The sequence below is a fragment of the Cuculus canorus genome, chromosome 1 (genome assembly GCF_017976375.1).
Source record: "Cuculus canorus isolate bCucCan1 chromosome 1, bCucCan1.pri, whole genome shotgun sequence".
NCBI classification, from domain to species: domain Eukaryota; kingdom Metazoa; phylum Chordata; class Aves; order Cuculiformes; family Cuculidae; genus Cuculus; species Cuculus canorus.
In genome coordinates, this window is record NC_071401.1 from 23,300,014 (window position 1) to 23,444,192 (window position 144,179).

Here is a 144,179-nt window from a genome sequence, read left to right on the forward strand (position 1 = left end):
AATTCCAGTCAAGTTCTCTAAGTCAGTAATTGCCACTGTGTCTGGTTCATAATTTCTCTCTTCTTTTCCCACATTATAGTCCTTCTATAGGAACAGATGACTGAGCCATCAGAGTACTGAATTGTTTTCAGGCTGTCTGTGCACAAGAGCAAACCACCCTTGAGCCACTTGTCAGCCTGGCCAGTCTCAAGTGAACTCTGTTGTCATCTTCTGTCTCTGAACTTCTCCCACTGTTTCCTTTTTCTGAGACACGGTGATCTGAGTATTTTGTTTGGGGCAGAAAGGTTGGCTGTTCCTTTCTTTAAGTAAAGGAATGAATTAATAATGCATTACTCCAAATGGCACTGTTGGAATACAAGTAGGATTTGTATATATTATGGAAGTTTGTCTTTATGCTTTGTAAAATAGTAACACTTACCATGACTTCAAGCCTATTTCTCCATAGGGATTCCAAATTCCTTGACTTCTTGTAGCCATTTGATTCTTATAAATGGTTAAGAGTGACACTGGATCTATGAAAAGGTGTAGGAATGCAGTTTACCATGTAAACAATCCTTTTAATCTCTAATAGCTTATGCAGTTGTCCCCATTCAAATCACTAACAATTTTCAGTGGGTGAAACATTTCTCCGTCTCTTGCATACATTTGCAAAGCTGAAGTAAAGCAGCAAAGCTTCCACTAATCAATAAGAAAAAACAACCTCAGAAATTCTACTGTCTATGTAATCCCAGAATTTATAATTCAATCCTAAATATTATTAACTAAAATGTAGTAACTTGGATGCTAAATTGCTGCAACATACATGCTGTTGCAAGGATTTCAAATACTCTTTTTTTCTCAGAAAGGCCAGGCGTACTTTCCATTTTGGGTTTGCTTTTTTCTCCTAAAAATCTCACTTGTGATGAAGAATTTATTTAAAATGCTTAGTTGTATTTCATATCCTACCAGGACAAAATAAGTTTGATATGCATAACTTTATATATATATGTCTGACAAGATTTCTTTGTATTTGCAGCCCCCTTGTTGATCTGAAAGGTGGGACATCTGAAAGGTGCTACATCTGTATTATTTATGAGTGTAAGATACATGTAATACTATAAGGAAAAGAAGCTTGCTGGTGTTTTGAACTGGAAAGTTCATTATTTTCATCCTTCCTCGGATGGAAATTCTCAGTGGGGTAGTGAGAACAACAAACAAACACAATCTGAGTTTTCATGTAGAGTAGAATTCAAGAAGGATTTATTTTCTCCTTCCTCCTCTCAGCCCTTATATGTGTTATATAAGATTTAAAATAATTAAATGCTATTATTCTTAACTGTTGGAAAACATTAGGTATTACAGTTCTGCATTTCTAGGGAGGATTTTAAAATGAAATTTCTCTTGTATTTGTGAGAAACTAGAACATTGCTTGGAAGGGACCTTAAAGATCATTCAGTTCCAACACCTCCCGCTAGACCAGGCTGCCCAAGGCCCCATCCAAGCTGGCCTTGAACACCTCCAGGGATGGGGCAGCCACAGCTTCCCTGGGCAACCTGTGCCAGCGCCTCACCACTCTCATGGTGAAGAAATTCCTTCTTATGTCTAGTCTAAATCTTTCCCTCTCCAGTTTATATCCATTGCCTCCAGTCCTATTACTACAAGACTTTGTCAACAGTCCCTCCTCAGCTTTCCTGTAGCCCCTTTCAGGTACTGGAAGGTCACTTTAAGACCTCCTCAGAGCTGTATCTTCTGCAGGCTGAACAACTCCAGCTCTCTCAGCCTGTCCTCATACGGGAGGTGCTCTAGCCCTTGGTTCATCTTTGTAGCCTTCCTCTGGACCCATTCCAACAGCTCCATATCCTTTTTATGCTGAGGATTCCAGAACTCGGCACAATACTCCAGATGAGGTCTCACAAGAGAGGAATAGAGGGGCACTTGGCTTTGTTGAACCTCATGAGGTTCGCATAGGCCCACTTCTCCAGTCTGTTCAGATCCCTCTGGATGACATCCCATCCTTCCACTGTGGCAACTGCACCACTCAGCTTGGTGTCATCTGCAGACTTGCTGAGGGTACACTCGGTCTTGCTGTCTATACCAATGATGAAGATATTAAACAGCACTGGTCCCGGTACAGACCTCTGAGAGACACCACTTGTCACGGATCTCCATCTGGACTTCGAGCCATTGACTGCTACTCTCTGAATGCGACCATACAACCAGTTTCTTGTTGAGATGTCCTGAAGGTGCAGTACCTATCAACCCTGATGGTCTGGGCACCATGCTCCATCTGCTGCTCAGTGATTGGCACAGATTCATGAGTTGGTAAGATGGCAAATTCTTATGTATTCAGGTATAGTAGGTTAAGGTGTGATAGCGAGGTTCAACAAGGCCAAGTGCAAGGTCCTACACCTCAGTCAGGGCAATCCCTGGTTTCAACACAGGATGGGGGATGTGATTGAGAGCAGCCCTGTAGAGAAGAACGTGCAGGTGCTGATTGATGACAGGCTCGATATGAGCCAGCAATGTGCTCTCACAGCCCAGAAGGCCAAATGTAACCTGGGCTGCATCAAAAGAAGCGTGGCCAGCAGGGCAAGGGAGGGGATTCTGCCCCTCTACTCTTCTCCTGTGAGTATTGTGTCCAGTTCTGGAATCCTTAACATAAGAAGGATATGGGACTGTTGGAATGGGTCCAGAGGAGGGCTACAAGGGTGATCAGAGGGCTGGAGTACCTTCCATATGAGGACAGGCTGGGAGAGTTGGCGTTGTTCAGCCTGGAGAAGAGAAGGCTCTGAAGAGACCTTCCAGCGACCTTCCAGTGCCTGAAGGGGCTACAGGAAAGCTGGGGAGGGACTGTTGACAAAGTCTTGTAATTAATAGGACTGTGGGCAATGGATATAAACTGGAGAGGGGCAGATTTAAACCAGACATAAGGAAGAATTTCTTCACCATGAGAGCGGTGAGGCACCTGCACAGGTTGCCCAGGGAAGCCGTGGCTGCCCCATCCCTGGAGGTGTTCAAGGCCGGGTTGGACGGGGCCTTGGACAGCCTGGTCTAGCGGGAGGTGTCCCTTCCAACCCAAACTATTCCCTGATTCCATTTGAACACTAAGGCATATCGGCCTGAGCTGTGGTTTCCCTACACACACGGTATCTGTGCCCGAGCCCCCCCCCAGCTGGGGCCGCAGCCGCCCCGTCTCCCGCAGGGGGCGCCGCTTCGCGCTCCGCCCCTGCCGGCGCCGGGCGCTGCTGGGGGGCGGAGGCGGCGGTCCCGCTCGGGGCGCCAGCGGGCGCCTCTCCCCCCGGTCCGCCCGGCCGCGATGCCTCGGGAGCGCGGCTGCGGCCGCTGCCTGCTCCTCGCCGCCTGCGCCCTGCTGCTCCGCCCGCCGCTGCGCTCCCGCGGTGAGTGACCCCGTCCCTGCCGGGGCCCCGGCGCCCGCTACGAGCGCCCGGGAGCGCTGCCTGCCCGCGGGCGGGCCCTCGTCCCCCTCCCCTTTCTGTCCCCGCTTCCTCCCTCTCTATCCTCCTGTTTTGCCCCCTTTCCGTTCCCCTCCTGTTCCCCCCTCTCTTTCCCCCCTTCTTCCCTCTCTGCACCCCCCCTTTCCCTCTCTCTGTCTCACCCCCTTTTTCCCCATCTCTGTCCACCCTTTTTCCCGTCTCTTCTCCCCTCTCCGTCCACCCCTTTTCCCCCCCTCCGTCCGTCCACCCCTTCCCCCACTTCTTCCCCCACTTCTTCCCCCCTGTTCTGCCTCCTCTGTCCCTTCCTTTTCCCCCCTTCATTCCCCCCCCTCTGCCCCCTCATTCCCCTCTCTCTGTCCCCCCCTTATTCCTCCCTCTTAGCCCCTCCCCTTTCTCCCCCGCTCTCTGCCCCCTCTTTATTCCCCCCTTTTTCCACCCGTCTCTCTCCGTCCCCCCTTTTCTCTCCGTGCCCCCCTTTTTCCCTTCTCCCCGTCCGCCGGATCCAGCCGCTCGGGTCAGGGAATATCGTTCAAGTCACCGGCTGGAAGTCCCCGCGGGGCCCTGGCGCTGGTGCTGCTGAGGAGGGTGGAAATGTTCCAGCCCCCGGGGAGCGTGTCAGCCTAGGGATAAACCCCACCTTGTGCCCCGTTGTGTTCCAGGGTCGTTTTTAATGTGTCTGGGCGGGTGGGAAAAGGCTGAATTTAGAGAAGGGTTAGTAGTATGTCGGGCGGATCGCTCTTGGAGTTGGGAGCTGTTGCCCAAAGTGTAAGAGAGATAAGTAAATGTTTGCATCTGTCCCGTGTCTCCTTATTTGTGCCCCTGAATGTTTCCATCTCTGTCAGCATAGGCTTGTCAGTTTGATCTGAGCCTTTTTATGGGTTGTGGATCAAAATACTGCAGGGGAATCCTGGCACAAGTGAATCTTGTTTTCAGGAAAATAAAACTCTGATATTTTGATTTTTTTCTAGTAAGACTCTTTTCACCTGCGCAGTTTGGTTTTTCAAGGAGTCCTAGTAATATATTGCTCTTCTCTTTCCGGAATGAATAGTTTTGCTCTTGTGCTTCAGTGAGGTGATACAGCACTTGTAACCTCAAACAGGTTGTAACCACAGTCAGAGAATAGCAGCTTCAGTTTTCCCACTGTCTGTATGTATATTTATATAGATATGTGCACATACAAGGCAGAAGTGGAAATACTTGGGTTTTTGCTTGTGCACTTACCTCTTGTTTAGTGGGTCTCAATTAATGCTTGCATAGAAATTGTTCATCTGAAACTTATTGCTGTATCATGGGTTTTTTTGTAGCTTTTTAAAATGTCTGTTTTTATTAAAGTCCTTTCTTTCATAGATACCCCATGCTTTTAAGATAGCCAGGTTAGTAAGTATGCAAAACAATCATTTTTGCTCTTGAAAAACTGAAAAAATTTGGATTGTGCCTCACAGAAGGAAACAGCTTTTCTGTTGGTATTTAAGTCGTTTCATAAGTTATGGCTTGCAGGTGGCAGCTTGCAGAATAGGAAAATGTATTCAGGTAATTTTATTTGGTCTAAATTCAGACAATCAGAAGGGATAAGGGGTAACAATGCTTTTACTTCTTCTCCTGTTTTACTTTGCTCACCTTTTATAATGATACTGGTGTACACAACACTTATTTAGACATTTCAGTAGTTTGCAGTGGTGATTTCAGCTGCCTTGTTCCAATATGTGCTCTTAGCTTAAGGATATGTAGCAAAGATTTAAAATGAGGTGGTTTTATTTTATGTAAGGCTTCAAATGCTGGAAACTAGCTTTGCATTGCTCTTTTTCTCCCCCCTACTCCCTCCCTATTTGGGGTTGATAAATCTATCAGTCTTCATTCTTCCCTGGCTAGACCAGGCCTTTGCTGATAGGGTAGCAACAATAAAGAAATATTATTAAAACTTTCATATAACTACATGAAACTAATTTATTTTGCTTGCCAGTGCTCCCAGGCTGCCTCATTATGGAAGATCCTGTCTCTTTGACGGACAGCATTGGTGCAGATTTTCTGTGGAATCATGTCAGTCCATAGAATCTTATGTTCTTTGAAAACATGGAAAGGGGAGGAAACTCAGCCAACCTCTAACCAAAGCAAAAATGGGCTTTTCATGAAGTTGTAATCAGAAGTATAAAGAAACTCTGTTTTAAATGTTTTGTCTGCTGTGTACAATGTAATCAATAGTTTTTGTTATTTAAAGTGGTTATTATTAGTCATGCTTTTACCATAGGTAAATCATAGAATCATATCTTTCTTGTAGCTGATGTAGACTGACCCACAGCCCAGTGAGGTGACTACAATGTTTCTGGGGTCACAGCCTTGAATCAGACAGTAAAAGAGGAAGATAACACATATGTTGCCTTTCTGTTTTCAACATCCTTTGCACTTAAAGGGCGTGTAATGATAAACATTTAGAAGCTGTTCACACTCAAAAGGGTAGTGAAGGAAGGATTACTTCCACATTTATAATGTGGTATTATGTCATTACGTGTATTTGTACAGTATATTGTATTTTAATGCTGCAGTATTTACATCGATTTTTGTAATAGTATGTTGGCACATGCTCCTGCGCTTCAGCTGCTGAACAATGAAAATAAATGATTGAGTTTTGCCTCCTAGTATTATAGGCAAGTCTATTTACTCACCAAAATTTTAATGGAAGTAATGGAACATGAGAAAAATAAGTAGGAGTTGAAGCTGCTTATATTACATTCTCTGATTAAATTTCCAGGTTTTGAATGAATCCAGAAATGTTGTCTAGCCTTTTCAGTGGATTTTAGGCTTTTTTTTTCAAAAGAAAGATAAGATTGATGAAAACAGAGAGCTTTAAAGTCTATATGAAATTTCTTTTCTTTTTTTTTTAATATATCCTTGGTTCTTGAGCATTTAGCAGAAGAAAAGGAGGGCTGGCAACTGCTGCATTCAGCTTCTCTCTGCTGAATGATGTGAATAGCTACGTGTGTTAACAAACTCGAAGTACACAATGCGTTAAATAATGAAGTGACATATACAAAATCACAGGTTACATATAAGACAGTCCCTTGGTGATTTTTTCTGCTTTTGATAGCTTTGTTTCTGAGAAATCGAACAGTTAATTGCTCTGGCCTTTTTGGTTTCTTTGGTGCCTATACAGTTTGAACCTTTACCAGCTAATCAGTTTTTTCTTACAACATCTCTATCTGTGCTCTATGCTAAGTCAATGGTCCCCCTGAGGTATGCATACATTACATCAAAACCTCCAAGGGACTAGGGGAACTTCTGAATTTAGCAAAAGTACCTCTAGCTCCAGAGGTTGATGTGTAGCTTGGGGAGTTCTATACAGCAAGAAATCTGTTGCAGTGGTCTGAATTAATAATGATGTTTGGATGTGAAAAGTTAGTGTTATAGTAGTGTCAGATAGCTTCCAGACGTAGGTTATCCTTCTGTGGGCTTGCACAGTTTACACACAACAAAAAGATACCCTTTCCACATAGAATTTACAGTTTCTACGTGTGTCATACAACTGATCTGGTTGTGACCTGTTTGTGTAGTTAGAATTTTTCTATCTGTGGTCTGCTCCTGGGCACACCTTTTTTCAGAAACCTCTTGGGAGTGAATTGTGGATAGATGAATTCAAGTTAGAGATGTCCATTTGTGCCCAGGCACTGTATTTCATACCTACTGTATATGGCCTCTTTGTTGGCAAGTTGTATACCAGCTAGATTTACCACATTCCTCTCACGCCACCCTTATCCCAGTAATTCCTTCGAGGAGGTTATTTATTTCCATGCTGAGGGATCAAGTTTCTTAGCCAGAACAGTCTTGGCTATCTGTTAGGAGACTTGAATTTACCCCACAAGTGGATCCCAGTTTACTTCCAAAGACTCCTTTACTCATATTGTTGTGTGCATAAGAGATTTACTAATAAGGTGGTAGAGGGGCCATGGCATATTTGTTGCTAATTCTTGCCATCTGCCTGAGTGAAAAATTTGAACACTGGAAGAAGTTGCTCTGAGAGTTTCTGGAGTTGCTGGTCCTAGGAAATACTCAAAACCTGTCTAGAAAAGGTCCTGAGCATCTTGCTTGTGGGGTGGTGGTGTTGGACTAGATGATCTTCAACGGTCCTTTCCAACCTCAGCAATTCTGTGTTTCTGTAATACAAAAATGAATTAGGTTGTTAAAATAATTCCCCAAAGAGCTTTATCTATGTTCTCAAAGACATAGTATGAAATAAGTCTTTTTCTTCCAGGTTATCTGAGTATTGCTTGGTTTGTTTCAGGGATCGTGTGCATTAATATTTTATAAATCTTAGAAGCAGTGCGGCATGGGGTTCTTGAATGTTATGGTGAGAGAGGCAGCATCTCTCATCAATCACAGCGGTTTCAGGTCTCGTGCTGTTCCTTGGCTGCAGATTAAAAACTGAAAGTTATGAAAATTCTTCTTGCATTCAGTTTTGCAAATAAGCCAGACTTCTAAGGCGATACTTGTTCAGTACAATGTAATTAATACGTTATGTAGAATAAGGGTGGTTTGTGTTGATCTTGTAATTAGGATCATGTCAAGTAGATGATGTGGGTCTGGTTTATGTAGGGGGAGATATTCCTTATCTGGTGCTTTAAGTACGGTTATGTTGGATGAGAAGGAGGACTGGAATGTCAGCATCTTGTGGTGTGATTTGAGATTCAGCTTAAGCAGGACCCGAGATGTCATTGTGAAACTCGTCTCCTAGACACATGATGAAATTTGGCCTACAGTTGAAAAAGCCTAGGTAATCAGAGGTAGAGCACCACAGGCTTTGGACAATCTTGCCTTCTTGCTTTTCTGTATTCCAGGTTTCTAGTGTGTTAAAGAGCTTGACAGTTGCTAGCAATTAACTTTGAATTAAATTTCAAGCAATAAATAAATCAAACATGCAATGAGATGCTCCACTTTAATCTGCTTCTTTTTTCTTTTTTTCTTTTTTTTTTTGTTCCCCCAACCCAGTTTTAAGAAAAAACATCTATTTGGCCATGATTAGTGATATTTTGAGTTCCTTCCAAATAATAGCAATTTACTTTTATTTGTATCTCCTTTGTACCTTTAAGAAAAAGACACTTACAAAGAATCTTAGCAAAGCTTTCTTACTTTACATGAAACTACCTTTACAAATAAGCAAGCTGAGGTAAGTTGATTTGAAAACCACATCAACAAGGAAAAAAACCCCCAAAACAGAACCCCTTTTTATGATTACTTTTCTAGCACAAATCAGAAGTGTATGCATAGTGTGATGTAAGTATAAAAGGCTTAAGAGAATGGTAGGTCTGTGTAAATGAGCCCTTTGGGATCTCTGCTCTTTTTGTAAACATATTTTTGGGTCTCTTATACATTAGCAAGTTAGACCGTTGTTTGGAGGTGGTGTTCAAAGTGAATGACAGCCATCTTCAAGTTTGATAGAAATTTCTATCAGCTGCTGTCAGTTTCTGTGTTTCCAAGTGAAACTTTACTAATCCAAACTTTAAGTTAAAGTGTGGAACAGAGGTCTCATGTGTGATGGCATGTTATGCTGTTGTCAAGCGAACTGTTGGACTGAACAGATTTATTGTTTGTTGTTTTTTTTAAATGGTATTTATTTTCCTTGAAGCCAAGATAAATTGTCTTCACATCAAAGGGTGATCTTTTCAGCAAGGCATGCAAATGTATAAGTTCTGTAAGAATAGACTGTCTTGTATTCATAAGGGTTATTACCTATTTACTATCATTTAATGTGAAATTCTAGCTAAACATTTTTCTTCTGCTATATAGCTTTTTAGAGTGTGCAAATGAATTCATATAATAAGAGAAAGTCATCTTTTTCTTTCAGCTTTTGCTGTAAATGTAATTCCTGGAAGTGCAGAAGATGAGACTGAACTACCAGTGCTGCAGGTAATAAATTTTAATTGCCAGAGCAGGAACACGTTAGAGACATTATAAAATCATCTAGAAGAGACCAGAGCAGAAAGCCTAACATCTGTGATGTTGATTGTTTTGATCATTGACTTCAGTGGTGCTAAATGTCATATGATGTCTTTCTGTTCTATGTGGCATATAAGAGATCTTTAACTGGACACAAATGGCATGTAGTGCTTCTAGTATTACTAGGATTTTAATTTATCTCATGGATTTTTATAGTTACTAGAATAAAAGTTTTATACTTACCACTATTGATTTCTGTCTTATGCTGGATTTCCTGACTTATGGTGACATTTGTGTTAAGAGAATTTTGGGGTTTTTTCCATTTTGTTATGGAACAAAATGATAATTTAGAAAACAATTAGTTTTCTTTTTTTTCCAGGATCAGCTGAACAGTGAGTTGGAAACTTACATTAAAAAGGCATACAATTTTGCATAGCTTCTACAAGTTGGTAGTGTTACTGCTTTTGAGAATGGTTTTTGAGTATATAATCTTTATTACTTCAGAGGCAGGTTTTCCTTTCGTAATGAATTTGTTAATATAATACATTGAGAGGGAAATGGCTGCCTCTCTGCTAAATTAGCATTGTTACATATTGCTACTGAAGTCATAGCTCAAGTAAAGCTTGTACATGAAGTTTCATCTTAATAGGTTAGAAGAACTAATGGTTAGATCTAGCCCAGCCGTTAAACAACGTAATGGGTGTTAGGTGTGTGTCCTTTAACAAACGTCTGTTGTAATTTCTTTTATATGTATATATTTGTAACAGATATTTGTTTATAAATAAAACAGATACAAGGGAGGAAAATGAAATAAACATACTAGAATGAATGAAGAGTTAGAATCTATAACTGCAATTTAAATCTAGTGATCTCCCATCAGATGCAATAGAAGTGTGGTCAGAGCTATGTGTTTCCAAATAATTTTTGGTTTTGATGGTGATTGCTATGTCTACAGTAATTTTCATAAATGAAAAAGATCGCTATCGCAAGCTGTTGATCTGCTGCGGTAGATCCGGAAGACTGGGTAATGTCATTCTGTTTTCATTACTTGCAAGTTGCTGTTTGTCGAATTCCATTACTGTCTCAATCTGGCTGTTTAATATTATCATTCTTATATAGGACATAATTTATGAAAGCTTTCCTTCTATTTTAGAGTTTGGAAACCTTCCCTCTGAAGACAGAGGTGCCTCCTAGAACTCTTTAGGCCAAAATCCCTTTTTTATTTTTTTTTTTTTTTGCATTAACAGGAATGTAACAGGCAACTATTGCTTTGTTTTGTGTTTTAATAAAGGCAGTTGTAAAATATGGCTTGTCACAAAATGCGTACTTTTCTGATTGTATAGAAAATTATTTTCCCTGTGTTGTTTATGATGGAGGTTAGTTTACCATGTGGTGTGTATTATGCTGTAAGATGGCAGTACTCTGCGTAGCCACCAAAACAACTTAGTCTTATAAGAATTGTTTTAAACTTTATTGACACAGTCAGCTAAAAAGGGTCATAAGCATGGGTACAGTGCAGTCAGTCTTGAAAGCATTTTACAGATGGGTACCAAGGCAGTTGGAGCTTATGTGTTTCACCCTAAGATTCAAACCTGGACAGAGGGAGAGATCATTTCATGCAAGTAGGACTAAAAAAATTAGATGGATCTGATATTTAAAAAGAAAAACAAAAAAACAAACAAAGAAACAACAGGAAGAAAAAAATGTGTTTATAAATAAGAATTAAGTCATGAGCATAGGAAAGCTGTATACACGCTTACTACTGAGGAGTGCTTTGTATGTCATTTCTCTCTGGAGGTCTCAAAACAATTGAACAACAAGATAAATCTTAACACATCCTTATGCAACTCGTAAAGGTGATCTTGATTTTACATAGAGAAATCAAAGCACTGAGGTGCTGTGACCAGGGAGAGATTGTGCAATAAATGAAGGCTCTCTTTTCCTTCCTACGTAAAATATTTTTCTGTGTGTGTCTTGGATTCCTGGTTAACGATGCAAATGTAACATCACTGTTGTCTGTTCCTCAGCACTCTGTTAAAATTGAATCATGAATGTATGATACCTGAGTAAATCCCAGTGAAATAACGTTATGTGCAACAGCCTTTTCATATTGATTTGTCTTGGTATAAATTACTTTTGAGTCTTCCTTTAAGAATTGTGTTTCAAGAGATGCTTGATAGTGGATCAAATGAGTAAGAATGTGTTAAGGTGTTTTTAGCACACTAAACAGGTTTGTTTGTATTCTGGAGTTCCATTTTCCTAACTTTGTACTCAGGAAATACTTTGTTCTTTTTTTTTTTTTTAAATAAAGACGTTGCTAGTATTAACTTAAAGAGCTGTGGTATTAATTGAGTTATGGAAAAGCATTACCTCTTGTTTTCTTTTTATTCTTTTGCTGTATTGTCTAAGTGATACTATACAAACATGTAGAATATCTGTTTCAATTCTCAATGAAAAAAATTTACTTCAGTTCTTGAGTTAAAACCCCTATAAATGCATTTACAATCTGATGAATGCTTTGTGTATCTATAGAAATACTTGAGATTTGTGTATATTCTTATTTTTCTTTTCCTCCTTTCTTCTAGAAGTGTGAAAAAAGGGGAACAATTCGTAAAATAAGCCAAGGTAAGTGCTGTATAGTCTGTATTGGTTTTAACTTGTGGCTGCCCTTTTCATGTAATTAAAATATGGTTATGCTTTGAAAAGTGACTTATGAACAGTGCCTAAATGCTCAGCAGCATTGTTAGATAATTGCCGATGCTCACATACCCTGTATTTTTTTCTTTGCTTATGCCTCTTATCAAACAGAAGCTTCTTGATCTTTGCTTGTATTTGCAGTTCTTGTAGTTAAATGTTTTTCTGAAAATGTGCACTTGCACTGAGACTGATGCATTGTTTTGTGTAGTACACAGTATTTTAAAGTAAAATGGCGTGATACCGAGTGGCAATTCTTGTAGAAATTTAACATGAAACTGAGTTTTACCATTCTGCTAGTATCTCATGGTACTTACAATAACTAAGGTTGTTGTCAATTACTTGTAAAAACTTGTAATAACTTCATAATATCTAAAACCAAGTTTCTAAGAAACAAGTTAAACATAAATAGGATGCTGAGTGGTAAAATAAATTTTTACTGGGCATAGGTGATAAATCATGAGAAAAATTCTGCAAACTTCTACCTTTTCTGCAAACATGTCCTTCCAGCAAAAAGTTTACAGACACGCATTCTCTGCACTGTAAGTTAATGCTCTCTGCTGTATTAGAGCAGTTCAGTACTTAGAGCAATGTGGAGCATTACAGTACTTCTCACTCTTCTGAATCCTGAGAGCTTGGATCTGCTTGCTCTAAAAAAAAACCCCATGATGACCATTGCAGCAGTTTCTGAGTAGTTTTGAGTCCATTTTGACATCAAAGCTGAACACCAGGAAGTATTAGCGTACTTTTTAGTGGAATTGCTAGCAGAACTCTGAATGGTTCTGAGAAGATCTGGTTCTGTTTGTTTGTTGGCTTTTTTTTGGACTTAGTTACAAGCTCTGACCCTAACACAGGTAACCATTTTTGAGGACAGTATTTACATCCATTGTCTCATTTATCTCCCATCTTGCCACTGAAAGGCCAGAACCTGTCTGTAGAAGGTTTATTACTCTGTTTTCGTGTTCACCCATTCTTATCTGGTGTCTGTTTCCTTTTTGCATTCTTTCATATCTTCCTATGCAATCTTGTAGCACAGCCAGGTGCTGGTTGCTTTTATTACTCCCAGTAGACCTGCTGTGTCTCACTTCATAAAACACCCAGAGAGACGTTGACAGACTTTTTTGTTTAGTTTTTGACAGTGCTCTGTTTTCATAAGTTTTAATATAATCTCATTATTTAGGAAACTTATATTTTAAAATGTTATAATGGTACATTAGTAATGGAACCACCATCTGTCATCTGTTGTTTGTTTCAGTAGGAGATCACTTTAAAGCAGAAAACAAAAGTATTTTATGCAGCAGGCAGCAAAATTTAGAACCTTGCTGCCGCAGAAGGTGGTAGAAGCAGTCCATACCAGCAGTTTCAGGAGGGACAAGTCCATGAATGTATGGTAAGATAAATAGACAGCAATGTATCTTCTGGTATTTCCTAATACAGTAGCTGTGGACACTATTTGAGTATGAGGAGCACTGGAGAAAGGGAAGTCTTGTGTCAATAAATAGTGTTTCCTGTTGCTACTGTTAAAGACAGTATACTGCACTAGATGGACCATTGGTCTGACATAGTATGTCATTTTTGGTGTTCACAATCTTCTAAACGAGATTCTGCCTCTTCTTAAGAAAGAATATACTTATATTTTTTTAAAGTCTCTGTTAACCCATTTCTTTGAGTAAAATCAAGGGAGGGCTTCAAACAGAGAACGAAATTCTTCATGTTCTTAGTTCCTGTGATTATTCATTCTTCTTTTTCAAACTATTACACAAGAAAATTCTTTATCCTTTGTAAATTAACTGTACTTTGTACCAAGGAAGCAAAGTTACCATCTGTACTTTTCCTTTCAGAGTTTTACGGGGTGTTTTTAAGTGTCCTCACCCAAGCCTTTGAAGACAGGTAGCGAACATCTTGATATCCTAGTCACTGAGAAGAAAACTGTAATACAGAGATGACTGAAATTCATGTTTTAATGTTTGCTTTGTCTGCCTAGAATGTGGTGTAGCTTTCTGGGTTGACTGGTGTGCAAAGAGTTCCATGCATGGGTATGTCTTAGTCCAGTCAAAAGATCAGTGATGTGACTTAGCAATTGCTACTAAGCCATGACAAAAAGCCCAGCCCTGTAGGTGGCTGTATAGCTGTTCTATAGGCAGGAGTATTTGTCCCCAAAAGGTAGGTACTGTTGCTGATTGACAGTATTTTTACTTTTAGAATATTTAAGTAAAAAAGCCAATCTCTTCTTGAAGTGAGGCACTAGCTCTTTCAGGCTAGTGTACAATGATTTTTCCTTCTTTGAAAGCTCAAGGAAGCATTAAGTTTGGGAGTGCGAGTTCTCTAGATTCCTTCTGCAGTCTGTGGAAAGAGAGGGACGCTTCCAGAGGGTGACTGAGATCCACTGTAGGCTGGGTCATTCTCTCTGGAGAGAATTCTTCTCAGTACAAGAGTATTATTAGTTTTTGGCTGTGAGGTGAGGGGATATTTGTTTGGGGTTTTAATCTTTTTTTTTAACATGCTTATTAAATGAAAGAAGAAGAATGGCTAGCCTTGAGGCTTTTTATCTTGGATTTGATTCTTGCAAACAAGGTGGTGTTATACATCCTCTGATCTGCAAACACGTGCAATATTCCAAAAGGATCAAAAGTTTTTTCACAGTTATATCCTTTTAATATCCTGCCTGGTCTATGTCTCCATTTACTCAGGCTTTCTAGGAATTAGTGAGGGAAGTTTGGGCGGAAAGGCAAGAACAACATGCAAGTTTGATTTTTTTTCTTTACTATCAGAGCAAATGCATAGTTGATGGCCGCTTTATTTTTGTTTAAGTAAGTGTTAAGACGCACTTGAAGTTTCTGAAGTGGTAGGCAACCTAATTTATTTATTACGAAGCTATGAAAGTGTGCAGCTTGTTGAGGAACAACAGGATACTGTTATTTCTGATTTCAAAAAGTTGACAGGTGAACTAAAAATATGGCACATTTGGGGTTTATTTTAAAGGAGTTTCTTAATGTCACTAAGACAAGGTCATAAAAATATCAAATACTTAAACTGTATTGAGAAAGTGTGTTTGAAGTTAGGATGGCTTTCAGTTCTTGTGCTGCAGGCCATAAATGTTAATGACTTGTTAAAAATTTATTAAGACATGATTGTGATAGACTTGGGAAGTTTCAGCATTCCTGTTTCCCAATTTATTTTTTTTTTCCTGTGAACTTGCAATGTCTTTCCAATCAATGAGCATTTGAGATTGTTGAAGAGATTTTTCAGATATGGAAATGTCTTAGGATAATAAAAGAGAGAAGACGACGACAGGAGAAAGAAAGTATATCAGTAGCTCTTTTGGGTATTGATACTCCAAAAGGCTTGCTTAGGTGACTACTTAACTACTAGAGAAGCAATTTTGGTGCTTAAAATTATATATACTTTCTGTTGATAACATAATACACTGAATGATTCTTTTAATGAACTACTTTAAAGTGTCTATAGCAGAGCAAACTATTGCCATGGGATTAAAGCAGTAACACCAAAGCAGTTATTAGACCACTCCTAGAAAGTATTCTATTGTAGGATATAGCAGCAGTTGTTAAATGTACCATTAGACTGAGTGTAATCCAGATGCTTGCGTAACTGTAAATGTACTGATAGTAAAAGAGTAATTATATAAAGCAATATAATCCTTGCATTTTGTCTCTGGACATATCTTCAGTGTTGTCCATGTAGATTTGGCCATTTGACTCTCCCTGGCATCATTGAAGTGTCATTTTAGTTTTTGCACTAATTTTAATTTTTGCACAGAAAATCTAGCAGATTTCTTGTTAGGTGGCAAATAGCTGCTATTCAGACATTTTTATTGTGCATGTGGGTTTTTTTAAGCAGTTTATTGGGTGCCAGAGCATGAAGGAACACTGTGTGGGAAAAAATCTGAAATCAGAACTGGTATCTATTTCAGTGCTTATTCCATCTCCGCAACTTTATCACCACAACACAGTTTGACATTTTCATTTTTTGTCTACTGGTGGATAAGCTAATAAATTGAGAAAAAAGAGTATCAGAGAAAAAGAAGAAAAACACTTAACTGCAGCTTTGAGCCATCTTAGATCTAAATTAACAAGTAACCATTCAGAGGAACAGAGGAATGTAATCAGTGGCCAGGTCTTGGACATAGCAATCTTTTCAGAATCTTAAGGAAGATATTTGGGGTTAATGCTCCTTTTGTTGCCACTGTTCTTCAGTTTTACTCTTTCTCCTTGAGACTGCTACTTTCCTTTTTTTTTTTGGACATTTAGTTACCATCTTTGTTCCACCCTTCTTCACTCATTCTACTCTATTTGCCAAGTTAGCACTTTTAAACTAGAGGTTAAGATCTTGATGTGAATCTAGGATCTTTTAGGTTGGCTTTATCTGTGATGCAAGAATATACATTTAAAAAAAAATTATTGCGTGATGTAAAACTTGAATTTATACTGTAGTGAAACTGCAGATAGAAGTGTTGAAATACTTTGCTGCCTGACAAGAGGCTTCACATGCTGCTTCTAAGATTCTGTGTCCTGGGAATGTTTGTCTTCACACAGATGTTTGTAGAAAAATTTGGCATACAGTCAGCCATGGCTCTGAATTTTCTCTACTGAACTTTCGTCATGGACACCTATATCTGATTGAAAGTTTGCTTTCAGTGGAATACCAGTAGCTGCTCTTAGAAAGCCTTCCTTTTTAAATCTCTTCCAAGAAATTTTATACCTTTAATTTCTCTGTCAGCTTTTGTTGCATTGCTAATGGTGGTGGTCTTCAAATTCTGCTTTTCTGAAATTTGACTCCTACTCATTTTTTGTTACCTATATAATTTCTTTACTGTGCACTTTGTTCCTTCACCACATTTTTTGACATTCTGTACAGGTGTCATGGGATTTCATTTTCTTTCTTTCCTTTTGTTAATGTCTTGTCTTGGAATGATGTCATCATTAAACATTAACTCAGCAGCCTTTTCTGTGCTGTCTCCGCCCTAAACTTAAAATCTGTTTTCTCTCATGCCTGATCTGATTCGCCTTGAGTAACAGTATTTAAATGCAGCCCTCAGTCCTTGCCCACCATCCCCACAAGTCGTCTACATACCTGCTTGAACACTGAAAAATCTTATTGCCTTTTTTGTTCGTTATGCAGTACTTGGTCAGTCAGTTGTACCTCTTATTATGCTCCGAGTTTCCTTGTCCACATGCTTTCTGCATGGTAGCTGTAAAGTTTAGCCTTTTCTAACAAACCAAACCTAAACTGTGAAATACATCTTATACATTGTTCCTTAGTTATGGTCTTGGGTGGGTTATGCAGCATAGAAGAAACTTGTTAAGAATTCTGGAAAAAGGCATCTGTCCTCTCCTTTTCCTTTCTCGTACTCTGCTGTGTTCTGCTGCTGAACAGTATCGAATCTGCCTGTTCTCTCAGCACTATGAAAAATAAGAAACTGTTATGTCTATTGTTGTCAAGAAAATCTGGCTATCTTCAGCTTCTTTATTGTATCAGCCTTCATCACCTACTTGTATTTTTTAATAAGCCTTTTTTTTTCTGCCTGTAAATGCAAAGCTACTTTATTATTTTCTTTCAAGTTTCTCAGTTGCCTCTCCTGTCAAAATTCTTAACTATAATGCCTTTAAACACCGTGAAGGCACATTTGAGGTGTGGGTGCTGTCCTATCAGATAAAAGTATTACCTCACTATTTTCACATGCATCTCTCTCCATCTGATGTTTGTTTCTAGATAGGATTTTAAGCTCTTTATTAAAGAAGCATCTTTGCCATCTCATGTTCGTCTGTTGCATAGTGAGGGGAGATGCTGTTCTGTGACACTCTTTAACTCTAATGGTAAGGAGTGCTGGTGTATTGGAGAAAAAGGGACTTCGTTAATGTGGCTGCTGTTCACTGTGTGCATAAATTTCTTTGTTGCTGCAGGTCTCCTAGTCATGTCATACTTTTTACATGTTAATCCTTAAAAGGACTGGTTTGGATTTTTCTGTCTGTTAAATTATGCCTTTTTAGTATTTGGTGACATGTTTGTATAACTAAAGAAATACCTTGCTGTGTAGTAGATTTCCCCCATGCACCTGGGGTCTCAATGTCTTTGCAGCAAAACTGAAAATAACTTCTTTTGTCTTTAAAACTTCTCATTTTCTGGTTTACAGAATTGAAAGAAATTGTATTTGTCATCCAAAGTCAAAGTAATTCTTTTCATTCCAAGAGAGCAGAAGATCTAAAAAGAGATATTTTAAAACAGGCTGCAGATCTTGGAAAGGTATGTTTAGATAATACAGATTGCATCTTGTTATGTATGTTTTTACTGCATTTTACTAAAAATATAGTTTTGTTGTGCCTTTTTTGATCCATTTTATTGATAGTTTTCTGTGTGCTTATAAGAGAACTATTTAAATGAGTGCTCACTGATTTTGTGATATGACGTATCATCAAAGATTTTTCATTTGAACTATCAACCTTTTTTATAATAATTGTTTTTGTTTGAATGGCATTTGATGTGGAAGTGATAAAAAGAAAGACCTGTAGTGTGCATTTAAGTAAAAGTCAGATGCTTTCTTTATGAAGTGAAAAACGTAACCATTTAAGCACAATTAGAATAATTTTTAGGCAACCACTTTATTTTATTAAAGCAAATTAAGCTGTTGTGATGTAGATTTTGTTAGAATTTTATTGCACAGCTCTAGAGCAGCAATGTATGTGGGTGTTAAAATCTTGACGCAGGGTTCCATACTTCTTGCAACAATAGTCTTCCACACCTTTATTCTTGCATCAGTGTTGGCTCCGTCCCTGACTCAGTACCTTTCATAACTACTCTTTGTTCCTCTGCCACTCCACTGCAGACTGACTGCTCTGCCTGTCACCTGCTGGGTGGCCATGCTGCCCTGGAAGCTGCATTTTTTACAAGTCTGGTTTTGGCTTAACGCTCTAATATGAGATTTTACTTGTAAAGCTTTAGCCTAGACAGAAGAGGTTTTAAGAGGCTTACATTGAAAGTTAAGTGTATGTAAACAGTGCTTTATTTTCTTTAAATTTAATAAAAATAAGAAAAAATAAGAGGCATGCATTCCCTCATACGAAATAGCTTGCTGTAGGGTTATATGACCTACTTTTCAATTCCACGTTCTTTACTGTAAAGAAAAAAGAAGTCTGATTTAAATTATCCTATGTATCTTGGCCTCAGAGTGCCTAAATCAGGTTCCCTGACATTTTAGGCGTTTATTGAAGATAATCAAACCTGTTGTAATTAAATCCATTCAAAATGCAATTTTTAATCCCTTAATGAAATAAGGCATATGAACAGACTTTGTTCTGCAGAGTTCTGTGCTTTCAGAGTCCTCTTTGGGATTGAGACAAATGTTCAGATCCAACGTGTGCAGAGACGATTATGGCTTCAGTTCTTGAAAACAAGGATTTTAGTTGAGTTCTGTAATTGATGTTGCAGAATATGAATGATGGAAAAAACATCAGTAAGTGAAAGTATAAATAGTTTTAGTGAGGCAGGAATATAGGCATGTCTTATGGTAGACAGGTAAAATCTTTTTTTGCAGTTGGAGTTGTACCTGTGAGTACTTCTGCCTTGAGCAAACTGGCTTTTAAAACCTTAATTGTCTAATGAGGAGATTTCTTTATGGAAATCCTGAAATGGTGATGCTTTTCCAACGGAAGTACCTGTTAAAGAGGATTCATGACGTCTTAGAGAAGTAGTAATAGAAATACATCACACCAATAATTTCATACTTGAAATCTCAGAAAAGGGGAAAGCCATCAATATACGGGAAAAAAATGAACATAGCCAGGGTGTACTTGGTATGTCTTGATTGTTTTTGTCAACTTGCGATTCTGCTACTGTGAGGTATGACCCAATAATACTAATTATGGAGAAAGGGACAGATGAAATCCTGCTTATCAACATATGACATTCACATTTTTCATTAAAAAGAATACATATGAAATAATTACTTTCCGCTAAAGGAATTTAAATCCTTGTGTTTTAAAGGACAACTGCTGTGAGGAAACAAAGAACAGTATCAGCTGAAACACGAGGTTCAGTTGCCTGTTGTGTAAGGGCCAAATGAGTGTTGTTTAGCCCATAAGGATTCTTTAGTTGTTATTGTCTGCTGTTTTCAAATGCAGAGTGGAAGCCAGTTCCTAGATGTGTTATTTAATGAAACTAGAATATCTACATTGCTTTAAAATAGATTAAATCACTCACATTCATATTTATTTTATATAAAACTTACAAGTAATTTATCCATTTATTTTCTTTCACTGTGTACTTAAACATTTTTTTCATATGAGACTAATCTATAATTCTGGTCAGCAGTAGATGTCAGTATTATGTTCGTGCTTAAAAGCATATTCCATAGGGATTGAATATTATTCTTGAATAGTAACCAAAACTCTTTAGTTGGAACATAGTGATGAAGAAAATTCTTCAAGATTTTTACCAATTTTCTTAATTTTCTGAGATTTCTGAGAATTTAAGAAGCTCTGTAAAGTAGACCTTCCTAAGAAACACCAGATAAGAATAAGAAAGCTGTCAGAGTGTAAAACAGTAATACGTAGGACTGTTCCCTTTCTCTCTTCATAAAAAACTGAAAGCTAGGATTAGTTTTCTGGCTATTATGTTTAAGACTAGAAAACAGAAAAACGCTTCTTGACAAATGATAGATTTTGTCCAAAATACGGTCTTAGATGCGGTTAATGCTATTTAATTGCCTGGGATTGTGATATTGTTTAGAAGACTAAGGTCAGTGTATTTCTGGTCTAGTAGAATAAATATTTTTAGGGTTTTGGTTTTTTTTAAAAAAAAAAACCCTCAGGGTTTTTATATTGAACACCCTCAACAAATTCATCATATTAAAAAAATTTTTTGCTTTTCCTGAAAAGCCTAGAGATTAGATGATACCTTATGTATATTAACCAGAAGAAATATAGTGGATTGGCACTGTTTATTATGGAGTTAAACAAAACAAACCAAAAAATAGAAAAACTCAAACCCGCACCAAAACAAATCAAGAATGTAAGAATAAGATTTTAAAACTGATACTATGGAATGCTGGAAAATGAAAATGAGTATCACATACTTCTATATGTGATGTATGACCTCTATTTTATAGAGGCATCATAACTATAGTTTTTACTATTTTTACTGTTAGGCTTACGTTGAGCAAAATCCTGTGTTTTGTACCATCTCATAGAAATGAAGTTTCGCAGGTTTAAACAATCCTTACATATAATGGGAAATACTGGTCGTTTGTGAGTTTGAGGACTATAACTGTAGTGATTATAAATATCCATTTAAAAGAAACAAGTACAGTTGAAAGAATGGAACTGTGCATAGAAAACCTACACATTATGTTGCTTAAGTAAAAATTTGCTATAGTTAACATCTTCATTAAATTCTCATGATACTGTTTCTTTGTCGATCTCCTAATTTCCAGTTTGGCTAACGTGAAAACAGGTGACAGTGTTAGGAGCATCCTGTAGTTGCATTCTTGTTTATTTATAACAATTTTGCAAACTCCTGTTTTTGAAGTGCAGAAGGAGCAAAAATGATCAGAAACCCAGCTGGTCTGTGTCTTGAAAGTTCAGTCTTTTACAGGATCATGCTACAGAAGGTTCTGTTTTTCTGTTTCCATCGCAAATTGACTCTAACTCAGTATCCTAACTGCTGTATCTCTGAGGTTGATAAGCCTCTTGGTGCCTATCTCAGCTTTGTTTTATTATGTTACTAGCTTCATGGCCACAGTATCTGTTGCCAGAGTGCCAGTTGTTGTTTGGCACAGCATATGTGCTTTAAAATATCTGTTATTTTTAATTGCCTAGGCTATACTTGTGGCAGCGTTGTGCTATTTCAATTACATGGAAGATTTCTTTGTTAAAGTATTGGAGGAAAAAAGGTATAATTAGTTTGCTTGAATTTTAATGTATACATGTTAAGTCATCACCATATTCCATCTAAAGTGAGCTGTTTCCAGGTTGTTCCTGCTCTTGTTTTGGCCATCTGTGTGAGATGACTTTCAGGGAATTTGTAGATTGTATCTTCTCTTTCTTAATTAGCCAGTGGGACATGCATTCCTTTTCTGGGTGAATGAATGTTTTCTGAAGTTCTTCCTAGCTCTACTTCCACATCTGATTTCGGATGCTGGGTTAAAGCTAGTTCTCTTGCTCAGAAGCTTAAATATTTCTCTGTTATTGTTTGATACTATTCCCACAATGAATTCTGATGTACGTCTCACCTGAAAGAGATTTTGAAATAGTATCACAGGCTATGAAAGAAACAACTCTGAGAACGTGTCTAGATTTTTCTTGGTCTGTAGTAGTAGTGGCCTTTTATTCCTTGTTAGTTGATTTCTACAAGTGAACAGATAGGCATTCCTCTTCCAGATCTACAACAAGCTGTATAGCTAAGATTTGTGGATGGTTCTGAGTCTTGGTGTAGGTCTAAACCTTTTTGTGGTTTACCCTTACTGTAAAGCTCACATGCATGTTGATAATGCTGTGATTAGAAAATCTAGTGGAAGGATTATTCTTTCACTGTAACAGAGTTGCTTAAACTGATCTGTATAGTTAGAAAAGCTTTGCGTAGACTTAACTTGCTGGGGACCTTTCAAAATTAATAAAATTAATAATCCGTAAGTGAAGGCAATCCATAACATACCTGTTGCTTCAACTTCCAGATTTTTTGATCAAATTCTAGATTCTAATCTGAAAACCCCATTTCCTCCTCTCCCTTCTGTAATGGCTTCCTATGCTATGGAAGCTGCTTCCAACTGAGACTGATCAGAGGGTTCCTTTCTGTATCTTGCATTTTTAACAAGGTTTAACTGATTATATTTAAGCAAAGTGTTGGGCTGTGTTCTCCATGTCTACAGCAGTTCGTCTTGTGGCTAGGTTTTCCTCTATATCAAGATCAGCCTTGTTGCTGTAAGTAGAACAAGTTTGTTTTATTGAAAACTTTGAATTATTATACTTTGCAGTGTTATTAGATCTAGTGTCTGGTGGTGTTGGGTTTTTTTTTGTAAAATTTTACTGTACAATCTTTATCCTTCCTAGCAACAGCTTTCTTTTCTTCTGCAAGGACTTACGCCAAATAAATCTTGCAGCCTCAGGAAATGTGCTTATCACCTTAGTTCTTAAAATGCTTACTCCTCAACACGTCAGATCTCTCTGGAGCCTTCTCTTCTCCAGGCTGAACTATCCCAACTCTGTCACAATTTTTTCATAGAAGAGATGTTTGTGCATCTCATCATTTTTGTGGCCCTCCTCTCGACCTGCCCCAACAGTTCCATGTCTTTCCTGTCATGTGCTGAGGACTCCAGAGTGGGATGCAGTAGTCCAGGGCTGGGGCACCTCAACAGAGTGGAGTAGAGGGGCAGAATCACCTCCCTTGACTTCCTGATCATGTTTCCTTTGCAGTGCAGGACTCCAGACCTCACCTGGAAGACCTGTACACAGTTCTTTTCCAATGTTTTCCACATTGTTTTTGTCTTGTAACAAAACAAGACTTACTTTGGGATGTTGTGATTGTTAACTCTGGAAAGGATAAAACAGGGAAGACATGGGATAACTTGGGGGAAGAGAGAGGGCTCTAGGGGAGGAAAAAGGAAATGCAGAATGAATTGCTGAGAACTCTCATATTAATTTTCTTCCTCCAGTGACATGCATTTTAATTACAAGTTCTAATACTTTAAGTTTTCAAAATTCATACTGCTGCTCAAATTAAATATTAGACTGACTTAAAATTCATGTGTTTATTAAATCACAATTCAAGTGTAGCAGATGTGCCATACTCACTTGGCACATCTGGACTAATATTTTAGCAAGTAGTTTGGTGCAATAGGAGCAAATACATGGAGCAATGCAGTTATTTCTGAGGAGCTAGCACTGGTATTACATGACATTTCAAAGGGGTTTACTTTGGATGAATTCTGATTTGGTTCTGTGAAGTGGACATCCATTAGTAGTTGCAGCACATCTTCTGGTCTAATTTAATCCCAACAAAATACAGTTTATGCAATCTGTGTTGCAAAAAACAGTGTGGTGAGTAGGCAAAAGTGGTGCAAACATGGGCTAACGTAGACTGAATCGATGAGGAAGTGTTAGAAAGCAGTAGAAGCTGCTTTTGGTCAAGGTCTCAATCTTGCAGTTAGGTTTGAAGTTCATTTAATAATATGTCCTTTTTTTCTCTGGATATTAAGATTTATAGCAGTAAGTTTGAAATAAATCAATACCTCTGAATGTTGTTCACATCTCAGTAATTACAAGAATGAAATTTGTTTTTTATGTTGTTCACGTTGAAAGTCAGGATTTGACAGTTCTATCAGCCAGCACTAATCAAAGACTGCAGACTTCGTCTTCATCTTGCGTTGCTTATAGATCTTTACATTATGGGATTTTATGATACAGTAAAGAAATGAGTATGATGCATTACTTAATTGATTACATGAGACCTATACAAAACGTTTCACTTGAATTGTATTAACTTTATATCTAAACAACAATTGAGAAATCGTGAGTTGGAAGAAACACTGTGCAGGTCACATTGTTTCATACCATCCAAAGTTATGTATTCTGCAGAGCTACTTGCTAGTAAAAAACAATGAAGAGCTAAGTAATCTTTCCAGAGTAATTCTTTTAAGATTAGTTGGCATTTAGGAAAAGAGGACATAATTCAAGTTTAATGGGAATTTTTGAATTTTTCTTAAAGGAATTACCTACGGTTCTGCTTATTCATGAGATGGACGGTCATGAAGGTGCATGGACAATATTACCATTAATGAAAGAGTAAGTGTAATGAATACCAGTTAATTGCAGATTTTTTTTCAGCAAAAATATAGATATTAATTACACAGACCTCTTTTTTGAGAAGCAAGGCTTTTGAATGAGAGTTGCTACCCTATCTTTTTACTTTCTTACTCTTCTTCTTAATTTTCCCATTTTGTGTTAAGTTTCATTAAATCAGAGTAAACAATTTTCATAAAAGATCAACAATAATATAATGTAACTGAGCGGTGACCTTCTTCAGTCATTGTGGGGTTTAAAATTATTGAGGAAGTAAACCAGTCAAAAGAAACGACATTTTAAAATGTGTATTTTCCTACCTGGTCACATCTTTTCTCAGTGTAAGGTGTGAGCTATTTCAGAACCTTTGATCTTTCAGATTATTTGGGTGAATTAAGTGTATAAATAACTTCTTAAAAATAGATAATAATGCTTGGGTTTGGTTTCAGTCTTCTTGCAGTGTTTCTAAGAGGTAGTATGCCTTTGTGTTGAAAAAGTGAAGGTTTCAACATCTTGTTAGAAGCTTGTATGGCCAGTTTTCATCTTAGTATGGTCAGAGAAGACAGGTAATCTGAAGTATCTTTTCTTCTTAGCTTATGCAGGTGGCTCCAAGAAAGACATGCTGTGTTTTAGTATGTTGCAAGCTGTTAGGAAGCAGTGGTTCCTGCTTCAGCTCCGTGATGTTGAAGTCTATCCTCTATGCTTTGCCTAAAACTTGAATTTGAAAATTATGTCAAGGGCTCTCCAGCCTCTTGAAGTTCAATTTAGTTAGTATAATTTATTAGAGTTACTCAAAAGGATGTTTCTGTTTTGGTTTGAGGTTTTGTATTAAACCGGTTACAGGACAGGGTGCTTTTTCCTCTTCTGCTTTCAGTTCCTTTCTCTGTGTGTATAAAAAACATGAAAATAGTGCTTGTATAGTAGCTATCTTTGAGATATATGCAAACTGAAAAGAAGCAAAAGGAGAACTAAAATAAATTGAGAAACTGGAAGATGATATTCCAGCTATCAGTCATACCTGTTTTTCCTTCTTAGCTCCTGTTTTCAATGACCATGGGATTCTTCTTCAGATTATTTCTCTGTCACTGACAGAGTTTACAGATACAGCTCTTACATGACAGCAAAACTCTGGAACAAAAATAGAAATGCTAGTTTGTGTAATAAAGCAGAAGAAAATTTTTCAGAAACCAGAAGAAAAATCCTAAGTAGAGGATTTCCATCTTGAAGAGAATTCTAGAATATGAAGTTTAGGCTTGTAGTGATAGGACTAGGGGCAACGGGTATAAGCTGGAGAGGAGGAGGTTTAGGTAGACGTGAGGAAGAATTTCTTCACCATGAGAGTGGTGAGGCACTGGAACAGGTTGCCCAGGGAAATTGTGGCTGCCCCATCCCTGGAGTTGTTCAAGGCCAGGTTGGATGGGGCCTTGGGCAGCCTGATCTAGTGGGATGTGTCCTTGTCCATGTGTTGGAACTGGATGATCTTTAAGGTCTCTTCCAACCCAAACTATTCTATGATTCTATGATTCCTTATGTATACTACTTCTGGCAGAATGAAGACATGGAGTTGTTTAGAAGTATGTAGATGTTTTGCAGCTTGTACTTTTCAGTTTTTTCAATGGACAGAAGAGGAAAAAGGGAAATGAAGGGATCAACCCATTCTGCAGCGGCTGATGCTAGGAATTGTGATATAGATGCATTCTTATCTGAACATTGTTTTCAGAAGGATGGCTTCCCTCAGTTCTGTGGTTGTCTGTTTTTAAGTAAGGCTCTAAACAGTTACGACTATTCTTAAGTTTTAGTTAACTTGGAATAGAATACTTCATTTCAGAAGTTAGTTAGTGTCATCAGTTAGTGACATCAGTTAGTGTCTCACCCTTACTGTCTTCAGAAGGCCCACTGCATTTCTTCTCAGCAACCACGTTCATCAAGCAGAGAAGAAATTCCTTTTTTGAATTATTACCCTGCAACTGGGTCTTACTTGAGTATCTCCAATGGCTGCCTGCAATCTCAACTCCACATTTGTGTGCTATGAGGTCTGCATAAGACTTTCTGCAAGCCTGAAATACTTAGTCTCGAAAATCATTCTGTTTGTACATCAATAGCTAGATGAACAGATCATTCTTTTTGTGAACTTGTATGTACTTTATTCACAAGATACAGTAGTTCTTTTTATATGGATCGTTCTAGTAGTTTTCTCCTTGTCCGTCACCCACCTGCTTTCGTGTAAATCCAAGTATTTCTTTCCTGAAGTTCTAGCTGAGTACTAAAATGTGAGAGAAACCCCATCAGTCTTCACAGGGCATTGAATACTGGCGTATTTAAAACCAAAAGGGTATCCGATACCCTTTCTGTACTTGTTTGGCAGGTTTTGGAAGGAACAGACAGGGAGTGTCTTTTCCAGCTGACTGTAGCCTGTTTGCTTGCTTAAATATCAGAGGGTTGCCCAGTTGACTTCAATTGTCCTGAACTGAAAGGATGAATGACTTGTGAGTTCTTCTGGCTGCTATAGTTTAGCAGATTAAGTGCCATAAGCAGAACACAGTGAGTAGTTAAATACCATAGCAAGACACAGCGGAAGGGTAGCTGTATAGGAAGATGGGCCATTCCAGATGAAAAGATGCTGAACTAGTTTAGTACCTGACAACCATCTGGTGCTTCTATCATGTAATTTAAAGACCTGCAGGTATCTCATGTTCTAACATAAGCATTTCTCAGATACTGAGTTTGGTGTTGTACAACATAAATGATTCTATCACTTTTTTTACTCATTTTTGCTGACTTACATTTCTGCTGGGCATTTTCATTGCTGATTTTATCAGTAGATAATGCTGTAGAATAAGAAATGTGTGATGCTAATTTTCTTATCCCACTTCTTAGATGATTTCTTTAATAATGTAAAAGCTATGCGAAAGAAACTGTACAAGTAACAACTGGATCCATTAGGACATCATGAGTTAATAAGGCTTTGTTTTCTTAGGTAGTGGATGAACTAAGCTGGGAGGAGTTGAGAAATAAGGGATGAGAATTTTCTGAAGGAGTCAGGAATCTTGCATTGAGATCAGTGTTGGCTTTGAGGAGGGTGGGAGAGTCCCTTCAGTCTGTGTAGTTTCGCTGTGCTGAAAAAGCTAATGAAGTTTTTAGGTTGGGGATGATCAGTGTCAAACAACTGCAAGAAAACCTATCATTAGGTATTTTCATGATTGGTGCAATGGTGTTAGATGCCCAACAGTGAGACTTCTTGGAAGAAAGTTAAGGTACGAAGGGAAGGTAACTTAAACTGCTATCTATAATCTTCTGGATCATGGGTGGCTGTTAGACCCATAGTACCTATACATTTCTGAGTGGATATTCTTATGTATCTCTCTTCTTTTCTTTGTGGAATAACTGGTGCTATGTAAATAGATTACAGCAGAGGCAGTATCTTGATCCATTCATAGTAGTCCTTTGATGTGCAATTCTAAGTTAGTGATTAAAATTTCTCTTTCTTTGTAAATGAATAATTGATTGCAAAGTACTTATATTTGGGGAATGGGGGCTGAATCTATCATTCTGTTCATAAGACAGTTTATTAGTAAAATGCTAATTTTTTTTTTGTTAGCTTCTCTGTTACCTATGGTAGGAACTCATCATGGATTTTCTTCTGTGAAGAAGATACAAGAATACAAGTTGTAAAGCTGCTAGAAACACTTGGAAGATTTGACGGGTCTAAGGTGAAATAAAAATTTAGATATTGAACTTTTTTTCAATGTGCATGAACGTGTTTTTAGATGAAACACAAGGAATCATCTTAAGTATAAAATTATGAATATAGAATTTTAGAATTCCTAGTTACAGACCAGTTTCTGTGGTCCAAAGCTTATTTTTATAACACTGCCTGGATGGCTCAGAGCTCCGAACATTGGAAAAGATTTATCCAAACAGCTTAAAATAGGAGGATAAAATTTCTATTGCTGAGGGTGAGAGTGAGCAAGGTATTTAACATGCAGCAGTAGGAGCACCTGTCTAGCTCTCGTAGATCTGTTAAAAGTGAACGAAGAAAAGATTCCTCCTGTGGGTAGCCTGACAATGATATATCATCAGTGAAAAGACGGATAGAGTCTGCTGTGTGGTCCCCTCTCCCCATTTTCCTGTCTGTCATGAGTTCTGATTGTAACCAGACAGAATAACAGATGTTAGTTTGACTAACTGTCTCTGATCCAATATAGCAGGGTATTTTATTTGCATTCTATTTCTGAACTGTCTTGGTGATAAGGCAATTTTCTTTAGTTTCTGGAAAAGAAACAACACCAAAAGACTTACAGAACAAAAGGAAAATGCTGTCACCAAGGATCAAAGTAACTTTGGCAATGCAACTGACGTGAAAGCTGTTAATTTCTTAGTGTTCAGAAGAAAAATCAGCTTGATGTCCTTCCTGGAATAAAAGAAGCCAAAATCTCCTGTGCGAAATATGTTTTGCCTCGCTGTAACCTTGACCGAGTATTGAACTTCGCTTTCAGTCTCACTTCAGGTATTAATGTCTTTTGCAGACACATGGCCTTGTGCTGTTTTCACACAATTCTTTTCTAAAATTATAATAATACTAATTCAGATATCTTACATTTTTAAACATGCTGTCTTCAAAATGGCTTGCTGAATATATCAGGCCTTTGGAATATCCATTTATTTATGTTTTGGAAACATCTATGCCTACTTGATGTTCTCAGAATAGAAACATAAGTATTCTAAATTCTAGGTACTGCCCTTATGCCACTTTTAATTTCTCCTTTGCGTGATGTGTAATTTCTATTACAAGAACAAATTATGTTCCAACCTGCTTTAACAGGAAAATAAAATGTTTTGCTTTTATACTAAGGAATCGGCATCTTAATGTAACAGCCCACAACTGATTCCTTATATACAGTAGTATTCCATCAGACACAGATTTTAAGATGAGTTACACCAGAATGAGCTCATTCATTATTCATTTTAAAATGCCAGCCGTCTGCATAATAAAAAGCCGGTATAACTTAACCACAGTAAAAGGTCTACAAGAGGCATGTGAATAGTTGATGAATCCGTGGCTTTTCAATCTGGATATGTAGAGATTATTAACAGAGCTGCTCAGAGACATATGAATGAAATACAAATGCGTGAAAGCATCACAAGAGTCTGTGGAGAAATGAAGAGAATATCCTGCATTGGTAACCAAGGGCATTATTGACTGCAGTAAAACTAAAAAACAGTAAGGAGTATCTGACTTGCATAAAGACCTCTAGGCAAGCACTTGGTGAATTCTCTCCGACGTCAAGACGCACTTTTTTTCTGTGAGAGTGAGTGAGCACTAGCCCAAGTTGCCCAGAGAGGTTGTGGAGTCTCCATCCTTGGAGATAACACACAAGCTATCTGCACACTGTCCTGGGCAACCTACTGTACAGGTGAGCAGAGGAAGTTAGACCAGATGATCCCCAGAGGTCCCTTCCAATCTCAGCACCTCTGTGATTCTGTGTTTCAACAGCAGATTGATTAAACCTGTGATTTCATCGTGGAAGACAGCAGCAAGGTTAAACCAAGTTGTACATGCCACTCTTCATCCTGTCATCCTAACACGATGACAGACAACAGCCCTAAAGATATTCAGAATGAGTAAACCAAAGAGATGGGCAGCAGTGACTTAGTAGCTGTTAATACCTAAAAGGTATAAAAGATTTGTTTAAAGAACAGTTTGTCTTTGAGAATCATAAGATGTTGTATTACAGTAAGACATAGTAAGAATATGACAGCTGAAGTCTCTTGTCCTCTGTGTCACACACACGTCTTGGACAAATTAATTTGGTGCACTTGTCTGGTATTGCTGAGTAAGTGGGTGCACGAGTGAGTAGGTGGAATCATCTTGATTAGCATTCTGCCCTCCCTCCAGTCTGGTGTTGAGTTTTGTTGAATCAAATTCCTTCAGCTACTAGTTTGAAGTTTTCTAAAGACTTTGGCATGCTCTTACTAAGGATAGGTGATTTTTACCATGTTTGAAGCACAGTATATTAACTGATCCTGTGGGTGGTAGTTCCATAATGCAAGAAACCAAATACTTTTTTTAATCCATATTTTTGCCTCTATTCAATTTGATTACCACCATTCCATAAGTTACTTTATGAGTTGCTTTTTATGTGACTAATTTAATCTTGTAAGGCCAGCCTGCACAGATTGACTTGCCCTACCTATTAGTGTGGTAAATAAACAATGTTATGTTAAGCTTGGAGGGTATTGGCTGTAACCTGGAATGCCCTCACTGTGATTTGAGGCTTAATATTGCCAGAAATAATATTATGTGAAAGCCTGAGGAGTATATATATATATGAGTTTAATTTTCTGTGTTTTATAGAGCAAGGAAAGTAAGATTGTTTTTTCTAATCCACAGATTGTTTTGGTGTAAAAATTAAAATGCAAAATTAGGATAAGTAAAGACTTCTATTCACTCTGTAGCATAACAAAGTGGAGGTCCAGAAAAATTGTCTGCAGTTAATATTATCCTATTAAAATGCTACTATTTATTAGCTATTTCTGAAACAGAATACTGTGTTTGTATTATGAATGTTTTGAAGCTTTGGAGCTCCTAAGAGAGTTCAAATATGGTATGCACAAATGATTCTAAGGAACTATTTTGATTCTTTTGAGGCAATCATCTTTATGTATTAAAAATTCAGTATGTTTGCCCATTTTCTATTACCTCCCAATATTTTGTTTGTTCTTTATTTTTTCCAGTGAACACTATTGAATCCTTCCAATAAATGAAGCAAAAAACAGGGTCTGTGGTGTTTTAAGGTATAAATCAAAGGGTGGGGAAGTAGATGCCAGGTAGCAATTCCTATGAAAGTGGTTAAAAAAATAGTGGGAAAAATTCTTCATTCTTGCCCTCTCCGTGTCCTGGATAGTGACAAATTAACTTTGGCTGTTTCCTCAAGATTTCCTGAACACCTCCCTGTTGGCCTCAGGAGGCACATAGGGATTATGGGAGCAAACAAGTTTTCAGCATTTGTCTTACCTGAAGAAATCACTAGTCATGTACAAGATGCATTCAGTTTAGTTTTATTGAAAGCTGATCAAAGTAGAGGGGAGAAATATGCAGAATTCGTGGGAAATGTACTCAGTGCTTCACACGTGTACATGAACGCGCATACCATGTTAGCGCTTGCATCAGTCACTTGAAGAGTAAGGGTTCCTGGGTGGGGTGGCGTCGCGTCCCATAGCTTCAGTTTGTGGTTGCTGATATGGATCCTGCCCATCCTTGCAGAGTCGGGGTTCTTGAAGCAGGCAGCACCAAGCTTTGACTTGGTTTGTGCAGCAAGCCTTCCTGAGGGTTGTCCTTCTATTGCCTTTTGGGCAGCCAGGTTGAGTGCTGGCTGGAAGCTGTGGGTTTCCAAGCTGAGTGCCTCTGGGGCAGCCACGCTTAGGTACTGCTGCCAGGCTCAGCTGGTTGGTTTTGGTTGGAGGTTTCTCCTGGTGCATGCGGACCTCTCTTCTGCTGTTTGCTGACTGCTGCACCCTGGCCAAATCTCGCTCCTCAGCTAAACTATAGGTTAGTCTGTATAGCAACATCTACTTGAAGTTAGGAAGATGGCTACTGAGAACTAAGGTAATTTTGGAGTTAGAATTTTTTCTTTCCTGGATATTTCTACAGTACTTTTGCTTGGATATTTTCCCTTTTGTCTTGAATTTTATATACGTTATTTATTTACCTCGTGTCAAGTGTGTGAACTGTGTGAATGTCTTGAAGGAATTTTTCATTGTTTTTATTTCCCCTTTAAAGAAGGGGAAATATCAAATAGGGCAGGAAGGAGGAAGGAATCTTTTGTGAAAAAATAGTCACCCTAACTTTGAACCTGTTTTAGTGATGAACTTGTAAATTGTCAGGAAAAAGAAAAGCCTGCATTACTATCACAATGCAAAAAAACTTGACACTTTAACTATTTAAAACAACAATTAAAGTGATACAGAATTCTGATTCATCATTTGAACTTGCAAGTCTGAAAAGCAGTTTATATATATATATATGTTGAAAAAAATCATGTATGTATGCATATGTTCTTGTTTCACTTAATTAGAGTCCTTTTTCTACAGAAATTTGGAGGTATGCTTGTTTTATATCCGTTCTAAACAGAAAGATTAACACAACTGACAGTGCTGTTGAAGAAGCAGTATTTAGCTCAGTTTTTAACTCAGAGTCAGTAGTAAATTCTTAAATGTTATTAAAATCTAATAACAACTTTACCACTTAATTTTTTACTTTACAAATGCACATTTGGGGCCTTCTTCGTTTAACTGTTTTGAAGTTCAAGGTATTTAAGATGTATTTGCTTTTTAAGTTCCCTAGACGGATGGAGATTGAGAATGGATATATTTAAAGTTCCGGAATGCAATACTTTTAGTTTTCTTCTCTAGTCAATAGTCATTTTGGGCAGTCAGCCAATGGAACACGTTGCCTAAAGAGATTGTGAAGGGTATTCAAAACATGACCAGAAAACCTGGGCAACCTGCTCTAGGTGACCTTGCTTGAGCAGGGGAGTTGGAATAATCCTTCTGTGATTCCGGGATTCAGTGCTCTTTGGACAAGTGGAATCCAGGACATACACTGGAGTTTGAAAATATAGTGTGTATTTTAATTCAGAGAACTGCTTTTAGTTTCATTTCTTAACAAATACAATTTTTGCCCAAGTTATTGTGAACAATTTGCTTCTCTTGTTTTTGTTTTCAGGTTTGATTTATTCAGCATGAATGTAGTCATCGTCTTCACTAACAGGATGCTGTAGATGAAAATTGTTTCCTATATTCCCTTACAGGAATGTTTTTTAGGTAAAGCATTGTATGATGAAGAGTCTACAATAATTCACCATTATGCCTTTGCTGAAAATCCTACAGCCTTTAAATTTCCAGATTTTGCTGCTGGTTGGGCACTTAGCATTCCGCTTGTTAACAAGTGAGAATTGATTTTTTAATTACTTATTGTTTATTGATCATAATTAAGAATGTTTAATTTATACCATTTTTCTATATGCTAATCATTATTTTAACAAATTATGATTTCATATGGATTAATATTTTCCATGAAAGATTAAGGTGTTCCTGCAGCACACTTGAAGGTCTTATTGCAGATCATGTAGGTGTGCAAAGTCAGATTTTAATTTTGAGCTGTCTTCAGACTGAAGCTGCTGATTGCAGCTGAACTATGGCAGACAGCTTGGGATGGACTCAGCCAGTGCAGGCTGGCCTCTCGTGGATGTGAATTCAGAGTCTTCGTTCAGTTTTTGCTGCTGCCACCTTTATTATCAGCATCCATACTGATAGATATAAGTCTGCTTTAGTTTGAGGATCTAAAGTGCATAGCAAGAGATTCCACTAGGCACAGTAACATACAGCTAGCTCTGAGTACGCCTACATAGACTTGTGCTCCCGTTATAAACTTAGCCAGAAAATATTCCTTTGATATAGTTCTATTTCTTCCTTATTCTATACATTCCAAGCATAGTTACTTTAAAGAAACGCTTAAGAATTCATTAATAGAGAAGAGTACAAAAATAGATTTCTGTATCATTGCTGTGATTTATTTACTTCACTCTGCCTATCTAAAAGGTAGCATCATGTCAGCTAGTTAATATTTGTCCAGGACTAGTCATTCAACTAGTTCAATACCATCTCTTATCATTTAAAAAATGTACTCTCTCTCCAGACAGCAGTTTTCTTCCTGGAACTTAAAATGACTGCATTGCCCTCTAGAAGTGTTTCTCTCATGCTGAGAGACATCCTAGACATTTATTTCAGATTAGATGCTTAGTTTTATATGAGATTTGAAATGTTCATTGATTTCAGAACTTGAACACATCTCGCTGTAGCAAAGATTGATGTTTTCATGAATTGAAGGTGAGTAAATACTGTGCTCTGGAATACAGAGGATGAATATTGTCAGAAGTTTGAGATGCTGATCAATATTGAACTTAAATGCACTGCTGCTTTTAATCTATTGAAAACGTTATGCTAGTCTCTCCATCTACTCTAGATGAGAGCTCTCAGCAAGAAGATTGTGTCAAAATGTGTATGTTGAAAACTAATATTATATTAACATCATCACATTGTGCTCAGATGGAAAAAAATATATGAAAAAGAAAATAAGTTGCTTCTTGGGGCAATAAATACAGAAGTGTGATTCTCCCTCCCCCATTAGATGGTCAATAATACCAGCCACACTTCATTGCATATGCTAGTGACTGATTTTTCTTTTTTAATATGTTTTTTTTGAGTAAATTTCTTCATCTTTAATTGCATAGGCTGGCAGAGAAGTTGAAAAGTGAACCACTCAAGTCAGACTTTACAATAGATTTAAAGCATGAGGTAAGCAGTGATGTGATGAAAGAAAAAAATACCTCAAATCTGTACATTTGAATAGTGAGTGATACATTATAATGGAAATAACAGATTTTCTTAGATGTTGCTAAAATAATTGAATGCAATGGCTTGTTTAATTTCTTTCCCTTCCTTTAGAATATTATAACATAATACTTAAAATTTTAAGCATAAAAGAGTTAATGAATAAAATTACATTCATATATGACCTTGTATCAACAGACAGGGAGAAGGCTGAGGTGCTCAACAACTTTTTTACTTCAGTCTTCTCTAGCAAGCGCTCTCCTTACCCCTCGTGAGTCAATGGACAACCAGATGGGGACCAGGAATAAAGCCTCTCCCGCTGTAGGGGAAGATCAGGCTCATGACCACCTGAGGAATCTGAACATACAGAATTCTATGAGACCTGATGGGATGCGTCCCAGAGTCCTGATGGAATTGGCTGATGTGGTTGCCAAGCCACTCGCCACGATTGAAAAGTCATGGCAATCAGGAGAAGTCCCTGGTGACTGGAAGGAGGGTAACATTGTGCCCATTTTTGAAAAGAGTAGATGTCAGCCTCACCTCTGTGCCTGGGAAGATCATGGAACAGATCCTCCTAGAAGCTGTGCTAAAGCACTTGGAGGATGGGGAGGTGATTAGTTGCAGGGTCAGATTTAGACTAGACACAAGGAGGAATATCTTCACAATGAGGGTGGTGGGGCACTGGAACAGGTTGCCCAGGGAAGTTGTGAATGCCCCCATCCCTGGAAGTGTTTGGTGCCTTGGGCAGCCTGATCTAGTGGGACATGTCCCTGCTCATGACAGGGGCTTGGAATTAGATGATCTTTAAGGTCCCTTCCAACTCAAATCATTCTTTGAGTACATACATGGTTCTATACAGTGAGATATCTGCTAGTGCTTGCTCTGTAAAGAAGGAAAGAGACTTCCAATTCATGAAGCACAAGCTGAAGTGAATAGTATCTCATATACAAGCCAGCCTCACTTTCTAAATCGGACTCTAAGAGCTAAATATGTTGGACTTTGGATTAAATTGTTTGAGGAACCCAACTGTTGGATGAACAGTCAACTCTGCAGCTTGCAGTATGGAAGTCTGGATTTTTTTCTTTCCTCCTCTGATTTGCAACAGTTTTAGAAGTTAGCTACTAGGTCTTCCAAAGAATAAATGAAGTGGCTGAAAGGAACATGAGAAGAAAGCAGTGAAGGAATCTGAAAATGATCAGTGGCACCTTTTCTGAAGCTTTTTCATTTTTCATGCCTTCAAAATGTTTGTGCATCTCATGGTTTTCTGCTGTCACCAAAGTGAACTCCCAAATCAAGGTGGAAGGTGAGGGTGAATCTGGAATAAATTTGCTGATTTTGGCTTGAAATTGAGGGATGTTGAATTTGTTTTAATTTTTTAAAACTCTCTGGGCAGTCAGCTGTAAATATGGTTCTGACCCAGGAAAAAAATCCACCTTAAAATCACTGCAGCTGTTTCACATCTTTATTCTGTAGTGGTTATAAACCTGATTTCCAACATAAATCTACAACGTATTTATAAATTGGTAGCATATTTAAATTAACTTGGTTTTGTGCCAATACTACTCTTTCACAGCTACAAATTTTTGATGTATTTCTCAAAAGCAATTGAACCCATCTCGGCTTTCATTTTGCTGCATGAAACAAGCCAACAAGCTATTTCTTTTTTCTTGTTAATTTTTCTAAATGCAAGACCTTGGGCTGCAGACTGTTAATCTTCTTTTGTAAATTACCTCTAAATGATTTGTATGTTCCCAGTATTCCAGTCTACCTCAGCACTGACAAAGCCTCTAAACAGAGCGTCATGAAAAAATAGATGTTTGTTAGCAGGCTTTTTTTTTATGTGCCACAGATTGCTTAATGAAAAACAATTGATCACTCAACTGGCAAAATTACTTCCATCCACTTCTTATTCTGTTAGAAGTTCTTTGCACATGTTTCATTTCAAATTTATTGCCATAGATAACCTGTTTCAGCCCTGTGGTTATTCTTTCTGCACAGTCTCATGTCTCCCTAGAGACAGTTCCATTCCCCCCTCATTTATTTCATAAATTGACACCTTCTCGTTCTTAAATCATTTTTATCTCTGTGTCTTTCTTGTGTGAGTCAAGATTGACAACAAATCAAAGGATATAATCTGTGATCTTTAGGGATTGTGTATATTGTTTAAATTTATGAAGAATTGTAAATGTTTAAGAAATGTTTCAGTTTGACAGACACCCAATAACACGTGCCTCCAGACCTCAGGATTCTGTTTTGCTCTGCATTTTGTTATGCTCTGTTTCAGGGTTTTTTTTCACCCTGCTGCTTTCTAAGTCCCTGTTTCTTTTATCCATAACATTTATCTCTCTTTCCATCTGGAAAGTCTATTTTGCAAATATATTAAAGGATTTTTGTCACACTGCTACTCATCTCTAGATTGTTTTTTAGACTCTTTGTAAAAACTGCACAATACGTAGCATATTCCCTAATGCTTATTCAAAACTGGAAGTGAATAATAGATTTTTTTTGTCTATCTAACATTAGGCTTGAACTAGGACTAAGACCAGGAATATTTTTTGTCTTTTTATCACAAAACCATTTCCATTGATTTAGGAACAGTCTGTCATCCTGTTCTGTTACCCAAAATCACGCTCTGACCTCACTTTTGAAATATGATGTCGTCACACCATTCTATGGCTTTCTCTTGAAGACTTAATTATTTAGTAGGAAATCTTAGTACATTGTGAACTTTCATAATTAATTCATTTTAAGTTACAACTGCTAAATATTCTTTGTGGTGCAGGAGCATTGCTTTTTTGTTGGTTCATGTGATGGACATTTAATTCTGAATAGTTTAATTTTGAACTAATACAATCGTAAAATGCACTGGAAGCTGAAAATCCCATCCCTTACTGTGATGTAGCCTTCCAGATCCAAGGCATGGTCAAGAACCACTTACATACTATAATGTGAATGTGGTGACGAGGCAAAATGATAACCTTGGAGATGCATCTTTTTTGTTTCGTATGTGAAGCTAATTGTAATTATATGAAACAAAAAATAGCAAAAGATACGGAAAAAATTACTTGTTGGCACTAGAAATGTAAGCAAGAAGTAAGGTAGTCAGCTATTTAATAAACTGTGGGATAAATCTTTTACAGCATCCCGTATTTTTCAGTTTTCCTTTTAAGTTTGTCCTTTAATATGATTTCTTTGTATGCTTTGAGAATTTTTATCCAGTTTCATTACTGATATGAATATCTTCTATTACAATAGATCGCTCTGTATATTTGGCAGAAAGGGGAAGGACCACATCTTACTCCAGTGCCTGAGTTCTGCACAGATGATGTGAGCTCATATAAAGCTGATCATTGTGCAACAACATTCAGTAATTTTCTGCCACTTTGTGTAAGTACCGTATTTTAAATACCTCTTAGTAAAGGTAAATCTGTTTACCAAATTGCATAATACATAACTTTAAAAATCTCATAAGTTTATATTGTTTCAATAATTTGTTTTCAATATTGTTTCAGTAAGTTAAGAAAGAAAGTTTGTTCTGGTACTTACCTGTTTTTGGAAATGCTTTCAGCTTCTATGGCACAAGGATATTTCCTGGCAAACAAATATTACATATGCTTTTATGGGTCTTTCTACCACAATGATTGAGAAGCCCATGATATATAAGTATTTCTCCTTATATTTCTGTGAGTTACAGAAATATAGATAAGCTTTTTCATAGATGAGAGTCTAAAACTTGTTGAGGCTAAAGATATAACGTAGTATAGTATTCGATGTATTAAAATACAACCATGTCTTCCACCTCTTGGAAAATAGGTTTATGGTATTGTGTGTTTACTGTTGCTAGAGTCCGAAGAGACTCCCATGCTTCCAAGAGAGCAAAATTCTAGGTGCCAAAAAAGAAAACAAATAAAAACTTAAAAAAAAAAAAAAAAAAGAAAGGTTGAAAGATTTTATTACAGCTGAGATACTACACACTAGAAATCTATTTTAGGTTATTTAAAGAGTTATTTAAGCTTCTTTTTCCACGTGTAATGCAGTTCAATATGTTCTCATAGTAAGAACATATTCAAAGAAAGAAAATGCTCTTTTTCAGATGAATCATTCTTAGTCCAACAAGTTTTACTACTCATCCTCTTCTCCTAGTGATTTGTGGTTTATTTAATGTTAGACTACTACATCAATGGAAAAAGTGTTTCAATAATTCTGTTTCAGGATTTTTAAACCACTAGTGAATTTCTTTTTCAAGAGACAAAATTATGTGTTCTACTGTATTACTAGTACTCTATTTTCCTTGATATGCTATACACTGAGAAGGAATTTTCTGTTCTATTCTGTGCATGGACACAATGTATCCTGTAGAATGTTACAGAGAGAGCCTGGAATTATAAAATTCTTTTTTGTTCTGCTCATATAGGGAGAGCCAGTGAAAAAGGAAGATATCTTCATTGCTGTAAAAACATGTCAGAAATTTCATGGAGACAGAAGTAAGTTGTTGATTGGTGAAGGCAGTAGTTCTATGTGATATACTTTATGAAATTCTTATTTAAAAAACAAGTGCAAGAAAAACAAGAGTGGTGCAAAACATTTAAGATGAAAAGTTGTGGTCATTTGGTTTCATCATTAGTGATTTGTTGGCAAAAGTCTTGAAATTTAATCTCTAAATTAAAAGTATGCATAAAGTTAGCTTATATTGTTGTAAATCGGAGCTGTTGCAATATTAATCAATATAGCAGCTATTAATATCCTTCAGAGTGTGTTCCCCAGATAACTGGTTCAGTTCTAGTCCTTGTGCTCACAATGGTAATTGTGCAGCTGTGTGGTGGCTTATATAGAAATTTGAACAAGCTGAAAGCTCTCTGCCCTCCTCCTTCCTTTTGTCCTACCCTCCCCCCCAGTAAAAGATTGAGCAGTTTATGCTCTTATATAGCTTTTATCGATATTCAGCCTATGCAACTAGATGTGCACAGATGTTTTATAATGCTTAGAATGGTAAATTTTGCCTCTTGTAGAAACCTGGTCATCTGTAGTACTTTGTCTGAACTATGGCCTAGGTCAAGAGACTCCCAAGTGTGCAACACTATAGCGTGTTGCAACACTATAGCGTGTTCCATCTGGAAATTGTGGTGTTATCACAGAATCACAGAATCACAAGGTTGGAAAGGACCCATTGGATCATCGAGTCCAACCATTCCTAACACTCCCTAAACCATGTCCCTCAGCACTTCATCCACCCGTTCCTTAAACACCTCCAGGGAAGGCGACTCGACCACCTCCCTGGGCAGCCTGTTATGCAAGTAATCATAGCCACGATGAAAATATGGCCGTCATATCCATGATAAAACAGTTAAACAAAAAACCCCTAGCATAGCCCAGCCTTATATGTCCAGGGAGTATTAACTTCCTTCTCACGGGGACAGAAAATAAAGACAAAGAGAGACACTCAGCTTCAGCTACTACACAGTAGGTGTCAGCTCAGTTGAGGTAGATCCAGTATCTACAAAACTAGGAAGGAAAAATTCCAAATCCATTAATTCAATGGAAGATACTCTACCTCCTTGGCGCCATTTACCAGTCCATTCTAGTTTACTTCTAGATATTTTGTTAATAAAGAAATTCAGGAATGGATTTATTTCCAGGAATTTACTTGAATTTCATGTGCCCTTGAATAGTCCAGGTAAATAATATTGTCGCCATTAGGCTTAGTTTGTTCATAAGCTTAATTTAAAGTGATTATTATTGGCAAAAAAAAATTCGAAAGTTAAGTAAGGGCTAGGAGTGGTAGGTTTTTTCAGCAGTTTTGTCAGAAGACAGGATGAAGATAAAAGCTCTTTGGTTAACTAAGTCAATTTTCTAATACTTCAAGACCTGTATGTTTTGTCACTTCTAATTTTAGACCATTTGCCAGTGACTGTATTTTTGTTATTTTTAAAAAATAAGTTTTATAGAGTTTTTTTCTTAATGTTACTACACTTGATGAATGCGCATTTCTAGTACATTAATCACCTAATCGTTAGCCTTTCTTTAAAGTAACTTTTGACAAAACAAAATTGACTGTCCTGTAATTGGAGTTCACTGAAGACTTCTTGCTGGATCCATGTTTAATTTCTTACATGAAAATTAAAAGCAAAAAAAACCAAAATCTAGAAAGTCAAAAAAGAACATAAGACTTCAAAAAGACAGTCTAAATATCCTTTAAGAAACACCTGTTGAAGACTGAGGAAAATTCGTGGACTTTCCTCACAGCTTCCAGTGTTATGCAGTAGAGGATAATCTTACTCCAGATTTTGAAAGATTAAGGGATGCCAGCTTCAGAGAGCTCCTTTTGCTGGTAAGTCATTTTTTTTTCATCAAAAGCTACATTAGTGCAACATTAATTCAATGTGCAGAAGCCACCAAATTTTACTTCAGAATTTACTTAGATGCAACTCTCCCTCTAACACATAGCGTTCGTGGTTGTATAAGAAATTTTCGAGACTGACAATGTGTCGAGATTCAAGAAGTAGCACAAATAGAATATAATTATGCAAGGAAAAGAGGCACTTTAGCAAGTAACCATCTTGTTAGACCGGTTAACTGAGGTGAGACTTCAGTGAATTTTTTGCATTTGTGCAAAAAATGGGGACTTGGCTGAAGAAACTGAGAGGCTCCATCTGTGATAACACATAATTCTGTATGTTAAAGCACCTTAGTGAGGTTGAGGTCCTTGGCTGGAGAAAGCTGAAACAGCCTTTCAGGTGCATGTCTTTTGCCAGGTGAAGATTGGAAGCATTTTTTATGTCTGTGGTATTTCTGTATTGGGGCCTCTCTGAAAGCTTTCCAATTTTGTTCTTCTGAGAAACACTTTTGAAATAGAACTTTTCCACAAAATAAGAAAATAACTTCCTGACTAATGTTTTCTTTTTATTCTATTTGAGGGGAAAAAAAAAAGTTTACTGGCATTTTCCATCAATTAATGTGTGACTATGCAGTTGTTATATGGTATAACGTGACTTTTCAGTACAGAAGAGGTGGAATTAACATATTGTGAAATTCCTGGCTTTGCATTTCAAAACTCTACTGTCATGTTTTATGAACATATTTTTTTACGTAATTCCCTAAGGATTTTTTTTTAATGCAAAATGTTTTAGGTGTCTAAAAATCTTTAAAAGCAGTATCGTCCATTGCACAATGCTACAGAATTGGAATTATATTTTGTTCAAATATTAGAGCCTTTCCTGTTAGTGCATTGAGTTCTTATTGCTCTATCATAAGAGTCACCTTCCAATTCATTTTACTCTTACCAAACTGATTATTGGTCGATCAAGAATAATAACTCCTACAAGTGTCTGAGTGATCAGAGTACAGGAAAGTGAGCAAGTAGGCAGGAAACTTCAAATTGTGTGATGGATGATTCAAGCAAGGGACTGAAATGAGTTGTTCACAAGCATCAGAGTTATACAGCCACAATGGGGAGTTACGTAAGTACTTCTTCCATTTAAAGAGCTTGATACTCCTAATGAGACCTACAGTGTGGTGTCAAAGAACATAGAACATAAAACAGTCAAACAGTGATAGCAGAATGCACGGTATTTCAGAGTAATGGTTCTACGTCCTGACAGTTTAGTTTTTAAAATGGGAAAAAAAATCATTGTTTTCAATCTGATCATTCTATTCCAAACAGCCAGGTGTTCAGCTTTTTTTTGTGTTACCCATAATTGATTCATTTCTGGATATAATTTGAACATTTATAACATTATTATTAGAATTTTGTTTGATCAGTTTTAAATATTTATGTCAAATGACATTTTATGTGCTCTACAGTTAGATGTGCTTTTTTTCAAATGTAACAGTTTCAATACTGGAAGAATGATTGATATCTGATAACATTCATGCTGATGCGTGCTGTAACGCGTGCCATAGCAAGTGTAAAATAATAAACTCCGTACTTTGGCTAGCATGAATGTAAACATCACAGTTTCCTGTGTAATACAAATGAAACTATAGTCATACTTTGAAAGAAAATTTATTACTATATAAATAAAACTGCCCTGACTGACTTTCATAAAAATGTAAAATTGTTTCCCTCTAAATATTGTGGGAAAGAAAAAGGAATGAACCTTGAGAACCATAGTGCTCTATTTGAAACGGCATTTTAATTACCATGTGAAGGAATAGGTCAGTTAATGAGGTGCATAAATATTTTGATCAGGTACTTTTTTTTATCAAGTTACTGATATCAATGATTGTTTTGCAGTACCGGTTGTGAAGCAGACTTGGGAAAGAGAAGCTGCCCTTATTGAATACTACAGTGATTATGCAGACATTTCAATTCCTACTATAGATTTAGGCATACCTAACACTGACAGAGGTGAGCTGTTGACTGTTGTGGTCAGTTTTGTGCAAATTACAGTGTAAGGATGATAAGTTTTATGGGTGATATGTATATTTCATGTGTCGTATAGAAGTAAGTAATTCTGTATTTCTGTAGCACATTGTGCAGCCTAAACTAAAAGAATGCTTTTGCAACACAGGAAATGGATGGAGAGTACAGTTCACCTGTTCAGGGAGAATGTTTTTCTTTAGTAGAAACCTAAATACTGTGAGTATGACAGCATGGTACACTGATGTACTCCAAGAGACAAAGATTGGTGTTATTACTCTGTGTAGGAGTAAGAACTCTTGAGTTATTGACAGTTGTAAGATCATCGATAGTAGCAGAAGCCATAGATTTATGTCAAAAGACCTCAGGCAGTGCCAGCTGGTTACTGAGGATAAACTACTTGCCATATGGTATTCAAATATTTTATGGTGGTGCTTAGTATGTCTTGATTTAAGCACAAAACCTAAATGTTAACTTTGGAAGTTCTTTTTATGACAAATAGTGTGGTTTTGAAGTAGTTTACTATTTGTTTGAATGGAAAAAAAAGGTTATGGATATGATGGCTTCCACAAGTTTATTATTTTTAGGGTTTTTTTCCTTCATTTGATCTGTTCTTAGGGTTATAGTTTCTGCTCCTACTCACCTTCTGAATTAGAATCATAGAATCACTAGGTTGGAAAGGACCCAGAAAAGGCATTGACTCTCTGTAAGCACTGCTCGATGATAACCTAAACATCTCTCTGTTATCAACACAAATCCAAAACATAGCCCCATAGGAGCTACTGTGAAGGAATAGCTATTCCAGCCAAAACCAGCATACTTCAACTGGGAGTTACTGCATTTTCATAAAAAACCAAATAAAATTACTGGAAGTAGCTTCAAATATAGTATCCTATCCTTATTTTTTAATGTGTGTTTAGTAATTGTAATAATGATAACACTAATTGCTTTAGATAGTTGAGGTTAATAAAAACTGTTTGCAATTAGATTTTTCCAGTATCTGAAGAAGACTCAGTAGAACTTATTGTTTCTCTTATCCTGCTCATTCTGAACAAGGGTTTCACTTCTCAATTCCTAGTGAAGAGCATTTTAACTCTCAACTTTGTTACAGTCTTGTATTAAATGTTAAGACCTTTCCTTGGAGGAAGTCATCAGGATGTGAGTTTCTGGTTATGAGGAGAGTAGATCAATGTAAATATTTACAGGCAATCAGTGGACCTGCCTAATGTGTCATGAAATACTACGAAGATACCCTGGTGTATTTTGCAGAACATATTTCTATCATAATCTCCTCATTCTACAGTTTTGGAAGTTCAGAGTAGAAGTTTGCCAGGTATTATCCAATAGCTTAACAGGATAGCTGCAGTATAGCTTATTTTTCAGGTTTCCATCATTCAAAGAATTTCCGCACATCAACATTCTTCAAGACCACGTTTCTGCATAGAAAGCGGTAATTGGTTTGGAACAATTGGCACAAACACCATTCAGCACAATGAAGGAACCTGCATCTCGAGTGTTTTAGCAGTGATTTCCAAAATATTTTGCATAGTGTCATAAGATATTTATTTAATTCATGGATAAATGTTTATTTCAAATGAACTTTATTTGAATGTACATATGGTGTTATTTTTCTTTCTTTAGGTCACTGTGGGAAAACTTTTGCCATTTTGGAAAGGTTTTTGAATCATAGCTCTCCCAGAACTCCGTGGTTAGTCATAGTGGATGATGACACACTAATAAGGTATACATTGCAATGTGTCAGGAATTGCCACTATTCAAGTCAATAGGAGTTTTAAGCATATTAATTTCTTCTTCAATATTTAAGAGATACTGCTCTTTAATTGAAATAGAGTTATATTCCTTCAAGGAAGAAAATTGTCCCTTTCCTTCAGCATTCCTTGACTGATAAAATGTAATCTTGTAACTTGATAAAAACTGCACATATAGCCTTATTAGATAGTCTTATTATCTGAATATGATTACAAATTATTACATATTTTGATTCTTTAGTGTAGGCATATCGGAGCTGATTGGTTTTAGTCATTTGCGAATGCACTTTGTAAGATCTATTCTTCACATAAATGTGCTGGAAGAAAGGTTCTGTAAGCTAAGGGTCAGTTGGCAAAGCCACCTAGAATGGTGTCCAGGGACTTGCCTTTCTTAGAAAATTAGATCCCATTCACATGAAAACTGAAACTGCAGCATAAGCAAAATAATGCTAAGTGATCAGCCAGCAGAATCACGTGGTCATGAACATGAGAATAAGTAATTCAAGATAAAAATCTGCATTAAATGATGTGACAGAATTTGGAAGAGGCTGTGAGTGTCGATAGAGCACTATTCATATAACTAAATCTATCTTCTTGTTTTTCAATTCCTAGGCAGAAAAGCTGGTTTGCAAAAATCTTGTTTGAAAAACATAATTTGATGTTTCCTCTGAGATGGGACTAGTTTTGTTGAGTAAATTTGCTTGCTTCTTCAGAAAAACATTTTTAAGCTAATTGATTCATCATTTGACCAAATTCAGCTCATAGTAAATAACCTGTCATAAATTTCTGTTTAAAATTTTGTATCTCTCTTTTCATAAGATTTCTGAATTTCTCCTTTCATTTTTGTGCTCTTTACTAGAATGCCATTTAGGGTAGCAATGTCTGTTTCAAAATTAATGTCTACGTGGATTAATTTTTTCTAATGAATTTTCATATTATAGTATCTTCAGGCTCCGAAAATTGCTCAGCTGCTATGACCCAAATGAACCAGTATTTCTTGGAGAGCGTTATGGATATGGCTTGGGAACAGGAGGATATAGTTACATCACTGGTGGTGGAGGGTAATTTATTTAAACTCCTACTGAGATCTACATCAGTCCCTGCTTTGAATGCAAATGTTTTGAATTGCAAAACAAATCAGTTGCAACAGAAACAGTGATGTTTCCTAGTTAAAAATTAAGTTGTATTATAATGTAATGATGCTCAAAGACCGAAATGTCCTAAATAGTAAGAAGTGATTCCTGTTGGGAACAGATTTTTAGAGCAAAGCAGTTGATGCTGAGAAGCATGCATGTTTCAGGGGAGGTCATTTCAGGAGAGGCCACTGAGTGCCTTTTATCAGTTATCTTTATGCATGTTCTCCTGATACTTCGTCTGATGATTTATAGAGAGGTGGCTAAGCAAGGAGTTTGATGTTGTTGTCTTGGAAAATAGTTGCTCATAGAAAGAGGTCATTGTGAGTTGATCTTCTCAAGGATGAGACACACAGATCCCTGTGATTGTATGCAAAATTTGAACTTTTAGGTTCACTTATATTGCAGTAAGAACGATCCTAGGACGGTGATCTGTCTATCTTGTTTGTCTAAAGCAAGTAGTGTGGATGTCTGGATGTTCTTGGTGTCCTTCTCTGTGAAATGTAATAACTTCCTAGATTCTTATCCATCCATGAGTAAATAAAAATCAATTTGATTGTCCTTCTTGTTGTTTTGCGTAGTTGCATAAAACCTTACTTAAGTAGGGTTTATGCTTGAATTAAGAAACAAAACTACTGGTGCTGGTGTGTTTCCTTGTTACCAAACTTCTGTATGCTTTTACTGTACTTCTATATCTTTTTAGTGTTATCTCTTAGTTTCTATTCTGTGAACTAGATGTGGAAGTCTAGGGGTTATTTTCATTCTCTGGTTTGAACAGGTAGAGGCACAGGTGATCCGTCTTTCTCCCTACCCTAATTTTGGGAAGGTTCATTGTAAGTGAAGAATTCTATATAACTGAAGGGAGACAGTCCAGATAATAATCTAGCAAGTATATTCCCCAAATGTGTGCAATTTACATTACATTGCACCTTCTGTGTGACAACACCTGCTGGTCAAAAATCCCAGCTCTTTTTTTCCTTTTGTTCTCCCTGAAGGCTCTAGCTTATTATTCCTTCTCTGTTCGATTCCCAGGTATGGAGATATGACTTCCTACTATCATCTCCACTGTTGCTTTTTCTTTTTATGGTACTTGGCAGACTTCAGAGTTGCAGTGATAGTGGTGGAGTCTTCTACAACTTTAAGCTGACAATATTTCCAAGTCAGTCTTTTTGCCTTAGCATTCGCTATTTGTAGAAGTTTTGCCTTGTCACAGGGTCAAGCAATGGATTGTCATATAGTGAATGAACTCATGAAGCCATGCAGCAGTGTGAATCTTTTTAGTATAATTTGTAGCAGCTAGAGTAGCTTGTATTCTGATCAGACTGGGTGGTGATGTGACCTAAGAAAAGGCAGCTATGGAATACTAGTCAAGACTACATGCCCTCAGCTGTTGAATTTAAGATGTCATCGTGTTTATGGTCTATTGAAGGCTTATTTTAGTGTTAATGATCTAACAGCTCCAGCCGCTGGTTGATACTTAAATGAGCAAGGAAGGATGAACAGAAGAGCCTTGCAATGGCTTCAAGGAACATTTTTCACTTATGGAGAGAATTCTATATGAACAAGAATTCAGGGAGTGACAGTTCAGGTTTAGAGTCCTTTTAACTGCTACATGGTAACAAACTAAATACATCTGAGTAAGAGGAGAATATCCCTTTAAAGTCTTGGCTGAGTTTAGGAGGAATTGTCAGCTGCGGTAAAAAATGGTGGCTAAGTAATTGTTGGAAAAACAACAGTTGGCAGAATTGATATAATTAGTTTTCATTATATGAAGTAATTATCTTTCAGAAAATGTCTTTTGCACTACTTGTCAGTACTGACTTCTCAAATTTTGAAATTTCAGATATGTTGTACCAGAGGGCTACGTTTTGTCTTGCAGTTTTAAATCATTTAGCAGTGTTTATTAGTTAAAGTAATTTGCCTTCTCTGGTCATTATCATCTTGTATGTTTCATTTGCTTTTTTATTCAGGATGGTTTTCAGCAGAATAGCTGTTCAGAAACTACTTGCTAGTAAATGCCGGTGTTACAGCATGGATGCACCTGATGATATGGTCCTAGGGATGTGTTTCAGTGGCTTAGGAATCCCTATAACGCACAGCCCGCTTTTCCATCAGGTCAGAGAGTTATTTTTACCAGTATTTGAAATGCATTTCATTCTTTTAAGTATACACATAAAACAGGACTCATAAATATTGGAATCTCATAAATATTGCAAACTGGATCGATGTGTAATGATAACCAAAATGCGGCTGCTATGTCTTATTTCCCTCTAGAACAAGTTTGTTTAAGCAAATGAGAATATTGTCAAAGCATGGATGACTTCAATTCTGTAATAGTTTATAAGATATTTCAGTTACCCTGTGTCTACATTTTATAAAACATGCATTTTTTTAAAAATCCAGTCAGAGGTAGGAACTTTGAAAAACAAGTAGAATTAGGAGCCATATGCTTTGAATACTTGTGAAATCTCCTCTAAGAAAAGAAAAAGGAACCCACACCACAGTATTTCTTTCTTCAAGTAATGGAGAACTGACTGTGAAATTTTTCAGTAAATTTACCTTCTCTACTTATCCAATTCTTCTATTTAGTCAGTGTTTACTATGCTAAAATATCTCATTAGTGAAGATACAAAATCTAAAAGTATTCCCAGAACAGTTGCTTGTTTGTTGCTTTCTGAAGTATGGTGTAAATATGATAAACTGCCTTGTGCTAGCACAAGGGAAAGAGACATCAGAAGACATAATTTTCTTGTGAGTATATTCCCCAGTTTGGGAGAAGTGGGGTGGAATAGATTTGAGTCTTATTTCTGTCTTGCAGAACATTTAACAATCTGTCTGTAGTGTCACAGAAGAAAACGCGATGCATTGAATCCCAGAAAAATTTGCTGCCTCGTAAATCGAATAAGCGCCTTACCCTCTCCCGTGGCATTAAAGAGAAGAAGCACCATTTTCCCCAAAAATATAATGAAAAAATCACAGCATTTAAATCTGTGTAGTTTGATGTTTTTCAGATTTTAATCTAGTTTAGAAACTGGGAAGACCTGGGTTTCTGATATGAACTGAGATTAAGATAATAGCGTACTTGAAAATTAGTAAATTGCTATGTAATTCACAGCAGCTGTCAGTGAGGGGAAAAGTTGGCTCTTTAAATGATCAGTTTCTCATATATTAAGATTTTCATTCTGATTATGTTTACCATTTAGAGAAATGGGAGGACTAAGAATGCAGTATTCAATATTATAATTCCTTGTCTGTATAAAAAAACCTGTGTTTGTTTACTTGCTTGTTTTGTTTATCATCGCTTACTCTTTTCAGTATAGAAAGAAAGTAATGCATCTTTTGAAATCAACAAAATTATTAAATGATTTGTGCTTACTCAGGATTTTCATTTTTGAAAAAAAAAAAAAACCAACCCAACAATTGAAGGAGAGTTGGAAAGAGCGGAACACATTTTACAGATTTGTAGGAATGGCTCTTATACAATAAAACAAAGCACTTCATTATAATGGTATGCATTTGATACTGAATCACTCCAAAAGTGAAATCCTAGAATTTTGATCTTACCTACAGAAAATTACACTTGAATGGTAATTTTTAGTGTCACTTATAACAAACTCTAATTTAACATACCTTGAACAGAAATCCTGTCAACCAGAAAATTATTTTTTCAAGACTTGACTGAAATATTATGGTGTATGGTGTTCCCTGAAGTACATGAATCCAAAATTGTACTATTTATTATGAAACAGAAGCAAAGATCCTTCATCCGTAGAATGTACCTGATGAAGCAGTGTTTGCTCACCCTTACTGGTTTCCTGTTTGTTACATGCTGTGCTTAGATACGTATTCTGTAACCTATTCAAGCAGCTTTTGACGTGGTGAGAATCTTAAGGAGAAGAGGAACCTTCCTATGTTGAAGTAGCAGCCAGGATGGTGGTCTTAAAGTATAAAATCTGGGCAAGAGCAACATATTTGACTTTTGTAAAATACCAAATACAGATTCTTGCACGAAAAAGTGCCAAGATTATAAAAATAGATTCCACAAAATGTAAGGCAGAAGAAATTAATGGGAGTTATATCTTAAGGTCAACTACCTATAAAGTGGTATGATTCTTGGAGAGCAGTGTAATAAAAATGAAAGTTATTAGAGCAGATCTCATTCTGTTAGAATTATCAAAACACCAGCATTTTGTCTATAGCTCAATAAAAAACTGCTTGATTTTCAAATAGCAAAAAGCTTTGGTTGTAGCTATCTAAAACTGTCCCTATCCGAAGTAGATTCTTCAGGTTTTTGAAACCTAGACATTCATTAAAGTCTTTTTCAAAAATCTTGAAGGAGATGGGTTGCAAAAATAAACAATCTGTGGTTTAAATATCAAAGTAATTAAAAACAAACAAACAATAACGCATACTCTTAATGTCAGATTTTGTCGCTTCATTTTATAATGGGACCGTATACAAAGCTGCATGGAGAATGCAGCATGTAGAACTCATTCATACCACCATAAGGAGGTAAAGCATGTGCAGTATTAAATCAGTTTCTAGGAGGTAAAGCACGTGCAGTATTAAATCAGTTTCTAGGTTAGGCATCAAATCAGTGATTCAGTATGCAAATCATTCAGTTTTTCTTCTTATTTAGATCTAGAATAAAACAAATGTGCACCTTTCATGCATTTCTCTTTACACAAACTCTTTACAATAGCAGAATCTTGTTATTTTACCACAGACTACTACAGGTGGGCTTTTTTTACAATGATGCACTTATATGCCATTAAACTGTCAGAGGAAATAAAACACGGTTAGTGCATTAAGCACTCAGCTGTATCATGTGGCTGTCTTGTAATTCTGTGTCCTCTGATATAACTTGATACAGAATAACAATGCAGTTTTGCAGCACAACAATATTTCTTGGTAACCTCTCCGTGTCATAAAGCTTCAGATATTTCTGCTGCTTATGGCTTTATTAGAGTCCTACAGTCACACTGGCTGTGCTAGCAACTGTCTTTGAGAGAAGGAGCAGGAGAATATTACTGAAAATCATTTTCTCGTTATTGGATCCAAACTGTATATCTTAACAGATGCAATACCAACTACATTGTTGGTCACTTGCTTTTCATGACCATTTCACCCTGAGAAACAAGGTGTATCTAATATCAGTGTACTTCGTAGCATAATGACTTACAGTTTGAGTTTAAAATTAAATCTGGACTGATGTAGAAAAAAAACCTTTTGTTATCATCTTGTATGTTTTGTCAGTGCCACATTGTTTTGTTGTGATACAGATGCCATTGAATGGTGATACTTTCTTATTCTGTAGTAGTTCTTTGTTTCTGAGACCAGTGGTTTTGGTTTATTCTTCTATCCTAGGCACGGCCAATGGACTACCCAAAGGGCTACCTTTCTCACCAGATTCCAATATCATTTCACAAGCACTGGAATATTGATCCAGTGAAGGTGTATTTCACATGGCTGGCACCAAACACAGAAGAGTCGCTTAATGGAAAGAAAGTTGGATATAACAGGGAGGATTTATAAGAAGTAGAAGAATTTGTGTGGATTAATGTATTGCACATGAGAGAGAGTCACTCCTGTGATTTTGTGTTCTCACGTTGTTCATTTGTTCATGACATAGAAGACAGTGTTTTGTTCCTACTTGTTATATTCCTTCAGAGCAGTGGAAGAAGACACTTAGTTGACTTTGGATTTTTTTTATGCTTGGTTTCCTTCTTAAATCTTTTGGGACTTTGTACACCAATGAAGTTGATGCGTGTTAAAAATGTCTCATACAATTTTATCTGTTCTGATTTGGACTTGGAGTCAAGCTGCATCAATTTACATTTCCTTCCTTTGTTCTCTCAAAACTCGAGTGATGTATTTGGAAGCCTAACGCTGAATGTGTGTTGAACATCATCTCTCACTGACCTACAGAAAGCGGATCTGTTCTGAAACAGGCGCTTGAGGAATTAGAGAGGAGACATGACGTTTTCTGACAGAAGTCAGATTGTGTGAAGGCTGTGTCCCTTTATGCTCATTTCAGATAGAAATAGTGTTGTTTCCTGGGATAGATGGACCAAGCGTGAAGCACTGTTTTATCTTTAGGTTTATTAGCATTTGTGAGGAATATCATGTTCAAAACCGAATAAAAATATTAAGGACGGGGATTTCTGATGTGGCCACGGGAGGTCACTGTGGCTCCTTCAGAAACCGAAGTCACGGTGTCTCTGTTTGGCAAGTATAAACGTGACTCTTAAAGGTTTTTGCAGAACTAACACTTCAGTACTTCTGATGTGTGCGCTTCAATAGTATATGGATGCCAGCTTTAAAAACTTTGTAGCATTCCTAATTTATATCATCAAGATAAGTAATTTTATGCATACCACGTGTAAAGAGTGATTTGTATTTAAAATATTACCGATTATCCTTTTTTTTAGTAATTCAGTTTTGTAAAAATGATTGTACAAAAACTGGCTTTAGTATGTTCTGAACTAATTTTTATACTGTAAAATACTTCATTTTAAGATCACAGTATATGGCACTTGTATGCTGTTATTTAACCTCGCTTGCTGTATTGTAACCAAATACAGGGTCTTAAAGCCATACTGCCGAATTAATTTGTGTTTTCTTTTGTTTTAGTGGGTTAAAAACTGGCTTCACTCCAGAGTAATGCAATACTTGCTCTTAAGTCGAAGCAGGGGAGCCACTGTTTCCTGTTTCAGTAGTTACTGAAGTTGTATAAATGTTTGTTGGTGAATGTAGCTTGTGGAATTTTAAGCATTGGAATAGCAAGCACATATTCATAAGAGATTTAAATTCTGATTAAATAGGGAACAATCCGTGTTATATGTTTTTTTTCTTTTTTTTCCCCACTATCAGTGCCTTAAACAGTAGACGTTACACTGATACCAGGACTGTGTTCTCTGGTACCGTGAGTGAATTGTTTAGTTATGTTTACTGTTTAGAACTGTGAGAGCTGAAAGCTGAATAAAAGCATTCTTCTATAACGTTTTGTGCCTTCTTCCTCTTTGCAAACTGAGTACAGGATTAGTTAAGCACTCATGTCCTAATTCTATCACTCGAATAGTATGCTGTGGTCGGTTCTACTAAAAGGCAGTTTAAACACTTTTTTCTCTCTCTGTATTCTGTCCTGAGATGCTTTTCCAGACTGGATTCATTTTCAAGTCTCTGGTTTTGTGCAAATAAAAAATGGTTTTGCAGTGGGCACCTCATGTGATTGGGAGTCTTGGATCACAAACTATGTGTCATTGTGAAGTTTTCCAAAGGTCTTGAAACATGGTCCAGTGACTTCCACCTTCAAAGTGGTGGCATGTCACGCCTCGTCGGGCCCTGTAGAGGCAGAATAGGTCAGGCAAAGATGCCTGGCTTTGAGTCTACATGGTGTTGCACATGTAGGCTTCTGTCTTATTTAGAGACCAAGAGCCATCGACTTATTTGTTGTTTGCTTACTCGGACTTATACTTCTGGCCATAGGAGCTGTATTATAAATTCCATCTTTTCTCTTGTCATTAGCTCTGAAGGTTACTGCATGGATTCTAGAGGTATTAGTAACCATTAGACTTCTGATTCCGGTCTTCATAGTTTTGAAAGTAACGAAGCGGTAATTTACTTAAGTATTCTGTTCCCAGAACTCTGACTTTTGAGATAATGATACTAATGATAACTAATGATATGCAGTCCTAGCAGCAGCACGACAAAAGTGACCGTAATTCCATGAACAAACTAAATAAATAAATAAACTTTTAAAGCAATTTTTATAAGTCTGAAGAGTTAAAAGCAGTACTTGCACAGAACAACTCAAAAAAAGTAAAAAGCATTAGATTGTTAATATTTTACAGTCCTCACGTACCAAAAAAACCCCAAAACCCAAAAAGAAAGAGTGTAAGTAGTTTGTTAATTGTCATAATAAAAAGCCAAGATGTTGAAATAAGGAGCTGGCACTGACCATAGCCCGTGTTACAGCTCAAGTTCTTAGCCATCCTTGCCATTTACTGTGAAAACTCCTTTGGAAATTTAGCAGTTGTGGATCATGGTCCAAGACAAAAGGGGATGGGCCACGTGACCTTTGGATGATGCATTGGGCTTTTCATTGTATTTTAATTGGGAAAGCCTCCAGATGAAGGCCTAGTCAGTCTGTTTATACTGAAGCTCATTAAGGTCATCATAGCAGGAACTCATGTGTTAGCCCTGGTTTTACAGGCCAGGCAAGCACTGCACCCTATCTTTACCGAGCTGCTGGACCATAGTGTGTGGTGCCAGCTCCCCAAAAGCCCGGGCGAATGGCAAGAATACAGCATGTATCTCTAAGGAAAAAGGGAAATGTGGGACTGGAGACCTAGTGAGTTCTTTGATTGGCTGGAGGAGAGCTCTCACTGGTCCTGCATCAAGAAATTTACCTGTTCCCTAGCTAACTAGGTGGCAGAAGTGATACAGAGTCCAACAGTAAGTAAGCGTGGGAAATAACAGCCAGTGTCATGTCAAGCTCAGTTATAGCTCAGGAAGCAGCATTAGTAGCTCTGTGCTTATTAAGGACTGTCAGTCACAAGTACTGGTGGGTGACACTGGCCAATTCACCAGCCATTCTTTCCAAAGACTTCTTAAGGCTACTCATCTCACTGATGTTCTGTTTGCAAGCTCCCTTCACTTGTGTTTGGAAACAAGTCTGGCTTTGTTCATCAGGGATATTTCCGTGAGGGTCTCTCCACACAGAGCAGATCAGAAGCTCTGATACAGACACAGGACTTCGATTCAGCCTACACTGCAGTCCCACGGCCTCATTCTGCCTCTTCATGTAGCTCTGCTGAGAAGTTCACAGTCTATTTCTCATCTTGACAAACCAAGTTAATAATTTATTTCTTCTGTTAGAGTTAGTTGAGGCTAGAATTTTCCTGTTGATACATTGTACGTTAACCAAAATGCTTCTCATCTTGCACATGCTAGTTCTGGAGTTACTGTGGGGAAACACAGCGTTGAGCCAGTGTGATGTCACCATCATCCAAACCCTGTTTGGACTCGCTGCTTGAAAGCTGAAGTTCCAAGCAGGGAATTTTCTTGGTCTTGTCTATAGTTTTCACTTGCGTGTGGCAGAAATGCTAGCTGTGCACATCCTACAAGGTCTATTTAGTGCTGGAGTTGCAAACAGACCCATGCCGCTTCTGGCTTGAGAAGAGGAAGAAAACGGGCTGAAGTACTTGCTCCAAGTGAGTAGTTCATTGATTCCAGTCAGTATTATTCAAACTCGGTCACTGAAAGGTTTGGAGCCAATGCTGTACAAGCTGCTTCTAGGTGAGCAGATTCCTCATACTTTGTTCCCCTTGGGGAGTGCCTGTCAGAGCTGTTTCTCAGTCGTAGAATAGCTCTACAGGTCTGCACATCAGTCCCCCAGTACCAGCCATTAGTTATGCCACGCATTCCTCCTGCATCAGGCTCGAAATTAATTGGCCAATTACTGTTGTGATCTGCAGGTTCTTTTGCTTGTGAAGGAGCATCTGTTTTCAATTAACACTTTGCCCCCTTGCAGGTCTCATTACCTGGCACAGGGGGTTTGTTGCAGCCTTCCCATACCTTGTTTGAACAGGGGAGGTGTTACGGTGGAGGTGCTGGAGAAGGATCGTCGATTTCCTCCAACTCCCGGCTTGCTCTGTGGCTTCACTGACATTTCGGTGTGGAAGAGCCCTCATTGCACCAGCACACAGTGAGTCTGCTCATAACAACACACACTTCATTGTGTTGGTTATTGGCTGGTAAGTCTGAGGCTCCTCCACACCACAGCCAGTGCGAAGAATGGAAGAAAAATGTTTGCTGCTGAAGCTGTGAGAAGGTTTCAAAGCATCTAAGGGATTAGCACAGGTAGATGTTTCCCTGAATGTTCGCAAGAAATTGATTCCAGAGTGAAAAAAAAATACATATTTTTCTAGTGATTGGCCAAATAGGACTGAAGAACCAGTTTATACTTTCAAAGCACTTCAGGAACAGCCCATTAGCTCGACAGCAGCCCTATCACTAACTGCAGAGCACACCAAGACCAAGTTCTGAGTTGGTGCCCTCTGGCAAGGAGCCACTCACTGGTGTTGGCTTCCCATGGCTTCAGAGAAATTACTGAGAGGCACTTGCCAGGCTGATCAGAGCAAAGTTTTTCACTGGAACCTTTAAAGAGGCACTATAACCATATTTTGCAGTCAGCCCTCAGGGATCTGACCTATGGGTAATAGCTTGAAGGAGACAGTCTTAAGCTGTTTAAACTTGTGAGATATGAATATTATTTTCTTTAGTGTCTTTGACCCTCAAAAAAAGCATCGTCTTCTCTATTAAATCCTCCTGAATAGTGAAAAATTAATTATTAACTGCAGATTTCCAGATAACAATGATATATTCTCCTCTCCCATGTCCAAATAATTACCCCCCCAAATCTCAGTAGCAATTAACTGTGGAGCATGTGCTCATAGAGAATTTATGGATCTATGTACTTCAAATTACAGATGTGCAGTTATAAGACCTGTTCCAAAGACACAGAATTCTGCCAAACCTCAGTGTTAATAGCTTTGAGGAACTGATTTTACATGGTCGGGACCATTAGGAACCTATAATTGTGTCTGTCGCTGGACTGGGACATAGTGGTACAATATAGGGGCACATACAGTTTTATACTGTCTTGTGTAATTTTCTCAGGTATTCCTAGTGTTTTGTTGGCCAAATCCATTTCTGAAGTGCCCTCTTCACCTGTGCTGAAATACCCAAGAGATCCAAGGATTATTTAAGGCTTTAGACTCCGTAACCACAACTATTTCTGCCTGAACTATTCAGATGCTCAAGTGCCCATTAGTGGGAACAGGCAGAATGTCCTTAGTTGAGATGGTGTGGCTGCATTAAAAGTTCTAACCTTCCACTGGGGCTTCCAGATAAGATGTTTCTGCACTTACTAGTGGTGATGGAATGTGTTCTCACCTGGAACACAAAGCTTTTCATTACTAGAGCACATGATGGTGACATTACCTACAAGATTCGAAGTATGTGAGAGGGAGCCTTAACACCTGTCTCTAAGCTCTAAGCAGAAATCCTTGTGCTACCTGGAGCCACTGGACTACATGGAGCTGCAGTGGTGGGGACAGGTTGCAGTTGAGGCCGTATCACTGTAGACACAGAGCATCTCTCTGCAGCAGAGGGTTATTTACGTCCCCTCACAGTAACTGAGAGACCAAAGTAAGGAAATAAATGTGATGTTTGTTAGTGGATATTGGGCTTTTACATCTTGGGTAATGTTGCAAGACTATCTTAATTCTGTCTTTTTAGAATTTATTTTTAAATCTATCTCGTGGAATAGCTACTGCGCAAACAGAAATAGCCCACATCAGATAAACAGAAATCATGTTAGAGTTCACTGAGTAATCCCCTTCAGGATACAATTAATTATTCAAGAAGTACATATCCAAACATTGCTTAAGATCTCCTTTTCTACTGGAAATATCAAATAAATTAAAAAATGTATTGAGGAAAAACAAATAACTTCAACTTTATGAACTTCTAATTATTTTCAAGATAGGCAGTGTAAAACACCCGTGTGTAACTCAGCATATGGCTATAAGCTATGTGCTCACAGGCATGTAGAGCTCACCAGACAAGATCAAACCATAATCCTTGATTCCTTAATTATTCAATACTATCTGGCTGCCCTCACAGCAATAAGTGAACTAATGTTTTCGACTTCTCTGGGAGCAGAACCACCCCTAAGATTACCAACCATCATAGTGAGACATCTTGACTGCCCCTACAGCCCTCCTGCAGCCTCTTTCTAGAGCAAACCTCGTGCCTCTGACTTCCCCACATCACCTCCATTTCTAAGCAGCAACATCCTTCCCAGGCAGCACTAGTCCGCAGATGATCGAAAACTATGGTCTGATTTCAAACGTAACCAGGGTAAAGCCTCAGTGTAAATCACTTGCTAGAAGAGGTTATTCGATAGCAAATTATGACAACTTGTTTTGCTTAGCAGCAGGAAGCAGGAATTTTAAACAATAAGCTATTGAACAAAAAACATCATCATCTTGCTGGGCAAGTGTCTAAAGTCATTTTCTTTATGAATAAGGGAGGTAAAAAGGGAGATATAGTCACAGGCTAAAGAACATAACGATATTTTTTTCTCTAATTATTTGTCAAGGGATATAGATCGGCCATCAGATGGGCACAGGGGAATGTTCTGTAAAAACAACAAAGGTGGATTAAACTGGTGTGGTGTCTTCACGGGTGTACTGCAAAGCTCTACACATTTCATCAGTCCTGCAGGGATGATTGCAAGTCTAATGGCTCCTCCAAAAACTCTTTAAACCCTCACACCACTTGGCTCTCAGAACAGGTGTTGGTTAACAAATCCCATGGCATATAAATCTCCCAGAAACTTTTTCAAGCAGTCTTATATCTGATTTCGCTGCTCTTCTCTATTTCTTCCTTTCTTTCTCAGTGCTTTTCTTCCCCCAACAGCTTGGGGTTTTTTTGCCTAATGAATCTAGCACCCAAACAGCAGGGACACTGAGGGGCCCTTATTCGTCTCCCATCCCCACTAGGCTGGTGTGCCCTTGACATGAGCACAGGCATCTTGTTTAAATCAAGGCTACCTGTGAAGTAGAAAAATGCCCAGAGCAGCTCAGATTTATTCTGCTCCTCCTCTTTTCCATTTCTTTTGCCAGTCTTTTTCTATGCATTCACATAACAGCACATTTTACTACATTTTGCTCCCACAGAGGAGACAGTTGTGCCATCAACTGATAGGAATGATGCAAAGAAGCATCCCAGGTTATCTGAGTGTCAATGTTTCCACCAGTCCCTGCTGCAGGTAATAATCCAAAAAAACCAAAACACGATATATTCTTGCTCAGCAGTGCTCAGCCATATCAGGCTGTTGGCAGCACCTTTGCAAACTTCCTCTGTTTTTAACAGCTAATCCCTTACCTGATGTTAAGGTCTTTGGATGTAAATGCTTCATGCATTTAGGATTTGGCCTAATTGTTACTGTGAAGGAAAAACTGTAACTGCCTGGTGAACATACTCAAAGTGCAATAGCTTTATAGGAGAAGCCAGAGCTCCCCTCTATAAAAACACAGTGAAAATTGAGAAGTTTTGCAGCCTGTAATGACCAATGCACAGCTACTATTTTGCTTTTAATCAGCTCCTCTGCACCTCGTACCTGTGAATGCTGCAGTGGTATTATTTGGCTACATAACTGGGAGAAAATTCTCCTTGCCAGGGGGATTCCTTTTAGCATCCTTTTTCCAGGGAAACAGGCCAGCTTGCTCTCTGCTGTGCCAAAATATCTTCAGCTAAGTGCACCAAGTGGCTGTGTTAATTCAGCAGTGCCAAGAGGACGGGACAAACCCATGGTAATTCTGCTCAGCCTCGAGCCTGTACCAGCCTGGCTTTACCTGGTGCCCACGGCAACAGCTTTGGGGCACAGCACACCTACCTTTTCCTTCATTCCTAACCTTCCCTGCATGGGGAGGCCAGCCACCGACAGCCTCCTCCAGTGTCTGCAACTGCAACAGGACAGCCCAGGCAGAGGTGGTCTCTCTGTCTCACCAGGGCAGGTGGTAACCATGTGCAGTGAGAGCTCTATATGCCCATATAGCATTCAGCTGCAGGATCCCTGTAATCCCCATTACACACAGAGTTGGGCCTGGGAGAATATTCAGTTTTTACCCATTCCCTGTTGTGTGCTCATGGTGACAGCACTGCCCACGGTGTCTTCCGTATATGTCTTTGGTTGCCATTCACTGCCAAGTATTTCACACCTCCCTTTTGGCTCTCCCCTTTTGCTGCACACCCCAAGAAGCATTGGGAGGAGGTCAGACAGCCTTTATTAGTTGACTTTTTTTACGTAGACATGTAATTTCTAAAAATACCATCCAGCATTATGGTTTACATGCTGTTCTTGGCTGCATTGGTTAAACCCCCATGGTGTTCAGTAGGGGTCACACAAGTTAGAAAAGAGCTGGAGGTGGCCCCTAACGTGTCAGTTAGCTCTTAGAGGACTTGACAATGGGATTTCAAACTGTGTTTAGTAAGAGGCAGTATTATATTAAGGCAGTAATCAAACAGCTTCTAAGTGCTTCTTAGGTACGTGCACAGCAAAAAAAACCAGTCTAGTTGTTGGTTCTTTTCCTCTTCAGGAACTGCGTCAAAACAACACCCCAGCAGCTGAACAATAGCCAGGAACCAGTCCTGCACTCACACATTGTGCTTCCTAAATGTGAAATGAAATAGACTCATAGAATCAGTAAAATATGTAATTCTTACATAAACTCAAGTATTCAAAGGCGGATGGCATCTCAGTTATATTTTATCATGTCACTTCCCACTGAAGTCCTTCTTTCTGATGATTTAGTTATGACTCTAAGCAAAGTTTTATTGAAAACCGGATCCCAGTTATGATTTACCTTTCATCAAATTTTATAAATAGTGTTTGGCCATAAAATTTTCTTCTCCTCCCCATCTGCAGATTTCCAAACAGTCCTGATCTCCTTGTACTCTCTGGCTCATCCTATAAAAACCCTTCCCAGCTGATTTTCAAGGCTTGTGGCAATTTTTCCTGCATATACCTGTTGTTCAGGGGTATTTCACCTCCTCCTTTCAAAGAGCCCCTCTGTGCTACAGACTCAAGAAAGGTGCTGAAACTCCACAGAAACTGAAAGAAAGTGCATCAACCCCACCAGGGGTCACTATGGTGTGATTTCCGTGTGGAGCCTTTATGGGACCACTAGAAAAGTCACCTCCCTTTGCTGGCACCTGGGACATTCCTCCATCAAAAGCAGCATCAGTGGGTTACCTGAAGAAGAAGCTGCAGCAGCGGTGCTGCAGGAGCAGCAGCCATCTACTAGCAGGATGACAGGTGTAGGGCAGATACTGTTTGAAGTGGGCAGAACAGGACAGGAAAAATAAGTTCTCATTTGTTTTTCAAAGCCCTATGTGACCTCAGACAAGGCCCTTCGTACCTGTGAAGGTGTAGTAGCTTCGTATGTCAACTGGTATCATGGTTTCATGATTGTATAGAAAAGTCTATGGAAATTTGTAGATTGCAACGTATTTGAAAGTAGAAAAAGTAGAAAGACATTCAGCTGCTGGAGTGTGTCCAGAGAAGGGCAACGGAGCTGGTGAAGGAGCTGAAGAACAAGTCTTGTGAGGAGTAGTTAAGGGAACTTGAGTTGTTCAGTCTGGAGAAAAGGAGGCTCAAGGAAGACCTCTACAACTACTTGAAAGGAAGTTGTAGTGCAGGCTGTTGATTTCTTCTCCCAAGTAACAAGTGATAGAACAACAGGAAATGGCCTCACATTGCACCAGGGAAGGTTTAAAATAGACAGTTGGAAATATTACTTCAAAGAAAGGGTTGTCAGACATTGGAACAGGCTGCCCAGGGAAATAGCTGAGTCACCATCCCCGGAGGTATTTAAAAGATGTGTAGATGTGGTGCGTAGGGTCAGGGTTTAGTAGTGGAGTTGTCAGTGTTAGATTTATGGTTGGACTCAATGATCTTAAAGTTTTTTTCCAACCTAAATGTTTCTGTGATTCTGTGAAAGTAAATTTTATTTCCAGTCATGTGTTATACATAATAGATGAGTCCTCAGTACTTGTTTTTTACACATATAAGTTTGTATACATATATATGAGCAGGATAATCGTGCAACTCCTGCAAAAAAGATTTTCGATGAGTCTTCTTTTATAAAACCCACAGAGAGGCACTTCGTATCACAGATTCATTTCGGCTGACAAATACGTTTTAAATACTGCTCCTTACATCAGCTCTGCCAGCTCTTCTTTGCTCATAAATTTGAGGTTTGGGAATCGAGACAAACATAAAACACATAAATGAAAACCTACATGATATAAACAGTGTAAGCTACCAAGTCATAAAACTTACTATGTTGAAACCCATTAGAGGTAATTCTAGCTTTATCTGGGAAAGAAAATATTAAAATATTTTCGAAGGCTAAAAAAAAGCCAGATATTTCTCTTGATTCAAAGGCAAGATTCAAAGCTGAGGCAAATTCATCGAATCGTACAATAGCTTGGGTTGGGAAGAACCTTAAAGATCATTCAGTTCCACCCCCCTGCCATGGGCAGGGACATCCCACTAGATCAGGCTGCCCAAAGCCCCATCCAACCCAATCTAGAAGACCTCCAGGGATGAGGCAGCCACAGCTTCCCTGGGTAACCTGTGCCAGTGCCTCACCACCCACATGGCGAAGATTTTCCTACCATATTTATAAGTCCGAACTGGTTAATCTATGAAGATCTTTTAAAAAAAACAAACTCCTGGTTATACTTTTTTTAATTCAAAGTTTGAGTTGAACAGAAAACTAATTAGAAAGGCAATTAAGGGAAAGATAATTTTTTTAAAAAAACAGTGTTTCTTGGGAAAAAAAATTTTTTTTTGCATAGGCTTGAACTGATTCACAGTGTTCTGTGAACTGTCATGGATTGTCTTGAGATTGCAGGGTTAAATGAGTCCTGGCTTATTTTCCCTTTTTCTCAGGGGTTAGGGCCTCTAGAAACTGGTATGTCCCATCAGACAACACATGCTTCTCTCTCGGTGTGCTATGTATTGGGCCATGGAGGTCACACTGCCACGATTGAGAGACAGGACACAGCCTGATGCAAGCAAGATGTCAGTTTTATTGTATTCTTAACATATATTTATACTAGTTATAAGTGACTTACAAGCGACGCGTTTCACACTGATTGGTTATAGTCCATTGCTGTATGAGCTAATATTTGGCATTGCTGCATAGCTACAGATATCTACTCTTTTTGCAGGTCATTATCTTCTTTAGACAGTAACAAGGTTTCCTCCTATCTAGATGGTTGCTATGCCATTTGCACGTAGCCCACATAGCTGTTACTCCTTGCTTTTCTTTTCTTGAGGGGAGTTCTTGTTTTTAGCTTATCCAAGGTCTGTGGCCAACAAGTTCCAACACATCCCCCTTAAACAATCTTTCTGTACTTTGGGTTTTTCCACTGCCTGTCAGACCTTGTCCTACATCTCCCCCTTCCTGTTGCACGACAAGGATCCTTTTTAAAGAACGTGCCATTAATCCTTGCAGGCATTGCAATAAGCATGGTAAAAAAAGTAATAAAAGAATAAAGACAGCCAAAGCATACACAATCATTCTTACAAGACTCCTTAACCATCCTGACAGCCCCCATCCTTCAAAAAGTTTATCTAACCAATCCCAGCTGTCACTTTGTTGAAGTTTGGAGACTCCCATTGCATGAATAGATTCTGAGTGATCAGAAAGATTCATACAACACATACCTTCAAAATTCTCACAACCATGTCCCTGAGCCAAAAGCAAAAAATCTATTGCAACTCTTTTTGAAGGGTAGCATGTCGCATACTGTCTACATCTAATAGAAGTCCAGAAAGCGCATTGCTAGTAGCGTTCGTTTGTTTTGCAAGCCAACAGCCGAGTTTATCCAGAGTTGCTATGCTTTTGCAGCCGCACCTCCAGGTAATAGGAGAGAGGCGGCGAAACGCTGTCCATAAGACCAAAATTTTACATTGTCATCGCACTCAGAGGTGTATGCATGGATTCCTCGTCTTACTCTGTGGGAAAGGCAATGTTGTAAGATCATAGATGTATTGGGGGTTAGGACAGTTAGACGTCCAAGGCTACACAGTCCTCCTTTTATATGAGAAGGGATCAAATGTTTGCGGATGTCACGTGCCTTTTCTCCTGTGTGACAAGAAGCGAACAAGGCACCGGAGAAGGTATCTATAGAAGAGTGAATATACTTCAGTTTACCAAACTCCAAATAGTGAGTTACATCTGTTTGCCATAATTGTAAACTTTGCAGTCCTCTGGGATTAACTCCTCCTGCTATCGACGGAAAAGAATGTCTTTGGCAATCCGGGCATACAGCGATGATATTAGATGCTTGCTGAGAGGTGAGGGCAAACTGTCTTTTAAGGCCTCCCGCATTCTGGTGAAAAAAGGAATGGCTAAGTTTAGCTTGTGCTATGCGATCAGGCAATACCTGCACTGGTAATGTCAACAGATCGGCTCGTCGATTTCCTTCTGCAATAAAGCCTGGTAGAGAAGTGTGTGATCTAATAGGCATAACAAAATAAGGGTGAGGATGAGAATCCAAAAGAAAGATGAGCTCCTGTAACAAGGCAAAAAGGTTAGGATGTGAGAGGTCACGCAGCAAAGATGCTTCAGCTCTTTCTACAATCCCTGCAACATAAGCAGAATCAGTAACAAGATTAAGTGGTGTGGTCCACTTTCGGAAAACTCGAACTACCGCAGTCAGTTCCCCTATCTGGGGGGACCCAAGAACAGTGTCTATGTCTGAGTTCCATCGTTCATGTTGGTCATCCCACCATAAGATAACTAACTTATGCGTTTTCCTGGACCCATCTGTAAATACAGTGAGGGCTTGTAATGGTTGGTCACTCTTTTTTGGTTTAGGCATTAATCGAAAATCAGCATTGAATAACTTATGCAAAGGCGGATGGGATGTGAGTTGTCCTGTATAGTCAGTAAGTGCCATAGTGAAGGCATCTGATTGCTGATAAAGCCATTGCAAATACAGATCTGCCACGGGCAGACAGATGCAAGTAAAATCCATTCCTGATAATGTTAATAAGCGCTGCCTGGCTTTAATGATTAAGCAAGCAGACATTTCGTGCTGAGTAAAAATAGTTTTTGAGGATTGATTCAGCAAAAAGATCCATTCAATGATCAACAGTGGGTCTGATTTTCTAGGATCCCACTGGAATATCAGAGCATGAGGCTGTTGAGCAGGGTTTAAAATGATTAGATAAAAAGGAAACTCGGGAGCCCACCAATGTGCTTGTTTAAAGGTGATTGCTGTAGTAACTTTCTGTAAAGAATCAATGGCCTCAGGGCCAAGACTGCGGTGGGAATGCAAGTCAGTGTCTCCCTTGAGCAGTTTGAATAACGGAACTAAATCTGTGTTAGAAATTCCCAACACCAGACGGATCCAGTTAATTGTTCCTAATAGTTTCTACACATCGTGTAAAGTTTTTTACATCTGCTCGTGTCTGTAACGGCTGTGGGATCACAGACTGAGCCCTTATACGCCAGCCCAAATACTTCCATAGCGGTGTTTTTTGAATTTTTTCCGGCGCAATACAAAGGCCCGCTGAATCAACAGCGGCCGTGACAAGGGCTACGGCTTCCTCCATGACCTCGTGATGTTGTGCAGCCACTAGAATATCATCCATGTAATGATATAGCAAAGCACTGGGCACAGCGACCCTGACAGGGCTAAGCACTTTAGCTACATACCACTGACAAATTGTGGGGCTATTCTTCATTCCTTGTGGTAGCACAACCCACTGGTATCTCTGCAACGGAGCTTGCATGTTAACGCTTGGAACAGAAAAAGCGAATTTAGGAGCATCATTTGGATGCAAGGGGATATTGAAAAAACAATCTTTGAGATCGATTACAGTCAAATGCCAATCTTGAGGGATCATAGTAGGGGATGGGAGGCCGGGTTGTAGGGCCCCCATATCTTCCATAGTGTCATTAATTTTTCTAAGGTCATGGAGTAAGCACCATTTGCCAGACTGTTTTTTGATAACAAAAATAGATGAATTCCAAGGACTGGTAGAAGGCACAATATGTCCTTTCAGCAATTGTTCAGCAACTAATTCTTGGTGGGCGCAAAGCTTTTCCAGTGGAAGGGGCCATTGATCAACCCAAATGGGGGTCTCAGTCCTCCAGGTTATTTTCAGGGTGTCGCGCACTTCAATGGCCCCATCTAAAAACGGGTCTGAATAGACATCCCCCACTGGGACAACATATCTCGCCCCCACAAGATCATCGGAACGGGCAATACAAAAGGCTTAATGGAGGCTATGTGTCCCTCTGGACCTCGAATTTGGATTAATTCCAGACTTTGGTGACTGCTACCAGTCCCGCCGATTCCAGCTAATGTTTGGGAAACATTGGCTAAAGGCCATTGTGGTGGCCATTTGGCCTGAGATATTACAGTAACATCAGCTCCAGTGTCAATAATCCCATTAAGCACTATTTGTTGTTTCCCGCTAATGAGGGTACATTGACATAGAGGTCGCTTTTGGGAGATAGACTGCACCCACAAGATTTGTGGGTCCCCTGTAGATCCGAAGCCTCCCCTCCTTTGACAGGGTTGGTGAGAATCAGGGGTGTCCGTCCCCCTGGGAATTAATACCAATTGTGCTATACAGCTACCTATCGGCACCGCACAGGGGAGAAATGGGGTCCACACCATGATCTTAATTTCACCAACACTATCAGAGTCAATGACACCCGGTAACACAAAAAGTCCCGTTAAGGTTGTAGATGATCTTCCCAACAACAATGCTTGAGTCCCTGGGGGTAAAGGTCCCGAGGCATCTGTCGATAATAAGTGAACCGTAGAATCCAATAATGTTACTGCGTGTGAGGTTGCCAGGTGCAGTGCGGCACTACCTGTTGTTGCTGGGCGAAGACAAGAGGTGGCGCTGTTTCCCCCGAGGGGCTCGGAAGGTTGGCTGCGGTGTTTGTGTCTGCGCGCGCCGCTGCCCCGCGCTCCGTGGGCGGTTTCCCTGTATCGGTTGTCCCTGAAAATCATACTTAGAGCGACACTGATTAGCATAATGGCGCCCTTTTCGGCATCTGGGACAAATTCCAGGTGCTTTGGGTCGAGTTCCAGCATTAGTACTCAGACAATTTTTTTTCAGATGGCCGGGCTTACCACAACCGTAACAATTATTTCCCGGTGCTGTTGGACTCATCGGACCGCGCATGGCCGCGAAAGCCGCAGCCATAATCTCATATTTATGATCCATAGTACCAATTCTGTTACAAGCCTCCACCATTTCAAGCAACGTAGGGTTTGGGAGAGATTTTAACAGCTTCTTACAATCCACATTAGCGTTCTCAACAGCTAGTTTCAGCAATAAAATTTCCCGGGCCTCTGCATTATCTACTTGTCGTTCAAGAGCCTGTTGTAATCTATCTATAAATTGCATATAAGGCTCTTGGGGTTCCTGGGTGATAGTAGTAAATGCTTTTTGTGGTTTTTGGGAATCGGGGACCTTCAAAAAGGCCTTTTTCGCCTCCCCTCGCGCTGCCTCTAAAGCCTCCCGTGGGATGCGAACCTGATCTGCAGGGTTAGCATGCGGACCTGTACCAGTGAGATGTTCTATAGTAAGTGCAGCTAGGTCAGGGTTATTGTTACCGGCATAAGTCTGAATAAGGATTTGTAATCCCCTTCTCCACTGAGCCTCCCACCAGGAATATTGCTTGGGCGTTAACAGCAGTTGAGCTAGAGACTTTAAATCATGGGGAGTCATGACATACGTATCAAAAACATAGGACAATAGACTCGTAAAATACGGCGAAGAGAGACCATGTTCCTTAACCGTACGGTGCAACTCCTTAACTACTGAAAAAGAAAGAGCCTCCCACTGAGTCCCCTGCCCTTGGTAAATAAAAGGGGCTGCTATGGTTTTCGCAATTTCTAATTCTCCCTCTTGTAAGGCTTGGCGCCTTATATTAACCCATATATCATGTGGATTAGGTGGATAAAGGTCTGACTCCTTTTCAAGGTTCACCGGTCCTGGATCAAAGGGATCCTCCTCAAGAGGATAGCCGACGGCGCACAGTTCTGGTACCGCGGAGGGTCCATCCTTTACTGGTGATAGTGGAGGGATAATTGGAGAGTCCTCCTCCCCTTTCACCTTGTCTCGGGGGCTCTTTTCTTGTACTTTTAAAATATCATAAATACTCCTCCACCACGGGAGCATACGCTGTGCTTCAGCATTCCCTGTGCTTGCTGCATCCCACAGTTTAACCCCCACTTCATCCCAAAGTTTCTGCGTAAAAATAGTAGACTCAGTTACAGTGGGTATTTTTGCCTGTACCCATTTAAGTATTACTTTAATATCATGCCCAGAAATATTTTTCCCTTGCTTCTTAAGAAGGGCTTTCATGAGTTCATATACGTCTCTTTCAGGGGAAGACACCTGGTTTCCCATGTTTCCCACAGCTCACCTCTCTTCCGTGGAGGGATTAGTGAGACCGGTCAATTCCTGCTTCCTTGCAGCAGCTCATTCAAAGTTCTGTGGGACTCACAGCATGCCACTCAGATAGGTGGATCATAGGCCCTGGTATAGATCACGTATCGATCACATCGTCGGGTCACCAATTTGCTGCGATTGAGAGACGGGACACAGCCTGATGCAAGCAAGATGTTGATTTTATTGTATTCTTAACATATATTTATACTAGTTATAAGTGACTTACAAGCGACGCGTTTCACACTGATTGGTTATAGTCCATTGCTGTATGAGCTAATATTTGGCATTGCTGCATAGCTACAGATATCTACTCTTTTTGCAGGTCATTATCTTCTTTAGACAGTAACAAGGTTTCCTCCTATCTAGATGGTTGCTATGCCATTTGCACGTAGCCCACATAGCTGTTACTCCTTGCTCTTCTTTTCTTGAGGGGAGTTCTTGTTTTTAGCTTATCCAAGGTCTGTGGCCGAGCTTATCCAAGGTCTGTGGCCGACAAGTTCCAACACATCCCCCTTAAACAATCTTTCTGTACTTTGGGTTTTTCCACTGCCTGTCAGACCTTGTCCTACGTCACATCACCCTGAACTTGTTCCAAACTCTTCCTCACAGAAGTCAATCAAGTAATGATCAAGCCTGAGCTGGAATTCCCATGAAGCTGTGGAAAACAGCAAATAAATTTGGTGATAAGATTCATTCAGAATGTTAAAACAAAGCACCCTGATTCTGCAAATGCCAAAGTGATTTATTCTGATCTCTCCCAAAACGATACACCTCAAATTTTGCCTCAGTAGTGAATTAAAAGCAAGGGTTTAAGGCCACCTCTTGCTGCAGTCTGGATCTTCTGGGCTCGACTCAGCTCAGCTGAACAGTGCATGGCAGAGCATTGCTGCAACATTATTCCTCACCTTTGCAGGGCATAATGGAGTAAGTCCAGATCTTTAAATGTCACTGAGCTTTCCTCAGGGCTCTGTTATCAAAGAACCTGTAACTTCTGATGTTTCATTGTCAGAAGTGAGCTAGCAATGTCCTGTGTCTGGCAGGGTGATGAATGTCTAGCCCTCACCACACTGGTTCTGTACTTCAGCTTGCACAACGGTCATGCAAGAAATTGTCTCTCCCAAGACTCCTACTGCAACCAACCTTTCCCCTGCTGATTTGAGTGACCATTTTGCCTTTACGTGGATCCAGAAAATGCAATAGAAATAGTTACTGGTTTTCAGTGAGCAGTTGCCCAAATTCCAGTGCCTTGGACATGCAAAACTGAACAGATCTGAGCCTTCGCTTTTTAAACCAGTACCCAAAAAAAGCTTCCTTCTGGAGCTTTCATCAGGAAAGTGTAAGTGGTACTTCTAGAGCTTTGCTTAGTGCTTTTCTGCAATTTTCTGTCTCTTGGTGGTGTGTCTGATGTGTATTTCGCTTTGATATGCTGCTGAAAGCCACTCAGCTCACTGTGCATTATCATTACATCCACAGTGGGAAACCCCATGACTAAATTAATCTATATCACATATGGCCTAGTTCTAGGGAGGTAGATTTAATTAGTACAAGCCATCGCTGATACTATGTTTGTCTACTGTCAGGCAAAACATATCCAAAATTGTCACTGTCTACTGACTGGGACTCAGTGTACGTGTTAACAGTTTTCTCAAGCACACAGAAAATTGATCTAACCCAACTAATATGAGCCAGACTGGCTCTCAGTGGCAAAACTTCCCTGAGCTCAACAAAACAGATGGAAGTGAGGGGGAAAAAATGAGTTTTGGACTGCAAAATGTTAAAGCCATTGGCCCATGTCAGTATGATGCTTAGCTACACTCAGTCCCATTAGGCTAATGAGGTCTTAGGGTTACATCTGCACAGACCTTTTGGCAGGATGCAGTGCTTAGGATTTGTGGCTCTGTTATTCTTTGCACACGGTCATTAACAGCAACAGCTGCTTTTAAATAATGCATGTTTGTTTGCATCTTTTATGGGTTTCTTTTGAAGATGTGGCTCCATCTTAAAGCAATTAATAGAGGGATGCAGAACAGAGTTTGACTCTTGTTTCCCTCTAAGAAAAATCAAGGAAAAACTCCTAAAGCAATTTGAAACCTGCAAAGCCAGATGAACATGGCAAGGGAACACCAGACAGAGGAGATCCTGATGCAGAAGGCGTGCTGTCTTTCATGCAAATCAGAGCAATACTGAACACTGTCCTCAGCTTGCTTTCCTATGTCAATGCCATCGGCATGCGTAAGATTTCAGGACTGGGTGGGGAGAACTTTCTGAGAAATCTCACCTTGGAAACATTGCCTAAAAGGAGACTGGTGTAATGTGTTAACTTCATATTACTATAATATCATTGCTTTATATTATATAGGAATAAATCTGTAGGACTCACTAAGCTTTACCGTACTCGCTTTAGGATTTTTCCATTTAATTAATGTGTTATTTGGTCTGATTCCTGGGGTGCACCTGGATGAAACAACTGGTTACTCTAAGACAAGGAGATGCTAGTCCTGTTTCTGGCCTCAAAGCTAGGTGAAATTTCAGGGTAACACATCCCAGACCTGATTTCTTCATGGTGTATCATGAAGGATTTCTGTGGAACTGGAGGTGGCCGTTGGAGAAGAGAGATCAGAGTCAGGAGGAGAGTAGGAGGGAGGAAGTGTGTCTTTCGTCCCTGCTGTCCCGGACTGGCACAGAGCAGTTTGGCCTTCACCTTGGCCACCCTGGAGATGCAGACAGCAGACATAGCCTGCCAAGAGCCATAAGAAGCACTGTCCCTCCAAATCCCTCAGCAAAGCAGATAGTTTGGATAGGTGAGGGTATCAAGAAAGCAGAAGGGAGTCCTTCAGGAGAGGGCACATTAGTGTGCAAGGTTAGCACTGACTGCTGCATGCACCCTCTCTTGGGGAGTGTACCCAGGGACAAGGGTTTCTTGCCTCATGTGAAGCTTGGAAAGGGTCAGGTGCCGCCATCAAAGACCCCTCCAAAGCCCTGAGTAAAAGGCTGTTGGTCAATGTGGACACTGCAGGTCAATACAGTTCAGCAAACCCAGGGCACACAGGCTATGCACCTGGATGGAGGTGATCAGTATAGAAATCAGGAACAAAGGTTTTATTTGAGAAGTGGAAGATCACTGTTGCACTGTCCTGTTGCAAACTGAAACCTGGTTTGGAAAGGATCCTGCCTGGTGTTCCTACATTGACTGACTTCAGCATTCAACTGTGGTACTTCTGTATCCATGTTATCCATACTCCTTTGCCAGAGAAGCAGAAAAATATGTGGAGTAAAATCTATTAAAAGAGCCTCACAGGAGTTCATGTGCAGGGATTTCACTAGTCAGCAACTGTAGCATTACCTAAAAAGGACTCACTAAGGGTTGTAAATCAACACAAGCAACTCCCACACCCAGGGAATCAAATGTCTGCAAACTTAACAGTGTCCATTGCCTGGAAGAACCTGTGCTATGGATCTTTATGTGGAGGGCAGAAAACCCACCCCAAAAGCCCTGAATAAGTGGAGAGAAAATGGCAGGAGACTGATTAGATCAAAACCTTTTCTTCCATAATTGAGCAGCAAAAGGAGGAATTCTGTTTCCTGAATCATGTTAAAACATTATTCATGGAAGCCCAGGGCTCCCTTAATGTGTAAAGCAGGAATAGCCTGCAGAATTTGTTTTTCTCTTGAAGAGAAGTCTAAATTTGGCTGCTAATTGATTCTCATCTGCGCTGAGAAAAACAAATTCCACAGATTACTCACATTTGACTTAATTTGAATAAATGTACTGTCACTGGCATGATTGTTAATTATCCTTGTACTCAGTTACTCAAATTAGGATCCTGCAACTTGATCAAAGTGGATAAGCTGTAACAGGGAAAAGATGTTTATTTGCCTAAACCTGTAGTCTCATTCACATACAGTTAACAGCGGATAGCAGGGCTTTGACCTTTGACAGGATGAGTCTGACCCTGCTGCTATTTCAGAGCAATTAGCGCTTTTCCTGCCTTCTGTTGAAGGGAATGAGTCTGGCTGCTCTCCCACCTCAGCAGATGGCAAAGGAACTGACTGTACCATTTTCGTAGGAATTGATCGGGAAAAAGGAGATGGGCTTCTTCAGCTGCTCAAAGAAGGTCTTGTGTTCTTCACTTCTTTTTCGTGTGTCCTTACCCTATTTATCACCTCTCTTCCCTAATCCTGCAACGACATCCCAGAGAAAGGGAAAAAAGGTTGAAATGTGCAAGGAAGAAAGATCAGGAAAAGAGCACTGGAGGTGTTTTCCCTTTGTCTGAGGAAAAGGGTAGAGTTTCCTCAGGAACACAAAATACAGAAATGTGCTGAGACAAGGTAGGAGAAGGAAAAGAGGAAGCAATAATGTGTGGAAAAGTTATACTGGGGCTAGGGTAATACAAGAGGTGCAGACACAGATGCAGTTGATGCAGTAATGAAGGGCACCCTGCTTGTTATGGGGTAGGAATGACTGGTGAGATGGAGAAGGGGCAGAAACAGGAAGCCAGGAGTGAGGACACATTAATTTTGGTGTCCTGGGAGAAGTCAGAGACCTTCATCCAACTCAGCAACTGGTTTTGCAGGTTTGTGTCAGGTAAGTCAAATGTAGAATGAACTGCAGGTTTTGCAGGATTTTTAACAATGTTCAAAACATCTTTCATCCCATCTTCAGATGTGAAGGTAGAGGTAGTGTAGGGATTTGATGAGAATAAAACCTTCATCTCCCTTCCAAAATCTCATGGCCTAATCCAGATTTCTAGTCTTGTCATTTTTCTATTATTTTTTCCTCCTCCCTAAATGTATGACATCACTTACTTACTACAGAGTTCTTTCAATAGGTGTGAGACATACACTGCTTTGACTGCAGGAATACAGTCTGGACAAGATATTTATCCATAGGCAAGTAAGATGATGCTTGAATACAAGAGCATAAATGTAAGAAATGCCCTAGAAAGTAAAAGGCCTCCTATTTCCTGCAGGCTCATGACTGTGGTAAGTCTTGCCAACTCCAATGGTACCACAGCAATGCGATCACTGGCAGTTTTCAGGATACCATTGGGAGCTGCACGTGCTTAGCATCTTTGAAGATCACATCTTTATCAATATCAGATTAAAGAAATGTTCCTACAAGTCTATATAATTGATTCTTCATTGAATTTGTCTTTAGTTTTTCTTATTTAAGCTGCCATAAATGAGAACTTGGCCTGGGGTTCTTCAACTAGAGTTCAAGTTAAAAATAACATTTGATATGAAGTAAGATTGAAATCAGCTCACTTTCCTTTACTATCCAAAGAATCAACACTGATCACTAATTAGGTAAAAGGGAAATGTCGCTGAACATGCCATGAAGAACATATGCTTTTTAAGTAGTCCCAGTAAAAACACTTCCAGCATCTATGCTATCAAACACTGTATAAGGTAAAACAGACTACAGAGTTGCAAAAGGTATCCTTCAGATCCAAATCTTACAAATCATTAGTTACATTCTCTTCTGGACAACTTTCCACCACCTACATTTGGCTATGTTGCTAAAATTGCTGCAAAGAATTGTTTTGCTTCAGAAAAATTGTATATGAGCAACCTGCTAAAATGGTTCAGTTTTGTTTACCAACTATTTCTGTCTTTACATAAATAAGCAACTAAATCTAACCTTTCAAAATGTCTAGTGTAAACTGTATGAAAATTATTCTAATAGTTGAGATTGACTGAATTCAACACAAACATAAGCCATCAGAAAAGCCTGTGATATCCTGTGTAAATGTAATTGTGGTGTATTTGAGATGTTGACCTGTCACCTTTCCTTGCCATTACTAGTGAGTGTAAAAACAGACAGATCATGATCGTTTATTCCATTTTTTTCAACTCTTGGCTGAGACAAAGCTCAGCTCAAGCCTCAGAAGCCTTCATACTGTGTCCCAATGTCTCAGTTGCCCAGTTTCACATAAAGCTAATAATAATGAAAATTGTATGAGAAGACATCTAATATAGAGCAATATTTGCTAACAATCTTTTTAATCCGTCTTGGGCTGGCTTGTCTGTGAGTGTCACAAAGAGCTGTGGACATCGAGCCCCTGAAGCCTGGGGAAGCCACCTGGGCAGGTTCCCCATCTGCTCAGTCCCAGGGCCTGCAAGAAAAACAGGATCACTGCTTGTTTTCTTCAGCTTTTTATACTGCAATTGAGGCATTTGGGATCTTTGTTCCCTCTATTTGCACTTCTCTATTTCCTTTTAAAATCACTACTACTACTTACTAATGTTTGCTGGTAGAGACCTTAAAATACATCACAGAAACAAAATTAATTATCCTCCCAGCCCTTCTGCCCCCAACACACTCCATTTGTTGAGAGGAGAAGATGTCTCACACTGTGTTGATTGATGCATCTCCTGTATCATGTAAACAGTCAGGAAATTTGAAAGATGGGATTGCTAAAAGGTTGTTTATAATCTGCTAGCCCAATATTTTGCTTTATCCAATTAAATTTTCTGATTCTGTAGAACTGTGTAAAGCCCTTTGTTTGAGTTACGGTTCAGTCTAAATTATTTCCTGGTTTATGTCCTGCACAACCTTTTTCCTCTCATTTCCCTTTTTCCTTTCCCTGGGGGCAGGGGAAATAGGAATTGGGAGCCCAACTGCTCAGTTTTAGCTGCTGAAATTGTCTGGGCCATGGCTAAACCATGACAACTCCCATTTCTATAGATAAATCAAAACAAACAAACCTGCACCCTGCTTTTAGGAATTACTTGGAGTCCCCAAATAAAATCCCTGCCATTTAACTTTCGCAATTAAAGTTCAGAGACTGTTAATTAAAAATTGACTGGTTTTAAGTAAAACACTCAATAAAATGCATTCTGTTATTGAGACTTTCTTTGTTAAGCAATGCAATAAATATAATATACTTTCAAGGAGTGATATCAGTGCCTTTTCCCATTAGCTTTTTTTATTCTGTAGAAAGCATCTTTTCCCGTACTGGTTGCAGGTGGCTTGTCTCTCCACACTCTTGTCTGCTTTGGTGTTGCCATTGAGACAGTTGCCAAACACGAGGGACACCACCCCAGGGGAACTGTGGAAGAGTCTGGTGGTGATGTATTCAGTCACTGTGCTCCTCCCTGGACTCTCAGCATCTGTACTTTCAGCCTAATCTTTGCTTTCATGCTATGCCGCTCCTGCCTGGGTTTGTCAGACACAAACAAGCTCAGCACATTTCTCTTCTTTCTTTTTCCCCTTCCCATTAGCAGGCTTGAGGCAAAGGTTCAGCTCATACAGGATTTCACTTCTGTTAAGATCTGTTCTGCATCTGTCCTCAGGAAGTGTAAACCTTTTATCTCAAAGCTGGGCAACCAAGCACTTGGAAAAAACCCAAAGCCTTTCAGTAGGTATATGTCACAGCTTTAATTGAATTCCTGTCATTTCAACAGAGTCTTTCAACAGCTTTGTGGACTCAGTGGGCTGATGAAAACTTGATCTGGAAAAAGAGCTTAGCGTGGCTGCTAGCCAGGACAGTTCTCCCCCATGATGCACACCACATTGTTGCGTGAGACAGGAATAACTGAAACGGCTGCATCCATTTTGTGCAAGTGTGGCTAATGCATAAAAAGAGCCACGTGACTTCATTTAAGTACAAACTCGTGTTTGTATCTTGCATAGCATATAATTCCAAGTCAAGGAGAAAAGCCTTTCTTATTGGAGTGAGATAAATACTACATTTGTATTAACCCAGCAGGTAAAAATGCAAAAATCAAACAAGCTTTAAGGTACACCAGTTCCTGAAATCATGAGCAGACAGAAAGACTTCATATTCTATTCTTTTGGACATGAATATTCACCTGATTCTGTAATACTCACCTGTGGTCTAAAACTGCAACTCTATTCTTACAAGCATTTATCCTTTCTTGAGATGCATGTTCTAAATGTTATTTGTATTTTTTACTTAAAGGAATATCAAGGTCTCTTCATATTCAAAACCTTGAACCCATCTTCGCACTTGGCTGAGCTAAGCAGGTCCTTTATTTCTCGGAGTATTGTCCTTTTGTTTCCCAGGACATTCTCTTCTGGTCTGGTCTTGAAGAACAACAGGCATTTACAACAAAATAACGTGTGAAAAGTCTGCTTTCCTCTTGAGATGGGGACTGCCCACCCCTGGAATGGGGAGGAATCCTTGTGTGGGGACACGTCAAGACAGAGAGTGAGGCAACCGTTACTCAACTATGGAATTGAGTAAAACCACACCAAACCCTCCTGTGCAGAAAGGACAAAGAACATATGTTGCATTTGTAAAGCTACCTAAAGATACAAAAATGTATTTGTACAAATGATGACTAACAGCACAGCTGCTCCAAGGAATCCTGTATTTATCGGAATACCACACAGGAGCCCTTTGATACCACCGTGCAAATGAAAACTTCTATATTTCTTATTTGATGCTATGTCCTACCTTAATGCCTATTATTTCTTGAAAGTCAAAAATTACTGGCATTCCTTCAATAGATTTTTTTTCCCAAAGTTAAAATGGAAAAACAGCTACTATTTCCTCAGAATGGACTCCACTTATGGGTTAGGGATTTTTGTTTATTTATTTTGCTTTGTTATGATATATTTGTATATAAGCACCTCAATAATCAATGTTAAACCTTTTTTTTTAGGTTATCTTTTAATTAGTACATTATAGACCACAGATATACAAGATTGGACCATTGTAATTGCAAAGTTTTATCAACAAATATAATTCACTATCTTGTGAAATATTATTCACATAGTGAAAGAATCTCTTCATTTTTTCCACTTTCATCCTTTTTAAAGAACTTAATTGCAGTAGGACAGTTTCATCTAATACAGGGGAATATCTAGAAGAAACCAGCAAGCACTGCAAAGACTCTGCAAACTTCTGGATAGGGACAAAACCATGAAAAGAGGAAGCACCTCACTTCACATCTTCAAAACTGGCAAAATATGATACATTATGAGTCTGAAATTCTTCGGGCAGATGAGAAGAAGAGGTTAGCATCATCTGCAAAATGTTCCAAAAGACTCAACAAGCACACCTTGTTTTACCGTGCTGTAGGTGGCTGTTATCTATACAACAACTGCTCGCTTCCACTTTCCATTAGCTATTATGTGATACCAATACATAATAGCCTTATTTTATTTTCAGATATCTCTGATGGAGACAGTCTGGCATCTTCAAAACTGTCCACAAACAATGGATAATTCCCTCTTTAATTTTGTACTAGCAAATATTAGAAAAAGTCTGATGTTTCTGTGTTTGAGGCATTAGTGCCTGTGAAGAAAAAACATCCTTTACAACTAAGTGTTTTGTTTCTTTCTGTTGAAAGATGAGTCTATTTATTGTAGAGAATTTATCTTCATAAGGAAAAAAAAGCTTTTTGTATTTTAGCTATGGCTAGGGCTCAGTGCATAGTATTTGTTACACCTGTGTATACATAGATCTGCCATATGTAATGTATATGCACATGTGATGCTACAGATTAATGTAATAAAAATGTATAAATTAAATAAAATCTATTTTCTACCAGATGCAATACTCATGTCCTCAATTTTCCCATGTGGTTTTTTCTCTTGTATCATAGTCATAATTTTATGCCTGCCCTCAACAAAGGCTTGAATGAAGTCTGTACATGCCCAGAACACTCTGAACATACTCGCAATATCCTCCTAAAAGGGTCCTATCCTTATTTGGAAGAGACACTCAAGCGCAAACTCCTTCCTTCATCAAGAACAGGATAGATGCACTACTTAGATCACTGACTGAAGCAGGGTGTGGGATGGAAGTTAGGGAGCTCTTAACTGTCATGCTGAGGAAAAGCCTTCTGCTCAATTGATGGTAGAGCCTGTGAGTACCGAGTACTCCAGCAGAGCGAGGTCCAGTCCCAGGAGCAGTCACAGAGTGCCCAGAAGCTCCTGGTAGGTTGTTTCCCCAGGACATACTCACAGGTATGTTGTCACAGATGTGCTCTCTGCCCCTGTGTAAGTCTGAGCTACGCTTATGGGTAAGTGACTTCGGTGCTCAGACCTTGTTTCGGCCCATTTCCTCCCATGCTACTAAAAATACTCCTGGAGAGAGGAAGGAGCAGACCGGGAGCTAGTCCCAGGTACAAATGCCTGTGCGTACTGCTAGGAGGTCAGGGGAGAGCAGCCAGGGCCACGCATGTATGCTTTATTCCTTCCAGGGATACTGAAAATGGAGGTTTATTTACAGCTTCTGGGTTATTCTTTGGAGTGGCGGCTTGCACACCTTGTATACCTCAACATAGATTTGTATCCGTCTCGCTCCCATGTGATGTACTGACAGCTCATAGCTGTAAATTTATAGATGTTTTTCGAAGTACAGATTTTTCTCCCACGGTGAAAGGCAGTGGCAGGCATGCTCTGTTCCTTCAGTGTGTCCTCTAGGGCTCGGCATGTAACGCTGTTTTATGGTGATTGAGAGCCTCAGAAGTAATAATGCAGCTGAAACAGCACCAACATAAGAATTCTCAGTAGAAGAAGCAGTGAAAAGAAACAAAGATAAGAGGTCTTTTGGTTGGGAGAATGTTTTTTTACAGAAGTAGATATTTTTCTAGCTGTAGTTGCCAGAGATATTCTTTATTACATGAACATGCCAAAAAATTTACTATCACTGTCAGATAGCTGCCATAGTGCTCAGACTTTGGATAGGACAGTGTAGCATCATCTGTGCAAAATGGCTGGATAATGATCTGCGGGAGCATAACATGTAAATAATTCAGCTGCTCAGAGAGTTTTATAAATAAAAATAGAAATTATCTAACAACACTTTTTAATTTGAAGTAAGACCAGCTACCTGCTTTCAAAAGTCTTGACTCTCATTTAATAGATATTTTTTTCCCCGTGTGTCTCTTTCTTCATAAATGACAAATTTAGGATTTTTGCCTCCAAGAGATATTGTGTTTGTATTGACATTGATAAAACTTTCTTTTTTTATATAATTTTAAATAAAATCAGCAGAATATGTCCCATCTTCTTTATTGCTACAACTTCCTCCAGAGTTCATTGTGTGATATTAAAGGAAAAAAAATAATTCTGTGGTAGAAATATAGGACTATTATCAGAATATATCAGTTCTTTTTCTGTTCGTTACAGTCTTCGTTATAATTCAGAAGTGCAGATAATACATATTTACCAACGAGGTAGATTGAATTCTAATTTCTTCTGCTTAGATTTTTAGACCCTTAAGCAGTGGGCATCTTATTCAGATGAAGTAGTGCTTCTCATCTAGTTTTGCAGGGTGCCAGTTTGATGGTACTCCTCTTTGATTTACCAAGCCATTAAACGCTGTGAGATGCTACCTGGCGTTAACAATCATGCTCTCATAGCTCTACCCAAAGTGGTTCAAATGGTTATTGTCGCCTGGAGGCCATCTCTTCCAGCGCTGAACACATCAAAACTGATTGTGTGAGCACTCCAGGCTGCTTCACAGCAAAGTAACCATAAATTAACTCAAATCATCTTCAGCCTCAAAGGTCAGGAAGTATTGGGAAAAGGTGAAAAAGGCAAGCTAAATTATACCCTGTAATTACCTTACATTTTCTTTAAGCTGCATCGAAAGAAAACACTTCTTAAGTCATATGAATTGAAAGAAGAAAATAAAAGATACAGGGTTGCCACTAAAGGGGGGGGGGAAGTTTGAAAACATTCTAAAAGGCCGAGATGACTTTTTAGTGGGATAGTGTTAGAGTATGACGGCAAAGGTAGGGTGGGCGGTCAGAAGCAGGCTGTGGAAAGAGAAAGCTGAGGAAGAAATAAAAATCAGCTTGATGAGGAGTGGCATAATTCCAGCTCATGGAATGAACTGCCTTCAGAAACAGTGGGTCTGATAGCAAGAATTTCAAAGCAATCTCTTAAACTGGGAGAGAAAGCGAACCAGGCAATTGAAAGTGCAGCTTAATATTCATGTTAGTTTTTAAGTGGCTGCAGACATTATTTATTTGCAGACTGCTGTTTTGTATTGCTCAGGTGTGCTAAAGGTGAGCGAGCATGCCCACAGCCTCATCCCTGGTTTTGCACAGGCTCAGCAAAAGGCTGTCGGGGCACAGGGTATCCTGAGCACATGCGATTCTGGAGGGAGTCCTGCCATAATCTCCAAGAATGCACTAGCATGAAATGTTAGGCTGTGGAGCATTCCACAACTGTGGTGCCACAGAGCAGATTGAATTTTCCACTAGAGAAACAAGCAATCAGGAGGAAGTAAGAACAGCTGCTGAATTTACTTATTAGATTCAGCACAGAAAAACACAGAAACAAATTATACTTTTGTTAATAATGTTGTACTCTGTAAGCTTTTATAATTTCTGCTGCAAAAACCATCAAACATCAATTTATTCACATAATGCACTCACTGAGGTACGTCATACGTTTTCTGAGCAGCTGTGGCTTATCATATTGCAGCATGCAAGCTCTCTTCATGCCAGCGCATAACTGATGGTAGGGAAGGTTTTCCTGTTGAATCCTCAGAGCAGTTTGTAGGATGTCTCTAAGCAGGAATAATCATCTGCACATCTGCATGATCTTATTTACATTGATAAATCTAGTCTGATGCCTGACTCAAAAATAGCTAAAAAGTCCCTAACTTCTCCTATTTCTGCATCGAATTGTGCCAGTTATTCTCCCAAATGTGAGATCCTCCTCCTTGTTCTTTTTCAAATCTGGAAATTGTCATCATGGTTGCAAAGGGAATTTTCTGCTTTGCACATCTTTGCCCTAAAGGTGAAAAATTATCTACATTCAGGTTTTGCTCCCATAAGTGTGCTCATCCCTTCTCTTTGCACATGTCCTCTAAAAGCTCTTTTTAGTAATCTATGACCCGAGAGGAAACCCCTCTCCTCCTCTCAGATCTTGTTTCAGCCCATTTCCTCCCATGAATAACTCCTGTTAATGGCAGAGCCCTCCCATCCACATCATGAAACAGACGGCTGGAGTTATAACTAGATGATGAAAGTAAATTCTGTCTATGACAATGTGTACTTTGATTCCCAGCTTAGAGCATGGTCTAATCATATTTTCCATTTGCAGCTTTTTGTTTATTTCCAGATTCAATTATAAATTGGTTCTCCCGTTAATATTAAAATGTCATCTTTTTAGCTGCTCATCTGTACTCAAGAATCCCACTTCTTGTGGTTGCCATGGACCAGTATTTTGTGTTCAACTGATGACCATATGTTATAATACAGAGGGGCCAAGATTACCTTAGTTACGTTTTGTTTAACTGTTATGATATGTAGGAATATTAGTACGAACCCTTTGAACATAAGGAATTACTAGAGCAAGTTGCAGACCACACAAACCCCTCTTGATCATCTTTCTGTTTTTTCCTTCTGTTCAGTTGTTCATGGGCAACGAGCACGCCTGCAGACTAACTCCGGCTGTCATGGGGCCTTTGGCACTGTTCATAGGAGTAGATGATTGATTTTAGGATCGTAGGAGATTGATCACCTCTGAGTCCGAGTGTGGGACTGAGGCACCAAAATCCTATTTCAGGAGGTTTCAGGCAACCTGTGATGTGATCCTTTAATTGCTAGTGAAAAACAGTATTTTGCTTGTGTTTTTCAGGTAATCACTTGTATTTATCACAAAGTTTGGTTGCATTTATCCCATTTCCAGAGGAAATTTGTGTTTAATCTTTTATGCTACCTGGTATACATGTGAATATATATACACACACACACATATATGTTATGTATATGTATAAATATGTATCATCTACCGATGATACATGATTTTTTTCCCAATTACTCACAGTAATTAAAAAATGTACTATACTTTGTAGTTGGAACAAATGACTGAAGAAATGTCTAGAACATTTTTCCTTTAAAAATTAATTTTTTTACAGAAATAATTTTTTGAATCAGAATTAGATAAAAAATAAAAGGTCAATACACAAGTAGCATGTCCTGCTGCCTAACTACAAACATTTCCAGAGGAAAGAAAATATCATGAGGCCATGAAACTATTTCTACAAAGAATCTTTTCTTAGAGGATTATAGGTAGAATTTGACAGTTACCTTTTCTAAATGCATTTTCTTTGAGACAGAAAGTCACACTTTATACAAGAAAAAGGAATGACTTACCAAGATGACTAATATAAAACTTTTATTCCAAGTTCAAATGATAACAGTAAGATCACTGTGAGCTATATTTGTAATGTTAGTACCATGACAATGAATCCTTGATTTTTGCAATAATGTACTAATTTAAGATAATTCTCACAAAACAAGAGATGTTGCTGAAATGAAAGTAGTTGGCCATATCCACTATTGAACTTGGGGCTCTTTAAAATTCCCTGGCTAAAGGCTTGATGTGTCATCAATCATTCCGTAGTTAACAAGTTATTCCCATTGCACATGGCAGACTGCATGGATTGCCAGATGATTATTATATCTCAGGCAGATGTTGGAGCAAAACATGGGAGTCTTCAGAGTATAACAGGGATTACTGATTGCTAGAAAGATTTCTGATTATGAAAATCTTCCATTTGATAATTTTTAATGCATTAGAGTCACTAACCACTTGTCAAAATCTTATGATAATTAAATCTGAGAACAAGAGGACATGAAGTATACAGCCGAGGAAAATGTTATTATTCACTAAAAAGACCACTTTTAAAATGAACAGATTCAGTTAACCATTGAATAGGTAGGTTATGCCATTTCTTCCTGAGCTTGCCGTATAATAGCATGCTTTTTAATATTGCACTGCCTTATTGCAGCGTGTCATTTAAGGGCCAAGCAGCCTGCTTCCGATTACAGCAGCCACTGCAGATGAAAGAATAATTTTGCCAGTGATGCACTCCATAATGAGGATGTGAGACCTGGAGAGGAGGGAGAAATGAGTTTCTTCTCAATTTTTTATTACAGAACATCCTCTTCTGATGATCTCACTTCTGAGCGTTGCCCCTGAGGAAGACTAAATACCAGGTGTTGAGGCAAGCGGCATGCATAAAGTTAAGAATACGATGTCCTTGTCCATAAAATATCTAACTTTAGCTACTCCAGAAGCTTGAGGTTTCTACACATGAACTAGATGGGGAGATGAATGGTTGTTTACTCCTCCTAACATTTTGAACGCTTTGAAGTATGACTGGTCTTGGGCAGAAAGTGATAAACACAGACATTTATCGAAACTACTTAGAGCTGTAGAAATCTTATGGAAGGAGGCATTACTGCTGTTGCCACCTGTCACTTTCATTACTCCAAATCGGTCATGTATAGAAACAGCTGTCAAATAAGATTTAAGTACCTATAGTAAATCTAAACCTGATTGAGGTAAATAAAATAGCTACTTCTGATTATTTTTGAAACTGCAGGCTGGGAAATTTGCCTTAATAATTTAGAACTACTACAAATCGGTTTCTAATTATGAGAGTGAAGTAGGAGGTAACTGAACCACTGATTTATCTGTAGGAAAAAGGGTGAATAACACATCTGGATCAATCCAGGTCCTCTGGGAAACTCTGCTGAGGTGCATGGAAAATAAAGAAGTGATCAGTGACAGCCAGCATGGCTTCACTAAAGGCAAATCATGCCTGACAAATTTCGTGGCTTTGTACAACTGGGCTACAGTATTGTTGGGTAAGAGAAGAGTAGATTACATCATCTACGTGGAGTTGTGCAAAGCATTTGACACTGTCCTGCACCACATTCTTGTCTCTAAATTGGAGAGACATGGATTTGGTGGATAAGGAATTGGCTGGATGGTCACACTCAAAGAGTTGTGGTCAACAACTCAATGGCCAAGTGGAGACTGGTGACCAGTGGCATTCCTCAGCGTCAGTATAGGGACTGGTGCTGTTTAACAGCTTTGTCAGACTTGAACATGTCTGACATGGACAATGGAATTGAGAGCAGCCTCAACAAATTCGCCAACACCAAGATGTGTGGCACAGTCAACATGGAACTGATGGAACATGCTGCTTTAATTACACCAAGGCTTTCTGCCAGTTACAAAATAAGTAATTCTTGGACTGCATATCCAGAGCACCTGAGAGGAGGTTGACAACTTGCTGCCAGCATTGGTCACAGGTGTTTTTTATGGGTCACAGGCAGTGGAGGTAACCTTTGAAAAAAGTTATTCCCCTTCTCTGGGTGGTTATGACTTTCTGTCCCAGAACTTTCACAAGGCATGAATGGACTGCATCCATGTAAAGACAGGTCTTTGCACTATATGATAAATAATACAGGCTTTCTTTTTCTGTTGCTTTATTGGGTAAGTAGAATTCTTTGAACCAAATTCCTTGGGAAAATATTACAATTTAGAATAGATAATTTCTGTGGGTATTTTGAACTGTTTGAGTCAAGTGACTCAAAATTATTTTTGCCATTAAATTCAAGCACTAAATATTTCTGAAGCTTGAAAGGAGATATAATGGAAACACTGACATCAAACATATTAGCAGTCCCGCAAAGTTAGTTTGAAAAATGAAATTGAGATTTCTTGTATTACTTGCTTGGAGAAAAGGTTATTAATATTTTCTTCCTTTTCTGGAAGACTATCATATCACCTCAGAATGCGATGAAGTTAATAATCTCATTGATAATGACTCTTATTCTGTTTGGTAGTCCTAGTGTTTCTGTGAACAACATGCATGTCTGCAGGCAGGAAAATGGCATTTGTAGCAGTAAAGACTAGATTATCCTCACTCATATTGATCTCTGCTTTATTAGCTGAAGCTATTCCTCATGAGTGTATATCTGTGTTCAGGGATGACTGTAATTTTCATTATGCTTCCACCTGTCATAGATTTGTGTCATCTCATAACAGAACTAACAATTCTGCTTTCTCAACTCTAGCAATTTTCCATAACTCATTTTCGACACTGGGTAGCAGACTAGCAAAATGGGAGATAACAATTAACCTTTTACTCACTTTTTCCTTCACTAATCTTTACTCCTGTGTTTGCGTATTTGACTTTGAGGCTTATTCCAATTATTGTCTTAAGCTTTCATTGCTCATTTCTCACTTTTGTCATTTGAGGATTAATCAGTTGATAAACCATGGCCCATCCACTTTTCAGTGGCAATAGCTTCAGTAACTGTTTGTAGGATTTACAGCTCTAGCTGCTACATACAGATCATAGACTCATGGAAGAGTCTAGGTTGGAAAGAACCATGAAAGATCACCCAGTCCAGCCTCTCATGGTGAAAGGGAGCCCAGGTGATATTATCTAGTACCCTGTCCATAAACATCTTGAAAACTTCCAGTGATGGGGAGTCTATCACGTCTCTGGGGAGTTGTTCCAGTAATTGACTTCTCTTACTACAAAAAATTTCTTTCTCCTATTTAGATTAAACTTCCCTTAGTGCAACTTGTACCTGTTGTCCTCTGTCTTCTCCTTGTGGCTCCTTTTGAAGAGAGTGACTCTGTCTCCTTTGTAGCTGCCTTTTAAGCACTGGAATACTCTGATGTTGTCCCCTCTGAGCCTTCTCTTCTCCTTCAGTCTTTCCTCACGGGCCATGTTCTCCAGCCTTTTGATCACCTTCACGACCTGCTTTTGGACTCTCTCCAGTCTGTGTCTTTCTTGAATTGTGGGACCAGAACTGGACCAGTACTCTTGGTGCAGCATGACAACTGCTGAGTAAAGTAGGATGATCGCATTTCTGCCCTTGCAGATGCAGCCCCAGGAACCAGTTTGGCTTCGTTGCTGCAGCAGTGCACTGACGACTCACATTCAACTTCTTGTGCACCAGGATGTGCAGGTCTCTTTAAGCAAGACTGCTCCCCAGCCACACAGATGATAGCCTGTACTGAACAATTTGGTTATGTTGTCCAAGGTGCAGGATTTTGCACTCATCTTTGTTAAACTTCATGCAGCTCTTGCTAGCCCACTTTTCCAGCCTCTCCAGGTCTCTGTAAGATGGATCTCCCCTCTAACACACCTCACAATCCATTTTGCTGACATCAGCGAACTTGTTGAGGATGCTTTTGAACCCTTCCTGTAGATCACTTTTTGCTTTGTCTCTGGCAGTGATGTGGAGCTCACGAGAGGCACCTGTGGCTACCGTGGAAAGGCTTCTGAAAGAAACTTGCTGCAGACATGTTGATGTTCAAGAGACTGATTGCAAAAGTGTTGGTGGCTGTAGCTAACATAAAGTCAATAACAACTTTAGATAAAAAAGAGACAGAGAACTCACAAAGATGCCTTATGCAGCTACCAGTTCTAGAGAGGTCAAAACAAACCTCCGCTCTCCTTCACTGCAGCTGGGCTGTGACCTTGGTCACTGTCCTGTTGTGAGACATGCTGTAGAGGTACGAGGGCTCGTAAAGACAAGGGCTTGCTTTTGTGTGCTCAACGCAGAGCTCTGGAGCTTTGGAGGAACTCATTGGTCATTTAATTACTTACATATGCTTTGTATTTGAAGGTCTATTATTTGAATATGCTACTATTTGAAGGTCTACAGATCTCCTGGCAGTAGAGCTTAAGCACAGAAACGTGATTGCACAAGATGGTGATTTCACAGGTTCTGAGCAGAATGCAGAACTTAACATTCCTGATTTGTCAACATGTCCACAGTACCTAAGACCCAGGGTCAAAGGACAGGTCCTGGGAAGACCCATGGAAGAGATGGGGGAGGGGAGAGGAAGTGTGTTTGTGTACATGTGTAACCCTGGGGAATACCTGCTCAGAATCCATAGTGGCCAGACTCTGGGATGGAGAGCCACGGCAGCAACAGGAGAAAGCCACTGGGCCCTCGGGTTCACTGGATCCTGCAACCTCTAGTAAAATTAAAAAACCAAAATCTATGTGTATTTATGAATGTTTAATATGCATACAATTTTTCATCAATATGATATTAAAGCAACAAACATAAATTCAGAAAGCTTCTGTAATCAAAGGCAGTGTTGGATGACAACATATTTCATTTCATATGGTAGTCTACAGCAGTTTGTATGCTAAAACTATATTAAGCATGTCATACTGAGATTAGTTTTTTAACGGTAACAAGATACTTACGCTCCTGAACGTAACACCTTGATGTCTGCCTATTTGTAACTTCAGAGTCTGCAAAAGAAGTAAAATAAAATTTTCATTATCACTTCATGTAGATTCCAACACTTCAAGAAAGCTGGAAGTTGACTAAATTGCTGAAAAATCCTATAGTTAATTTGCAACCCATTGGCAGAATTGAATGCTTTACATTCCCCAGGACCACTAGAAACATCTTGGTGTGGTGTTCAAAGTCACCTGGAAAGTCTTTGTAAAGCTGAAACATATTCAGCTGTGCCAGTTAGAGAGAAGGATTCATCTTTTGCTCTGGATATTTTAAAATGAGTTGACTGAATTCACAGATAGAGCAGGCACAGACACTATACACAAAACCAGGATACTGAGTTTATGAAATAGTTGCTGTTCTTTCTCCTGATAATATAGTGTTATCTCTATTTGCCAAAACATTTTACCATTTTGAGATTAAATTTGTTTTCAGTTTTCTGACAGATGTAAATGTCTTTCTTTTACCATATTGGCTCTAAGGCTCTAAACAACTTCTAAGGAAGTTGTTTTCAAATGTGCATGGAAGTTATTCATCACTTTCTGTAAGACATTACACTCTTAGACTGTAGCATCTGAAATTTTCACTAATATGAGGACACCAGGTATTTGCACTGTAACTCTGTCTTGTTTGTAATTATGTCATCTTAACATTCAATACTACAATTGCCCTAATTTTCTTTGTGAATAATATTAAATATTTTTGAGACCTAGAAGTAAGAACAAAAGATCTGCATAGATTTTCATTTGATTGCCATTACTTTGAACCATCATTTAGGCAATATCCCTTTGTTTAGAAGTAAGTATCCAAGTGTGTTCTAGGATTCTGGCAGCAGCCAGGAAAACCCACAGTTTTGTTGTGAATTTTAGCATATTTGTGAAATTATCACAGACTTTATTAAAGATGACAAAATTCCCTGCTGTTAAGACAGCTACTATATGAAAGCATTGAGGAATATTTGAAACATGTTGCAAAGAACTAAGTATTCAAATGGAATTTTTAGCAGGTACCTGAGCATATGATGAGAACAAGACATGCATATACAATATTTCTTCATAATACATTCTGAGCTTCCAACTGTTTCCAGCTCCGTGGAACTCCAGTTTTCCTTCCATGAAATTGTCTCTTTGAAACCATATGAACTGTTATCTTCAGCAACAAGAAGCAAAGACTTCAGAAACTTAATGCATTTTCAATGAAGAATTCCCTGCATGACGGTTGCCTGATCACGGCTGAGTGACAACAGTTTTTCTAGCTACTGTCACACAGTAGCAAGAGTAGAACATCAAAAGAACCATAACTAGAGCATCATATGATATTTCTGAAGTACTGCTAGTTCACTAGATATTGCTCACTAAAAATCATGCAGTTCCTGGAAGCCTTTGCTCATTTGCTGTTTTACCAACAATTCAACAAAGCGGACGATTTATAAAGAAATCTCTTTTTCTCTTTGTGTGTGCTTCATCTTCCAGTGCTCTGGAAGGCATTCCTTCACCAAGCACTAACTCTTGGTGTAAGGGAACGCATGATGTGCATAACACATTTAGACCAAGTATGTTGCCATTTTGATCTGCAGTTCTTATGTTTTTCCTGCATCGTTTAATTTGATGGGACTTGCAGACGCATAAGCTAAATATAAGTTGAATTTGCCAACCGCAGCAACAGTACAGTATTTATGCCTTAAAATTTGTCCTTTGTACAATTGATTTCTTCTGTATATCTTTTTGGGGGTATAAGATGTGCCTGTTTCTTTTCACCGACCATAATGGGAGCCAGGGATGACCAGTTCCAACACAGATGTGCACTTTTCATTAGGTGAATTCCACCAATACTTCTCCCATTCAGCCCATGACACAACCTTGACACATGACAGCAGTCACTCCCAAGACATATCACAGTGCATCTTGTTCTTGTTTATATCTTTGACATGAGTGCATAGTGGTAACAGTAAGGTGTGTTATCATGCATGAGATAGCATCTTAGAGTGCTAAGTCCATTCATTTGGGGAGTAATGCTAGAGTTGTTTGGAGGATAGCCAGGAAAGGATTTCCTTTACATTTCCCCAGCAGTCTGCTGCTTTCTTGTCTGCATTATCATAAATCTATAGAAAGCCCTTTACCAAACAATACCCAAGCAGGGCAATGGATGTTATCTACAATATCACAGCAAGGAGCAACACAGAGAATGAAGCCTAGAAGATGGTTTTAAAGAAGTGTTCCACTGATGCAAAATTTGAAGGGCAACTTGAGCTAAGGGGGAGCAGGCAGCTGTGATCAGCAGGGCGGTTAAGAGGTTTTTTCTGGCAAACAAAACTTTACCTCCCTTCTCAACCAGTGGCACTTGTTCCCCTCTATTAATACTTCTGTGCTCAGAGGAGCTGCCCAATCTACCCAGACTAACTTGGCTGCGCTTCCTGTCAGCATCTCACAATGATGCAGCTGCAGACAATTTCTGAGAGATCCATTTTCCTTGTTCCTAAGGAATCCAGCAGACAGCGGCCAGAACATAAGTGCAATGGATTCACATTACTGAAGTGACATGAACACTGAAATGATTTAATGGTTGAAGAGTTTATAATTGGATGCAAAACGTGCCAGTATCATATTAATAGATCTTAAATATGTGTTTAAAATAAAGCACTTCAGAGACTGAAGTGATTTTTAGGTCACAGTACATACCAAAGGGCTTTAAAAGACTTCTAAATCAGTGTTTAACCATGAGCATTTTCATTTAATTTAGATTTGGACTTGAAGCAAAAACCTAGCATCAGATTTTGTATGTCTTAAAATGGAATCCCTTTCTATTTGGACTTAGTGGACTTCTGACTGTTAGTATTGCCTAGGAGTCTGGCCCCCAAAACGCTGGTTTTGGCTAAATTGCAGTGAGGTATTTATTTTTAATAAGTCTTAAGATTATTAAAATAGTGTCCTTTTAATGGATAATCAAGTTTCCATAAACAGAGACCAATTGTACTTGTCTATCTTTATTTAGTCCTCCTACCTGGAATGCAAAATTCACAATAGAATAATGTCACTGTGGAAAAAGTAATTTCTTACCCTATTTTCTTAATTCTTTTTATAACTGATTAACTATAATGCTAAATAATATAAAGTAGCTAGTGAAAATCTTACATAAAATACTTCTTGTAGTGAAGTGGTATCTCATTAAAATTTTTCATTAGAAATAATACTGTTTCCATAGATAACTCTATCAGGAAAATCCAAACAACATATTGCCTGTGTAAATCATGTCCATCTTAGGCATTTAAAAATCCTGTGCTCATAATCCCATTTCTACCTTGATTCAGTTTTCTGATTCAGGGCCCTCTGTTCCCGTCAGAAAGGAATCCCCCAAGATGTGCTGCAGAAGAACAAGTCTCATACAGTCCTGAGCTATGATTCCTTGAGGGTCATATCTTGAGGTCTGGACAAAACAAATATGTTTTCTAAAACAGAAAATGGAAAAAATGTAGCTGCTTTGATATTATACACATTAAAGCAAAGAGACATTTAGTGTATTAAGTATTTCTGCATTTTGATATTGTCCTTGTGACACAGTCTCAAATACAAAAATACTGCCATGCCCCACACATGGGAGGCATCTTGGGAGGCTGATCTCATGCAGTGGTATCTCTTCTGGAATACTGACAGTATTTGTTAGCAATATGACTCCTAAGACCTAGACAAAACCTTTAAAACAGACTGAATTAGATACAAACTTGCTCTTTTTGTCTATCTTATTCCCATCGTTTCTTCCAATTTGAACTTGGGCAAGCTACAGCACATAAACTGGTATTGCAAAGGTGGCATTGATCTGGACCTTCTGGTTTTGTTGACAGGGACAGCAATCAAGTGCCAAAAACAATGGAAAAGCAATAAACGTCACGCCACAGAAAGCACTGGGGCAATGGAAAGAACTCTGCTAAAGAGATCTACACAAACACATAGGTGGAGTCATTGGGATGGGACTCAGGGCAGCTGCACGGTCCACAAGGTAGGACATCAGGGGCATGACTACAATGACATAGCACCTGTGGGGCACAACACATGAAACTAATGAAGATGGGAGGGGATACAGCTCCTCTTTCTGTAAATAATTATGAAATTTCTTTAGATTTGGCATATGTACCACTTCTCAATAAGCTTAACCACATGAGAAGTTTGATATACCTGTGTGATTTCATTATTAGTTCATCTAGGGTAGAACAGAGTCTGACACAGATGCTAAATTTCTTAGTGCGTTCAGCTTTCATTAATTTTCATTCTTAAACTATCTAGCAGATTGGATTATAAGATCTCAGAAAATTGATTCAGTTCACCAAAGAGTATTTACACAGTAGAGGGGTGTTATGCTTTATTTCTCACACATGAAAGAGAGAATGAACCTCTATTTTAAGACAAAAAATTGTTATAGTGCTATAAATCTGCTTAATTCCCTGTATTCCTTCCCAGCAGCTGAGGACACTCAGCATCCTGACAGCGACCATACTGTAGAGACTGGTAATAGGGATAAAACTGGTGTTGAGATTGAACTGTATATTGTAATGTCCATGTTTTGATAAGAATAACTTACATTTGTATTATGATTTCAGTATATTTTGTGCCATTTGGCTAAATCAGAAACCCCGTGTAACCAAAAATATCTTCAAATAAATGAATTTGACAGTAAAAATTACGTCTGCCACCTGTGGACTATCTAAAAGAACCTGGTCAGAGAGTATTGGACTCTCACACGGACTTATTGACACGTGCATTTGACACCTGTGAATCTCTGACTGCGAGTCTCAGTGGGAAAGAAGGGGTGACAAACAAGAAAAAAAGCCTTTCCCTTTGTCTGTCTTTGTAAAATGCACAAAATATTTCTGCATGCTTTTGATAAGCAATAACGAGTTGCCTTCCCTGGAGATGTTTAAGGAATGGGTGGATGAAGTGCTTAGAGACAAGGTTTAAGGGAGTGTTAGGAATGGTTGGACTCGACGATCCAGTGGGTCCTTTCCAACCTGGTGATTCTATGATTCTGTGAATATTACTGTTCATGTATGACCTTAGGACACAGACTATGATCATTTACCATTCAGTTTGTGTATTACTGCATGAACAGGTTTTACACATCAGTCCATCAAACCATGAAGATTCAGTTTTATTCCCATTGAAATAAAGCTTACTACTCATGTCAAACAGGGCAGGGCCAGGCAGTACACACTTGAAGGCATTCTGCAGTATTGTATTTGAGCTGGATGTTCTACTCAGATTTACGAAACTCAGTGAACAACTGCTCTATAAAAGCAAGAAGCATCAGGGTCAATTCTGCAAGGATTTGAGCCCTTTGGTTTTGATCCAACAAAGCACACATCTATGTACTCAGCTTTAAGCATGTGTTTATCCCTCAGGGCATTGCTATGCAGTTTAAGTTAAATACCTGTTTAAGTGATTTATTGGATCATAGCCAGAGTATTTTCAGGATCTTTTAGGGCTGAGTTCTTACATAAGTCTTTTTCTCTGAGATCTCAAAGCATCTCACAAAACATGCTAAAGATAATTCCTCAAAATAATAACACGAAATTCTGTCATTGGGCAGGAAATTATGCTATTCCCCTGGGTTGGTACAGTATTTCCATCCATACCTAAAGCTTCTACCCTACTAAATCAGCGAAAGAAAACTTTTTCTCCATTTACTGGAAGATGCCCTGCTCCAGTAAACACCGAAATGAATGAGTCATGTAAGAAAGGCAGGATTTAAAGTAAGATGTAATGCAATGATGAAACTCCTCTGCTACAGGGGCTTTGTTGTGTGTTTTGTTTTCTCATGACTGGATGCAGAGGCGTGTGATTTATTTCTTTAGATGTGGAAAAATAAAACCATTGTAAGATTAACTAAAGACCATTTATAATAGATGCAGTAAATTGTCTTGAGGGAAATAGAGTGTAGCTGTATAAAAGGTAAGGTCCTTGTGTTACTGAACTAACTGCTAGCAGTAATGTATGTTAATACTGCACATACATCTCTAATTATGTTATAGCAATATCAAAAAACTCTGCCTAATTTCTTTGTGCAAGCAACGCAAACACATATGGAGAATTAAAATATATTTAAAGGAAGTTCTATGGCATATTTGCCCAAGAAAGCCAAAACCAAAAATAAAACCTGTTATTTGTTCTGCTTCCTTAGAAGGCACCCCTCCTCCCTCCTGAACTAGTTGTTTCCCAGCCTGTTTGCCATTGGGTTCATCTCAAGAAGTAACACATAAGGCTTTGAGCGGGGCTCACCACGCTCTCTTCTTCCAGTCATGCCTTTTCTCAGCTGCAGAAGATGAGACGTTGTGGAGAAGTTCCATGTTTGAGTCCCAGAAACACCTTATGAGATCTGCCTGTGGGTAGTCAGTCTCTCCACCTCGTTCCTTCTATATCTTTGCTAATACAAAATAAAATTTAAAAAAATATATAAGAGAAGATAAAATGCCGACAAGAGAATAGAAGGCATGATGACAGGGAGAGAATCGATGCTTGAGAAGTCTGCAAATAAAAAACCACAGCTTTGAACTTTTACAGTTTTGTCAAATCAAAATAATATGAAGCCAAAAAACCACATATGCCAAATCTCATCTCTTCAGTTTAGCCAGTAATATTAGAGTTCTGCTATGGTGATCACACATTTAGTTTTCATGAGGGGAAAAATATACTCTTTTCCCCTACATTTCATTATCATTATCTGTTCAGCCACAACAGAAGTACCTTTGCAGAGTACAGATTTCAGATTTCAGCCCGAACTAAGGATACCAGAAAAGTTGAAGGTACCAATGGGAACTCATCAGAAGAGAAATGGTTGAGAAACTTTAATTATCTGTTTCTTAATAACTTTTAGAAAAATAAGCACCCAGGGCACAGAATCTAAACTTCTAAGATGTCAACAGTGAATAACACCAAAGCAGTAACTTATCCTGTCATATCACAAACTTCCAGCTTGATGCAAACTGTAACAGCTGCGCTAAAGGCATCTTGCCCTGATTAGTTCAGCCAACCTTTCAAATCACTGCCCATTCTCAAGGCCACAGAATTTCCCCTAGTTCTTCTGTCCCATTCCCTCAGGATTCTGTATTGTCTGAGGACAAAGGAGATGGCAGCAATGGAACATCAGTACCTCTGCTACCTTCAGCCTCGCTGGTCCTGTCACCGGAACGTAGTGATATTTAAATGTAGAACAGCTATGCAAGTACACCATTCTGACTTTTACATGGAGATTTCATCAACTGTGGGAAAATCCATAGAATCATAGAACAGTCAGGGTTGGAAGGGACCTTAAAGATCATCTAGTTCCAATCCCCCTGCCATGGGAATGGATATCCCACGAGATCAGGCTGCCCAAGGCCCCATCCAACCTGGCCTGGAACACCTTCAGGGATGGGGCAGCCACAGCTTCCCTGGGCAACCTGTGCCAGTGTCTCACCACTCTCATGGTGAAGAAATTCTTCCTTGTGTCTTGCCTAAATCTGCCCCTCTCCAGTCTGTGCCTGTTCCCCCTTGTTCTGTCACCACAAGCTTTTGTGAATAGCCCCTCCCCAGCTTTCCTGTAGCTTTCAGGTACTGGAAGGTCACTATAAGTAATCTCCCCAGAGCCTTCTCTTCTTCAGGCTGAACAACCCAAACTCTCTCAGCATGTCCTCATATGGGAGGTGCTCCAGCCCTCCTCTGGACCCGTTCTGACAGCTCCGTATCCTTCTTACGTTGAGGATCCCAGAACTGGACACAGTATTCCAGATGAGGTCTCGCAAGAGAGGAATAGAGGAGCAGAATCTCCTCCCTCGCCCTGCTGGCCACACTTCTTTTGATGCAGCCCGGTATAGAGTTGGCCTCCTGGGCTGTGAGTGCACATTGGTGGCTCATGTCAAGCTTCTCGTCTACCAAAACTGTAAAAGGTGTTACAGGCAGGCATGGAAAGTTAGTCAGCTGGAGAGGTTGTTGGCAGTGCAGAAACCATGCCCTTTTTTTTTTAGCACTGCTCAGCTTAGATGGCAACAAAATGGAATCTGTCCTCTTGCATGGAGACATTTGTCACTTGTTTTATTTTCTTCAGCGTGAAATAACAAATCACTACTGCACTTTCTCATGCAATTTTGCACATGGAAAAATAAAATAAAAAAATCCTATAAGGCACTGTAATTAAAGATCCCTGAATGTCTATGGTACAGGCATAAAATAGCCAGTGATGGTCATCTGTCACTAGAACTACCCGAATAGTGTGCAGGAAATAATAGGAACACCCTGAGGAGTGAGGGAGTCGGGCACTGCCCAGCCACTCACTGGTTGAACATTGTCCTCTTATCCACTCACTAAGTGTCCTCCTATCCGCTCACTAAGTCATGGCTCCGACATAAAGAAGATCATACAGTGAGGCTGCACATTCACAAGGAAAACAAGGATTTGGTTTTGTTGAGTTTTTTTTCATAAAACTAAGTTCTGGCATTTTCCATCGAACTGTGTTACGTTTGCAAACTAATTTTTTTAACAGGGATACAATGGCTTCAAATAGCCATTACAGAATTCCAAATAGCCTGCCAGGAAGAATAAGTCAGCTTAAAGCAATGCTTCATTAGGTCAGCAAGGTGGCTTTAACTGGTATAGTGCACTTGGACCAGTTTCAGTACCAATGCTACCCCCCCAGCTACATCAAGAGCTTTGTATCAGCGCCATGCGGCAGGATTGGAGGGAACCTCTCAGTAGTCTCTGCTTCCAGTGTCCTAGGTCACTTTACAGAACAGTCAGTCAATTCCTTTCTTTGGACACAAGTGGCTTTACTCCCCATATGCACCTGCCCCTGAGGGATGCACAAGGGTCTCTGAGCCAGTGACTGACTCCTTCACACTAGTTTTAAACATGTGTATGTGTGGTAGGAATGATTAATTGAGGGGACCAGACTAAATCTGATCCAGAATAAAACCCTGCAATTCACTAAAGAGAGATTATGGACGTTCTGCCCAAACCATTCAACCTACCAATGCCTCGAATTCCTTGTTAATGCAGAGATAGCTATTCAGAGATAAGTTTGGGTCTCTCACCACAGTACTGCACAGTGTGATCAATCACGGGACGAGGTGCTTAGAAGTAGTTCTCATCACCCACATCCTCAATATTTACCATTGACTAACTCAAAGCAGTTCCCTGATGTATATATTCATTTTTGACAACTCAGTGCACTGTGCTGGCAATTCTAGATCTCATTCAGAAAAATTTCAGCCTTGTCATGAAGAGTGTCATCAGCCCCTGTACCTCCTACAGGATTTGGTCATGTGGTGAGGGGACCGGTTCATTATGATGCTTGGTTACGAGGTGCCTACAGCTTTTCTAGTTTATAGACAATTGTGACAGGCAAAACACAATACTCCTGATGTTTCTGAGTACATGTGGAAGGTAAGTCTGAATTATGATCTTTAAATTCTGTAGACAGTGCAATGGCTGTGTTACGGAATGTCTAGTAGTGTCGATTCATGTACAATTGCACGTCGTGAGCAATTACATAAACTACATCAATAGAAAAAAGATTCTGGAATTTGTTTTGCAAAGAAGATGCAGCATCAGAGAAGATCTTTTAAAAATGATTTTGTCTTGGTGAACATACATCATGTATGAGTTATTATTTCTAAGCATATTTATTTAATTTGTTGCTTACATGAATAGAATTTGATCTTTTTCAGTCTATGTCTGTTCCACATCGAAAAGTCTCTTTTCATTACAGAGCCCACTGTCAGCTGGCAGGTTTTTTATATTCTCAGCTGGAGAATCATAAGCATGACGATGTTGACAGTTTTGATTGTTCGCATCTTTGTGTTGGCTAAATGCTCAGCCAGGTTGTCAACATGGCGAGGTGGTGCTATAGCCTTTTGTAGATACTGGCAGCTAACACAATGCATTTTACTGTTAGCATGTTATTGAGGTAACATTTGGGGACCAGTAGATCTCTTATAAAACACTACATAAAACACTATAATCAGTATCATCATCAATAGTATTCATATGTTAATTTTCTGCATAGTTAAAAGAATAGTGTACATCTGAATTGTCTGAATTGACTGGAGACATTATCTGAAATCAAGAAGCCCTACAAAAAGGATGAAAAATATCACATGCAGAGAAGAGTCAACAAAGCATGCACATTGCAGAAAAAAGCTTTAGTTGTTTCAGCAGATAACAAAATTGATAGACAGCCGACTGAACATGAGCCAGCAGTTTGCCCAGGTGGCCAAGAAGGCCAATGGCATCTTGGCTTGGATCGGAAACGATGTGGCCAGCAGATCTGGGGAGGTTATTCTGCCCCTGTACTCAGAACTGGTGAGGCTGAACCTCGAATCCTGTGTTCAGTTCTGCGCCCCTCACTCCAAGAAGGATGTTGAGGCTCTGGAGTGTGTCCAGAGAAGAGGAATGAAGCTGGTGAAGGGGCTGGAAGACAAGTCTTATGAGGAACAGCTGAGGGAACCCCTGGGGTTGTTTAGCCTTTAGGATGCTGAGGAGAGACCTTATTGCTCGCTACAACTACCTGAAAGGAGGTTGTAGAGAGGAAGGTGCTGGCCTCTTCTCCCAAGTGACAGAGGACAGGACAAAGGGGAATGGCCTCAAGCTGCTCCAGGGGAGGTTCAGGCTGGACATCAGAAAAAAATTTCACACAGAAAGGGTCATCGGGAACTGGCAGAGGCTGCCCAGGGAGAGGGTGTTTAAAAGATGGGTAGATGAGGTGCTCAGGGACATGGTTTAGTGGTTGATAGGAATGGTTGGACTCCATGATCCTAGTGGTCTTTTCCAACCTAGTGATTCTATGATTCTATGAAAAATTTTAAGTGTGCTGTTGCTGCAAAAAATGGGAAATGAAGTTCTGGATTTCCAGAATGCATTGATAAGAATATCGTATGGCACTGTGCACACGTGTGTTGTAAAGCACTGGTCAGTTCAGGTCACCAAACTTTGGGCAAATATGGGGTATTTGAAGAAAATGCAGAACATAGAAGGTCGAGTAGTCTAAAGCCTAGAAACTATTGTCTGTGTGAAAACAGTTTGAAGAACAGGGATCACATAGCCTAGAAAAGAATGTAGTAATGGAGGTTTTGTATGGGCTGCAGTAAAAGAAAAAAAAAAAGAACAAAAAAAGAAAGAGTATTGTGGCTGTTCTTCATGTCTACCAAAGCTAGAAGAAAAAATAATAAGCTTAATTTTCAGAAATGGAGGTATCAGGCAGATATGAGAAAAACTTTCCTTTTTTTTTTTTTTTTTTTTTTTTTTTTTAAGGCTAACAGAGAAGAAAGTGCTAAAAGGCTTTAAGAGGCTTTAAAAAGGATAGTAAAATCCCCAGCCCTGGCTGATTTGCCTTGGCCAAGTAGCTCTCAGAAGAGTTGTAATCTTACTTGATTATCAGAGCATGTAAAAGGCTTGCTTTATGTGCCTTTCACTCCACGTTTCTGTGATTTTTATGACAAAGCAATGGTAATTAAAACACTAGCTTTTTCCTATGATCTGCCAGAGGGCTCTAGTGCTAAATCACATTTCCTTTGGCATCCTTTTCTCAGCAACACAGAACTGGAACAAGAGCTGACCTAGTTTACATATTCAGATTGGTGTGCTTTTCACCTGTTTTAAAGGTGAATCTGTCTCTAATAATGTGCAATTAAATTACGCCAACACAACTCAAACTGCTCAGTTTAAATAAGAATAATATTTTAATTAGGATTTTTGACATCTCTGACCTCTGACATGGTGGGATCATGAGAAAGCCCCCTTTTCAGCTCCCTTCCTTTCTTCCCAGGGAAATTTAGTGATTTATTCTCTTTCATTTCTTTTTTCCCTAGGAAGTGGTTCCCAGACATACTCTTTTCTCAAGTGACATCTAATTTTATATCTAGTGTTTAGTTCAGTTTATTGATCACCAGTGAAACCGCTCATTGCAATAAATTATGCATGAAGAGTTACATTTGCGTCACTGAATGGGGATTTATTCACATAGTGCATACACAGTGCAGTAACTGATGTGAAAAATGACAACTGGTTTACCTAGCTGTCTGGTGGCCTCATCGGCATTTAGACTTGCAAACATACTTCAGAAAACAATTTTATTGCTTGTCACATATTTTATGATCATGTCATATTCCTCCAACACAACACCACTTTGGATGTAGGATGACTATATGCTGAGAAATGAGCCAATTTTTCTTTCAGGATTCTTGAAATGGAGAGACTATGCTACAGACTCTGAGAATAGCTTGACAAAATGTCTATTCTGACATTATACCTACAAAATGTGCTATATTTTGATGTCCCTCATAAATCACAAAGCGTTCTTTTTCTCTCTCATTTATGAAAATACTCATTGAAGAATGCAGCTTTGGAATTTGAAGGTAAACTGCAATGAACTGAACTGGGAGTCATCCTAAGTATATAAACAAACTGGGGATATGGAGAATAAGGGATAACAGTTTAGAATATATTTTTATGGGAAAGGTATAAAAACTTCCTGACCACACACAGTCACACTGACTCTGACAACGCCACAATTTCAAACATTAAATTGCTTATTTGCTTTAAGCATCTCCTCCTCTTTACTCAAGCTGGTTAGGTTCCTCTAACATGCTTTTAATCATATCCTCTAACGGCTTTCAAAATCTTCTTTTCCAGTAATCTTTACCATATATTAGGGGAGGTAGGTTAAATAAAATGCTTAAATTAGGACTGTGTTTACATCTATTCATGTTTCCCAGCCTCCTAAGTTTGGCTATGGATTATCCATGTCTATGTAATAAATAGAAGAAAACCCTATATACATGTATCACTTTTGCCAGTGTAATAGACATATTCAAGTAACAGAAATTTCCAGTGGCTTTGGAAATCCAGAAAGGGATTCAATGTGCATCACTGTCAGAATTGAGCAGAGGTTGACAGAATAACTCGGAGTGAAGCTCTGAGGTAAGCATGGTGCCTCCAGGAGCATTGGAGAGGGACAGGGCTTATCATGATGGTCTCTTGCAGTCTGCTCCCACGCAAGCCTCAGCCCAACGTAGACACTCTGCAGCTGTGCAGATCTCACACATGCGCAGGGGTGTCAGGAAACCAATACAGACTGTGGGAAAATGGTGAGCATCTACTAACTGCAGCAGAATTTTTAAGGTAGATTATTCCCTGTCTCTGCTGCATGGTTCCCAGTCCTGCATGGGAAACCGGTTTTGGTCCTGGACTTTTTGCGAAAGGTAGCATATTCCTCTTCTAGAAGCATGCTATGTTTTCAACATTTAGCTACGTGTTTCAGTGTGTTATTGAAGTTTTTATCCTCTTATCTATAGCCCAGCTAGCCCTCAAACGGAGTGGCTCTGAACCTCTTTGGCAAACAAAATTGCAGGAGAACAAAAGCAAGTACAGCTGACAGCTGTACCACCACAAGCCAAGACAAATAAGTGTCTGAACAAGAAAAACGATGGCCTGGAAATTACTTTTTTAAAAAAATAAAGTGTGCTTTTTTTTTACCTACTGACAGAAAGCAGATTTACATCCAAGGAGCTAAAACTAAAACAGAGAACTTGGCTAGAAAAGCAGAGAGCTCATTCACCTCAAGATTTTGCTGTCATAAATAAGCATACTTCAAGGTTTGTCTTTTACTGCGAGCATTGTTTGCCACTGGCTATCTTTCTCTTTTTCTCTTATAATTTTCACAACAAAAAGTGGTAACTACAGAGTCTACGTTGAAAAGGGTTGCATGTATATGTTGTCCTGCTGCACCATAAGAAAGCATCCATAAAAGTGCCATATATCATTGTATTGGTGTCATGGTAAACAGGTGAGACTGTAATGGTGACTCCTGTTGAGTCACAAGGTTGATGGCTTACAACTGAAGGATTGTGTGTTTGTGTACTTATATGTGTTTATATAGTATATATATGTATACTATATATAGTATAAGCAGTTTATATAGCATATAGAGTAGATACGTAGGTGGAAGATGTTGAAATCTAAAGGCAAAATAATACAATCTGCACTAGTCAATCACAGAGATTGTGTTGATTACCTGTTGTGTTAGTTGGTAATCAATTTAGCCTACTGATTAAATTTTAATTGTAAATTCAATTTGGTCCTTGCAGTGTTATATCTCTAATTTGTCTTCTTCAAGAATCTATTCGTTTGCTCAGTCTTTTTATTAAAATCCTGGACAAAGTAAGTCACCCCAGCTTATGCTGCTTTAGTCAAGTTGCAATATGGCTCATAAACTCAGAAGACACTGGTAACCCCTGATAAGAAAAATCCTGCCCACTAGGTTCTATTTCCAAATGAAATGTAGCCTCCCAATGGTCTCTTTACTTGTTAAAAATTAGCTACTCTTTTTATGATAGAGACAGTGTAAAATATTTTTTGTCAATATTTTATTTCCATTTTGTAGTGTCTGGGGTCTTTGTGAGCGACGCACAGTTTGTCAGCAACTTCGTCTGTCTTCAGATTAATGTATTTTTAAAACATTTAGATGTGTTACATTTGTAGACTACTACATTTTAAGTCTAACCTTATGGTTCTATTGTGTTAAATCCTTCAATTATTCTTTGAATATTTCTTATATTTGAATTAATGTCACAAATATTTTCACTTATTACAATATTCCATGGAAATATCATCCCACATGTCATTTCAATCCTATTTCACTTCCTGCTCGATCTAATAAAATCTATATATAATTTTTCATGTCCTTTCTTTTTTCAACAAATGTCAGCAGTAAAGCATGCAGATTACTTTTTTTAATAATATCTCTAGTTTTAACTTCCATTATATGCTTTCTTGGCAGTAAACCAAATAGCTTATACAATATCTGGAGAAGCATTACTGTGGTTCATGCTGCATATTTTCAACCTTAACACAGCAATTATTAAAAAGAAAAAAAAAAAAAGCAACTTTTGTTGAAGCAATTCAGCCAGAGAATATAAGTTCATTTTTCCCTGTATAGTGTTTCCCTTTTCCTTCCATTTGGTTTGGAATTCACTGTACCTACATAAGCCCAGCAGTTCAAAGTCTCTTTTAATTTACTATAAGTACTGTAGCATTGGGTTCATGTTATTCTCTGACTCTTTGTGATTTTTCTTCCTTCAGCGTCACAGCCCATCTTTCAAACAAACCCATTATAACACCAGAGTAACGTGTTTATTTCTAAATCACCTGGTGGTCCCTTTTTGTGTTATCCAGCAAGTAACTGTGCTCCTTCCCTGCCAGCTCTCTGGCTGTCAGTAAACCTATGTGTGTGCATACTGAAGCATTCACTCGATATTACTTTACAGGTTGTTCCAGTCAAAGCGGGTACACAAGCAAATCCCCAGACTGGAGCTACAGCACCATCTGTGGCTTGTTCCAAAAGCTGCTCACAGGCCTCTTCTGGCTCAGCACAGCACAGTCAGTTTTGTCTGAGATGAATATGTACTGGAGGAGGCATTGCAAGCCTGGCTGCTTTCCAGCCCTCACATCTTTAACGGAGCAGAGGTGTTTGCAGTGATTTCTGCAAAAACACTTTTACATGACTCTACATAATCACCTCCAACTACACGTTAAAGATTCTATAACACTCAGCGTGTGATTGATAGATATCTTGTTTTTAGCTGGGATGGAGTTAATTTTCTTTGTATTAGCTAGTATGGGGCTGTGTTTTGGATTTGTGCTGGAGACAGAGTTGATAACACAGGAATATTTAGTTATTGTTGAGCAGTACTTATACAGAGTCAAGGCGTTTTCTCCTTCTCTTTATCTGCTTGAGGGTAGGAAGGCTCTACAGAGGGTTCTGAACAGGCTGGATTAACAGGCGAGGTTAGCTGTACAGGGTTCAACGAGGCCGTGAAAGAACAGGCAGTAAATAATGGCATGAGAAAGTTGAGGAAATATTAGTACACCTCCTTTTCAGTTCTCCAGTCTCCCAGAATCACTAGTTGGAAAAAAATTTCCTGAAGGAATACATAGCATTGCATCTGTTTGGTAGATGTTCTGTGTTAAAGACAACAATTTTACAGCACACAATGCCATATGTAAGCAAACTGAATTCCTCTTATATACTATATAGCATTTATCCCCAGAAAACTTGGGAAAAACTATGAAACAAATAAGAGAAGAAACCATATAACCCCAAGATTACCCACTGTAGAATCCTGTTTCCTTGAAAACAACCAACAGAAAAACATTTCAGATGTTACTTTCTAATGGAACCCTATCTTTATGCAAATGAAACCTCAGTTTCCCTGAGATCCCAGTTCTCTGTGGGCTCTTGGATGCACTCAACATAAATAAAGGCGAGAAAATATCTAAATAATCTGTGCCACTGTCTGAAAAAAAATATAAGACTTACAAAGTCTAGGTAAAATGAACTGATATCAGGATAAAATACAGGTATTAAGATGACTAAGCTAGCTTGGTCCAGTAGATATCTGATGAGCTAATAGCTGAAGGCATAAAAATTGGTTATCTAGGAGTGAGTCAGTCAGTGTCCTACGCTACCACAGAAAAGATATCAACAGGAATTCGAGAACAGCTGCAGACAGGGGTTTTTTTTTGACCTTGCTTTTAACTAAGGAATAAACTGACCCTTTGGGTGTTACAAAGATGAAGAATTTGATGGACAAAGGCAACAAAAATCTAGACCATGAAATAAACAAGAAAAAGTGTAGGGAAAAATGGCACTGAAATGAAAGCATATTTGCTAATCTATTTTAAAGACATATTTTACTAATTCTTTTGGGACCCTTCTAGACTTTTTCTCACAATATGGAGCTACACAGACAACCCTGTCCTTAATGCCTGGGTTAGGAATTGCTTAAAGTCATAATCTTACATTTTCATTATTTTTAAATCTCATCTTGGAGGTTCATTTCCTGCAAAAGAATCTCATGTTTACTTCAGGGATTTAAGGTGCTCAGGGATGTGGTTTAGCTGCAGATTGGACTCGGTAATCTAAGAGGTCTTTTCCAACCTAGTGATTCTATGATTCTATGAAATGCCTAATATCAACAGTGGACATCCTTCTTTCCATTTAACCAACAGTCATCCTCAACATCTCCTTTTATCCTCCTGAGCACTCCCTTACACTGTTGCCTCGAGGGGCACATCACAGTTCATTGTCTGCGAACAGTTCATTGCCTGGCGCTCATCAACCAGCTCATGACAGGGAGCAACACAGCTTTTAACAAACTGCCTTTATATAAATCTCCTTCCTGCACCTTGCTTTTCCTCATCCTCTCTTGCAGATAAGCTCAGTTCTGTCATGCTCTCTCTGTGCCTGGGAACACTGGAAAAAACGCTGTCTTTATTGACAGTTTAAGCAATGGATGCTCTTGTTTTCTGTATTACTGTTCTTTACCTTCAATAGGCTCATTTTTTAAGTCCGTCTTCTCTGATTCAGGAGATGGCATCACTCCAATCACCTTACTCCCTCCACTGTGCTAGCAGTAGACAGGATTGAGGTCCTAGCTGCTGAGCCTCACAGCAGCACTCTCTGCAACCTAGATGGCCCATCTACACTTCCTCTGTAGGCTGACTTCAACCACCTCTTTCCCTCATATCCAGGATTTAGTTTAAGAGCTACTGACTTCAAAAGCCACGGTTCTTTGTGTCTGGATACAGTCCTATGTTGCTAGTTTTCATTCCCCTCCGAACACCAGCTCTTAGCATGTGAAGGTAGAGGTCTTTTCAGTTCTCAGTAGGTTTTTTTCCTTGCTCCCAGGCTACGTGCAACTTTGAAAAGGGAAAAGGGAGATTACATGGAACCAAGACAAATGTTGGTAGTCAGGAGAATCTGACCATACAGAAAAAATCCCACTTAAGAGGTCTCTACGGAAGTCTGCTGTACACAGACTACTTACCTTATCTGTGCAGAGACCAGTATTTGGCCTGGACACATTATCTACCTAGTACTATGCAGTCCTTAAAAATTCAACTATGTAAATCCATGGCTTGAATCAGTTATACACAGGATCTCCTAGACCAAGTTGTAAGCCAGACTTCTATGTCAGGACAGCAAAATTAGCCATGACCTTCTGGTAATAGGTAGCTGCCATTTTCATCACTCATGTGATGACAAGCAATCAGAGGCATAAAAGTCTCCTAACGATTGCATTAGGAGGCAAGGCATTATCTCTGCTGCTGCTGTGGAGGCCTCAAGAAGGCTTCCCAAAGAAGAGTGAGAAGCAGGGCTGCTCTGCAACTTTGCAGTTAGTGACCTGCAGCTGATTGCATCTCAGTCCCGTGAGCAGACAGCTTGCAGAGTACAAGCTAGGAATGGCATACCAGGGAACAACAAGGGCATTTACCATTATTATTTCACTTTTGCATGTGATCTCCACATGCATGACTACTATTCCCAGATATATTTTTTATTTGTATGTGTTGAATCCAAGTGCCACCCCTCCCTTCTCTTGGGCTAGGAACTCTTCAAGTGTCTGTGGGGGAAGTATGTAGAAGAGAGAAAGAGATAAACAGCACCAAACAAGACATACGTGTAAATTTACTGTGGTGGCCAAGAGCCTTTAGACCTTGCCAATAACTTTGACTTCAGTCACCTTCCACATTGCAAAGCTGGCAAATGTGCACTTTTGCATCTGCTCTTTCAGAAACTGAAGAAAATCTACAGTGATGCACAGCAACAAAAAATATAGGTGTAAATATACCACATCCCTCTCTCACCTTCTTTTGCCTCTAATATCCAGTATAAATTCCTCCTCATTTTAATTGTTCATTGTCTTGCATAGGCGTGAATGGCAGTTTGGCCTTTTGATGCCAGAGTAATTCATGGCAGGCCTGTTTTTGTATCTTATGGAGTAGACCACTTGGACACATTGCATTTTGTATTCCCTGTTTCTGGGGGTATTTGTATTCTTCCTTTTAAACCATGTATTCTGAAATATTCTAAACAAAAGATATCAATAAATTCTGGTGAGATAAATGCTTTGTGGGCCTTTTGCATTTGTTTTCCCCATGTTTTATACCATGGAAGAACACAGCGCCATGAGTCACACGTATTATTTAAATGCACTGAAAACTGACACCAAATGATGCGTTAATGTTAGAGCAATGTGTCTGTTCTGTATAATTTTAAATGCAGGTAGTGGTGTTGCTAAAGACGTTCTGTGTGTCTGTAGTACCCTCTTCCAGGGGAAAAACAAGTCTCACTGTGGGAGGGACACTTTAAAGCTGCCATAACATGTGGCAGGAAAATATTAACTTTCCAGAATAATAAGTAGGGCAAAGGGGTAATGATCTTTCTTTGAGAAATTGCCATTTCAGAAATCACTCTTGGAGACAACCAACCAACTAAGTTCAGAGGAGCAGGTCTGCGCAGCGTTTGATTACATGTTTAAGTATTTGGATGTCCATACGTAGCATTGTAACTTAACAATCAAATTGATATCATTGTAATTCCTTTTGCAATATACTAACAGCAAACTGTTGAGGTTTTTATCTCCTTAAAAAGGTAACTTAGTATTTTAAGAAAAGGAACCTCTCCTATATCCCAAAATCCCTTGTCAGAAATCACTCATGGATGTAGTAAAATCAAAATCCCTTACACTGTTTCTTGGATGAAAGTAGTAGTAATCCAGAAGACAGACAAAACAGTTACTATGGTGTAAGTAATTCCCAAGAACCTGATGGGTGACAGGATATTTCTCCTCTAAAGCTGGGAAGCAGCAGGCTGTGAGCATGCTCAATGCCACTCATAGCTGCACGGGAGATTTCTTTATGAGAGTGGCTACTAAGGTGTCCAGAGCATAAGCACTGCTCAATGGCCATAAACACACTCTTGCCCTTCTCTAAATCTTACTGGCATCAGTGTCAGCAACGCTATTCCTGCTCCTCTGTTAGAAATCCAAGGTAAGACTGCTTCTTTCTTGATTCTTTGTAAACCTGATTCCCCTGTGGGGCACAGTAAAGAATTTTCATTTACATTAAGAAATTAACTAGGAATTTCATGAATCAGTAAGGAATTTTCATTTACATTATTTTGAAAAGCAGATTTTTAGGAAACAAAAATATGTTTACAGCACATGAGGATTTGATAATATGACAGAATTGTCCAACAAGGTTAATCTAAATTTTGGTTAAATTAAATTAATCAAATGTAAGACTAAAGGATAAATTGATGCTTTTTGAAAAAACACTTAGTGTAATAAACCATTGTTGTAGACTGTAAGCTTCATGTCACTGTCATAATAAATTTTCTGCACATTAGGTGACAAAAAACCCCTAAATTTTCATAAATATTTCTCTATTACAAAATTTGTGGTAGTTTGGCCAAGAAAATCCTTTCAGTATCAGAACATTAAAATTAGAACTATACGTTTGGTCGAACACTTTCAATCTCAGAAATGATTGCCTAAAAGATTGCTTCTGTGAGAAAAGCTCTTTCCGGTAGAAGAACTCAATATAAAAATAGACAAGCAGTTACAGTATATAATTCATACAAATCTTTCCAAAATTAAAACTTTTCAGTTCTTGAACAATTTCTTTTTTTTCATAATGAATAGTTTTCTTATGCTTTGTAATTCCTGAAGTATTACAGAACAGAGAATAGTTTTCACTATTAACTCATGAATGGTAATTTCTCAGCTTGTGAAAAGTTCTTTAATGAAATAGCATTTTGTTTGTAATGATGCAGAAAGGCCAGGTTATAGTTTAATCAAAAATAAGAAACCAAAATGGAAAATATATTACTGCAATGAAAAGACACTTTTAAACATGTCAGTCTGTTAAAGACAGAAAATACATATTAGATAATATATTATTTGTTCTGTAGACAGCCGATTACAAAGAGTGGAATAAACGTGTTGAATTTTTACTGAATGTATTGATTTTAATGTATTGAATTTTACTGAATATTCTATTTTAAAATAACTGTATTTAAAATACTAAGTTTTGCTATCACTGAAGAAAAATTACTCATGTAAAGTTTTTATTTTAACGTAAACTTTATTTAAACTTTAGTTCATTATACAGTTATTAATGTTTTAGACACAGTTTGGCTAACTAGCATCGATTACAAAATAATGGCTCTGATTTGAATAACCGTTTTTCCATTCAGACAGTTTTGTTTGATTTGAGAAAACACAGTTTATAAAAAGCATACAATGTCTCACATTTTCATTTCACAGATTAATATATGGTTTTAATCATTACAAATTTCATTAGCAGAAACAGCAGAAATTGGAAACATAGTCTATTACCAAAGCAATCTTTACTATGTTTTCCTACTAACTCACCATGAAAAGTATCTTAATGTATTGTAAACTGTTAGAAAAAAACTATAAATATACACCTTACCATACTTAGATATTGGTTTTGCCATATAATCCCTTTCAATAGTAGACACTATGGCTTGAACCAACTCTGCCATAAATTAACTTGGTTTAACAGCAAACTCTTTGTTCGCTTTAGCCAAACCAGACCAGTTCAGGCTGCTCCGAAGGGCAAATGCAAAATGACAAGGCAGTGCAGCCTCCATCCTAAATAGGTTCCAGCTCAAAAGCGTTGGATAACCACAGGTACAAGCAAAAGTCATGGGAAGGAGACATGTATCAGAGAGATGTTTCCTGTGCAGCCAGTTCCTCGCAGCCCTCTAAACAGTACAGAAATATCAAGAGAGTAACTGACCGGTTCCCATCTTGCTGTCTCCTCTGAAATGTGGCTACAAATGTACGTGTTCTGTATAGCAGCTTTGGAAATGTCATGGGATGCAATTAAATCTGGGAAAACCACATCTGCAACGTGTTTCTAGGAAAACATCTGTAATGTAAAATGGGTATTGATTACAGACTGCTTAGGCTTCACTGGGTATGCACTCCACAATTCCTAGAGCAAATACAGGAGAACACTATGAAAGAGTGGAAAATATCACTTGATTATAAATACTGTTGACAGCAGACTGGCTAGTTAACCTTCAAAAAAATGTCCTTAGAATTTAAACGTGATTAAACTGAGACAGCACAAAAAGATGGTCTTTTACTGCCCTCTAAGGGCTGGCAAGAAACAACTCCCTTCTTTTGCATTTATTCCCCAAAAAACTCCCTTCAACAGGCCACAGAGACGCAAAGTCTTCCAGCCAGAAGGAAATCTCACACAATTATCCTCTCATGCCAAGACCTGTGGAAAGTAATTATACAGCATCCTGGGCATGTTGGAGAAACAAAACTGGCATGCTACTAAGCGGAAACAAGGTTATTCAAATCAAAGCTGTCACTTTATGCTTAATGCTAATTTGCCAGACTGTGTCTAAAACATTAGTGACTGGAATTTCAACACTTGGATAAGTCTTATCAATCTAAATTAATAAGCTCAGGAGGATCTTCTGATGTAGTTGAGAGAATTGGTACCTTTAACAGCAGTTCCAGACTTTATATCACTGCGTACAGATTCTATGTGTGACAAATCTAAGGTAAAAACATTTAAACCCAGCCTTTTCCTTTTATGATGAACTGCTGTTCACAGCAGCTACAGAATCTCTTCAGTGAGCAACTGCTTCTCAGTGTCAGGAAGGGATTTACAGTCCAGACCTTAATAACAGTACCAACGCAGGCTTGCGATCACTTGAGTTATCAGTTCTGACAATAAAAAAAAAAAAAAGCTATTATAAATATGACAATCAATCATATATTTAAGTGCCATACAAATACTGGGCATAAATTATAGTGTGACTCACTTTTCAACCAGGGAAAAGAGTAACTCCATAAAGGACCCGTTCACTTCAAAAAGGAGTTCAGGGATGTTGTTTTCCTGAGGAGAGCTGTGGATGAAGAGTCTGTTACTGTAGTAACTGCAGGAAATCTAAAGCAAGTATATTTTAGAGTAACGCAAAACCTTCATGACTAGTGTCATTTTTTTATGGATTTTTATAAGCAGACAATATTTCATTTCCACTGCAGCTTTAATCCTGCTCACCATTCAAGCCATTACATGGATGTTCTATGAGGACAATCCATAGCATTTCCAAAATTTTATGACAACAGTTCTTGCAGTTCATCAAACATCTCTTCAACCTGTAGCCTGAATATAGCAAGTTAGTTTTGGTGTTTTTTTATTAATATATATAAAACTTAGTCTTTCATTTCCCAGCTAAAAAAAAACATTGTTGGAAAAGAACAGTTACGAAACCTTAGATCTGTGCACAACTAAATAATTCTCTGTATGTTTTACTGTGTGTCTTCATTGAAACAGGACCGAGAAATGTAAAGATTTCTCTTTCCATTTAAAAAAAAATTATTAATTCTAAATGCTTCTGTTTCATTTGACTTTCTTTTCAATTTCTTCCTTCTTCATATTATATGTGAACTTAACAAGAGCTGTGCTCCCTTTGAGTTCTCAGTCAATAATAGTTCAGTGATTTTGAAGCTGAATAAAGCAAACTGGCCTATCTGCTTTCACGGTGACCTGTGAGAGTAATAATAGGATCAAAAATATATATGCTGTTATCATTTGAAGTGTGCCTTAATTACGTGTGCTACAAGAGCTCCAAGCAGCATTGGTTCAACAAAGGCCTTTCACTAAACCAATTTCAACTAGTGATGAAATTTCCAGATCTGTCTTATCACAAAGGAGAGCTTTTGCACAACTTGGACATTTGCAGACAATGTTTAAGTTTTTCCACTTTAAATAAAGCTGTTCTTACAATCGCAGTCACTGAAAGGGGCAACATTCCTTGCTTGCACTACCAAGTTTACAATCAATTTATAGACTTGTTTCTTTAGGGTAGTGACATGTTTGAGAGCTGTGCACATGTTGCATGAACCTAGCTGACCCTTGGTAACATGGGACATGATTTGGTCAATTTTTGTCACCAAGAAATCTACAATGAGAAATCAGGGAAAATTAGAAAAGCAGAGAAGGAGCGATCCCATCAGAGACAGAAGTTATAACACAGTGTTTAAAGAACTGCTTTTATGGCATTATTGTTTTGAAAAGAAGCTTCCACTTTTATGTGTATCTATTCATCAGCCAAAGTGTCCATGGGGTAGTAAATCACACGCCTTATGGAACTGCAGACATTGATGAAATTGGCTGTGGATACCCAGCAGATGGCATTGGGTTTTGTGTGTGAGCTTTACTGGAAAGTGTGTCAGCAACAACTGCAGCCATCAGAACAGTAAATGCACTATGTTTGATAAACGAACAAATTAAGACAAGTTAAAATGAATTTAGAGACTCAAAGAGAAAACTCAAAGGCATTTCTGTTTGGATAGTAGCTGGATTCTTGTCTGCAAGGGCAATTAACTGGGATTCATTTTCAGCTCTGCCATCCTACGTGCATTCTGTTGTAGCTTTGCTTCTCTTGAGAAGTCATGGACACACTCAGTTCTTTAGAAGGGACTGTCAGGCTATGCTGAACATATGCACATAATTTGAAAAAAAATGCTTTTCTTATACCTAAATGAACACAAAAGAAATCTTTCTCCATTCTAATCTTTGTGCGATATGTGATACACGAAAAAAACTAGTTAGAACTAAAAGTACTATCACTGCCATAAGGACTTTGATGAAAACAGCAAACTATCACAGCCTATTTGTAACATAATTAAAAAAAAATATACAAAGATCTAAACCAGTCTAAACTATCTATTTTTAAGCATATAGTGGATCTCAACAAAAGCCTTCAGAAAGGCCTCTTCATGCATCTTCTAAGTTTTGTAGCAAGAGAATGTTAGAGTTGGAGTACCCCCCTTAAGAGGCAAGGCATATCCTAATGATACTTCCAAAGTTAATTGAATTTGGATCTCAAGCCTGAGTTTGGAATCAACTATGCATCTTACCTCTTATCATTGTGTCTCAAGCTCAATTCTTTGCATCATACAAAAAGCAATGTAATTAGGACAGTGTTAGTTAGATAAGACTAAAATGTACTCAGGTTTTAAAGACCACTGTCTGGCTGAATATCTGTTCTTTCCATTGTTGTTGACACTATATGGCCCCTAATTGTCCATTTGCCTCACAGGAATTTGATTACTTCACTTTGTTTCTGTCATTCTTCCCTATAATGTTATCCCTTATGTTTCATTTTATTCTTGTATATAGTCCCACAGAAGTCTCATGTGTCTACAATCAGCGTGTCTGCCTTTGCAAGGTGGGTCCATAGAGATTTCTATGTTTTCAACTAAGATTACAATCAAATTTGATTTGTCAAATTTGAACTTCAATTTTCAAAGATGTTGCTAATGAGTAAAACTAGAATCAGCTCTGTGTGATACAAAGATATTTCCTGGCTTGTTTGCTTTTTTGCAGTTTTAGCATTCTTTCATTATTTTTCTTGGCCACAAAAGCTCCTGTAAACTTCGCGAAAGGAAAAAAGGGTTTTTGCAAATGACTCCATCCTTGTAATGAAACAATAGAGCAGATTCCCTGCCAACGTACTACAGAAAAACAGTCATTTGTGATGTGCAACAATAGAGGAAATAAAGAATTCTTCTTGCTTTGAACACCTTGTCTAAGTAAGCGATTTACATGACTATAAATATAATTACATTATTGCAAAATGTTCCCCTACAAAAAAGCCATAAATCTGAGACCAACTTTTCAGATTCATGCCAAGATTTGACTTGCCAATTGTTCAAAGATTTTACTGTCATTATGTGCAATAAGTGTTCTTAGTAGTTGCACCTCTCTGATGTGTCAGCGGACGCTTGCCTTTTGCCTTTGCCATGGGAAGCTGCTTTTCACATGCTCCAGGTGGAAGTCCTCTCTCCACATGAGACTGACATTTTCCCCAGCCAGGAACACTCAAGTGCCACTTCCCTGTCCACCCCCAGCCACACTGCAGGGTTCAGCTATTTAATGATCACACCTTTGAGGAATCAGTCTACCAGGAAAGGACAGTGATAAATTTCTTTCTGGACAGTGATGTGTTCTGTAGATGATGGGAAAAAAGAGAAGAAAAACAAACAGAAACTTTAAGCTGTCTCTTCTAAATGTCTGTGGTGGTAAGCCAGTTGTAACTGACACTTATGCAAGAGGCAGAATTAAAATTACATACAGAATTAAAATTACATACAATGCACTTCAAAGTGAAAAACGAAAATATTCTGTCACATGCCGAGGTTGTAGTTTTATCAGGCCTTTCTAATTTGAAACATACACTGCTATAGAGGAAACATCTTTCCATATCTTCTCAGAATACCAGCTGATGGAAGACATTTCAGTTGGTTTTGTCTGCCAAAAGGATTATTTTTCATGCAGAAATCAGATGACTTGCGCCCCGCGGGCATTTCAATATGATAGCATAAATGACTGTGAGAATAGTGCCTATGAAGAAAAGTGTGGTGAGTACTGCAGCATCCGTAACTATACTGAAAGAAAAGCTGGTTGTGGGATGTGCTTCTCCAGCTAATACACACTGAGTCACTAATAGTGAGCAGATGATCCACAAGCCTGGCAGGTCTGGGGTTTTCAATGTAATTGAATATTTTATTTTCTTCCATTAAGGAGGGAATCACACCATGCTGATCAGCAAAGAAAACTGACAGGGTGAAAAGCCTGCCCCAGGCAGACTCCAGTAGTGAGATTCCTCTAGAATCCCTGTTATATTATACTCCGCTGTGGACAATGGGTAATCACTGTATATCTGTGTGGGTAATCCTTCAAAGTGGGTGCATGAACTCCCGCATGTAAGTAAGCGTGCTTTCTACCAGTATAAGTGAAAAATTCTTATTCTCTGATGATTTCTGTTGCTGTATGAGTTTTATTATATACACATATGTCGGTATGTGCATTATCACATACGCACTTGTTGATGATCACGTTACCATTCCTCTCTGTGTTATTGATCTCCATGCCCACTCTCAATCCAAAGGACCAATGAGGAAGTCAAATCAATGGGATAATTCTCCTTTTTAGCTAATAAATAATCCCTATTTTGGAGCATGATTCCCTGTACATCACATTTGACTTCTGTGAATCTGAAGCAAGTTGGGTCAGAAGATAACGTGTCAACTCCATTGTCATCTCCTGCTTTGTATCCTTCCTTCCCGTCTGCATCCTAGTGAAGTTCTCACATCTCTTTCAGTTCTTTTTCTTCTTTCTAGGTATTTCAAATCATCTTCCCATGCCTTGTTCCTTTTTCATTACCATCACACCTCAGCTACCATCTTTGGATGTGGACATTTGTGTTTATGACTTTCCACATTGCACATTTCCTATTTACTGTTCATCTACATACCGGTGCCACTACTAGCTCCAAACTGCAGTCAGGTGTACTGACACTGATTGTCCAGGCAATTGATAGCCTCCATGTGTAACAGAGATCCCTACCTTCTGCCAATATATTTTTTAAAAAAATGTCTAAGCTTTATAAATTTTAACTGATTTTTTCAAATCTCATGAGCCAGCAGTGTGCCCTGGAGGGTATGAAGACCAACAGCATCCTGTCTTGTATCAGAAATGGTGTTGACAGCAAATGCAGGGAAGGGATCATCCCACTGTACTTGGCACTGGTGGGGCTGCACCTCAAACACCATGTTCAGTTTCGGGCCCCTCACTACAAGAAGGGCACTGATGTTCTGGAGCACATCCAGAGAAGGGCAACCAAGCTGGTGAAGGGCTGGAGCACAAAGGTAATGAGGAGTGACTGAGAAAACTGGGGCTGTTTATTCTGGAGAAAAGGAGACTGAGGGGTCACCTTATTGCCCTCTACAGCCACCTGAAGGGAGGTTGTAACAAGGCGGGTGTTTGTCTCTTTTCCCAAGTAATGAGCAATAGGATGAGACAAAATGGCCTCAAGTTGCATTAGGGGAGGTTTAAACTTGATATTATGAAAAGTTACTTCATGCAAAGGGTTATCAAGAATTGGAACAGGCTGCCCAGTGAAATGGTTGAGTCACCATCCCTGGAGGCATTTAAAAGATGTGTAGATGTGGTGCCTGGGGATATGGTTTAGTGGCAGATTTAGCAGTGTTAGGTCTATGGTTGGACTTGATGGTCTTAAAGGTCTTTTCCAACCTAAATGACTCTGTGATTCTGTGCATTTGACTTGCCTAAGGGATGAGATGTTGTCCAGTGATACAACTTGAGAATAAACTTGAGAAACAGACCCGTGTGAAACTTATGAGGTTATGAGGTTCAAAAAGGCCAAGTGCAAGGCCTTGCACCTCAGTCAGGGCAACCCCCAGTATCAATAGGGGCTAGGAGATGAAGGCATTCAGAGCAGCCTTGAGGAGAAGGACTTGGGGACACTGGTGGATGAAAAGCTGGATATAAGCCAACAGTGTGTGCTTGTAAAGAAGTGTGACCAGCAGGTCAAGGAAGGTGATTCTGCCCCTCTCTGCTCTGGTGGGACCCCGCCTGGAGTACTGTGTTCAGTTCTGGAGCCCTCAGAACAGGAAAGACTTGGACCTACTAGAGAAGGTGCAGAGAAAGGCCATCCAGAAGGATGGAACACCTCTCTATGAAAAGAGGCTGAGAAAGTTTGGGTTGTTCAGCCTGAAAAAGAGAAAGCTCTTGCAAGACATTATTGGAGGTTTTCAGTACATAAAGGAGGCTTATGAGAAAGATAGGGACAAACTTTTTAGCAGGAACTGTTGTGATAGGACAAGGGATAACGATTTTAAACTAAAAGAGGGGAGATTCAGACCTGATACAAGGAAGAAAATTTTTACAACGAGGATGGTGAAACACTGGAACAAATTGCCCAGAGAGGCGGTAGATGCCCCATCCCTGGAAACATTTAAGGTCAGGTTGGGTGAGTCTGTGAGCAACCTGATCTCTTTGAAGATGTCCCTGCTTGCTGCAGGGGAGGTGGTGTAGGTCACCTTCACAGGTCCCTTCCAACCCAAATTATTTTATGGTTCTATGATTCTATGAAATGTTAACACCTTTCATAGGAATTAATACTGGATAGGCAAGAATAATATCTTTTATATTATCTGGATTTATCAGAAGAATGCTAGCTTAATCTTAATGCCTTATTAATATCCTTAAACTATCTTACACCTCTAAGGCTTTTCACTGCATACATATATTTACTATAATTATAGAGATATCTGGAATTTTAGATGTGCTTAGGGAATTCCTTTACTTTCCCAGAGCTTTTTGCATACATAGCAGAGCAGAGCAGAGTAATGCAATGTGGAACTTACTTGTTAGTGTCAGGTTGCAACCTTATAAACTTGCAGGAAAATGCTAATTACATTTCTGGAAACTTCTGGAAAGTCAGTATTTCTTTCCATCCTACTCAGGAACAAAAGAAAATTCTCTATGAAATATTAAAAAAATATATATAATCTTGAAATGTTTTAAGTTTATCCCTTCTAAAGTATTTCTTCCTGCCTACTGATGAAGAGCCATAAACCTAAAAGCCTTAGCTCAGTCAAAGTATTACAGCTCTGGGAGAGAGCTCTTCAGATGGACTGCCAAGTTGGGTACCAAAAAGCCCTCCCTTTTAGTCCCAGAAAGCAAGGATCATGTCTTGCAAGCAAAAGGCAAGCTTAGGTGCCACGTTCCCTCTGTTCTGCTCTAAGATCAAAGCACCCAACTTCGCATTGAAGTGTAGTGTGACTTAAACAAATCTACATTCTCCAGTGGAAACTGCTCCATCAGCAGTTTCTCAAATATTTTCATTTGTATCTGTATATAAATTTGTGTGTACATCAAATACATGTTATGTTTCACTTACCCTTATTGTAGCTTATGGACAGAAGGATATTAAACTTGTTTTATGTTTTACTTACATTTGCTTTTCATTACATTACATCACTGCAGTCCAGAAGTGCAGCATCAGTATTTTACACGCTTCCTGGTAAGTGAACCTTACTAAAGAGATTGGGGAGTGTTGCACTAAGATGTCTAATTCATTTCTAAAGTGAGGTCTCAGATGACAATCCATCTCATCAGATGTGCTTGGTGGGTCATATATAAGACATTCACTCAATAATTCTTTTCCCCAGGTCTCCACCAATACCCAGAAGGTTGCAGCTGCATGGAAACAGAACTACAAAGCTGTTAATTTAAAGTGTGTTAAACCTGTTTCGAGAAATGTAACCCTTCTGTAATTATAGTTCCCTTTGCTCTCCAGCATAAAGCTGTTTTACAAACAAAGAGATGCCTAAACACACTTTGCACAGTGCTGTACTACCAAGTATGGGCCCCCTGCATTCAGAGACTGCAGAAAAGGTTGACCCACTATAGATACATGATTTCCCAGTATGTAGTGAATGCTATGAGTATTTTGCTGCAAGATTCTCTTCAGGGTGGAATTAATCTGACAATACATGTGTCAACAACGTAAACCAGTCATCTAGTACAGGTTGTATGGACCACACACAGAACACGTTCGCTCCTCTCTTCTAAAGAGAGCTTGGGGTGTCAGCTGAAATGTGGATCTTCACTGTGGATGTTTACAATCAGGTGAGCTGAATGTTATTTGGATTCGTCATACCTGTTGCTTAAAGCCTGTCAGCCCTAGGCCACGCAATGAAGATCACTGTTGTGCAGGCAGCTCTGGGGTAATGAGCAGCCACCAAATACTGCTGAAGTTACCAAAGCAGGAATTTCAGGATTATCGGTTCTTAGTGACTGACAGATTCCTATTTGATTTTGCCAACTCCAGTCCTACAGGTTGTCAAAATGTACATAAAGCTAAATACTTGTTGCTATAAGAAATTCCCAGAGGAGGGGAATATTTAAAAGAGGCCAGACCCCAAACCAGGCAATGAAGTTTGCTAGCCTTCACCTAGCCTGGTCTAGTAGTCAAGTGTGTTTCCTTTCCAAACAGACCAAAAAGACAGTCTTCTCCCAGCTAATCCCAGGAGGCCACTCAAGCTTCAGCTTGGATTCTAAACAACAAGGACCGATGCCAAAGAAGCTGAAGTTAGCCAAGCTTCATAGGCAATGTAATGCACTCAAATGTACGGCACCTGATGGAATGGAATGTGCCCCAAATCCTTTCTGGGCTCTGCCCTCATGTCAGCTGCACCCAGATGTGAGGTCTGATTTTTGACAGTTGCAACACTGACCAGTTAAGAATGAATTTAAACATCAGTTGCCAACTACTTCTATGTCACTCACAGAACCAGGTCCATTCTCTTCCAGATGAAATTTTCAACAACTCTACAAAGGTGAAGAAAATGTAAGTATCTTGACAGTTTATTCAATTATTATGTGATTCCTGGAGTACATATAAATTACGAAATCAACATGAAGTCATTCGTGTGATCATATTTTTAGCAGTATAGCATGGCATTTGCTTTTGAAATTCACGTTTAGATCATGTTGATCTTCCAGAGTAGCCAGATGTGCACAGACACAGTTTTGTATGCAATATACAGATCATAGAATCATAGAATAGTTCGGGTTGAAAGGGACATTAAAGATCATCTAGTTCCAACCCCCTGCCATGGCCCAGTCCAACCTGGCCTTGAACACCCCCAGGAGTGGGGCAGCCACAGCTTCCCTGGGCAACCTCTGCCAGTGCCTCACCACTCTCATTGTGAAGAAATTCTTCCATATGTCTAGTCTAAATCTGCCCCTCTCCAGTTTATACCCATTTCCCCAGTCCTGTCACTACAAGCCTTTTTAAAGAAGATCTATTCTTGCTCCCTGCCACAGAAAAATAAGTAAGCAGAAAATAAACCTGTCTAATAAGAATACCACCATTCTGTCATGAAACTGCACCTTACTGTTTTAAAAGATTAAATAAAGCATCTTCTTCATTTTCCCCCATTTTTCTTTTTTTTTTTTGATTGTAAGCTACCATGAAACAAATTGCAAATTTATGCAAGTAGCTGTACACACGCCAAATTCGCCTGTGTAGTCAGTCCTCTCACAAACCACTAATACATTTTTTTTTCAAGCTGGGTGATGTCTTCCATGTTCTTTGTATAGTAGGATGTCCTTTTTATTGGAATTTTACTTGGAGAGATTTCAATACAGCTTCTACCAAATTTCTGTAGGAATCAGTCTGACCTTCACTGAGTTATGAAGAAGGAAGAAGTTCATATATATTACATTGTCAAGTAGAATGACTTGTGCCCTTTTCAAGTATGCCTGTTAATAAAAACTCAGTCACACTATATTTCAAATTAATTCTTATCGGATGAAAGCATACATACAAAGTTGGCATGTATGAAGTCTACATAAGAAAACAGGGACAACTCCTAGGGTAAAAATTCATATACCAGACCTAAGACAAATCCTCATAAACCCTGTAAGTACACAGTACATTTCCTTCTGGCACGATGGTATATGCCTTTTACAGACCATTCCTAATGACAGCTCAAACTACCTTCCATCCAAAAGCAGAGAGCAGCCTGGAACAACAACAGTCCTGTGAAAGGACTGTGTCCTTTAAAGCGTGGGCAGAGTGCTAGAATCAATTTTATATAACCAAAATACACAACGTCACTAATTTTCAGCTGAGTCACATCAATAGGTCCAATGTATGTTAACATAAGCATGCCAAGAAGGATGGCTAGTAAGGGTTCACATTTGGTAAAATTCAAAATAATACACCTGTATCCTGGAATAGTATTGGCTTTTCTCCTTATTTTCTTCTTTATACCCTATGATCTTCTACTCCAAAAGCACAATCAAGAAATGGGACATGATATGCCCTGGAGATGGCCACATGCAAAATAGCCTCAGCCTTGAAGTCATTAGAAAGTTTTGTTTTGGTAGAAAATATTGATTCTGATTTCAGTGGTGTTACAGCAGGCATTAATTTAGTATTGTGCTTAAAATGGCAAAGGGGATAAATGTGGGATTATAAAACATCTGCAATTCTAATAAGTTAATAAACCATGATTATCCTGGTCTTACCTTACCTGTGGCAGATTTCTACAACACAATTACATTCAGACTGTATCAAGGAAAGCATTCTTTGGACGATGCAAACTTCAGAAATTGCGAGCACATTATTGCCCTATTTTGTCTTTTTAAATAACTGATTGCCTCTTGGGAATCACAGAGCAACCAGTTTTCCACAACATAGGAAATGGCATCAAATCTTCAGCTCTTCATAGTCTCATCCAACCACTCTTCCACATTCCATATGCCCATAGCTCGAGAAAGACAAGGGCATTTCCTGAATTTTAACTCCTGCTGTGACTCTAAATGCACACTGGGGCAACACCAAATTGCTGAACTTCTTTTTGTATCATTATCAACCCATTACAAGTTTCATTTACTATGTGTACTTGACTCTGCTTCTTTAGCTGCTGTTCACAAATGGTATTGGCCAAATTTTTCAAATCTCAGTGTTTACAGCATTATTAGGTACCCGGGTAACCCTACTACTTCCAACAGCTGATACAAACTCAGTGCTTCTGAAAATCAGACTAGTCTTTCCGGTGCCTTATCAAGTTTTAGATAAGAAGATATAGGTATTGGAATTTTGACAGATTATTGTATATACATGCAAAGCATTTTTACTATGTCTACCTTGGTCTAAAAAGCAGTTTTATAACACCTAGGCAAAAGTTGTATATTGCATCATAGGAAAACAGATCCATCCAAGAGCAGTGCAAAACTGCTCATAAAAGCATATTCTTAATGTTTTAACAACATCATTCCAACTATAAAACATTTTAAAACATTAAGTTTTAATGCCCTTGCAACTGCCCTTGCAATAACAGACAGACTTTTATGAGAGAGAAACATTAAAATTCTCTCACTCATCATTTTAAAATAAAATATTGCTTTCACAGTTCTTTATCTTTCTGATTGTTCTCATTGACTCTCTGAAAGGCTTCTGCTTCATCCCTTTAGATGTAGTCTATCAGCTTTTAGATAATGTTACTTTAGGGTTTGTGTTATATTATTGTGTCAATAGGTCATAAATGTCATAAATGTATCACTAGTTTGAAACTTGGGGTACTCGGGTCTACACCAACTGAAACGACTGTAAGTACTCATTTTCTTCTTGCCTGTAAAAGTACCATTAATCATTGGCAGTGTGTGTGTTTATGGCATTGGCCTAAAAAGAAAGGAACGAGGCAGTAAAGCTAAGTTTGAAAATGACATTCTGCACAAAACACTTGGAATGACTTCTGCAGCTTGCAAGCCCTTACCATGTAGGTTATATTTCAATTTCTGGAGGTAATAACTGGGTCTAGTTACTCTGAATTTGCAGAGGAAAAGTTCCATCATTATTTGCTCATCTCAGCCATTTTTCATTGTTTCTTTATAAGGATTGGTAGTGTAGTAAACTCTTATCTCTTTCTATTATCATAACCCAATAAATTCACAGCAGTTATTTACTGGGCTAAAGTATTTTGTTTTTTTCAGTAAGTATTGCTCGATGCATTTGCTATTCGGTAAGCATTGCTTTTGCACTTTTTCATATTGGTACTGTTTAGTATCCAAGTAGCTCTCCTTTCTATCATTTTGTTTTTCCTCCGACTTCTTTTCTTTAAGACTTTCAAACATCTTCTTCATGAAGGAATCATGCTTTTTAATTCCCCATGCTTCCCATGTCTGGATCAAAATTTGGATTTGGATTTCTCATAGAATCAACTGGCTCGGCCAAGCTTGCGGCAGGCAGCTGATGGCACCAGCAGTTTTTGGATGAGGTTCCACGGAATGAGTGCTGAAGTAATGGATGAGCAGGAGCTGAAACACCTTTCCACCCTTACCAGCTCCCATGGGAAAATGTTTGAGGAAAGTCATACTATTTGTGAAAACCGTATAGTAACAACACTGAAAATGTATTTAATAAATACATTTTTTCCTGAGTTGTTCAATTTAGCCTATTTCTCAGTCATTCAATTAATCCATTGCCTTTCAATAAAATATATTAATAAGCTAATATCAAGTGGTTATTTGTGCTATGCTTTTCTATTGTTAACTTAAAAAAATCTTTTTTCTTGTGTAGTTTCCGTAAAATCTAAATTGACTTTAAATTTCAAAGCAATGTAACTCAAGCTAATCTTGGATTCTTCTCTCAAAAGTTTACATTTGCATGTCTTTCTTACATATCGTGTTATGAAGTAAGATAAAACATCTTGTTTTCTAACCATGTTTTAATTTATGAAGATCAATGCTAAACAATTCACTTGAGACTCTTCCCAAGATCTGTACTCAAATGCTTATTCTTAATTGAATGTCAGTAGATTATGCCAAAAGTTTCTTTTGATTAATGACTATATCTTTTTCTGTGAAGATAAAAATTAACCCTTTGTTTATTCTGTTAGACTAAGCCACTTTTAAAGGTGTGACTTTCTAAGAAAGTATAAACTTGCCAAAGCTGAACCTCACAGTGTTTCAAATGACTAAGAAATACCACAGTCCTCTGCCAACATCGATCTTTAGAGCTACTTCTTGGTCTCATGAGTTTAGCAAAATTCTGTCTTTCACTTTAGTTTCCCAATGAAAATGAAATCGGTTATTGTGAAAGTGTCTGTATCATAAGTATAACTTAGAATATACAGACACATGTTCCAATTAAATGTAAAATCTCCACCTAGTGGTCTCTATTCTTGTATGCAGATTATACATAAGAAATGCCAACGTATTAGCCTATTATTACTGAAATGGCTGGTGACCTGGGACGTAAATAGAGTAAAAATTACAACAAGAAAAGGGTATAATTTGCTTTATTTAAGATATTTATATTCAAAACTAGGTAATAAATTTGGGCTAATTTTGTAAGAAATAAATAAAGGAAAACCAAAAAAAGAAGACAAGCCCAGAGCTTAAAGTCATTACTGCAAAACTATTACACATCACATGAATAAAAAAATTTTACTTATTGCTATTCAGGCATTTTGAAGGCAATCATATTAAGGGCTCAACTCATATTGCCTTCCTGGAATGTGATGCTTTCTCTGTATTGTGAGTAAAAGATGTATCAAAATAAAGCAAAAAACCCTTCTGAATATGTGTGACTCATAGTTTTCAACACAGGATTTGTCTCAGTCTAAAAAAGCCTTACCAGGACAGCTGCGCTTTTGTCAAGGAGATATTCTTTACAATTAATTGTATTACTGCATGTACAGTCACATGACACGTTTCGGCAATTGTCACGATAACTCCTTTCAACAAACAGAATAAGAAATAGGCATACTGTATTGTTTATGTCTTGTGATCAGATCATGAGGACCAGAGTGCTTTTTAAATTCCACCAAATCCTGGGAGTTGCAATGAGATCATGAAGCAGAAACAATTACTTATGCCTATATCTCAGCCTGCAGATATTTTTCTTCACTGAGTCCATTCCTCCTTCAGACTGGGTTTTCCCCTTGCAGGGAACCTGAGCAAAAATATTTGTTGTTGCTAAAATTAAATATATTACTATAGAATAATGACTCAGATTTCTAACTTTTTTCTTTTCAGCTATATCTCATATAATATGCAGAACAGGAAAAACAGAATCTGAAGGAAGATTATGTTCATGAAGAAAAAATTCTACAGGTTAAGAAATACAAAATGTTCCTTGCTGTTATACATCTATTGTCTTACCAGTGAGGAACAGAGATTCCCTATGGTGGGACTGTATCAATCACAGTGAGAACAAAAGGAAAAAAAGCTACAGGTGAACAGATAAAACGTTTCTAGATAGCAAATCCCAGGGCTTTTAGTCAATTAAGTTACCATATTGCTCTTTTACTTTATAACTTGCTTGGTTTTAATTAAAACTAAGGAACGTTTTACTTAACTAACTACTTAGTCTAGTGTGGTTTTTTTGCACTGACTGCAATAATAGACATCATCATGACTTGCAAAAATTAACCAGGGTCCTGTGTCACTTCTAATACAACAAGAAAATAAAAAGGCAAGTAGTCATACTGAAATATGGAATTAGCACTCCATACTAAATTGAATCGGTATCCTAATACATACTTTATGTGTTTCTTCACGGAAATCAAATTTACTTGCAGCCTGCAAATAGCTTTTCCTCATTAAAACAGTGTGAGCTTTCTAAAGTCCATTTTTAAATTACAGAGTATGAACTATTGCTTGCCTGTAATCTGTGAGTGTACTGCACCTTCCCTGCCAAAGGTGAGGCAAGAGGCCATGGAGAATCAAAGGCAGAAGAACAGAAAGATGTTTGGCAAAAGGGAGCTGCAGGTAGTGCCTAAGGCAGCATCACGGGGAATGAGTGTGACAGATGTAAATTTATGAGAGTCTGATTTAGCAGCAATTTAGAATTTATTGAGGTAGAACACAAAATTGGAATATATGTATATATGAGTTCTATTAACAATCATCAATTGATTGACAAAGTGATCTGACAAGATCTGCTGTAACCAAGTGAGTGACTTATTTATAGATTCAAAAATTACAAGGTTCACATCATAAGTACTACAAGGTTAAGTCAAATCACACACTCACAGACATGCGCGCACACACACACACACACACACATATACAGAGATTCATGGATACAAATTCACAGAGGCGTACCTATGGCCAAACCCTCCCTCCTCTAGAGATTAGTGAAATACTCACTTTCAACGCATCAGCATTTTCAACAGGCAGTCATTGAGTCATGAGGAGCCCGACCTCACCCTGGCCCTCATTTCAGCAGATGGCCCTGAAAGGCATCACAGTTCAAGCGGAGATGCTGGATGCAGCCTGCTGCAGTCCCAGAGAGCTCAAAGGATCTCACTTAGGATCACTATTTATGGGTTTGCAGGTGATTGAGTTTGGTGAACATTTTAATATTCATTTCAGCTATAACTCAAATGAGATAATTCTGGCACTTTCCACCAACTATACATACCCAGAACCTTCCAGATTGTATTGTTCTGGTATTGTCTGTCTTGGGTTACAATCCAGATAGCAGATGTACCAGGCTGACAAGACATGACTGATGGTCAGTGCCTTTCTCAGGCACTGGTGGTCCTTTCTCAGACATAGGAGTTTTGGTATGGTCCTTTTCCCATGCACAGGACTTTTGGTACGCTAAGGGAGTGCCTTAACGCACTTTGACAAAGGTAAGGATACGAAAGGAATTCTTTCCCCCAACACGCCTGACTTACCCTGGATCTGCAGATGGCCCATGGGGAATGTTACACCACCACAGGAGGGAACTTATTCCAAGATTTTCTCAGTTTTACAACAGACATAGTTGTATGGGCTGAAAAACAAAGCTTCCCTCCATCTCACTGACCATCGGGCTGCCTGCCTTCCAGGCGTATGAGTGCCCAGCTTCACCTGGATCCTCTGGAGCCAACACTACATTTTTCAGTTGCTTCAGCTCACACACGAGGGTATCTACATTCCAAGAACAGACTATAGGAAGATAGTTAGGGCAGCACCTCTGTGCTTTGGACGTGAACCAGCCTCTTCTGGTAGATGTCTGGGGAATGTAGGCATCTATGTTAAGATCTGAGACTGCCACTTCCCCTGGGGATAAGCGTGTATGCAATTAGGCTGATTTGCATATAAAGTAGTCACACTGCATCTAGGTTTTGGTTGCCTCATTATCTGGCACGACATGTTTAGGCAGAAGCATAAAACAGCTGCAGAAGGTGTAGAAGCAGAAAAGAGGTGGGAAACCTTGAAGGAGAAGGAGATCTGTCAGTAACTGGGCTGACATGAGTGATTGAAACAAGCTGCTACTGGCTGTGGAAGGAGAGCAGCAACTGACATTATTTGTTGAAGACACTGACTTTCTGTCATGGTAAAAACTGATTCTCTAATACTGGCCTTCAGTGTTGAATGTACTGTGGGATTTTTAAATTTTTTTTCTTTGTTTTTCCATGTTCTACCTATATTAAATTTGAAAGCTTCATATCTATGTAATTAGGCTTTGATTCATCTCACCTCTCAGCAATGATTACGTTCATAAATTATAGAGAGACCCTCAGGCAACCAGGTTTCCAAATTAGATACCTCAGCTGAATTAGTTATGATGAATCAGAGCTAAAATGATCCCTGTTTAGCATCGCCAAACATCAGTGCCTGTACCGACTGGCTTCAAAGTGACTTACGGATAAAATCAGAGCGAGGAAGTATTGGATGATCTGAAGTAATAACAAAAGATAATATTGCTGCTATTAAAATTTCAAGCAAGACAGTATGCTTCTTTAGCTATAAAAAGAAGAAAATCTGAGTTTTAAAGTTCTTAAAGTTTGCTTTGAAAGGCTTGGATGGAATACTAAGGATGCACCTGATCGGTTTTGTTCCCTGTGTCCCCAAGAAATCTGTCCAGCAACATGGTTACAAAATTACCAGGTTATATTTTTATAGACCTGAAATACTGTCAAAAGCTGGAAGTTATCAATCAGAATTCCTAGCTGAATTTAAAAATGTAATATTTTAGCTTGTCTTCTTCCGGAAACAAATAAGAAAGTTTCTCTTTCTTTAAGCAATCTGTCTTCCAATACGCTTTCTCACCTCTCAGAGGGTCACTTCGAAAGTCTCCAGCACCTTCAGCCATTGCAAGTAAAAGCTGAAATATTTTACTAAGATCATATACTAAATAATATCCTTTCTTTCCAGGAGAAATATTCATCAGTTGCAAAAGGCGTGTGAAGTATCAATTGCCATTCTATCAGATGCTGAATGTACTTCAAATTTCTATTCCTACAGTAGGATGCCTGCTACTTGGCATCCTAAAGTAGCAGGCCAAAATATACAAATGACAGGCACGTACTTTGCTCAGTTTTACTGCTATTCACAAATGATAAGCCTAGGAGCAATTAGAGCACGTAAATTAAGAACAAATTATACAACAAGAACAGCTAGGGCACCTGGGCAGGTAAGGACGTAAAAAAACAAATATTTCAGAACATCTATGAAGTCTCCTTTGGAGTGGTTCATCAGATACTTCACAGGGCTAACAATTCAGCCAGACTTTTTAATTAGGCCATACTTTTAAAATAATTTTTAATTATTTACACAAAGCTCAAATTCAAAGCTTTTCTTATTTCTTCTTTAATTTGCAAAGGTTCGCCCTCATCTAAAAGTACATTTTATAATTTCATTGGATTCAGAGTTGAAAAGCAAGACTATAATTTCTTCCTTTTAAATTGCCATTCTGTGCCATATGGCTTTTTCTTAAAAAGCTGTCCAAAAGAAAAACCAAATGGTATTTTTATATTCATGCTATTTTTTCATTAAGGAAAAGAAAACATCCCGAATTAATCTGAATAATTAATCTGAACAGCTTTCCCACAACTCACTGATATTTTTCTCCTGTGCCACACAGTGAATAATGTAAGTCAACACCCAGGTTAATTCTCAGTTCCTTTTTGTAGACCCCTATATGTTGTGTTCAAGGGCAACCAGGTGAGCAATGTTTCTTAAGCCATTACAGTAAGAGCAAAATTTAGATCAGTTCAGTTGCCCACAGGTCAAATGTCTAGTTGTATTTGACATCCCCGCAGCATTTTACCTAGCGTCCAGCTGGCACTCCAGAAAGCCATTGATCTCTCGAGGGTCCTGTGTCATGTCTGCCTGCCCACACAGATGTCTCAGATACCACAGGATATGCCAAATAATACTGGATAGAGTATTGGTCCGGCAAGCTATTCAGCAAACCAAAAGCTAGTATAAATTGAGATGAGCCTTTCTTCAAATTCCAGTGACTGTCTTCATGGTGGCTTATGCAGTTGTTCACAGACAGGAGTCTGATGCTGTTGGGTATGCCCTGGGGTCAACCTGGCCATCATTTGCTACTCCAGAAAACCACAGGTCTCTTGTGTCTTATCAGCCATCTCTATATGGGTATCTCAAACGGGCATCTCCACATCACCTCAAATGTCTTTTGACAAATAGCTGAGTCAATGCAGCAGCTGTGCCAGCATAGCTTCCTTTTAGATTCTTTTTGAAGTTCATTACAGCCCTTTGTTTTAACTATTAGGTACAGAATTAAACACAGCAAATATCAATATTCCAGTCCATCAGCCACCACAGGCGCAAGACAGTAATCATAAGACAGGATATTCTTTTGCAATATGGATGGAGATGTGCTACTACATAAACTCTGACTAGTGAGGGAAAGTGTAATTATTGCAATCTAAAAGCACATTAACCATGATAGATATGGTACTGCCAGTGTAATAGTACCACCTGCCTGCCTGTCAAAATGATTGTCTGATCTACATTTCCAACTCAGAACATGCAGTACAGGAACAAAGAATGTAAGAAAGACAGACATAATGTCATCCCCGCCCCGAAATCTAACTGGGCTAGAATTAACCAGAACAAAGTGATTTCGGCTATCATTCATTTTTCCAGAAGCCTTGTTGACAGGATGACAAGCATTTTATTTCATGGGACAGACAGTATATGATCCAAAAAAGAGGTTTTTAAAAGTTTAAAATCTCAGGGGAAAAAAATGCTGCTTGCCTCGAGCCAGTACAAGAGACAGACCAAATCCTCAAATAAAATCTGAAATTCTTGTGAAAAAGATTCCCTGTGTCTTCCTACAGCTAGGAATAGCTGAGGCATGAACATCTACTAGATTTTATTGAAATACAAGAGTCCTTGAACCCAGATTTGATATCAAAGGCTTTTCTGCCCTAGGACCAAAGCTCTGGAGTTTACAACTTGGGATTTAATCTTTCCTGTAACAGACATGAGCACTCTCATTGTCTCATTCATAGAATCTTAGCACAGTTTGGGTTGGAAAGTACCATGAAAGCTCGTGTAGTCCAACACCCCTGCACTGAGCAGGGACATCTTCAACCAGATCATGTTGCTCAGAGCCCTGTCTTACCTGACCTTGAATGTTTCCAGGGATGGGGTATCTATCACCTCTATGGGCAAACTGGACACAGCTGTAGTGAGGGCACTGTTTGTATTGGTCATAAGGCCATGGCAAATGCTACACACACATTGCCCTATCTGTCAGAAGTTTCCTGAGGCTCTTTCTGGTACTCTACACAAATGCAGAAGTCATTATTCACCTCTTCTATTGGGGCTTTCATATTCAGGCTTTCCTTTCACATTTTATCAGATTAATATGTTCTTCCTAAACTATATTTGGAATCCTTGGATGCAGTTTCTTGTGGATGAGTTATTTTTCTCTTTTCATCATAACCACTCCAAAGACATAGGACAGCCCAAGTGCCTCTTATCTAAGCAGATTGCCTGACTTGCCAATTCTATTATTTTTCTTTTTGGCTCAGTTGTGATGTTTCCCTTTTCTAAAACATGATCAAAATGTATCTTTTGCACACTCTCTTGCCATTGCTATGAACCAGTTTCAGGTTATGCCAGCTGCATTGTATGAATAGAATGGATTTCAGTTTTCATGTTACTAGAGCATCATCGACAAGATTTCAGTTCATAGAATCATAGAATCACCAGGTTGGAAAAGACCCACTGGATCATCGAGTCCAACCATTCCTAACACTCCCTTAAACCACGTCCCTAAGCACTTCATCCACCTGTTCCTTAAACATCTCCAGGGAAGGTGACTCAACCACCTCCCTGGGCAGCCTGTTCCAGTGCCCAATGACTGTTTCCGTGAAAATTTTTTTTCTGATATCCAGCCTGAACCTCCCCTGGCAGAGCTTCAGGCCATTCCCCCTTGTCCTGTCCCCTGTCACTTGGGAGAAGAGGCCAGCTCCCTCCTCTCCACAACCTCCTTTCAGGTAGTTGTAGAGAGTAATAAGAGTTCCCATCACTCTTCCAGTATTTCAGGCATTGTCCCCTAAAATATCATCTGTACAGATAATGTGTCAAATCCTTTGAAATGCCATTGTCCAACAGGAGAGGTGAAAATGATAAGCTACAGTCTCAGTATGTCAATACCTGCACCGAGTGCTTATTGCTATGGGCTCGTGGGGTCACTCAATATTGCAGGTTTCTGTTAGGGTCACTGCCTCTGTCATGTAGTTACACTTGGCTTTGATTATTCCAGGAGTTTCTCCTCCTGTTTGGACCACAGCTAATCAAATAATCTATTCCTGTGGCTTCTTTTCTTTTTCAATGATAGCCAAATATGCAAAATGATGAAGTTTTGTCACTGTTTCTGGCCTTAATGGGTTTACTAAGCCTCCAGCACAGGCACTCCTGACACTGAATTTGTAGACCGAAGGTCTATTGGGATCCTGCAGAATGAAGCTTTGCTTTCAGACGCTTCACTGAATGCTTACTGAATACATTCAGTGCACAAAGCGTCCTTTCATGGCTTTGTCACCATTAGGATTTTTTAACAAGATGAACCTTTTTAAGGCTCTCAGTGCAAGTACTGGTTTTGCTTGCATGCATGCAACATTAAACAAACCTTCTTCTTTTACCAATATTTAAGATCACATTTCCCTGCTGTATGTAATGTGCATCCTGCCCAGCCAGCAAGTCCCAGCGAATCATGCCACAACGTGGACAGGGGAAGGGCAATGTTTCTACATTATTTTGTTTTCAGTGTTCATTTTAACTGTTACTGGCATCTCCTCAGCATCTGTTCAGATAGTCACATGCACCTATTGTTGTCCTCTTCTTGTTTGTGTTATAGCAGAACAGAATTTAAAACTTTGTACAACTTTTTTGCTTCCAAGTCTCCAGGTTGCCTGCCTCATACCTGCACGCCCTGTGCCGCCTTCTTAGCATGCTGCATGGGCAAAGCAGGCTGCCTCCTGGCACTCCATATGAACATTTTTCATTGCTCTGCATCCCTTTTGCCTTGCATTAGGCAGACTACACCTGCTGTAAACACACAACATCTGCCCTTATCTATACACTTCTTCAGTTCTGTGCTCCTCTCTCACTCATTGTGTAGGAGGGAGGAACATACCTGCACAGTAATCATCCCTCTCTCTCATCACATACATCTCATGACTGGTCCTAGTAAGTGTCTTTGGTCTCTAGGCTCTGTTTATGCTATTAAATATAACTGTCAGGCCTAAATAGCTCACAAGGGACAAAACAGTGAGGCAGAGGGATAGCTGCTTGATAGAATCATAGAATAGTTTGGGTTGGAAGGGACATTAAAGATCACCTAGTTCCAACCGCCCTGCCATGGGCAGGGACATCCCACTAGACCAGGCTGCCCAAGGCCCCATCCAACCTGGCCTTGAACACCTCCAGGGATGGGGCATCCACAGCTTCCCTGGGCAACCTGTGCCAGTGGCTCAACACCCTCATGGTGAAGAAATTCGTCCTTATATCAAGACTAAATCTGCCCCTCTCCAGTGTATACCCATTTCCCCCCCGTCCTATCACTACAAGTCTTTGTAAAGAGTCCTTCCTCAGCTTCCTTGTAGCCCCTTCAGGTACTGGAAGGTCACTACAAGGTCCCCTTGGAGCCTTCTCTTCTCCAGGCTGAACAACCCCAACTCTCTCAGCATGCCCTCATATGGGAGGTGCTCCAGCCCTCCAATCATCGTTGTAGCCCTCCTCTGGAACTGTTCTAACAGTTCCATATCCTTCTTATGTTGAGGATTCCAGAACTGGACACAGTATTCCAGATCAGGTCTCACAAGAGCGGAATAGAGAGGCAGAATCTCCTCCCTCGCCCTGTTGGCCACGCTTCTTTTGATGCAGCCCAAGACACAGTTGGCCTTCTGGGCTGTGATCACCCATTGTCAGCTCATGTCAAGCTTCTCATCGACCAGCACCTCCGAGTCCTTCCCTGCAGGGCTGCTCTCAATGACATCCTCCCCCATTGTGTACTGAAATCGGGGACTGGCCTGACCCACATTTATGCCCATGTCTTGGCCCTCTTCATTCTACCAATGCAGCTATAACCTGAATGTTTTATGTGGTCTGGCTATTCAAATTAATATTTTCTAATGTTTAATTTTCTGATTTATTTTAGTCTATTTTTCTAAAGAGTTCTCTGTGAGGCTCCCTTGTCATACAGGACAAGAATCCTTTGACCTAGCTGTGTCCAAGGAGATGCTTCTCTCCACTGATTGTAAAGGAAACTTATTTCCAGTGAGTTTCCAGTAGCCTGATGTTATGTGAAACAAAATAAAATACTCAGCTTTCCTCAATCTGCTAGACTGCCTCTACGTCTGTCTTTCCAAAGTGAGATATGTCTATATTACCTACAGCAGCTGCTCTCAGTAATCCAAACCCAAAGTATCTTCAGTGTCCTTGTCTTCCTCAGCTGGCCCACAGCTACCTCACTGTACTTTGAACTTATCATGAAAAGCTTGCAGGTCAATCTTACCTTGAACAATGGAGTGGAATTCTTGCTTCCCCAAGGAAAAGCTGAGAGAATTACACATTTTGCCTTGTCCTATTTCTTCCTCTCTTCATTGGATTCTCATAGCAGAAGCTGTCTTTTATCTCTGCCCATTCTGGGTTCATTAGCGCTTTCGGTTCTGTGAGTCTTTTGTTAGTTGGAAGGCCCTCTGGCCAAGATTTATTATGAGATTCAATATCACAGTGCTGTGAGCAGCTGTGCTTTGCACCGAAGGAAAGTGACAAAAATCTGTGCAAGTCACTTCTTGTGCTTCTCCTAATGGATATTCCATGGCTTATTGAATGGCACAACTACAGAGAGGCTGAAGCAGAACAAATATAACGGTGCTTACTTGGCCATTACTGTAGACTTAAGCTTAGCAGGCAGAAGCAGAATAACTTATTCATGTGCACCAATATTGGGAAATGAGTTAAGAAACAGAAAAGTGATTATATTTTGGACATGAATAAAAGCCACATATGTTCATAAAGAAGATAGAATCCGTGCTGCATAGACATCTTAGTTTGCTGTCAAAACGCGTTATTTTTTTCCTTCACAGTACGTCACAGCTACAACCCAGTAGCTGTGACTACTGTTGCCTGGGCTGAGGCAAAGGGCTTTAGGTGTCACACTTAATGCCAGCAAGGATATATACTCAATGTCTCTTTCCTCTCTAAATAATTAAAATGTCATCCTCAATGAAAAATCTTCAGGATTATTTTTTTCCTTCCGATTTTAGTCTTTCAGTCTAGAATTGTTCCCTAATATTTATATTTGCTTATTCTATGCATCTTAAATGTATAAATGTAAGCACGTCCTTCAGTTGCACAATGTTGTTGAGGACTTTAATTCTAACGAGTTTATATACTCCACTCTAATACTTCTTGAAAAATAGGAGGCAAATCAGCTACTGTTCACTTAGCAGCAGGTGATGGACACAATAAATAAGATAACATCAACACACAAAACTTGACAAATCAGACGTATCATAAGTGATACTTCTTATATTTCACAGTTATAATTATATCACATCAGAATTTTATTTGCAGATCTATGCTTCATGGTCTATTTTGTATATAAACCAGAATGTATTTTTAAATCTCGTAGAAGTCAATGGGATGTTAGCATACATTTCAAACCAACCCTGCTCTTGCAGGCTTTATTGTATTAGAGCTTTTACGTCCTGTCCTGCAAGCCTTCTTTTAGTTAGAACTGGCACTGAAGCAGAGCACTATTTATTTGAATAACGGCAAAGGAATTGAAACAGTTAAGTTGTGATAATGTTCTTTATCAAATTTAAGTCATTCCACAGACATTCCACACTATGTTAAGGCAGGAAAAATCCTCCTGCCAAGGACAGTAAAAGATCTGGTTTTGAAGCACCTTAGCATGAAGAACTACCTGCATACTGGCAACAAACCACGAGTAGCAAAGCAAAGTTCTTAGAAGGTTTTGAAAACGAATAATATACCAGCTCAGACCATTCCTCTCAAGTTGTACATGAACAAAGAGCAATGGCCAATTGCATATTACAGTCACCTAAATGAAATCATAGGTGACTGCGGACACTACCACCGGCATTCTTAGTGGGGACCAAAAGGATATGAGCTGCTACCAACATCCTAAGTAAATCCTTCTTTGATTTAATACCTTTCACAGCATGCTTCCTATATGCATTAGGAATTACTTCGTTAAAATTTCTTCTCTTCCAGAAACTTTCACTTAATTGCATAAATCATAAGTAAATGTGACTGTGGCTTGTGTTTAATCAGCAGCATTACCTTTTCATTTCCTTACTTGCGGTGCTTTCAAAAAGTTTTATTTACTGCGTCTATGCACTCCACATGCAAACCTGCACATTATTAACAGACAAGACTTCACCATTTGAAGATCTCTTATCTAATAACATTCTGAGAGCATTTGTGTGAGTCATATCTTGTGCTACATGTTTCAGAAATTTTGTCATTGGAATGCAACCATTTTTCAAAGCAGAAAATGAGCTGCACACCATGTCTATAAAATCTTTGTAAGTGTGTACTAAAGATAATCATAATACATTGATTTAGTTAGTACATCAATGAAATTAATAATTCATGTTGTGTTGTATATTACATTATGGTGCTAGATTATATATAATACATAATATCATTTATGTGCCAATAATTTCAAACATTTAAGAATATTATGCATTATCTATTTTTGCACTATTTTCTGATATTCTAAATGAAAATGAGAATCAAAAAATAACCCAGGTCTTTCAGTTCCTTGACTTAAGGTAGTGTAGTTGCGTAGAAAGAACCAATGAAACAGACATTTTGCTTTATTAATTACTAGTATTCATTCTGCTTTAAAGATTTTTTTACAAACTAGCAAGCGTTAGACCATGTGCGGTATGAATTTATTTTGTGATTTGTCAAATCATCATCATCTGAAGTGGTCAGTCAGTTGGATTAGATGATCATTGTATGTCCCTTCCAACTGAAATTATTCTACTCCACTCCATTCTACATCCTTTCTTTGGCACAGGAACTAAGAAATGCTTCTGTTATTTTTTAATTGTATATTTCAAAATGTGAGTACTTCCCAATGATTCCACTATGTCCAGCTGTTGTTCCGAAATTAAGAATCCTCGAGACAGTAGAAATGTGGGACAAAATCATACTGTCTGTAGCCAAATCCTACTTCCTTGCAAGCTTATGGTGCAATATCATGACACTCCTTCCTGGTGATTAAACCTTTAAAAACATATGAGACCTATTATTACTTCCCCTCTCTTTATTGAATTTAGCCAAGCCTACAAACTCTGCTTTCTGTCTGTGTGTTAACTTCACACAGGGAAGATTCCATCTTGAATGACTTCAGATGCTTACAGTGTGGATGTCTATGAACTTTGTGCTCTGTTTACAGTCAAAGAATTGTGCAATTTACCTAGTCCTAAAAGTGTCATCCAAAGTAGGCCTTATGAATCATGTCCCAAAAGTATCTGTTGACTTCATTGACTGTAAAGACATCCAAGGCATGACTGACTCAGATCTTCAGCTCTGTAAATGGCTGCAGCCAGGTGAAACAAATCCACCTTGTTAGTAGATACATATCATGGGTGTGTACAATTAGAAGAGGTTAATCCCAGGCAAGGTATCAGAGATCTTCTATGTATTTATTCTGTAGAGTTATGTCTATACCATGCAGCACCACAGACCTGCCAGGTCTTCCATTCTCTGCCTGAGAGTCTTTCAGTTGGCTTAAACTCCTACACTGCAGTATCTGTACCCTGAACAGTGCCCAGACATGACTCTAGCCTGTCTCTAGGGCTGGCTGTCTATGCACCAAATAACAGCCATTGTAGTAATTCAATATTCAATGAAAGGACTATCAAGCACTGCAGCATGCTGCCCAGGAAACTGGTTGAGTCATCATCCCTGGAGGTATTTAAATGATGTGTACACGAGGTCCTTAGGGACATGGTTTGGTGGCGGAGTTGGCAGCGTTAGGTGTAGAGTTGAACACTGATGATCTTAAGGTCTTTTCCAACCTAGATTATTCTATAATGTTCTACTGTCTGTGAAAGCCACCATGCCGGCCACAGCCAGGGAGCTTGACCCTGGATCATTGCATGCTCGCAGTAGCCCCTTTTGGCAATGCTTTTTTATCCTGACAACAACTTTCACTCTCCCATTTGTGACCAAAGGCTCATTGCTCCACAGCACGTGAATCCTGTTGCTGCAATCACAAGGATAGATTATTTTTGAATGATGGCTAGAGTTTGGCTAAACATAAAAGTACGCTATATATAAACCATTTCATTGCTGTTTTCAGTGAACTGTGAGATCTGTTTATTAAATAGGTGCTGCTTGTCAAATGGGAGTGTATTTGTTCTTCATGGGAGTTTTTGATATTAAATACAGTGGACAGTACAAAAAAAAACCCCAAAAATGCTGTACACTGGATGGAAATTTTACCATGCTGTACCATGCGTTTCATCACCAAACTATCCACAGAGGAGCAGGTCCTGTTGTTGACATATCTGACCTTGGACAAGTATTTAGTGATTGTATTTCCATTCATTAATATCTGTCCTTGAAAGCAGCAGACAGTAGTGATGAGGAACTTCTTTGAATTATTACAGAAAATTTTGTTTCCCATTGAATTCTTACTGAAAAGAAGAAATTGGTGGCAACAGGTATTCCCTTGGTATTTTTCTAAAATTTAATTTTTACTATGTTATAAGTACTGATTAATAGAACTTTACTAGAAAAAAAATGGCAGCCTATGGAACATTCACTAGCAGATGCACTTTTCACTACATTATTAATGTTCATGTTGTAATACTTCCCAAAGGCCCACAAAAGGAGCACAGCCACTTAAAAGGGTCTGCGTCACCTGAAGAGTTTAATAATTATTTATAACAAAACACAAGGGGCTGTGCAAAGAGGACAACATAGCACACAGTAATTTGAATATCAATGAGGTAATGTAGTTACTTAGTGATATAGTGTGCACAACTCAATCGTTTGAAACCTTTTCATTTTTATAAATTAGTAAAATCCTCAACTACTACTCAGTACAGCCTTCACCACACTGCTGAAAAATGGTATATAAATAATATGGGATGAAATTTTAGAAGTATAGGTTTACGTGCATTATACTAGCAAGGAATAATGATTAATCGTATATACATTATACACCTTATAAACATACATACATAACCTGGAAATGAACAGAATAAAACCCCGAAATTTCAGCCTGAAATATGTATGAGCTGGTCAGGCTCAGCTTCAGAGCACTCATTCACAGTAAAAACGAATAATTATTCAAACTGCTATCAAACAATCCAAACTGCTACCCCGACCTGCATTTGCAGAGCAACAGGGGTTATTTAGTTATTCTTCATTTTATCTCTTGATATCAGGAAGACAAAAAAGCTACATACCAAAAGATAAAACCTTTCTTTTAGAAATCTTTTGCGTGAAAATAAAAAGGGCAACAAACATGTCAAATCAGATTCATGTAGTAAGAAAACTATATGTTACATTTTTCAAATATTTCAGTTTGTTTCAATCCACGTTTCTGAGCAAGTGCCTATTTTCAGGTGCTGTGATCTTGACACAAGCGGCTCCTTCAGCGACTCTCAGCTACATATCAGAGCACTCCAGTCCACAGGTTTGCCATCTGACTAACTGTTAAAAGCCTTGCTCTGCAACGCAGCACAGCACGATCAAACTAATACAATAAACTTGCGCAGCTTGCTCTGCACATGTTCTCCCATCCATAGTTTGGGACAGATATTTATAGAGAAATAAGGAAGCCAGTCTGAAATGAACACACGCCTCAGATCAGTTTGTCACTTTGGGGAATATGTTGTTCTTTCCACACTATGCGAGAGTCCTGCAGGTGGTTTATGTTTCAGATTTACTGCAGCATTTCTAGTCAGAAGACCAGATCCCTGTGGAATCACGAGCCCACACATATTGTGCATTAACTGTGTTTCTATAGTAACTTCTTACAACTTACTCACACCTCACTGTGTAACAGATGGGAACATGTAGTGCGTTAGCAGGCTGTGTGACACTAGACAATATTGCAAAGCTCTTCCTAACATAAAATTGGTATCAAAGCACTACAGATACATTAGTGTAAAAATTACAGCAAAATAATGGAAGCAAATAAAACAGAGAAGTGGCTGGGAGAAAGGGAAGAGAGGAAAGACCATCTCAATGCCACTTGTTTTGAATCTTCTTTCCCCACAGGTGTGAAACTGTTACCCTCCATCATCATAGTGTTTTCATAGGTCAGCACGTTTTGATCTGCCCTTCAGACATCAGAAGGAGGGAGTCACATTTGCAGGGATGTTGCTGTTGCCAGTTGATTTGGGGCTTTTTTTAGTAGCATTCACTCATGCCATTTGCTGAATTCCTATCTTTGTTGTTGAAATTATTTCATATTTGTTTCATATTCATAAATATTTGCTATTGAAATTACTCCAGGTGGAAATTCCAGGTAGTGTTGTGTAAGAGGATGATTTCTTTTATTAAAGATTCCTTTCAAACCAAACCAATTCTGCTAGAGGAATTCTAGCTAACCATTCGTTAAGAGGAAGCATTGACCAGAATATTTTACTTCTACATTCAGAAATGAGCTTTAAAGCACATCCATAGACTCTCCAGTCCATGTACGTAGGTAAGAATCAGAACACGCTATTGAGTGAAGGGTTTTTCCTGCGCTACAGCTGCAAAATCCCATGGTAATATGTATGAGCAAGTCCATTAGTTTGATCACTAAGGAAACAAAACCATAATGAGGGGTCTTTAAGGAACCCAGTCACCACATTTTAAGTGCAGACAATGATTTCCAGGCAGTTCTGAGGAGGCTACAGGCCCTCCCTGCTCCCACGGGGGAGCATACACTCTCCTCTGCCTGCCCACAGAGGAACTGGATGTACAATTTCACAGCTCTCCATCACTGCACTGGTTATATGCAGCCCTGCTAACCCTGCAGTTGCTAACAAATAACAGTAATAAAGGCATCCTGCTCTCCCATTATAATTCTAGAAAATTGATGCCTCATGTTTGTAGAAAATTGGGCAAATAATTCTCCATAATATGGAAGTTGTTAAAGAAATGTAGCAAATTGCCAATGATTTTATCATAAAACCTGTTTAGCCTCATTTGGAGCATTGAATTCCATTAGCATAACCAGGCAAAAAGTGATTAGGTTGCTGAAAATAAAACACAACCATGAGAGTGTTCAGAAGACATGTGACTGTGGCTGGCATGGGTTTCCTGATGGTGCAGCTCTGCACAGCTCAGCTCATGGCCCTGTAATCAAGTCACTTCACTCTTCTGTACTCCAGGTTCCCTTCTGTAAAAAAATAATGTTATGTTTTGTAAGGCATTTTGAAACCTACTGATGAAAACTGCTATGTCAAAAATAAGTATGGGATTTAGATTTGTATTAAATACTAATTAAATATCCTAAATTTAGATTTGTATTAAATACTAATTAAATATCCTAAAGTGAGACGAACTTCAGCTTGTGTTTAGTGATTTTATTACATTCCAGTAGACAGAGAGAAGGACACTTACTGGTGAAAAGCTCTTATATTTTTCCCCTTCTCATGAAAACCCATAGTGAACTCAATGAAAACCATAATGAACAATGATGAGTTCAAAACCCACTCTTGTAAATATAATACTATGGTATCATTCTGCAGAAAATTATATGAAGTGACAAAGTAAAACAAAGGACAAAATATAAAATTACATAAACCCATGTTTTCTTCTTTAGCATTCCTACAACAGATCATAGAAGCATCTTATCTTTTTTCCTAAACACCATCCCTTTCTGCCTAATGATCTTTGTTCTGCCAATACACAATGCCTTGAACCCCTTTCTCTAGACTCTCACAACCAGTTGCTTTGAGGAGACGTTGAAGCAGTCACTGGAGGGTCATTGAAGGAGGGCAGTTTTCAAAAATGGTGAAGAAACTTTGGCCACTTCAGTCATACAGCCAGATGATCCCCCCCGCCCATAGCCCTCCATTTGTGCTTGGATTTAAAAAAAATAACTCCTGAGGGCAGTACTTAATTTTACTTACCAATATACAAGTCGTTGTTTCACAGTAAGATAACAGAAACAGGACCTAACTGCCTTACAGCTGCATTAATCTCTTTGAGAATCACACATCGGCTCTTTTTAGCCAGGACCATATCTACACTCATCTTCCTGAAAATAAAATCACAAATGGTGCATTCATCAGAGGAGATCTGCATTGCATTTTGAAACACAGGCAGACCATGCACTGAGGCTAAAAATGCCAATACTTTTCTACTATACATCTCCTTTCCCCAAAGAGTCAGTGCATCTGTACTAGCTAGCTATAGTCTTCACACAATATATAGAGATTAAGCGAAAGGACTTTTGTCTTATTTGGTCTGTACTACCAGTTTCAGCATATATCCACATGGAGAAGTGTTTCTCCTAGGGCTGGAAGTCCTTGGTGGGAAAAGGCCAGAACATTCTATGAAATGTGTAGATCTATATTAAGCATGAAAGTTTTAGGTAATATATGAGCTCTGCAGAGTGGTGAACGTCTCTTTGTGTACATACAGTCACTACTCAGAACTGTAAGACCCAAGCAGTGTTATTACAATATTTTTAGGGTACTAAAACTGAAGTGAAACTTCCTGTGTAAGCAACAGAGCCCAGACTGAAATAAAAATTAACTAATGAAGCTCTCAAAACAACCTTGAAGCAGTCAATTCAATTTTCATTGCATCAGTTTTTATGAAGCGTAGGCACTCGGGCAGCATAGGTAAGCACATATTTGGGGAAGCCCTATGGGACTGAGGCAACTGCAAAGAATAATGCCCCATTATTAGCTATGTTTTCATAACCATGTTAGCTATATTTTGACTTCATTGCACATGAGCTGCCTACCTGTTATAAATAGAAGAATCAAGCTCTTAGAAAAAGAGTAAAGCAAAACTTTCAGCAGACTTCCCCTCCCTTTTTTCTTTAAAGACTTCCCAAAGAAAGCTTCAGAAAATGTTTCAGAAGCTCCAGTCCATAGGTTATTCTGAAGTGTTACCAAATAGAAGGAGTTTGGAGCAATGAGGAAGATCCCAAAAGGAAGGAAAACTCCAAGCGTATGGGCACATCAATAAAAACAAAGAGCCTGAAGAGTTAACGTTTCTAAGTTGAGATGGGACTGAAGACATGATGCAGGCCCACCCAGACTGTGAAATATGATGGATATATTTGAACCACCACACAGGCAGGAAGTCAAATCCAACAATAAGATCATTGTACCATGGCAATGAGCCCAACAGTGAGGTTTTAACCCAAGTATTCACACAGCACACACTTCAGTATGAGATTCTGTCTGAAGAAATTGAAATTCCCATTTAGGTATCAGAAGATCCTCTCAGTCAGTGACCCATCTGGCCTACTTTTCAGTACTGACCAACCCACCAGGTTCCTTAATTTGATAGATACTGTACTGCTTGGCCTGAACAGTTGCTGGTGCCTCCTGGGTTTGGCACATGCCTTGTGATGTCTGGGGAGGAGTCCAGGGAAGAGGAGCTCTATCAGCTTCTTGGTTGGTATTGGTGGTTTCTTTGCTCATAGTTGTGCAAGCGAAGTAGGTTCTGGCTGCTGTAGGTGCCATAAGAAGCACCTCTTCTCGGACAGAGCAGCACTTCAGATACACACAGGGTTTAACAATAGATGGGGATGTCAGGGAAGAAGTTAAGCAGCCCCACAATTGATAGTGCAGAAAGAGTGGTCGCATGCTCAGGGAGAAGTCAGAGGGCAGCATGCCAGCAAGATTGTTCTGTCACCTAAAATAAGTGTTGCCTCTGCAAACAGAGGTGCTGCCAGCTACTGATCATTCACATTTCATGTGGCTGCCCCGGAGAGCCCAGAAGAGGAGATTTCTTCCCCTTCATCCTCTCCTGACATACCAACTGCTGTACCTCTCTAACAACCCATGTGCATTGCACTGTCTAAATAGTGGAGATGGGAAGTTAAGCTGGTCTTGAGTACACCTCCCTGGGCACTTCTGTAGCATAAGGTAGCCACTACTTGTCATGCTTTACTCTCCTTGAGAAAATCTTCACGTAAAGTAGTTCTTTGTCTTGAACTTTGGTATAAAGTACAACTAGATTCTTAAATAGCTTTGCTCTCCACCCAGACTTGATATAAAGAGACAGAAAGAGACTTTTCCACATCCATCGGTAATCTGTTCTGTTTAAATAAGTGTGTCATTTATTAAGAAAAAATAATTCAAATTTGCGTTTTCGGAGTTTCCACTTGCAATAACTGAATTGCCTATGGACATGAAAGAAAGCTTTTTCTGACTAAAATGTCTCAAAAGTATGATTCTCATTGTTAACACTTAAAAAAGCTATTTGCTTTTTGCATTACTACTCTTTTTTCAACAACTTGTAAACCTGGAGGGCCTGCCCTCCTCTGTTAAGATGTAAAAAATAAAAGAAAAATGGTTAAAAAGCAAAAAAGGAGGAATTATACACAGAATCCGAGATTACAGAATCACAGAACCATAGAAAAATCGAGGTTGGAAGGCACCTCAGGAGATTACCGAGTCCAACGTCTGAGCTTAAAGCTGAATCAGCTAGACAAGGTCTTCCAGGGTCATGTCCACCTTGGTTTTGAATATCCCCCAAGGATGAAGACTCCACAATGTCTCTGAGTTGCCTCTTCCAGTGTTTGATCACTGTATAATTAAGGAATTTTTTTTCCTTACATTTAAACAGAATTTTCTGTATTTAATTTGTGCCCGTGGCCTCCCGTCCCGTTGGTAGGCACCACAGAGTAAAGCCTGTCTCTGTTTTATTTACTGCCCCCCGTCAGGTATTTACATATGCTTGTAAGATCCTTGCTGAGACTTCTTTTCTTCAGGTTGAGCAGCCTCAACTCTCTCAGCCTTTCCGTGTATGTAAAATGCTCCAGTCCCTGAAACATCTTTATCAACACCTTCCTTGGACACAGTTCAGTATGTATGTATGTGTCTCTCCTGCGCTATAGCACTCAGACATGGACCCAGCACTCCAGATGCATCCAGTGCTGAGCAAAGAGTTAGTATCACCTCCTTTGACCAGCTGGAAATGCTCTTCCTAATGCAGCCCAGGAGGCTTTCCTCTTCTTTGCCACATGGGCACATTGCTGGCTCATGATCAAGTTGTTCTCTACCGTGAACCCCAAGCCCTTCTCTTCAGAGCTGCCTTCCAGCTGGTGGGTCCCCAGTGTGTACTAGTGCAAGGGATGATTCCCCCCCAGGAGCAGGGCTTGGACTCACCCTTTGTTGAACCTTGTGAAATCCCTGTCATCCTATTTCTTTACCCTGTCAAGGTGGCAGTACAACCAGCTGGTGCAGCAACACCTCTCCCCCATTTTGTATCCTCTGTGAACTCTGTCCAGGTCATTAATGAAGATGTTAAACAGTGTTGGCACCAGTATCAGCCCCTGAAGTACTTCACTAGTAACTGACCTCCAGCTGGAAGATGCACCTCAGCCTTGCAGCTCAGTTTTCAATCCACCTTATCATCCATTTATCTAGTTCATGTTTCACCGGTTTCTCTATGGGATCTTACAAGAGATCATGTCAAAGACTTAATAAAGTTGAGATAAACAGCATTCACAACTCTCCCTTCACCCACAAAGGCAGTCATCTCATGGTAGAAGCTATCTAATTGCTGAAGTATGATTTCCCTTTCATATAAACATGTTGACTGCTCCCAGTCATCTATTTGTCCTTCATATAAGTTTGGAAATTGTTTCCAGGATTATTTCCTCCATTACCTTCCCTAAGGAACAAGGCAAAGCTGACTGACCTGTGGTTCCCCAGATACTCGTTTTTTACCTTCCTGAATGTAGGAGTGACATTTTCTTTATTCCAGTCCCTTCATATGTGACCTCACACAGTTTCTCAGCATATAAAATATTAGGGAGGTTAAAAAGATTTGTGAGACATTTTTTTTCGCTCTTACAAACATAGTTAATTATAAATACTTTCATGACTACTTGCCTGATTTTTAATTAAAAAAAATAATACGAT

General features: G+C 38.9%; 1 protein-coding gene across 4 annotated transcripts; it reads left to right on the plus strand.

The window, feature by feature from the left end:
* The first annotated feature begins 3,213 nt into the window (after window positions 1-3,213).
* Window positions 3,214-53,603, plus strand: B3GLCT (beta 3-glucosyltransferase). Of its 4 annotated transcripts, XM_054078002.1 has the most exons (15): window positions 3,214-3,377; window positions 9,268-9,329; window positions 11,945-11,984; window positions 18,205-18,314; window positions 24,768-24,844; window positions 28,440-28,551; window positions 33,652-33,788; window positions 35,134-35,197; window positions 38,489-38,620; window positions 39,648-39,717; window positions 43,467-43,580; window positions 45,234-45,333; window positions 46,303-46,422; window positions 48,465-48,609; window positions 51,862-53,593. In XM_054078002.1, exons 1-15 carry the CDS (start codon window positions 3,296-3,298, stop codon window positions 52,027-52,029), a joined length of 1,533 nt encoding a protein of 510 aa, XP_053933977.1. In that variant the 5' UTR covers window positions 3,214-3,295; the 3' UTR covers window positions 52,030-53,593. The 4 variants fall into 4 exon arrangements, with proteins under 4 accessions (XP_053933977.1, XP_053933999.1, XP_053933985.1 ...); XM_054078024.1 differs by lacking the exon at window positions 48,465-48,609 and having other exon boundaries at window positions 51,862-53,603; XM_054078010.1 differs by lacking the exon at window positions 46,303-46,422 and having other exon boundaries at window positions 51,862-53,598.
* The last annotated feature ends 90,576 nt before the right edge of the window (window positions 53,604-144,179 follow it).

Coding starts and splice junctions, on each gene's coding strand:
- B3GLCT (XM_054078002.1), top strand. CDS start 3,296: ATGCCTCGGGAGCGCGGCTGCGGCCGCTGCCTGCTCCTCGCCGCCTGC. Junction 9,330..11,944: donor CTGAACTACCAGTGCTGCAG/GTAATAAATTTT, acceptor CCTTTCTTCTAG/AAGTGTGAAAAAAGGGGAAC. Junction 33,789..35,133: donor AGCATTCCGCTTGTTAACAA/GTGAGAATTGAT, acceptor TTAATTGCATAG/GCTGGCAGAGAAGTTGAAAA.